The sequence below is a fragment of the Leucopleurus acutus genome, assembly GCF_964270905.1.
Source record: "Leucopleurus acutus genome assembly, chromosome: 3".
Taxonomy (NCBI): Eukaryota; Metazoa; Chordata; class Mammalia; order Artiodactyla; family Delphinidae; genus Leucopleurus; species Leucopleurus acutus.
Genome location: NC_139145.1, coordinates 93,383,854 through 93,513,759, shown reverse-complemented (window position 1 = coordinate 93,513,759; position 129,906 = coordinate 93,383,854). Strand labels below are relative to the sequence as shown.

At 35.9% G+C, this 129,906-nt stretch overlaps 2 protein-coding genes across 2 annotated transcripts; one reads left to right on the top strand and one right to left on the bottom strand.

Annotated features, from left to right (window-relative positions):
• Nucleotides 1-14,588: 14,588 nt before the first annotated feature.
• Nucleotides 14,589-17,522, top strand: LOC309959319 (AN1-type zinc finger protein 1-like; the record flags this gene model as incomplete). The annotated part of the gene is made up of 2 exons (XM_082835553.1): nt 14,589-15,318; nt 16,446-17,522. The coding sequence occupies 2 exons, from the start codon at nt 14,589-14,591 to the stop codon at nt 16,463-16,465; spliced, it is 750 nt and encodes a 249-aa protein (XP_082691679.1). The 3' UTR covers nt 16,466-17,522.
• Nucleotides 17,523-37,975: 20,453 nt separating this feature from the next.
• On the bottom strand, nt 37,976-119,327 carry LOC309958932 (solute carrier organic anion transporter family member 6A1-like; the record flags this gene model as incomplete). Its single annotated transcript, XM_082835053.1, has 11 exons — nt 37,976-38,121; nt 40,402-40,466; nt 55,401-55,588; nt 61,756-61,909; nt 79,426-79,621; nt 85,968-86,112; nt 92,074-92,223; nt 104,367-104,479; nt 113,961-114,161; nt 117,802-118,062; nt 119,300-119,327. 11 exons carry the CDS (start codon nt 119,325-119,327, stop codon nt 37,976-37,978), a joined length of 1,647 nt encoding a protein of 548 aa, XP_082691179.1.
• Nucleotides 119,328-129,906: the final 10,579 nt, after the last annotated feature.

The window sequence follows — 129,906 nt, the reverse complement described above, 5'->3', positions numbered from 1 at the left end:
GGCGTGCGGCCCCGCGGCCGCCACGGGAAGCGAAGAGGGCCCTCAGCCCACCTCGCTGCTTCCCAGAGCCCAGGGACTGAGAGCCAAATAAAGGCTGTGAGAGTCTCCTGGCCCTAAAGTTCCCCCTGGGTGCTGCCGGGAAGGCTGTAAACACAGTTGCATCAGGAGATCGTTCAAGAAAGTATCTGGCGGTTTTCTTCCCTTGCTGCTTACCAAACCAGGCTAGGTCTGGACTCCAAGAATCAAGCAGCCGCAGGTACAATACTTTGGATTCCATGAGCCACGTGGTAAGACCTTCACCTGTAACCCTCCCTAGAAACGAAATCCCCACCCGCCCTTCAACACCGCAGCCATTAGCATCACGACAGAACCCCTTGTTTTAGCTTTCACTTCCCCCAAACTGAAGGAATAGGAACTCAGAAACTTTAAAGCCGTATATATAATATTCTTTCTGCTGTACATTGCCTATCTTAAGATTAACAATAGTGATAGTCATGTAAATAATTTCTACCTGTGGAATAAATAAGAAAAACACTTTGAAGAACTGAAACCATTATGCTAATTGTAGTTACAATTCATTCATTCATCCTTTCATTCATTCATCAAAGCATATTTATTTCCTGGGTGCCGAACACTGTTCTAAGTTCTGGGGGTACAATAGTGCACAAAAACTGACAAACACTCCTACCCTTATGGTACTTGCATTCTAATGGGAGACAGAAAATAAGTAATAAATATGTAGTACATCTCTACAAATGCTATGGAGAAAAGTAAAGCAAGGACAGGCTGGAAAGTGTGCGTGTGTGTTAGGGGAAGGGGGAGAATTTGATGCAATATCTTAAAGAGGGTGGTCAGGGAAGGCCTCGCTGAGAAGGTGATATTTGAGCAAAGAACTGAAGAAAGTTAAGGGAGGGAGCCTGGTATATTGGGGAAGTAGTGTGACTGCGGTGGAATGAGATGGTTGGAGAGCAGTGGGAGTTGAAGGCAGGTAAAGGGGTGCAGGTGGGGTGAGGGAGAAGTGATTGGGGCCAGACCCTGTAGGCTATTATAAGGACTTTAGCTTTTATTGTGATTAAAATAGGAAGGTTTGGAGCTAAGGAGTGACATGATCATGGTATGATTAGATTTTCAAAGGACTCATTCTCTGTCCCCTTCTAAAGATATACTAATACATCCCAAAGTAATATATTTTAAACAGAGACATTTTTAAAACTATATATTACAGTCTTGGAATGTTTATCTTTCCCTAAATGAACTATTTATTCCAATAAGGAACATAATAAAAACCACAAATATTTTCTTTTTGCTATGTAATCAGGACTACATACACAAAGCTGTTATGCTTCATAAGACTGCAGATTGTTAAGGAACCTACTTCCTCAAATCTAATTGTTGGCTGTAAAACTTCTCAAAGAATATGTCTGAACTACCTTTAGCAAAGTTAATAGAGGTCTCAGATATTACTGGATACTATACTGGTATATGATATTTTCAGCACGTTAGTACTATTATTCATTTATAAGGGTCCTTTCATCGAAAGTTAGAGTACTTCACTAAATATTAATTAATCATGCTATCAAGTTCTAGAGATAGTTTTCTAGTCTTCCTATCTGCATTTAACACCTGGCTGGTTGCCTGGCCAAGAAGCTACTTCTAGATTCAGTGCTAATACCTCTCAAATAGCAATGATTTGGTAGCATATGATAGTCATAACCAAGTGTAGCCTTAAACCCAGAGAAGAGAGTATGGTGATGGAAAGTTTACCTCTCATCCTGAAACAAGATGTTTTTATTTATAACTGTAGACAGTAGGCTCACTTAAAGTGGCCTAGAGGAATGTTTTCCAAACACTATTACCTTTTAATGAAATAAAGTAGAATTCAGAAGGAAAAAAATACACAGTGCATGACAGTACATTTTCACAAGTACTATTTCGTGAAAATTTTGTTTCACTTATATACACCTATTTTACTGAGTTGAGGATTAAGATATAAAACATTTATCTTATTTTGAACAGACATACATTCTGTTTTTTATTCCCTCACAGTCAAAAAAGGTCTAGACTGGCCTAGAACCTAAGGAAAGAGCAGAAGTAGGAGCTAACATTTTTTAAATGTCTGCTATATATCCCATTATTAATCCTTACAAGAGCAGTATCTATTAACATCTTCATTTTACATATTAAAGAAACTACATTCCAGAGAGGATTAGCAACTCTTCCAATGTCATATAGCTAATAAATAGCCAACCTTATTAAGGATTTGAACTTAGTTCTCTCAGTTAGGTATCTTCCCTGGACTTTGCATTTTCTCTCTTATAATTGTTACAGCCTGTCTTTGTGGTTAGGATTATTGCATAGCAATTCTGAGAGATCAAAACTCCCATTTATCTCGTATTGATGAGATTTAGAAGACTAATGCTGCTCTGAATTCCCCAGATTTGGCAGATATTCAAATTAGGCTTGGTATGTAATCCTCCTAGGCCTTCTACCAAAAAAAGTTTCGACAAAAATAAACTTACAGTGGTGTTTAAATGTGTAAATAGATATGATCACCATTTTATCTATGAAACATGAATTAATTTAACCAATCAGCAAAGTTTGCTTTGTTGAGATGTAAATACATTCATGGTTTAAGACTATTTTGCAGCTTTGAATGAACAAATTCAAACTATCAAAATCAAAGTAGCATAATCTTTATGCACTTAAATCCATAGTGTCTAAGGAGAAATCTCCACTGTTGCAGTGAGGAAGAGTAGAATTTTGTTGAAAGATTAGCAAAAGCGCTATTGCTTCGTGCTGAGTACTTCTTGGTCTTCATGAAATAGTTATCAACACTACTTTCCTGTTCCCTTAAGTTCAGGTTTACAACAAAGAAAACAAAACAACTTCATGGATTTTGTCTGTGATGATTCTGTGGAAAATTGTCATTTAAAAATTCTTTGTTCAACCTAGCGTAAATCTAATGAGCATAGTCAAAATACCATCTTAAGTTTCAGGAAGTAATTAATAAATTGCTATTCTTTTAGCAAATTTCATTTGCTATATTTTTAAACTGTGGAGAATGGGAGAAAGAATAGTATCCAGATTTTAAAGTAGAATTCCACCAATGTACACAGAAGCAGATGTCCCTGCCTATGGGTTTCATTTTCTGGGATGTGCAGCACGTCTTCCCTATCAGGAACTGGATGAACCTAGGTAAAGTGGCTTAATGACAGAAGCTTCCAAGACTATCCCACCAACTCCCCTTGCTCTGATTCCATGCTGAAAAGCATTCTAAGGATTATATTTTTGCCTTCCAAGTAGGTATGCCTATAGGGTGAAAATGTACTTATATGCCTATTTGAGTATTTTATCATATTCTTTTCTGTTTGCTTTTAATTCCTTATTAGTTCCCTTCCAGTTTCAGACTGCTGTGAAATCTTTAGCAGTATAACACTATGAGGCTCATAGAATATTAAAATTGGAGGGATCTTGAGGAAGGCTGAATGGAAAGATGGTCAAACGCAGATATTTTCGAGATAATTTAAAATTTCAGCATTCATATACACAATATTACTGTATAGTCCAGGAACCCTTCTCAATACTCTGTAATGACCTATATGGGAAAAGAGTGGAGATATATATATATATATATATATATATATATATATATATATATATATATATATATGTATAACTGTACAGCTGAACCTAACACAACATTATAAATCAACTATACTCCAATAAAATTTTTTTAAAAGAAAAAAACAAAGCAAGACAAACAAAACAGAAGGAAGCAACACCAGAAAAAAAATTTTTTAAATCCCAACATTAGGAGAGGACTGGGGTTGGCGGCGTGAACACAGCCTGCAGGGGGTTAGTGCACTACGGCTGGCGGGGAGGGAGTTCAGGGAAAAGTCTGGACCTGCCGAAGAGGCAAGAGACTTTTTCTTCCCTCTTTGTTTCCTGGTGCACGAGGAGAGGGGACTAAGAGCGCTGCTTAAAGGAGCTCCAGAGACGGGTGCGAGCTGCGGCTAACAGCACGGACCCCAGAGATGGGCATGAGACGCCAAGGCTGCTACTGCCGCCACCAAGAAGCCTGTGTGCGAGCACAGGTCACTATCCACACCTCCCTTCCCAGTAGCCTGTGCAGCCCGCCACTGCCAGGGTGCCAGGATCCAGGGACAACTTCCCAGGGAGAACGCACAGCGTGCCTCAGGCTGGTGCAACGTCCCTCCGGGCCTCTGCCTCCGCAGGCTCGACCCGCACTCGGTGCCCCTCGCTCCCCCCCCCCCCAGCCTCAGTGAGCCAGAGCCCCCGACTCAGCTGCTTCTTTAACCCCGTCCTGTATAAGCGAAAAACAGATGCCCTCCGGCGACCTACACGCAGAGGCGGGGCCAAATCCAAACCTGAGCCCCGGGAGCTGTGCTAACAAAGAAGAGAAAGGGAAAATCTCTCTCAGCATCCTCAGAAACAGCAGATTAAAGCTCCACAATCAACTTGATGTATGCTGCATCTGTGGAATACATGAATAGACAAGGAATCATCCCAAATTGAGGAGGTGGACTTTGAGAGCAAGGTTTATTATTTTTTCCCCTTTTCCTCTTTTTGTGAGTGTGTATGTGTATGCTTCTGTTTGAGATTTTGTCTGTATAGCTTTGCTTTCACCATTTGTCCTAGGTTTCTATCTGTCCATTTTTGTATTTTTTTAATTAAAAAATTTTTTTCTTAATAATTATTTATTATTTTGATCATTTTATTTTATTTTATCTTAATTTATTTTAATTTCTTTTATCCTCTTTCTTTCTACTTTTTCTCCCTTTTATTCTGAGCTGTGTGGATGAAAGGCTCTTGGTGCTGCAGCCAGGAGTCAGTGCTGTGCCTCTGAGGTGGGAGAGCCAACTTCAGGACACTGGTCCACAAGAGACCTCCCAGCTCCAGGTAATAGCAAATGGTGAAAATCTCCCAGAGACCTCCATCTCAACACCAGCACCCAGCTTCACTCAACGACCAGCAAGCTACAGTGCTGGACACCCTATGCCAAACAACTAGCAAGACAGGAACACAACCCCACCCATTAGCAGAGAGGCTGCCTAAAATCATAACAAGTCAACAGACAGCCCAAAACACACCACCAGACGTGGACCTGCCCACCAGAAAGACAAGATCCAGCCTTATCCACCAGAACACAGGCACTAGTCCCCTCCACCAGGAAGCCTACACACCCCACTGAACCAACTTTAGCCACTGGGGACAGACACCAAAAACAACGGGAACTACGAACCTGCAGCCTGCAAAAAGCAGACCCCAAACACAGTAAGATAAGCAAAATGAGAAGACAGAAAAACACACAGCAGATGAAGGAGCAAGATAAAAACCCACCAGACCGAAAAAATGAAGAGGAAATACGCAGTCTACCTGAAGAAGAATTCAGAATAATGGTAGTAAAGATGATCCAAAATGTTGGAAATAGAATAGAGAAAATGCAAGAAACATTTAACAAGGACCTAGAAGAACTAAAGATGAAACAAGCAATGATGAAAAACACAATAAATGAAATTAAAAATACTCTAGATGTGATCAGTAGCAGAATAACAGGCAGAAGAATGGATAAGTGACCTGGAGATAAAATAGTGGAAATAACTACTGCAGAGCAGAATAAAGAAAAAAGAAAGAACAGAACTGAGGACAGTCTCAGAGACCTCTGGGACAACATTAAACGCACCAACATTCGAATTATAGGGGTTCCAGAAGAAGAAGAGAAAAAGAAAGGGACTGAGAAAATATTTGAAGAGATTATAGTTGAAAATTTCCCTAATATGGGAAAGGAAATAGTTAATCAAGTCCAGGAAGAACAGAGAGTCCCATAAAGGATAAAACCAAGGAGAAACAGGCCAAGACACATATTAATCAAACTGTCAAAAATTAAATACAAAGAAAACATATTAAAAGCAGCAAGGGAAAAACAACAACTAACACACACGGGAATCCCCATAAGGTTAACAGCTGGTCTTTCAAAAGAAACTTTGCAAGCCAGAAGGGACTGGCAGGACATATTTAAAGTGATGAAGGAGAAAAACCTACAACCAAGATTATTCTACCCAGCAAAGATCTCATTCAGATTTGATGGAGAAAGTAAAACCTTTACAGACAAGCAAAAGCTGAGAGAGTTTAGCACCACCAAACCAGCTTTACAACAAATGCTAAAGGAACTTCTCAAGGTAAGAAACACAAGATAAGGAAGAAACCTACAATAACAAACACAAAACAATTAAGAAAATGGGAATAGAAACATACATACCAATAATTACCTTAAATGTAAATAGATTAATTGCTCCCACCAAAAGACACAGACTGGCTGAATGGCCACAAAAACAAGACCCATATATATGCTGTCTACAAGAGACCCACTTTAGACCTACAGACACATACAGACTGAAAGTAAGGGGATGGAAAAAGATATTCCATGCAAATGGAAACCAAAAGAAAGCTGGAGTAGCAATTCTCATATCAGACAAAATAGACTTTAAAATAAAGACTATTCAAAGAGACAAGGACACTACATAATGATCAAGGGATCGATCCAAGAAGAAGATATAACAATTGTAAATATTTATGCACCCAACATAGGAGCACCTCAATACATAAGGCAAAGACTAACAGCCATAAAAGGGGAAATCGACAGTAACACATTCATAGTAGGGGACTTTAACACCCCACTTTCACCAATGGACAGATCATCCAAAATGAAAATAAATAAGGTAACGCAAGCTTTAAATGATACATTAAAAAAGATGGATTTAATTGATATTTATAGGACATGCCATCCAAAAACAACAGAATACACATTTTTCTAAAGTGCTCATGGAACATTCTCCAGGATAGATCACATGTTGGGTCACAAATCAAGCTTTGGTAAATTTAAGAAAATTGAAATTGTATCAAGTATCTTTTCCAACCACAATGCGATGAGACTAGATATCAATTACAGGAAAAGATCTGTAAAAAATACAAACACATGGAGGCTAAACAATACACTACTTAATAGCAAAGTTATCACTGAAGAAATCAAAGAGGAAATCAAAAAAGACCTAGAAACAAATGACAATGGAGACATGACCACTCAAAATCTATGGGATGCAGCAAAAGCAGTTCTAAGGGGGAAGTTTATAGCAATACAATCCTACCTTAAGAAACAGGAAACATCTCAAATAAACAACCTAACCTTGCACCTAAATCAATTAGAGAAAGAAGAACAAAAAAACCCCAAAGTTAGCAGAAGGAAATAAATCATAAAGATCAGATGAGAAATAAATGAAAAAGAAATGAAGGAAACGATAGCAAAGATCAATAAAACTAAAAGCTGGTTCTTTGAGAACATAAACAAAATTGATAAACCATTAGCCAGACTCATCAAGAAAAAAAGGGAGAAGACTCACATCAATAGAATTAGGAATAAAAAAGGAGAAGTAACAACTGACACTGCAGAAATTCAAAAGATCATGAGAGATTACTACAAGCAACTCTATGCCAATAAAATGGACAACCTGGAAAAACTGGACAAATTCTTAGAAATGCACAAGCTGCCAAGACTGAATCAGGAAGAAACAGAAAATATGAACAGACCAATCACAAGCACTGAAATTGGAACTCTGATTAAAAATCTTCCAACAAACAAAAGCCCAGGACCAGATGGCTTCACAGGCGAATTCTATCAAACATTTAGAGAAGAGCTAACACCTATCCTTCTCAAACTCTTCTAAAATATAGCACAGGGAGGAACACTCCCAAACTCATTCTATGAGGCCACCATCACCCTGATACCAAAACCAGACAAGGATGTCACAAAGAAAGAAAACTACAGGCCAATATCACTGATGAACATAGATGCAAAAATCCTCAACAAAATACTAGCAAACAGAATCCAACAGCACATTAAAAGGATCATACACCATGATCAAGTGGGGTTTATTCCAGGAATGCAAGGATTCTTCAATATATGCAAATCAATCAACGTGATACACCATATTAAGAAACTGAAGGAGAAAAACTATATGATCACCTCAACAGATGCAGATAAAGCTTTCAACAAAATTCAACACCCATTTATGATAAAAACCCTGCAGAAAGTAGGCATAGAGGGAACTTTCCTCAACATAATAAAGGCCATATATGACAAACCCACAGCCAACATCATCCTCAATGGTGAAAAACTGAAAGCATTTCCTCTAAGATCAGGAATAAGACAAGGTTGCCCACTCTCACCACTGTTACTCAACACTGTTCTGGAAGTTTTAGCCACAGCAATCAGAGAAGAAAAGGAAATAAAAGGAATCCAAATCAGAAAAGAAGAAGTAAACCTGTCACTGTTTGCAGATGACATGATACTATACATAGAGAATCCTAAAGATGCTACCAGAAAACTACAAGAGCTAATCAATGAATTTGTTAAGTAGCAGGATACAAAATTAATGCACAGAAATCTCTGGCATTCCTATACACTAATGATGAAAAATCTGAAAGTGAAATCAAGAAAACTTTCCTATTTACCATTGCAACAAAAGAACAAAATATCTAGGAATAAACCTACCTAAGGAGACAAAAGACCTGTATGCAGAAAATTATAAGACACTGATGAAAGAAATTAAAGATGATACAAATAGATGGAGAGATATACCATGTTCTTGGATTGGAAGAATCAACATTGTGAAAATGACTATACTACCCAAAGCAATCTACAGATTCAATGCAATCCCTGTCAAACTACCACTGGCATTTTTCACAGAACTAGAACAAAAAATTTCACAATTTGTATGGAAACACAAAAGACCCTGAATAGCCAAAGCAATCTTGAGAACGAAAAACAGAGCTGGAGGAATCAGGCTGCCTGACTTCAGACTATACTACAAAGATACAGTAATCAAGACAGTATGGTACTGGCACAAAAACAGAAATATAGATCAATGGAACAGGTCAGAAAGCCCAGAGATAAACCCACGCACATATGGTCACCTTATCTTTGATAAAGGGGGCAGGTATGTACAGTGGAGAAAGGACAGCCTCTTCAATAAGTGGTGCTGGGAAAACTGGACAGGTACATGTAAAAGTATGAGATTAGAACACTCCCTAACACCATACACACAAATAATCTCAAGATAGATTAAGGACCTAAATGTAAGGCCAGAAACTATAAAACTCTTAGGGGAAAACATAGGCAGGACACTCTATGACATAAATCACAGCAAGATCGTTTTTGACCCACCTCCTAGTGAAATGGAAATAAAAACAAAAATAAACAAATGGGACCTAATGAAACTTCAAAGCTTTTGCACAGCAAAGGATACCATAAAGAAGACCAAAAGAGAACCCTCAGAATGGGAGAAAATATTTGCAAATGAAGCAACTGACAAGGGATTAATCTCCAATATTTACAAGCAGCTCATGCAGCTCAATAGCAAAAAAACAAACAACCCAATCCAAAAATGGGCAGAAGACCTGAATAGACATTTCTCCAAAGAAGATATACAGATTGCCAACAAACACATGAAAGAATGCTCAACATCATTAATCATTAGAGAAATGCAAATCAAAACTACAATGAGATATCATCTCACACCAGTCAGAATGGCTATCATCAAAAAAGTCTAGAAACAATAAATGCTGGAGAGGGTGTCCAGAAAAGGGAACACTCTTGCACTGCTGGTGGGAATGTGAATTGGTACAGCCACTATGGAGAACAGTATGGAGGTTCCTTAAAAAACTACAAATAGAACTACCATATGACCAACCAATCCCACTACTGGACATATACCCTGAGAAAACCATAATGCTAGAAGTGTTATGTACCAAAATGTTCATTTCAGCTCTATTTACAATAGCCCAGAGATGGAAGCAACCTAAGTGTCCATGAACACATGAATGGATAAAGAAGATGTGGCACATATATACAATGGAATATTACTCAGCCATAAAAAGAAACGAAATTGAGTTATTTGTAGTAAGGTGGATGGACCTAGAGTCTGTCATACAGAGTGCAGTAAGTGAGAAAGAGAAAGACAAATACCATATGCTAACACAAATATATGGAATCTATAAAAAAGAAAATGTCATGAAGAACCTAGGGGTAAGACAGGAGTAAAGACACAGACCTACTAGAGAATGGACTTGAGGATATGGGGAGGGGGAAGGGTAAGCTGTGACAAAGCAAGAGAGAGGAATGGACATATATACACTAACAAACGTAAAATAGATAGCTAGTGGGAAGCAGCCACATAGCACAGGGCGATCAGCTCAGTGCTTTGTGATCACCTAGATGGGTGGGATAGAGAGGGTGGGAGGGAGGGAGATGCAAGAGGGAAGAGATATGGGAACATATGTATATGTATAACTGATTCACTTTGTTATCAAGCAGAAACTAACACATCATTGTAAAGCAATTATACTCCAATAAAGATGTAAAAAAAAAAAGGCACGGATGGTAGGTGCTACTAATGAGAACAAAGCAAGAACCGAGGCATTGAAAAACAAAAAATCCCAACATTAAACATTTATTAACACCACTAGATCTTATATTAACTAAATAAATGCAGAAAAGCAATGAAGCAATCTAAGTGATCCTCCTAGTATTCTTCACTTTAAATACTCTAGAAAATGTATAATTAAAAATCACAAATTATAGGGACTTCCCCGGTGGCACAGTGGATAAGATTCTGCTCCCAGTGCAGGGGGCCCGGGTTTGATCCCTGGTCAGGGAACTAGATCCCACATGCATGCGTCAACTAAGAGTTCTCATGCCACAGCTACGGAATCCGCCTGCTGCAACTAAGCAGCCCACGTGATGCAACTAAGGAGCTGGCAAGCCACAACTAAGGAGCTTCCCTGCAGCAACCAAGACCTGGCACAACCAAACAAAAATAAATAAATAAATACTTTAAAAAAAACACAAATTATATCTTAAGAAAAAAATTTAATGCTGACTAGATTTTTTTTTTTTTTCACGGTACGCAGGCGTCTCACTGTTGTGGCCTCTCCCGTTGCAGACCACAGGCTCCGGATGCACAGGCTCAGCGGCCATGGCTCACGGGCCCAGCTGCTCCATGGTATGTGGGATCTTCCCGGATCGGGGCACGAACCCGTGTCCCCTGCATCGGCAGGCGGACTCTCAACCACTGCGCCACCAGGGAAGCCCCTAGATTTTTTTAATACTGCTTTGAATTGCAGTTTCACAGAAAAATATATTTATATTTAGGAGAAATGCACCTACATTTTTCTTTTAGTAATACTAAGCATAAATCATTAAGAGATACATCCATAAACATGACTGATCATAATTTTTAAAAAGAAAATATGTAAACATTTAATACAATAATCCCATAAGAAAGCAAACTCAGTAGGAAGTGAAAAATGAATTAGTATAATATTTACTATATAGTACCAAGTTAAGATTTTCACTAAGTGATTGTTATTATAATTCACTCAAAACACTATGAACTTTATAAAAGCATACTTATGATCAAATATCACAACAGTAGATATAGTGAAGAAAGCATAATTGGATTTATATATCAAGAAATGCTTTAAACTAGAAGAAATTAACCTACTGTAAATTAGTAATTAGGATATTATTTCTAAAACATATTTCTTTTCTACCTGAGGTCTGATTTTGATGCCTGGAAACAGTCTTCAACATGCTATGATTCTATAGGATATACACAATCACAATGTCATAATCATAACAAAATGCCACCTTACTGAATAGAGAAATAGCCATCCTGCCACTCTTGATAGTCCCATCACATCCACAATTTAACCACTATCCATTTCTTAACAAAGGAAAGGAGATAATGAAGGTTACTAAAATTTAGATTTATAAAACTATACAAGACCGATTTCATTTGTTCCAGCAGTCTGCTTCTAGCAAGATTAATGTCAAATACACCCAAAAACTCAATGCAGTCAGAAGCAGAAAATAGGCCAATAACAGATAAAGCGATAGCAGTGAGTGAGGAATTTTCATAAATTCTTTCACAATAATCTTTTCACAATTTCCTGGGAGTTGGGAGAAGTCTGGTGTGAGGCTGAGGGAGCTAGCAGGCTGCTATTAATTAGCAAAATAATTTACTTGTAAATAAGAGCTTTAATGAACAAACCTCAAGTCTACTGACATAGGTAAAACAAAACAAAACGTTTACATTTCTACTTTACAACTTGTGAAAGCTCTCAGCGTATGCTCCTATAGGACAAAGACAAATGTTTTATACTCTACAAGAGAGATATGAAAATAGAGAATTGCTTAAGTGAGTATCAGAGAAAATTCACAGAATCAACTGTCTATTCTTTGATGAAAAGGTACAAGGATCTCCATACTCCAGCTTATCAGGGGAGATGAAAATTTGCTAGACTAGAAAAAGAAAATAATACTGAAGAACTATAAGAAGTAAAAACTTCTGAGGCAATGGTGAAATAAAGACAATTTTTTTTTAATATGAAAAATGGAATACAAAAAACTGGCATTAAAAGAACAGTCAGTGAAGGGACTTTCACTTCCAGGCAGGATGGAGTAACAGAGACTGGATTTAACCTCAACTTGAAACACCCAAGAGAAAAAGAAAAAAAGATAAAAATATATGAAGGAAAAAAAAAAGGTTTTTAAGACACTGGATACCAGGTAATGAAGGACAATCATCTCAGAGAGATGGGAAACAAACTAGGTGAGCAGTTTATTGCCTTGAGAGAGTTTTCAACTAATGGTGTGGGTAGGTTGGGGCAGGATGTGAGATCCATAGAAAACCCATCAGACTCTCTTGGGTTGAGGAGACAAAGCTGAAGGTACAAGACAACTAGAATGTGCAGGACAGAGTACTGGAGAGGAGAAAGCTGGACAGAGTTGATATGCAGAGGGTTCCCTCTAGTATTCAGCAGAATACTGAGAGCACATGTATGGGAAGAAACTATCCTAGTCCAGGGAAAGAACCATCTGAAGGGATTAGAGGGACAGTGGCCAGTAAGACAACATGAAGGTGAAATAAAGAAGTTTTCAGACATTAAAAAAAAAAAAGAAAGAATTCATCACCCAGAGCACCTGCACACATGTTATAGAAGTCCTTCAGGCTAAAGGAAAATGATAACAAGGGAAAATAATGATTTATGCAAAACAATAAAGAACACCAGAAATGAGGAGATGGAGTTCAAGACCCACGGAGAAATATGTGTGATTTTAAAAAAATTATTTCAATCTCTTTAAAAGATAATTCACTGTTTAAACAAAAATAAAGAAGTATTGTGGAATTCATAAGTTGTGTAGAGGCAAAATTTATGCCAGCAATAATGCAAAGACCAGGTAAAGAGAAATGGAAGTATGCTATTGTAAATGTCTTATATGTGAAGTGATATCATGTCAAAGGTAGAATATGATAATGACTTACACCAAGAGCCCTAGAGCAGCCTCCAAAATAGAAACAACAATAAAAAAGCCAAGAAAAAAAATAAAGTGGAATCATAGAAAATATTCAATTAATCTAAAAGAAGGCAGGAAAAGAGATCAAAGGGAACAAAAATAGATAAGAGAAAAAGAAAACAAGTAACAAGGTGATGATTTACAGCTAACTATATTAATAATCTCACTAAATATAAATAGGATAAACATTGCAATTAAAAGGAAAAGATGATCAGATCTGATACAAAAAGCAAAAACCAATTAAATACTGCCTACAAGAAACACACTTTAAATATAAACGCTAATAGGCTAAAAGAAGAAGATTGAAAATGATATATTATGCCCATACTAATCAAAGGATAGCTGGAATGGATACATGAATAATAGTGCAAATAGATTTCACAGTGAAGAATATTATCTGAGATAAAGAAGGTTATTTCTTAGTGATAATGGGGTAAATTCATCAACAGCACTTAAGAATCTCAAATAATTAATCACAAAAATAGACTATCAAAATGCCTGAAATAAAAACTGATAGAACTGCAAGGAAAAATACACAAATCCACAATTATGCTCAGAATAATTAATATGCTCTCAATTACACTCTCAATAATTAATAGAACAAATAGAAAATCAAGAGTATTGCAGACTCAAACAACACTATCAACAAACTTGACCTAATTGAAATTTATAGAACCTCTTGCCAATAACAGTAGGCTACACATTCTTTCAAAGTTCACATGGAACATTTATCACGATAGACCAGATCCTGAGCCATGAAAAAGTTTCAATAATTTTTAAAAGATTCAAGTCATACAAAATATGTTCTCTGATCACAATGGAATTAAATCAGAAATCGATAACAAAGATATCTGGAAAATTTCCAAATGTGTGAAAACCAAATAACACAGCTCAAATAACCCATAGGTCAAAAACAAAATCAAAAGGAAAATAAGAAAGTATTTTGAACTGAATGAAAAACAAAACATCAGAATTTGTAGGATGCTACTAAAGCAGTGCTTATAACATGCCTGTATTAAAAAGAAGAAAGGTCTCGAATCAGTGACTTGAAGTTTTTTTTATTTTTATATAAAAAAACTTTATTTTTCAGTTTCTTTCTTTCTACCATAAGAAACTGAAAAATAAAGAACACGTTAGCTTGCGGTGCTGGGAGATGGCGGAGTTGGACATTGGGTGGCACTGCCGGGTGGAACAGTGCCAGCAGCGAGATTTTCTTCCATTTGTATGTGATGGTTGTTCAGGAATATTTTGCCTTGAACACAGGAGCAGGGAGTCACATAGCTGTCCTGAGGTTACTGTAATTGAGAGACTGAAGTCAGATACACATACATCTTACCCATGCGCATTCAAGGACTGTGCTGAAAGAGAGCTTGTGCCAGTTATGTGTCCTTATCGTGAGAAGAATTTTTGCCTGAGACATCGTCATCAGTCAGATCATGAATGTGAAGAACTGGAAATCCCTAAGTCTCGTATGGCTGCCACTCAGAAACTTGTTAAAGACATTATTGATTCCAAGAGAGGAGAGACAGCAAGTAAACGACGGAAAGGTGCAAAAAATAGTGAAACAGCTGCAAAGGTAGCATTGATGAAATTAAAGATGCATGCTAATGGAGATAAATCATTGCCACAGACGGAAAGAATTTACTTTCAGGTTTTCTTACCTAAGGGGAGCAAAGAGAAGAGTAAGCCAATGTTCTTTCGCCAGCAGTGGAGCATTGGAAGGGTCATAGACTTTGCAGCTTCTTTAGCCAGTCTTAAAAATGACAATAACAAATTAACACCTAAGAAATTGAGATTATGTCATAGTACCTCAGGAGAAGCCTTACCCTTGGATCATACTTTGGAAACCTGGATTGCTAAGGAGGATTGTCCTTTATACAATGGTGGAAGTATTATCTTGGAATATCTGAATGATGAAGAACAGTTTTTAAACAATGTTGATTCTTACTTGGAATAGTCATTCAGGGAGTCAAGCTAGAAATCACGACGAAAATTCATTGTTAATCAAATTCTTTTACTACAAATATTATGTATTTTTTATTTTTAAAACTTGCTTTTTATTTCATATTATGTCATAATTTACATTATCAGTCTTCTATTAAATTGGATTTGAATTTTTGTGTTTTCAGGTTTAACTATGAACCGACATTTAGCAAATTCTCTTATCTAATTAACTTTTATTAGGTTATGCTATAATAACAACAACAAAGATATATTTCTCATTTGGTTAATGTCGGCTTTGATTGGCTGTGACTCTGCTCCATGTTGTCTTTACTCCAGAATCTAATATGAAGGAATGACCCTTTTTGGGGACATTGCCATTCTTATGGCAGAAGAAAGAGATGGCTCTTAGAAGATAACATGTATCACTTGCTTTACGCAAGACACATGACCAAGCCTACCATCATGGAGCCTTAGTATCCACCTACATCATGATGTATAAATTGATGTGTATACATGAACCATAGAAACTTAGAGGTCATCTCACTCACTCTTCAAAGTTTGTGGATGAGGAGTCTCAGGCCTAGGAAGGGAAAATTATTTTCTTGTTGTCACCTAAGTGCTTTGGGGCATATCTCTGATTAAAAAACTCCCTCCAGTAGGATTCACCATTTTATCTGTATCATATAGTACAGATAAGAAGAAAGATGGGATAGCTAAACTACATTACAAGTCCTTTATATATATACCAAAGCAAAACACATGCCAAAAGTAACTACATTTTACCAACACATTAAAATTAATGCTCCTGACTGATGTATTCTATCTATACTCAGCAAAGTACTACTATAGAGAAGAAATAGAAGTTATTTCTGTTTGTTATTTGTTGTATTCTATCTATACTCAGCAAAGTACTACTATAGAGAAGAAATAGAAGTTATTTCTGTTTGTTATTTGTCCCTTTCCTACTTTGCGATAGACAGGGATAGTGGCTTTAGGTTTAATTAAAGGAATAAACTCACAGTGTTTATTTCATCTCTAATTCTTTCTTCATATTATTTTCATGCAGTGAATGGAGATAACTTCTGACTTCTATCAGCTGCTTATACATTCATTTATTAACCTAGTTATTCAAGTACCTACTAAATGTAAGGATTTGATTCTAACTGCCGTGGTGGATACAATGAAGAGATGTATACGTACTTAAAACTATAATACAAAGCAGCGTGGCAAGTGCCAAAGAATATATAGTAAGTATAGCTATGTTCTAATAGCTCTTTTATCAGAAACCATAAGACCAGAAGTAGAAATAATATTTAAATATATTCCCAGATACCAGAAAGTTTTAATACAAATACCTTAGCATCTGCATAATTACTTGCACAGGGTAGATGACCAACACATGTCTCATGAATTGAACTGAAGCTAAATATACTGGAAAAAATACCAATGCGGGTTGAAAAGAAGGGAAGTAAGGCGAACAGAGATTGAGCTACACTTGAGACTAAAGAAGAGGTCCTGTCAATGATTAGAAAAGAGACAAAGCAGCATGGAGGGAAGGACTTATGTCATCTGGTCCCAGATAGTGGAGCAAACTAGTCTGTAAGAGACACAGGTGCCAGCATTCTTGGAGGCTCTATGGACGGGAGATCCGGCCTGAGAAGTCTCCTAAAGAGAACAAGATTGTGGGCACGACAGGAAGTCCCCCCAGTGTCTTGTTTCCAAATTACTCTGAAATCAGACATCTTTCTCAGGCTTTCTTTTAGGGCTTTCAGTTGAGTTCGCTTAATATAATTCTAGGGTTGGCTGTCCCCACCCCTCCTTAGAATCTTTCTACCTGCTCACAGGCGACTAGAATTACAAGCAGAAAACCCACAAGTAGAAAAATGTTTTAAATTCAGATAAATATCTAACTACAGTATGATACAAATGAGCTTAAGCTTCATATAATCAGCCAGTAAATACACATGAATAATAAATTACTAGATTTTTCCCAGATTTGTCAGATTTTATTCCAGGCAGTTTTCAGATAAGAAGCCTTGGAGAACCTGAAGAAGGGTAAAGGCTACAGATGGAAGGATCTGAGGAAAGTAAAATTTACATTCCTCACCTCTTTGACCTGGGCGACAAAAATTGTGAATTAAGATATTTGGTCACATAACGGTAAAGATAGCTTTGGTTTCATAAAGTTCTTGTCTTATGTTTATTTTTTGTCTTTTTAAACCAGGGAAGTTCTCTGGAAACTTAACTGAAATATCACAGAAGCATTAGTTCCAGTCCCTATTTTCAACATTGGTATAGTGTATTTTGTTTTTCTCAGTGTGGTACATGGAAATAAAATTGATGGACTATAAAGTCTATTGTATTTGAAAGATTAACCTACGTAAGTCAAAATTTCAAAAACTTGTAAAAATATCCAATAAAAATTGCTTTGACAATTTTTGAGGAGCAAACATTTTATAATCTAAAATACTTAATGTGTAACTGTCATTGTTGCATCTGACACAGATTGTGTCATGATTACAGGAAGGATCTGCTGAAATAATTATATGATCAGAGACTACTAGATCTGTAGGCTCAGTAGTAGATAACTGTAGTGGGGTTTTTTTGTTGTTCTTTTTTTTTTTTATTTTTCTGCTTAGCATCAGAAGCCCCTCCTCTTGTTTGGGAAACAGAAAGCATTTGTGAATCTGTGGGTTGAAGTTCAAAACCCCGACTCTTTTCCTTATTCCTTCCTTATTCCAAGACAGGCATATGACCTAAGTTGGGTCAATTGAATATCCTTGCCATAGCTGTGAGTAAGGAGTCGTGTTACTAGGAAGGAATAAAAGATTAGAATTAGTCAGTGGGCTTCGATTGCCCCATTGTGTCAGGGTCCAAGTGTCCAGCAGCAGTGGTCCCTTAACCAGGCTGTACCTTTGGCCATGGATCTGGCTATGTGCTCTCCCTAGGTTGCCAAGCTATCTGGTAACCATCCAGGAATTTTTTTTTCTACCTAAGGACACCACAAACCGTTTCAGTTTTTGCCTAACTGATACCATCACTGTTTAGAGTCATGGGAAAACCCTAACTAGCCTAAGGATGCTGCAAGGCCAATGTATGGGCTCTGCAGTTTCCTGAGTAATGATGAAGAGCCAACAAGGCTAAGCTCCAGGAGGGACGAGTCACCTAGCTTGATTACTGTGGTATACTCAGCTCCTAGCTCAGGGCCCTAGAACACAGATTCAGTAAATTTTTATTTGATTCTGACCTGAATGAATAAAATAGTAACACCCTCCTCTAGGCCTCCTCAACATCTATTTAAAATTTTTGGATCCTGTCTGCTTTTAGTGTAGATTTTCCTTAGGAAGGAACAGAACTCAAAAAAAGATGACACTAAGGTTTTAAAATCAAATAAGTAGGAGGCTGTTTTTCCAGTGGCAGAAATGAAGTCAGGAGTAAAGATTAGGTTTCTGCTGTGATAAACTGAACCTGTTAAATGCTATGACTTTGACATTTCGTAACTGTAGGTTAAACCGTTATGTCACTCATTAGATAGCTCTGTATTTGTTTGAAAAGTACAAGAGTCCCTCCTACTGGACTTTGATCTAGCAGAAACAACTGTTACCTAACAACCTCAGACCATCACTGGAACACCTGTATGAAGAACGTTCTTTAGTTTATTTAAATGGATTTGCATATGTAATTTATTTAAGCCTTCAAAATGATTAGAAAACTTTTTATGGTCCTGCTTTTGTCGTCTGTGACTCTTGGGGAGGCAAGGAAATCGTTTCTCAGTTTTCTGAACATAGAAAAGAACTGAAATACTATTTTTCACAAAGACTGAAGAAACTGTCGTTGTAAGGTCAAGTTACAGAGGTCAACAGCCAAACTCCAGCTACCTCTTTGTGCAACTAGAAGATCCTAAAATGCTCCAAGGGGTGAATGTGACTAAGACTTTATCAGATGTTACCAACTTTACCATAAACCTGGTGACAGATGAAGACGGGGAGACAAATCTGACCATTCAATTGTGGGATTCTGAAGGTAGGCAAGAAAGACTCATTGAAGAAATAAAGAATGTCAAAGTCAGAGTGCTCAAACAAAGACAAGACAGTCTTTTCCAGACATCAAACCTTATTGATAGAAATATCCTTATGCTTTTTCCGCCAATGATACTGTTAAATAAATGTGCGTTTGCTTGTAAAAAAAAAAAGAACAAGTTAAATGCAAAGTAAATACAGGAACTAATAAAGACCAGAAAGGAAGTCAATGAAATAGATAACAGGAAAACAATAGAGAAATTAATAAGACCAAAACTTATTTTTTTTTAGAAGATAAAGAAAATTGATAAATCTCTAGCCAGACTGACCAGAAGGTACAAAGCACCAATATCTGGAACAAGAGAGGTGATATTACAGATTCTACAGATATTAAAAGGATACAGTTATAAAAAACCTTATGCCTAAAACTTTGACATTTGGATGAAATGAACAAAATACCTATAAGACAAATTACAAAAGAACTCTTAAGAGATAATAAATAGATACTCTAAACAAGCCTAGGTCTATTAAAGAAATTGAATTTGTAGTTAAAAATCTTCCCACAAAGCAAACCTCAGGCCCATTGACTTCCATAGTGAATTCTCCTGAGCATTTAAGGGAGAACTAATACCAATTCTACATAAACCCTTTCAGAAAATCAAAGATAAGGGAATACATCCCAACTTATTCTATGATGTCAGCATCACTCATCATTTATCTAAATTTCACCATACCATCTACCAAAAATTATCTTATATTCATGTGGATATGATAAATATGGGGTAAATGACAGTACAGTTAGTACTCTTAGTATTGTTGAGGTAGTACAGTCCTTTTTGATTGACTGACTATGGCAAAACAGTGATTGAATAACAGACTAATGTCAACCATAGAGAATTTTAATAGAAGCTGAGAACATGTAGGCTATCAAACAATTCAATGAGCATAGAGCAATAAATAACAGTTTCTTTCTGGCTCATGGAAGGTTCAGTGTGAATTTTCCTCTTCAGAAGGCTCTCCTGGAATGTCTCCTTCAAATGATGGACTCAGGGATCCACTTTTTGTTCTCTCTGAGGTCTTTTTTTGCAACAAGTCATTTGGAGAGAGAGTACACCTTTGCACTGCATGTTTCTAGCCAGCACTGAAACAGATCATAGGGCACTTCTGCCTATATCCCACTGATCAAAACTCAGTCCTATGCCTAGATGCAACAGGAGCTCGGTATGTAGTTGTGCTGTATGCCCAGGAGGAAAATAAAGCAATTTGGTGCATGTTGCATTATATCTGCCATAAATATTATGAATACTTTGTATAACAGCATCAGGATCCACAAACTAAAACCATGATCCATATCTAACAAGATGACATAGGTTTAAAAAATTCTATAAATCCACTTAAATCAAAATTGCAAAATAGGGCTTCCCTGGTGGCGCAGTGGTTGAGAGTCCGCCTGCCGATACGGGGGACGCGGGTTCGTGCCCCGGTCCGGGAGGATCCCGCATGCCGCGGAGCGGCTGGGCCCGTGAGCCACAGCCGCTGAGCCTGCAGGTCCGCAGCCTGTGCTCCGCAACGGGAGGGGCCACAGCAGTGAGAGGCCCTCATAAAGCAAAAAAAAAAAAAAATTGCTAAATAAAGATTTGACTAAACATCAGCTAGCTAAAATATGGATCAAATATGTATTAATTTGAGACATTAATTGAAGTATGAAATCCAGGTTAAGATTTTCTCTCTGCACCATTCAGAATATCCTGAAATATTGTATTCAACCCTAATTGATGCACGAAGAGAACAACTGACTAATGGGAGTAGACCCAAGGATAATATTGGGTTGGCCAAAAAGTTCATTTGGGGTTTTCCGGAAGATGTTTCAGAAAACTCAAATGAACTTTTTGGCACCCAATATAACTAAGGTGGAAAATTGAAAATTTTCACATGATAATTAGTTGAAAGAACTATGAAAGTTTATCCTGAAGGAAAGATACAGGGATAACAAATAGCTGTCATAAAATATTTGAGTGAGGGGATCATTTGAAACAGAGATCACACTTATTCTTTATGGTTCTTGAGATTAGTACAAGGACCTTTCAAGTAGAAGGATAATATGAACTCAAAATAAAGAAAATCCTGTATAAATTATTGGAGCAATGGTTCTCAAAATGTGATCCGGAGTCCCAGCACAATCTGAGACCTTTTCAGAGGGTCTGCTAGTTCACAACTATATTTAAATAATACTAGGATGTTATTTGCCGTTTAGATCCCCATTTTCATGCAAGTGAACACTGAAGTTTTCCAGAGGCTACTTGACGTGTCATATCACAAAAAAGAAGACATAAGAACCCCTTATTAAGCTAGACATTAAAGAGATTTGAAAAGAGATAAAACCATTTCATTCTTCTCACTATAATTTTTTTAATATAATTATTTTTTTCAATTTTATTGAGTTATGATTGACAAATAAAAATGGTATAGGGGCTTCCCTGGTGGCACAGTGGTTGAGAGTCCGCCTGCCGATGCAGGGGACACGGGTTCGTGCCCCGGTCCGGGAAGATCCCACATGCCGCAGAGCGGCTGGGCCCATGAGCCATGGCCACTGAGCCTGCGCGTCCGGAGCTTGTGCTCCGCAACAGGAGAGGCCACAACAGTGAGAGGCCCGCGTACCGCAAAAAAAAAAAAAAGAAAAAAAAGTATATATTTAAGGTGTACAACATACTTTATATATATATATATATATATATATATATATATATATATACACATTGTGAAATGATTACCACAATCAAGCTAACAAACCCATCATCTTATACAGTTAGTGTGTGTGTGTGTGTGTGTGTGTGTGTGTGTGTGTGTGTGTTGTGAGAACACTGTAGATCTATTCTCTTAGCAAATTTCAAGTATACAATGCATTATTATTAGCTGTAGTCACTATGGCTGTACATTAGGTCTCCAGAATTTATTCATCTTATAACTGAAAGTTTGTACTCTTTGGCCAGCATCTCCTCTTTTCCCCCACCTCTTCCAGTCCCTGGTCCCATACTACTCTCTGTCTCCATGAATTAAACTTTTTAAAAAATTCCAGGGGCTTCCCTGGTGGCACAGTGGTTGGGAGTCCGCCTGCCGATGCAAGGGACACGGGTTTGTGCCCCGGTCTGGGAAGATCCCACATGCCGCGGAGCGGCTGGGCCCGTGAGCCATGGCCGCTGAGCCTGTGCATCCGGAGCCTGTGCTCCGCAATGGGAGAGGCCACAGCAGACTGGCATCTACTGACTGGTAGGAAACTATTGGTTTGCAGACAGAATAGATGGTGAGCAGACTCACCGACATTATAACACTTTACCCCTTGCTCAGTATACTTTAGTCATAAGGTTCTCCTATTTCCTTCCCATGACAAACTCTTCTCTGCCTCACTGTCCTTGAACTTGCTAATCTCTCTGCCTACAATATTACTTTTCAGGATCTTGTAAAGCTGATATTTTCTGAACATTCAATCTCAGCATAAGTATCATATCAAGTAGGCTTTCTCTGTCTTGATTGAAACAATAATCTCACACACACACACACACACACAATCACCTTGTCCTGATAGCTTTCCTTATATCATTCATCAAAATTCACAAGTATTGGGCTTCCCTGGTGGCGCAGTGGTTAAGAATCTGCCTGCCAATGCAGGGGACACAGGGTTGAGCCCTGGTCCGGGAAGATCCCACATGCCGTGGAGCAACTAAGTCCGTGCTCCACAAGTACTGAGGCTGCGCTGTAGAGCCTGCAAGCCACAACTACTGAGCCCTCGTGCCACAACTACTGAAGCCTGTGTGCCTAGAGCCCGTGCTCCGCATCAAGAGAAGCCACCGCAATGAGAAGCCTGCGCACCGCAATGAAGAGTAGCCCCCGCTCGCAGCACGCGTGCAGAAAGCCTGCATGCAGCAACAAAGACCCAACTCAGCCATAAATAAATAAATAAATAAATTTATTTATTTTTCAAAAATTCACAAATATTTTCTTTACCTGTTTATTATTATTTCTCCCCTAAACCAAATAGTTTTGTATTTCCATTTCTAACATTATAAGCATTCAATAAACATTTGTCAAATGAATCAGTTTGAAAGAAAGTCACAAAATAATTATCATAATTATCATTATGATAGCTACCATTTATACAGTACATGCTAAGTCCTTTATGTGCATTATTGTATCCTTACCTTACCTACTATATCCTTACCTTACTTACAACTGTATCCTTACCTTTTTTATTATTATTACTTTTTAAAGTTTTATTTTATATTGGAGTATACTTGATAAACAATGATGTGTTAGTTACAGGTATACAGCAAAGTGATTCAGTTATACCCCTACAAGTATACATTGTTTTTCAAATTCTTTTCCCATTTAAGTTATTACAGAATATTGAGCCAAGTTCCTTGTGCTATACAGTAGGTCCTTGTTGGTTATCTATTTTGAATATAGTAGTGTGTACTTGTCAATTCCAAACTTCCAATTTATCCCTCCCCTCCCCATGCCCTTTCCCCCTGGTAACCATAAGTTTGTTCTTTAAGTCTGTGAGTGTTTCTGTTTTGTAAATAAGTTCATTTGTATCATTTTTTTTTAGATTTCACATATAAGCAATATCATATATTTGTCTTTCTCTGTCTGATTTACTTCACTTAATATGATAATCTCCAGGTCCATCCATGTTGCTGCAAATGGCATTATTTCATTCTTAATGGCTGAGTAATATTCCATTGTGTATATATATACACCACATCTTCTTTATACATTCATCTGTTGATGGACATTTACTTACCTTACCTTTCATAGTATGATGAGCAACTTCTGAAATGACTCCCAATGAACTTTGCCTCCTGATACTTATTCCATTATATCATCTCCTTCCTTGTGTGTACTGGCTGGACTTAGCGACTTGTCTCTAACAAATAGAATATGTCAAAAGTGGTGGTGGTTCCGGGTTGAAAAAAAAAAATAGTAACTTCATTGAAGTGAAGCCTGATGCATACAACCTTGACCAATTTATCAAAGTTAATAACACTGCCAATATATACTGACATCATGTACCCATGATATGATACAATGGAAAGGGAAAATCACTTTTGTGTTATCCTTCTAATAATGTAAAACCTCAACAAAATCATGAGAAAATACCAACAAATCCAAATTGAGGGGCAGTCCTACAAAATAACAAAATAATTAGAAGTTCTTCCAAAAAAATGTCAAGATCATGAAACACAAGGAAATACTGAGGAATGATTACAGATCAAAGAGACTAAGGAGACATGACAACCCTGAATAGGATCCTGAGTGGAAAAATTGTTGAAATCTGAATAAAGTTGTAGATTAGGTTTTTTTTTTTTTAAGTGATGAGCTGTCAATTCCGAGACTATGCTATAGACCACTGCAACTTCCATCTGGCTTGCACTTACTCTTGGGCTCTTCCTGCTTGCGGCTCTGATGAAGTGAGTTTCATGATATGAGCCACATGGAGAGGCCCACATGCCAAAAAACTTCTGTTCAAAAAGCTGGTGGAGTCACTGAGGCCCTTGGTCCAACATACCTTGAGAAGCTGAATCCTACCAACAACAATATGATTATCATATGACTGAACTTGGAAGAAGGTTCTTCTCTATGTAAGACTTGAGATGACTGCAGCCACAGCTGACACATTGACCCAGCCCTGTGAAACCCTGAGCCACAGATCCCAGGTGAACTGCCCCCAGATTCCTGACCCACAGAAACTGGATGATAAATGTTTTAAGCCATTAAATTTTAGATTAACTTATTACACAGTAATAGATAACTAAAACCCATGGTTCTATACAATTATTATTCCTGTTTTTGCAAAGAGAAAAGTTGCTTAAAGAAGTTAGGTAACGCCCAAATTTACACAATTAAGCAACAAAACTGGAATTCAAACCCTGCTCTATCAGAGACAAAGACTATGATCTTAATCACTACATTATAATGTGCTCACAAGGTCCCTTACAGTAGCAGTTATATTTCTGTTAATGAAATTGGTCCAAAACAAAATAAAGTTTTAAAAATCATCTGAGCCTATTGCCAAATAAATTTAAGAAAAAAATAGGCTTTAACATCTAACATCGTCAAAGTAAAACAATGAGTTTTTGAGAGTGATTACTCACCATAATACAAATGGATAATATTAAGTAATCCGGGGCTTCCCTGGTGGCACAGTGGTTGAGAGTCCGCCTGCCGATGCAGGGGACACGGGTTCGTGCCCCGGTCCGGGAGGATCCCACATGCCGCAGAGCGGCTGGGTCCGTGGGCCACGGCCGCTGAGCCTGCGCGTCCGGAGCCTGTGCTCCGCAACGGGAGAGGCCACAACAGTGAGAGGCCCACGTACTGCAAAAAAAATAAAAAATAAAAAATTAAGTAATCCCATTTAATTAGTGAATTCTCACAGCTACTTGGAGGTACTTTTGGCAATTAACATTTAGTGAGCCCAGCAATGATAGACAAAATCAGACATTCTGTAAGATTCTGCAGTGAGTTTGAGGGATTTCAGGGCTGAACAAGGGAAAAGATATGACCATGAAGTGGCTGTTGTACATATGAGCATTATTTCAGCAACACTTTGACAGGTTTGCATGTGGGGGAAGTCCCTCATGGCATGATAGTATTTGGAGCCTAAAGCACTATCTAGAAGGGGATGGAGGGACAAGTGAACTCCCAGGGGAGAGGGGGCTTACATGTTTAGGGGATGTCATTCAGGAGACCAGTAGGCAATCTGGTTCAGAGAGTTCCAAAGGGCAGCAGCAGCTCTGCTTTTGTAGCTATAGGGTTTATTTTATCCATGGCCAGCAGATGTTGGGCATAGCTTCACAAGATACACAAAGCAATCGGACTCAAAATGACTAAATTCTGTTTATTTGGGCTATGTTGAAAACAAAGTGTAAAAATTTTACTTTGGCACCAGTGACCTTTTGAGCTAACAGGACACAGTCTGCTGTGACGAAATAAACAGCCTAGGGGACATCTTTGGTTCATTTATAAAACAGATTTACACTAAAGTTCTTCTGTAATTAACTAGGTCAAATAGGAACAACTTGCCTTTAAAAATCTCTCAGCTAAAGTAAAACCATAACTTTTAGTTCTCAGGTAACTCTGCACTGCCACAGAAGTATTATTCAGGCGTATGAGAGGCTCAAAATTCTTTGAGAAAAATACTGGCTCCTCTCCAGGCATTACTGTAGACTCTTGTCCCAGGCACCTCCATGAGGAGGTGCGGTTACGGATTACCTCTGAGCAAAAATAAAACAACTTCTTTAATTTGTATAACTGCATCTTATTCTGCTATTGACCATAATCCGTAAGGAACATATGACTCTTTTCAATAAGGTACACAGTCTTCATTCCAGTCACTGGCCAGAGAGCACAACTTAGAATTGGAAATCTTGCGTGCTAAAAGTATCGATGAGATGTTACAGTCTAAGGGCAATGTTAGCCATGAAGTCTTCTAAATTCTGCAAGTTCTGTCTTTAAGACAGAACTCTAGAAATTAGAGAAACTTAGTTCCTGACAGAAATATTTTTACTAAGTTATATTTAGTATCTGTATTTTTTTTTTAGGATAAACCATGTCAAACAGCAGTAACAAATTACCATTCCAACTGTGGTGGCTTAAAGTAATAAAAAAAAATTTATTTCTAGCTCCACTACATGTTCAAAGAGGATTTGAGAGTGTTTCCTGTGCTTTACATAGGCTTTCAGGGGCCCAGCTTGACTGAGGAGGTGCCATCTTGTAGTTGTACCATCTAAACCATATGGACATGGCAGTAGAAAAGAATCTAATCTGAAAGTGACCCATTTCACTTCTGCTTACATTTCACTGGCCAGAACAACTAACATCTAACTTTAAGGGGACTGGAAAATGTAAGTGAGGGTAGGGAATAGAATATTTGATGAATATTATCTCTGTGACAGTATCATTCCTATACATTTGTGAGGACAAGTATGATAGATACACTTGTTTGCTATAGGTGTTTTAACAAATTACCACAAACTAGTGACTTAAAACAATGAAAATGTATTACCTTAGTCTTTGAAGGTCAGAAATCCAAATGGGTCTCACTGGACTACAATTAAAGTGCTGGCATTCCTTGGCTCATGGTCCCCTTCCTTCTTCTATCTTCGAAGCAAGAAATGGACAGTTGTATTTTTCTCACATCACACCATTCTGACACTGACTCTTTTGCTTCCCTCTTCCACATTTCAGGGTTCTCATGATCACATTTAACCTGGATAATCCAGGATAATCTCTCTATTTTAAGGTCAGCTGATTAGAACTTTAATTCCATCTGCAACCTTCTCCTTTGCCACATACTCTAACATACTGACAGGCCCCAGAGACAAGACATGGACATTTTTGAGGGGCTGTCATTCTGCCTATCAAAGTAGGATATGAAAAACATATGTGCAGCTTTGGCATGCTGCTTATTATGTTAAGCAATGACTTTTATATAAAATTTACATTTAAGGCACTACCCTGGCAGTCCAGTGGTTAAGACTCCGAGCTTTCACTGCATGGGGCATGAGTTCCATCCCTGGTCGGGGAACTAGAATACTGCATGCCAGGTGGCGCGGCCAAAAAAAAAACAATTTACATTTAAAAAACTGTAAAAACTCCCTTTCATCAATTCATAGGAACAAAGTAAAACAACATGTTTTCCTTTTAGTCTTAGAGACAAGAAGAAAAATGAATTCAGTAATATATTGCTATATGCATTTCAGTATCACTTTCTGAAGCAAGTGAATCCTGTTTTCCTAGGTAGTCTTATAATTTATTTCTCCTTAAAATAAGTGCTCCCTGTTGCTTCCAATGATTTTAGAACAAAAAGTTTTAAGTACATTAATCAAAAATAGAATAATAATGTCAGTATTGCTGAATGAAAGAAAAATTATAGAATATTAGATGCAAAGTGAAAGGAAAAATACATTTTGAACATTTTCTACAGAATGAACTTGTTCTTATATTTTATTTTCAGCCATATAGAGAGCAAGGTATGCATGTACTCAGAAGAGAGAATATTCCAAAGAATGAAGAAAAATCCCTTCCCTCAAGGGGCATAACATTTATTTGGAGTGATAAAATCATACACCTAAAGGGATAACTAGTTACACCTAGCATGAAATAAGCAGAAAAGTGTCTTTAGTTAAATGCTATGAGAGTTATATTAGAAGGAAAAGAAGGAAAAATGGGTAATTATCTGGAAAAAAAGTCTGATGGGACAAGAGTAAGTTTTCTTTATCTTATAATAGACTTTATTTTTTAGAGCTGTGTTTTAGGTTTATAGCAAAATAAATAAATAAATAAATAAGAGGATGTACAGAGATTTCCTATATAAACTCTGTCCTCTGTCCTCCACATGCAGAGGCTCCTCTGTTATCAACATTCCCCATCAGAGTTGTAGATTTGGGGTTTTGGGTTTGTTTTTGTAGGTCCTTTTCTTCTCTTGTGTTTCCCACTTAGAGAAGTTCCTTTAGCATTTGTTGTAGAGCTGGTTTGGTGGTGCTGAATTCTCTTAGCTTAGTCTATCCTAAGATAGATTACTTGCTAGGCTACAAAACAAGTCTCAACAAATTTAAGAGAACGGAAATATATCAAGCATTTTTTCCAACCACAATGGTATGAAACTAGAAATAAGTTACAGGAAGAAAAATGGAAACACAAACATGTGGAGGCTAAAGAGCATGCTACTATAAAGGAATAGGTCAATGAAGAAATCAAAGAGGAAATTAGAAAATACTTTGAGAAAAATAAAAATGGAAACACAGCTTTCCAAAATCTATGGTATACAGCAAAAGCAGTTCTAAGAGGGAAGTTTATAGCGATACAGTCCTACCTCAAGAAACAAGAAAAATTTCAAATAAATAACCTAACCTATCATCTAAAGGAATTATAAAAAGAAGAGCAAACAAAGCCCAAAGTCAGCAGAAAGAAGGACTTAATAAAGATCAGAAAGAAAATAAGTAAAATTGAGAATAAACAATAGAAAAGATCGGTGAAACCAAGAGCCAGTTTTTGAAAAGATAAACAAAATGGATAGCCTTTCAGCTAGGTTCATTAAGAAAAAAAAAAAGTGGGTCCAAATAAACAAAATAAGAAATGAAGGAAGAGAATTAACAACCAATATCACAGAGATTCAAAAAATCACAAGAGAATACTAGTAGAAGTTACATGCAAATACATTGGACAACCTAGAAGACATGGAAACATTTCTAGAAATATACAAACTTCCAAGACCAAATCATGAAGAAATAGACAACCTGAACTGACCAAACATAAGTAGTGAAATTGAATTTTTAATTAAAAAAACTCCCAGTAAGCAATAGTCCAGGACTGGATGGCTTTACAGGGACATTCTACCAGACATATAAAGAAGAGCTAATATCCATCCTTCTCAAACTATTCCAAAAAATTGAAGAGGAGGGAATACTCCCAAATTCATTCTACAAGGCCATCATTACCCTGATACCAAAACCAGACAAAGACACTGGAAAAAAAAAAGAAGAAGAGGAAAATTAAAGGCCAATATCTCTGATGAATACAGATGCAAAAATCCTCAACAAAATATTAGCAAATTGGATTCAACAATATATAAACAGGATAATACACCATGATCAAGTGTGATTCATTCCAGGGATGCTAGTATAGTTCAATATCTGCAAATCAAAATTAAATAAAGGATGAAATCACATGATCATATCAATAGACACAAGATAAGCATTTGACAAAATTCAACATCCATTCATGATATAAACTCTCATAAAAGTTGGTATAGAGGGAACATATCTCAACATTATAAAGGCCATTTATGACAAACCCACTACTAACATCAGACTTACTGGAGAAAAGCAGAAAAGCAGGAAGTTTTCCTCTAAAATCAGGAATAAGACAAGGAAGCTCATTCTCACCACCTCTATTTAACATCATACTGGAAATCCTAGTCACAGCAATCAGACAAGAAAAAGAAATAAAAGGCATCCAAATTGGAAGGGAAAAAGTAAAACTGTCACTATTTGCATATGACATGATGTTATATATAGAAAACCCTAAAGTCTGCACGAAGAAACTATTAGAACTAATAAATGCATTCAGTAAAGTTGCAGGATACAAGATTAATATACAGAAATCTGTTGCTTTACTATACACTAATTATGAACTATCAGAAAGAGAAAGCAAGAAAACAATCCCACTTAAAATGGCATCAAAAAGACTAAAATGCCTAGGAATAAACTTAACCAAAGAGGTGGAAGACCCATACTCTGAAAACTATAAAACACTGATAAGGTAAATTGAAGATAATACAAAGAAATAGAAAAATATCCTGTGTTTCTGGATTGGGAGAATTAATACTGTTAAAATGCCCATACTACCCAAAGCAATCTACAAATTTAATGCAATCCCTAACAAAATGTTCATCACATCTTTCACAGAACTAGAACAAATTATCCTAAAATTTATGTGGAACCACGATAGATACAGAATAGCCAAAACAATTTTGAAAAAAAATAACAAAGCTGGAGGTATCATGCTCCCTGACTTCAGGTTAAACCACAGAGATACAGTAGCCAAAACCCCATGGTACTGGTACAAAACAGACACACAGAACAATGGAACAGAATACAGAGCCCAGAAATAAACCCAAACACTTATGATCAATTAATCTATTACAAAGGAGGCATGTATATACAATGGATAAAAGATAGTCTCTTCAATAGATGGTGCTGGGAAAACTTGACAGCTACACATAAAACAATGAAATTAGAACATCTTCTCACACCATATACAAAAGTAAATTCAAATGGGTTAAAGACCTAAAAGTAAGCCTTAAAATCTTAAAACCCCTAGAAGAAAACAGGCAGAACACTCTTTGACATAAATCGTAGCAATATTTTTTTGGATCTGTCTCCTGCGACAAAATAAACAAAAGTAAACAATAAGCTATTTGGACTTCCCTGGTGGCGCTGTGGTTAAGAATCCACCTGCCAGTGCAGGGGACACGGGTTCTACCCCTGGTCCAGGAAGATCCCACATGCCGTGGAGCAACTAAGCCCGTGCGCCACAACTACTGAAGCCCACACGCTCTAGGGCCTTTGTGCAGCAACTACAGAAGCCTGCGTGCCTAGAGCCTATGTTCCGCAACAAGAGAAGCCACCACAATGAAAAGCCTGTGCACCACAACGAAGAGCAGCCCCCGCTCGCCACAACTAGAGAAAGCCCACGCAGCAAAGAAGACCCAATGTAGCCAAAATAAAAAATAAAAGAGATAAGCTATTCAGACCTAATTAAACATAAAAGGTTTTACACAGCAAAGAAAACCACTGACAACTTACTGAATGGGAGGAAATATTTGCAAATGATATGGCTAATAAGGGGTTAATATCCAAAATATATAATCAGTTCATACAACGCAATATCAAAAAACCAAACAACCTGATTAAAAATTGGGCAGAAGACCTGAATATACATTTTTTCTACAGAAGACATACAGATGGCCAACAGGCACATGAAAAGATGCTCAATATCACTAATCACCAGAGAAATGCAAATCAAAACCACAATGAACTATCACCTCACACCTGTCAGAATGGCTATCATCAAAAAGTCTACAAATAACAAGTATTGGTGAGGATGTGAATAAATGGGAACTCTAATACACTGTTGATGGGAATGTAAATTGGAGCAGCCCCTGGGAAAACAGTATGGAGGTTTCTCAAAAAAAACTAAAAATAGAACTACCATATAATCCAGTAATTCCACTTCTTGGTATATATCCAAAGAAAACAAAAACATCTTAATAAATCTTAGCACAACTAAATCTCCATAGCATTTTCACCCAGCATCACAGTCACTCAGTCCTTTGTAGGTTTAAATGCTGGGGGGCTCACCTCCCTCCTTTGAGATGTAGTTCCTTGAGGGCATGAATTCTCAATAGAGAACAGTTTCATCAAAAATTTAAAATCTGATACTTAAAAGTGTCTTTGCAGATTCTTCATCTGCACTTGCAGCTTCACTAGATACATTAACGTAGAAAGTGTAATGATCCTTGTTAGCATTAAAACATTCAAAACTGACTCCAAAGGAAGGTATTTCAATAGGATTTTTAGCTGTTGTTTTTTTTTTTTTAAGACTTCTTCTTAAGGTCTTCTCATTAGTAGTGAGAAAGCTTCCTCTGATTGTTTCAAAAGCTGCTAAATTGGTGTTAACCAGTGACTTTGGGTTGTATTTTCTCTATTTATCAATCCTCTATGAACTATAATAGTTCGTGACATAGAAACACATGGTCTATTGTAGCAGAAAGTTATACGCAAATTTAAGTCTTAACACTACTCTCCAAATTATTATAATCTTTATTATACCTTTGCTGGTTTGTTTTCCAAAAAAAACCCAAAAAGAAGTATGTAGATATTTACACATACACAGAAATATATTATAAGCACCTTCAAATTGGATCTGAATATTATTGTTTTATCTTATTTCCTAGTTGCATAAATTTTCAAATATTTTTAGACAATAGAATATTAAGGAAGAATATAAATAACCTAAAATTATTAATCTTTAATTCTAGATAAACCTATATTGTACATTGATGTTTAAAATCCTACATACATTAAAAACATATGAGAAATGCTTTATAAGAATGCATTTTATTATGAAAATACAAATCACCACAGATACATTTCTACTACTTTGGTAAACGTCACATGTGATTCCCCTTTTCTGAAAGTAGGACACAGCGACAGATCTTGTAGAATCTTTAAAGATTCTGTGTTCACACTCTGATCCTCAGATATTCTGCCATCCTGCTGGTTCAAACAGAGAAGAGTCAAACTGTCAAGTAGAGTTTCACATAAAGACTGGTTTATAGATTTTCATAAATGCATGTTAAAGTTAGGTAAGAAAAACATATAGTAAGATATGAATATTCCCTGCTTCTCACTTCCCTCTGCCAGCCAAGATGAATAGGGCAATGTCTGCCCTTACACATAGGGTCATTGACTAATGTGAATAACAAAGAAGAAATTTTGTCAGTTATGCATTCTCCCAAGAGAACAAAAGAAACACTGCAGAGAAGTTTTTGTTTCAGAACAATTTGATTTTTATTTCAATATTTGGAAGATTGCTATATAATTTGGATAGATGTAGAATCATGTATGAAATAATTATATCAAAATTGTTCTATAGAAACACATTTAAGCTTAAGAAAAATTCCACAAATGGTTGACACATTTTCTGCATTCGAATTTGAACATTTCTTTAAGTGAAATAATTACGATTAATCATGAAATTAAATACAAAAACACAAAAATGGATATCAACTTAGGTACCAGTAGTCTTTATCAATAAAATTCAAGTCAAGGTAAAAATAGAGACGTATATGATCAAATTGAATTTTATGTCTACAAAAATTAAAGAAGCATGAAAATATGTATTGCAAACTGGCCAATTGACCAGAGAAATTTTCTGAGGAAACCTCTCCATTAACAGAGATAAATGTTAATTTTAAAATGTCTCCTTTTGGAGAATAAATATGACCTTCATATAAATTTTTATTATATGAACTAGACTGGCACATCTAATATTACTTTGAAAAATTATTGAGAAATAAATACCCACAGCCCAAATGAAAAGTAATAAGAATAAACTATATGAAACCTAAGTAAGCCTACATAACCAAAGACCAATAACTAATATATACGATATCATTGCAGTCAGAATTAACTTATGTGTATTTTCCCATTTCCACTTCATGCTTTTCTTTCAAAGTATTACCTTTCTATTGAAAGTATTAAATATGTATCTTATAATATCCTTTAAAAGTGCAAAACACAGAGACTATATTATTATATTTATACTCAAAATATAATAAAGCTTATAAGATCACATGAATCACATTCACTTATTAAACATATAGTTATATTAAATCATTTTAAATTTTATTAATAATATCCCATTGATAGATTGACAATGTGTAATTCTTACATAATGATGATCCAGTTCTTTCCTTTTTTTTAACTTTTAGATTCTTCACAACTGTAGGCAGGATGTCACTGTTTTCCTGTGGTAAATATTTATATAGGCCAAATGCAATAGCAGTGAAGAAGATAGTAACTACTTTGCAAATAAAACCTGAATTCGAAAAAAATACAGCCATCAGATGTGTCAATTTATTTAGAGCAAAAATGTTTGTGGAAAGAGCCATCTACCAAAGAAAAGGTAAGTATATTTCATCTATAAATGTACCAATTTTCAAATTGTAGAATGCAATTAATGTCATAAACTTATGTCAAGTTACTTAAAGGAAATTTTAAAAATAAGTTTACAAAATCTTTTAGACGTCTTAAACAAATAGCCCAAGACAAGTTACTATTTCACAGAATGTATTAATTCTAAAACATAAAAATATATTTCTACTTTCAGCACTTAATTATCAGCAGAAACTGGAACCTTTTTAAACAACTTCATGCAGCTTTACTCCTTGAAATATTCATCATTTTCCAAAGGCCAACAGAAATATTTCAGAAAAATTAATTGACTATGTAAGTTTTTAAATTCATTTTCATTTTTCAAGTTTTGGAAAGTTAATATATTACAGGAATTATATAAAAGTACTTGAACTTTGGGTGCAAATAACCCTGGTCATTAAAGTAAAAAATATTTTACAGCAACAATATCAGTTATCTGACACTATCAATTACAGTGGTTTCAAAGATAAAATAGGAAACATTAATGAGCTATTTGTAATGATACAATACTTCAAACATTTATTTATAACAGCTGAACACTGCAAACAACCCAAATGTCCATTAATAAGAGCATGAATAAGCTATAGCATATTCATAAAGTGAAACAATACTCAGAAATTTTTTAAAAGCACAAACTACTGCTATAGAATAGCACGGATGAATCTCCCAAAAGCATAACATTAAGCAAGACAGGTGAAAAACCCCACCAGCATGTATTATATTCCATTTGCATAATTTGTAGAACAGGCAAAACCAACATATTTTAATAGAAATATGAAAGGGGTTTATCTGTGGGGGAGGGAAATTGACTAGCCAGGGGCATAGGAGAAATTTCTATAGCTTCTTTTTTTTTTTTTTTTGCGGTACGCGGGCCTCTCACTGCTGTGGCCTCTCCGGTTGCGGAGCACAGGCTCCGGACGCGCAGGCTCAGCGGCCATGGCCCACGGGCCCAGCCGCTCCGCGGCACGTGGGATCCTCCCAGACCGGGGCACGAACCCGGATCCCCTGCATCGGCAGGCAGACTATCAACCGCTGCGCCACCAGGGAAGCCCCTATAGCTTCTTTTGAGTGCTGGTTCCACAGGTGATTGATAGACTGATAAATTTTTTATTAACTTTTTTGAGTTGATAAAACTTTTGAGAATCTGATGAATGTCACAGCCTTCCTTTATAGAAGACATACAATTGTACAAACAGAATTTTAGGATTCCAAAAATATACTAAAATTTAATGTGGGCTCCTAGGGCTCATGCATCCCTCTTGAATAAGCCTTGCTCTAGAGTAGTGGTATGCATAGAACTTTCTGTGACAATGGCAGTGTTCTACATCTGCACTGTCCCATAGAATAGTCAAATGTGACCATTAAGCAAGTGAAATTTGGCTGTTGATACTGAAGAACTGAATGTTTAATTGCATTAAATTAAATTTAAATAGATATGTGCAGGTAATGTCTACCATATTGGACACTGCAGCTCCAGGATCTCTCACATAGCTGTCTTCAAAGTTTACTGTGATAAAAATCACCTGAGGTGCTTTATTAAAAATATACATTCCTACCACTAATTCTTGGTATTCTAAATAAAGACCTCAGAACTTACATTTTAGCAAACACTCCAAGTGATTCTGATTCAAGTGACTCATGGAATAAAATTTAAATACTGGTTTACACTAAATTGCTGCAAATGTATATTCCTATTTCAGTTTCCTGTATTTGCCCTTTCTGACTGTAATTCCCTATGTTCTGTATTATCATTATCCCTTTTAGTAGCTCCCTAGTAGGATTTCTAATAGTTCACCTATTTTCTCAATTATATGCCACGTTTGAAAATAGCTAAGCACATTACAGTTATATCTAAAATGAAAACTAAAAGGTTCAGCAGACTTTCTTAATGCCTAGTTTTGTTGAATTATCTCTGAGAAATTAATTTTGACTTCTTAAATGCCATTTTTGACTTTTTAAAATTTTTAAAAATTTATTTAGTGTTCAGTATTAACTAATAAGCTCACTGGACAATTGACTTCTGATTTAGAAGGCATTGCTGAATAGTGTTTATCAAACAGATATTTGTTACTGTTAAATATTAGAGTCTATCATTATGTGGTTCTTTGAATTACTGAACCCACTCAGTAAAATCACAAAACATATAAACACTTTTAAATGTTTAGCACACCAGAAGTATCTATACAATAAAACCACTGAAAGTTAATGCTGATTAAGGCTTCAGAAATTATGTAGTTCAACATCTTCATTTCACAAGAAGATCTAGTGAATTTCCCGAAGTAATACAAGCATATCGAGGCTTTCCCCAACAATTTGACCATATCACTATAGCATCCCAATTTTCTATATCTCTTATTTATTCAACAATACTGAATGTTTGCTATATGTCGGCCCTGTTTTATCACTGAGCAAAAGAGACAATGTGAAATTTACATTTAAGTGGGATAAGAGTATTTTGATACTTTTCAGTGGTGTAAAATTTCTTTTTTAAATTATCCAATCTCTTTTACTGCAGAAATGGAAAGGGCCATAAGGTCAAGCAACTTAGTTGTATATGTATACAGGCAAAATTTTTTCCCAAATTGAAATTCTTCTAATCATCACCCTTTATTCAGGAATAACATAAAACAATTGTGTAGTTAATGCAATGTCTCAAATATTTACATCAGTTCTATAGTAATTAGTTTCTAAAATATTTTGTATATAATAATATATGCTTCTTTAATAATCAAAGTATCCATTTGTTCTTAGTTTATTATGACTATAACTTACTCTAAACCATACGTTTTTAAAAACAATTTGTACCTAGAGTCTGTCATACAGAGTGAAGTAAGTCAGAAAGAGAAAAACAAACACCATATGCTAACACATATATATGGAATCTAAAAAAAAAGGGTCATGAAGAACCTAGGGGCAGGACTGGAATAAAGATGCAGACCTACCAGAGAATGGACTTGAGGACGGGGGAGGGGGAAGGGTAAGCTGGGACAAAGTGAGAGGGTGGCATGGACATAGATAGATACACTACCAAATGTAAAACTGATAGCTAGTGGGAAGCAGCCACACAGCACAGGGAGATCAGCTCCGTGCTTTGTGACCATCTAGAGGTGTGGGATAGGGAGGGTGGGAGGGAGGGAGACGCAAGAGGGAAGAGATATCGGGATATATGTATATGTATAGCTGATTCACTTTGTTATAAAGCAGAAACTAACACACCATTGTAAAGCAATTATACTCCAATAAAGATGTTAAAAAAATTTTAAATAAAAACAATTTTACTTCTCAATATTCTTCAATAGATATCACTTACATACTCCTGTCAACAGGTAGGCCATTTTTGTCTTGTTATAGATCCAACAACTTCCAATGCTTCCACAGCGCTCAGTATCCCGAAGGATGCAAGAAGTTTCTCCTACTATTTTAAAAATTACTGGTCCAGGTATAGTCCCTATGAAAAAAGCAATGATTGTAAATTCACCATGAAAACACTGTAGGTTGGGATCAGAATGATTTTAATCCTAAATGTAAACTTATATATTTAGTCATCATCACTGTAAACATATCATTTAAAGTTATCTAAGAAGTTGCTTATCAATAGGATTGTTAAAAACTGAAAACATAATTGAGTGTTTTCAAAAATCCCTATCCCTGTAGATATAAAAAAAGCTAGCAGATTTTCATCTTCTTAGAATGATATGCATGTTGTTATTTAGTTGACATCTCAACATTTTGTTAATTTCTAAATGAAAAACTTAGGAGAAAGTATTTAAAACAGAGATACTAAATATTGATTTTGTGAACTCAATATATCTCCTAAGATTTCAAATTGTGAAATTTTCAATGACTGAAAATTTAGTTTTGAAATGCAGTGTATGCCTGTTATGTATCAAGATATTGCGAAAATAACTGAAAATGTAAATGCTTTGGCATGTTTGTAGCAGCCCTAGCTTCAGAAGACCTCATATGCAGAGGAATAGTTGTGTGCTGCCTGAGGGAAATCTCTATATACTCACAGAGACACTTCCTCAGCAACAGTATTGCTTTCAGGTAAAAGTGAATGCAGTCTTAAAAATAAAAATAAATAAATAAATAAATAAATGCCACTCCAAAGGCATTAGAACTAGGTTTTCAGAACTAACATATCTAACAATTGACCATCTTCCTTAAGAAATTATCGGAGTGCTCATGCCTCATGACTTTTTGATTCCTGTCAAAGACCACTGCCCATCACCAGATTTCCCAGTCTCAGTGAGTGCTGGTACTCTGTTTATAATTGTTCAAAGTGAAAAACCTAGGCCTACTACTCATCTTTTTCTATTTCCCACCATATTTTTTCTAATCCATGATAAACCACTGTAACACTAACTCCAAATACACCTTGGATAAGTTGATTTCTCTTTTTCATTACAACCCCTAGAATCCAATTTAATATAACTCAGACTTCAGCAAAAGCCTCCTTTTTCTTTTCCTCCACATTTATCTTTGATAAATATTTCTCACTCCAGCAGCAGAGTTATCTTTTAAATGTAAATCAGATAATATCTACCCTCTGCTTAAATTCTCTGATGGCAAAACCCTGAAAGATCTAGAGACAGTTGTATCTAAAATATCATCACCTTATTCCACCCTCTCCCATTCAAAAATGCCTCAGCCTCACTGGCTTCCTTTCTGAGGTAAGAAACTGTGCACTTGCTGTTTCTTATGCTCCCTCCTCCACTAAGAATCCATCCTTATCCACTGGATCACTTTTGACCGTAAAAATATGCTCTAATTTTTCTCAATTAGAAAAGCTAATTTAAACCCTGCATATTGATCTAGCTATAGAACAATTTCTCTGATCCCCATTAGAGCCACACTTAAATTTTTCTACTTTCTTGACTCCATTTATCATATGGCTTTCAGTCTTCAATCCAGTCTAATCTTGTTTCCTTACCCCACCAATAATTTTAATCAACTTCTTGAATCAGAGCTCCTAATATAGTCATAATGTGGATTTGAAAGCTATTTTTTGCATAAGAAAGCCTGAAGTACACAGTGCATCACCCTCAGCAAAACCAATTTGTTCTTTGGATATAAATCTTTTAAAACATCAGATTCAGTGTCTTTGGTAATGAGAAATTTTTAAAGCACTAGTCTAGGTTAATGACTTCTCAAACATGCAAGCAATGTAAAATATAGTTTCTATGCTTATATGTGCTTTGTTTCAGCTTACCAAACCACTTGTGTAAGCTTGAAGAATATACTTCTGATCAAAAAGATTCTCTTCTAACTGAATATAATATTAATGCATATTTTATATGACAGGATAGGCTTTACAGTATTATCTTTTTTTTTTTTTTTTTTTTTTTGCGGTACGCGGGCCTCTCACTGTTGTGGCCTCACCCGTTGCGGAGCACAGGCTCCGGACGCGCAGGCTCAGCGGCCATGGCTTACGGGCTTAGCCGCTCTGCGGCATGTGGGATCTTCCCAGACCGGGGCACAAACCCGTGTCCCCTGCATCGGCAGGTGGACTCTCAACCACTGTGCCACCAGGGAAGCCCCAAGTATTATCTTTTTTACACTAAGTATTGTCTCCTAAATTCTGTAAAGCAGCTCCCCCATTCACTTGTTTTGTGTCAGTTTATCATAATTATTCATTTGAAATTCTAAATATACATGTTGACACATGTATAAATCAAAAAAGAAACCATTCAATTCAATGTAATAATAGATTGCCAAAAGTCCATACCAAATATTCTCAAAATCACAAAGGTCACACCCATGGCCAGAGAACGTTGTTTGTCAGATACAATCCTGCAAGCAAATAGCAATGATATCATGAAAAATCATTATTATTAGCTGTAAAGAATGTTTGCTAGGTTCAGGGGTAATTTTTTTCCCTGTGCATCCATTAGACTAAGGATCTTTGGCCAGTTGACAGAGTTCAATCTGGGTGAATTAACTGCAACTCTTCCCATGTTTCCATATTCTGCCCACTGCCAACCAATTCTAAAGCTACTTGTGCTTCACTAGGAGGAAGCATTTATGGCCCAAACTCTCTGCCCCAGCCTTGGCTGAAAAAAATTTAGCACTACCTTTCATACTTCTCATTCTTCATTCTGTGGTGCACATCCATTGTTTCAGATTTCTTCCTTTTGTCCCTGTGAAACTTACTCTCTACCTTTCTCTACCTTGCTCTCCATTTAGGTAAAGGACTACATCAATGGGTTCTCTTGCCTCTGGCTACTGATTGGGTTATGCCAATAGGGTGCTCCAGAGTGAGAAAGGAAGGTGAAGTTCAGGTATTCATTCCCAGGCTCCCTCTCTGCAGTTACCCAAGTTGACTGGGTCACTAGGCAAAGCAGTACCCTCTACAGGTCTCTCTTCTTCCTACCCTTGTTTCCCTTTGGGTGTTGGGTGGTAACAGACCTGAAGTACTGCACTATACTTTGGGATTCCTTATACCCTGCCCGCATTTTAAATAGCCACATCATTCAACCTTACTTGAATTGTCCTAATTTGAGGGTGCCATCTCTTTTCGGTTGGACCTCTGACTTTTACCCTCACTATTCAAAAGTTAAAATAAATAAGAAATAACTTTCTCAAATATGAAGAATGAAGATCTCTGTATTTTGTATTCATCAAGTATTTGTTTTAAAAAGAAAAATAATGTATAAAAATCACATATTAGTATTTTGGAAAATAAACTAAAATACAACAAAAAATAATCAACCCTTGAACATTTTAAAAAGTAAAGAAATAAAAGCTACATTTTAAATGGATATTTTAAATAAATCCTGTGCTTACCCTTTATTTCCTTGTTCTGGAACTTGAATACTAAACAAGTATGACCAATATTGTCATCCAAAATGACTCAATTTATTAAAATGTAGCATATTCAGTACTTTATGACTATTTTGTAAAAAGTGAGATAATTCCACCTGTATCAACCTGGTAAAAATATATGTTCTTTCCTCAAATATTTACTACATATTTACCAATTCTTAAAAGATAGTGATGTTTCTAAATGAAACATAATTTAACTTTTATTATGAGCAGATTCATTAAAGACATATAAAGGAAGTAAAGTGTCACATTTTAGAACCACACTTTAGGATAAAGTTTTTGGTATAAAATAGAAATGTGGGTCATATGCCTAAGTAAAATTTAGTATTCTGCTTCATTTAGCATAAGCAGTTTTTTATATGTAGTATAATAATGGTGTTCTCTGAAGTATATAAAGAGCTAACAATAACTCATAATTATTAACAAATATTTATGTATCTTCAGTTTGATTATAACTTTATTTCTGATATACAAAAAAAGATGAAAAGATGAATGATTCCCCTAATTTTCCAAAATCAGTTAAATGAACAGCAAAACAAGAAATAATATTCATAAAACACAATTTTTTAGTGAAAAACATTACTATGTTTTAAGAATAAAGTGATTTTTTTTGGTATTTTGTCTAAGGAGTAAGGCTATGATGGTATGGTTTAAGAATTTCATGGAATAAACAAACTATTGGTTAGTACTCTTCCAAGATGTAAAAGACAGCTTCCAATATCTCTTATGACTTCTAAATATATATTTTCAGTCCATATCTTTCTTGAGTTCTAGACTTAAGTTCCTATCACACACAAAAGTTGCTCTTCCCCTGGTGCTCCCTGTCACAAGAAATGGAATCATCACCCATGCAGTTTTCAAGCCCAAAACCTGGAAAGAGGCATGCTTGAAAGAGTATTCTTTTCCTCATTCACCACAGACAATCAATAATAAAATACTGTGATTTTTATAAATAACTTTTTTTATATCTCTCTCTGATTTTCTTCATCTCTAATTCTACTGGCCTATTCCAAGCGTGTATTTTTTGCCTGAAGAAAATAAAAGAATTTCCTAACTTATCTTCCAACAACCATTTTTATCCCTGCAGTCCACTCTCCACATAGAGCCACAAGTGATTTTTTTAAGGTAAAATTCTGATTACTTCACTAACCCACTAGGAACCTTCAATGGCTCATCAGTCTCATTGCATGCCACCTCACAACTTTTGCCTTTACCACCTTCTTTGTTTACGACATTCTATCATACAACACTCTTATATAGCTATTTCTTGCACTCAGAGTCAGAGTCTTTGCATACATTGTTCCCACTGTGTGAAATTCTCATCCCCCATCTTTTAGGGCTTAGCTTAAATGTGATTTCCTTAAGGACACCCTCTCTGAATCCCCAGAGAGGAGATTTAGTTTAGATTGTCCCATAATTCTCTCTTGGCATTCTTCTACATTTTTTTTGCAGTACGTTTTAATATTACAATTGAAAACTTATTAGTGAAACTACTTTTTTTTTTTTTTTCTATTGTGCCACCCTCCAAAGTCCATCAGAGAAGCAGGAATCTGGTCACTTCTGTTCCTCTTTTATTTCACCTTTTTCCCTTAAAGTGCTCATCCACCTTCTTGTTTAAATCCATGGTAACTGTCACAGGTGAGAATACATACACATATTAAAATAATGATGGATGGGGACTTCCCTGGTGGCGCAGTGGTTAAGAATCTGCCTGCCAATGCAGGGGGCACTGTTTGATCCCTGGTCCGGGAGGATCCCACATGCTGCAGAGCGGCTGGGCCTGTGCGCCACAACTACTGAGCCTGCACTCTAGAGCCCATGTGCCACAAGAAATAAAATAATAATAATAATAAAAATTAATTAATTAAATAATGAGGGATGGAAGGGAAAGAAATGAAGAACTAATTTTTCTTAATGATCACCTTGATGGAGTGAGAACTGACAAATCATGATATTGATACTTTTCTGTTTAGACTTAAGCCTCACACAGCTTCGGATTTCATCAGAATTCTCCAGAGGAAAAAGAATGGTGTCATTCCTGGCCCCATTTGGTCACCAGAAACTATGTCAGTTTGCTTGCCCCCTAGTGCGACACTCTACCTAGACCTAGTCCATGTTGTCAGCATCTACCCCTCATCAAGAATTGACAAGAATGTCAGGGACAGCTTTAGATCCCTATTTCATCTCTAAAAGCTTCTGCTCTCTCTGGAATTTTAATCCCTCTAGTCCTCTGCCACTTTGTGCCTTTAAATATATGATTGTTAATTTAACCCAGCTTTTCTAGTTATCCTTTGTAGGAGCATTGGCCTGCAATGCTATTCCATCCCACACCACTTCCATGACATTAGCACTTGATAATGATTTCACAATTGATGTATTTGGTTTTGACTTTTATTGTACTTTTTAAAAACTTAAACTCTGTTGAATTTGAAGTTTGATTATATTTTGGAAAGCTATACAAAGAGCACATGCTGGAGAGACATGCTTACTTATACCCCTGCTCTCATCTACTCTCATTTCTATCCCATCCCTTTAGGTTATCATTTTCATCACTTTCTTGTTTATACCTTCACAGTGTTTCTTTATGAAAATACAAATGATTATAAATGCATACCTCTATACTCTCATTTCTTCAGAGGCAGTAGCAAACTATTGGGTTGGCCAGAAAGTTTGTTCAGGTTTTCTGTAACATCTCATGGAAAAACCTGAATGAACTTTTTGGTGAACCCCATATATTGACTGTTCTGTACCTGATTTTTTCATGTTACAATATATTCTTAAGATCCCCTCCTATATGAACATAGAGCCCCTCCCTATTTGTTTTCACTTTCATTATATTACATTGTGCAAAAATGAAATCATCTACTCAACCTGTCTGTTGCTCTTTCACACTTAGTTTTTTTCCAGTGTTTGTTGTTTCATGTATATAGTACATACACAATATGTGGTTCTATGTAATATAGATAGCCTTATGGATGTAAATATATTTTTTTGCAGGATATCTGCAAAAAGGATTTCAAGTACAAGTGCTAGCATAAAGGGTAAACATATCTGCAATTTTTTGAAGTATTAAAGATACTCTTTTCATCAGAGTTGCACCATTTTGTGCTCTTTCAAGCAATATATGAAAGTACTTTTTTCTATACAGCCACATAAACAGATCTATTATCAATGTTTTATTCCTGTCAACTAGGTACATAAGAAATACTATCACATAAAATTTTTAAATTCTATGACCTTTACTGTAGATATGGCTGAACATCCTTTCATATTTGTATTTGTATTTTGTTTTCTTTGATGCTTTTCCACTTTTCTATTGGGATGTTAATCTTAGGAGAGCTTTACTTATTAGAGGAATTAATCTTTTATAGAATATGAGTTGCATAAATTCATTGTTCCTTGGCTTTTGACTTTGCTTATTATTTTTAATTTTATGGACTAAAATTTATCAGTCTTTCCCTTATGACTTCCAGATTTTTAGTCATAGTAACAAATACCTTCACCTTTTAAAAATAATAATGAGGGCTTCCCTGGTGGTGCAGTGGTTGAGAATCTGCCTGCTAATGCAGGGGACACGGGTTCGAGCCCTGGTCTGGGAGGATCCCACATGCCACGGAGCAACTAGGCCCATGAGCCACAACTACTGAGCCTGCACATCTGGAGCCTGTGTTCCGCAACAAGAGAGGCCGCAATAGTCAGAGGCCCGTGCACCGCGATGAAGAGTGGCCCCTGCTTGCCACAACTAGAGAAAACCCTCGCACAGAAACGAAGACCCAACACAGCAAAAATAAATAAATAAATTACTAAACTCCTACCCCCAACATCTAAAATAATAATAATAATGAAATTAGCTGATTTTTTTACCACTTGTATTATTTAATTTTTTTTACATTTAAATCTTTGTCCCATTTGAGTTTTTCTTGTTGTATCATATGGGCTCTGGATATAATTTTTTCCCCAAAGTCTATCCCCATTATACCCAAACCACTTTCTTAAAAGTCCATTTTTGATGCACTTATTTAGAATTTTACTTTCATTATATTAAATTCCTATATGAGTTGAGATCTATTTCTAGACTTAATGTCAGTCTATTCATAAGTCAATATTATATTGCTTCAGTGTTGAGACTTTATGGTGCATTTTAGCTTATGAGGCTAAGCCTCTGTTACTGTGCTTCTTTGTTTCAGATTCCCAAGCTACTCTTGCTTATTTTTCCATAAAAACTTTAGAATCAGGTTTTATAGTTCAATAATTCCACTAGTATTTTCATTATCACATTAAAATTATGAATTAACTTAAGGAGAACTGATCCATTGGTGGTGTTAGGTCTTCCTATTCAATAATATGAGATATATCTTTTCAAATTGTTCAAGTCAGTTTTTGTGACATTCAAGTGTGTTTCATTTTATTTTGAAACTATTTTTATTTTGAAATTATTATTTATTTTGAAACTCACAGGTAGTTGTAAAAATAGTACAAAGCATCATGGGTACCCTCACCCAGCATCCCTAAATGGTGAAATCTTATAGAACTGTAATATAATATTAAAACCAGGAAACTGACATTGGCTTGCTGCTGTTAACCAGACTACAGACCTTATTTTGTTTTCATTTTTCAGTTAATATACGTTAAATTTTTTTAACTGAATTTGTTTGTGTGTGAGTGTGTGTGTGTATAGCTCAATATATCTGCTATTTTTTATATGCTGTTACCTTACCAAATAGTTAGCTAAATGTACTGGCTATTATTTCTTTTTTTATAAATTTATTTATTTTTGGCTGCATTTGGTCTTCATTGCTGTGTGTGGGCTTTCTCTAGCTGCAGAGAGTGGGGGCTACTCTTTGTTGCAGTGCACGGGCTTCTCATTGTGGTGGCTTCTCTTGTTGCGAAACACGGGTTCTAGGCATATGGGCTTCAGTAGTTGTGGCACGGGGCCTCAGTAGTTGTGGCTCATGGGCTTAGTTGCTCTGCGGCATGCGGGATCTTACCAGATCAGGGCTCAAACCCGTGACCCCTGCATTGGCAGGCGGATTCTTAACCACTCCACCACCAGGGAAGTCCTATTATTTCTAATGCAATGTAAAAAGAACTGATAATATTGCTCTAGGAAGTTTTACTGTGACTGGGTAGACAAATACTGGAGTTCAAATGTCACCAAAAGTGAAGGATCCTATGTTCAACATACCTTTCAATCAGGACCTCTTGAAAGATGATACTCTAGGATAAAGGACAATCTGAAAATTGATAAGGTCTTTAAAAAACTTAAACCTATCCTTAAATCAGCTAAATTCCTGCTTGGTTTACAGAGAACTGTTCCTATTCTACTTTCCTTAATAAAGCTATTGTAAAATATTTTTGGAGTTATTAATGTTCAGAGTCTCTATTATTTTTGGTACACAAAATCTCACATGATTAAAAATAATTATAGGAGTTATAAGAGACAGAGTCAAGAGAAAAAAATGAAATTTAAATAGTACTACAGAATATTCAGATACTAGATATCTGACAGACATTTTAAATTTAGAGGATTAATATGTCCAAGAAAACAGATGACAAGAAAGAGAATATTATCAGAGAACTAGAATCTATTAAAAAGAAATAAAATTCTGTAACAGAAAAGTACACTAATTATAATGAACTCATAGGTGAATTTAACAACTAATTAGACACAGGGGATGGTAGAATTAGTAAACTAGAGTACAGGTAACTGGAAAAGCAGGTGGAAATATTATTAATACATTAGAGATCAGTGAAAAAACTTTAGTCTGAAGCACAGAGCATAAAAACAAATGAAAACAGAAAGTAAAAAAGAATAAAAGATACATGGATATAGTGAAAGGTTTACAATATGTGTAACTGATATCCAAAAGGTGAGTAGATAAGGAATAGAGCAGAAGCAATATTTGAAGAAAGAATAGTTAAATATTTTCCAAAACCAATGAAAGATACTGTGGTAGATAATCACTCAACATGGCTATCATTGATTCCTCTTTTCCCCCAATACATGCTTGTTGCTCCTGACATCAAGAGATGGAATCTAATCACCCTCTTTTGAAACATGACTTTTTGACAAATAGAATGCAGAAGAGTGACATTCTTGGACTTTCAGCCTAGGTCTAATGAAGCCTTGCAGTTTATGCCTTGTACCTTATGCCTGGGTCTCTTAGAACACTAAAACCTGGGATGCTCCCTTTTGGAATTCTTGCACTTTGTTAGCAGATGTTTAAGTTACACAAAGAAGCCTCTATGACCAATCAACAGCTCCACCTAAGCTCCTAGGAAAATTTAGCCTAAATTGTCAGCCATCTAGGAAATCTAACCCAGTCATGCTATCAGGTAACTCAAATGTTATGTGCCATCTGACCACAAGCTCAAGAGAAACCTTAAGCAAGAACTACCCTGTTGAGCCCAGTCAACTCGCAGAACCATGAAAGATAAGGATAAATTGTTGTTGTTAAGTGATTAAACCTGGGATGGTTTTTTACTGTTATGGACTGATTTCTGTTCCCTCCAAAATTTATATGCCAAAAATCCTAACTCCCAGTACTTTGGAATGCCATCATATTGGATACAGGGTTTTACAGAGGTAATTAAGTTAAAATGAGGTCATTTGGGTAGGCCCTAATCCAATATAACTGGTGTCATTATAAGAAGAGAAAATATGGACATAGGCATTCACAGAGTGAAGATAATGTGAAGACTCAGGAAAAGATAGCCATCTACAAGCCATGGATATCTGGAACAGACCCTGCCTTCATAGCCATCAGAAGGAACCAACCTTGCACCAACTGTACACTTCTAAATAACACATGGTTTAAATGAAAAATACATTGAAAGGCATATTTGAATTGAAAGTATGAGTAAAAATATATATCAAGACTTCTGGGATGCAGCTAAATTTATACTTGGATAGAAAAGGCATATATACCAATAGACAGAAGATATAGGTGAATAAAATAAAAATACTAAAAACATAGAAGTAAAATGATAGAAATTATAAAGATAAAAGCAGAAAGATTTGTTAGTCACACACACACACACACACACACACACACACACACAGACATTCAATTTTTAATTTAAAATATTCTCACAAAGAAATTCTAGGCCAGGTACATGACAACTGAGTTCTTCCAAAGATTTAATTAAAAAATAATACCAGGGCTTCCCTGGTGGCACAGTGGTTGAGGGTCCGCCTGCCGATGCAGGGGACGTGGGTTCGTGCCCTGGTCCGGGAAGATCCCACATGCCGCGGAGCAGCTGGGCCCGTGAGCCATGGCCACTGAGCCTGTGCGTCCGGAGCCTGTGCTCCGCAACGGGAGAGGCCACAACAGTGAGAGGCCCGCGTACTGCAAAAAAAAAAAAAAAAAAAAAAAGAGAACATATTGCTAAGAGAGCTCTTTAAAATGGAGCTGGAAGGCCATTAAGGAAGCAGGGCTTACGCACATCCTCACCAGCTGGAACCATGAACTTTTGAATTGGGCCAAACCACAAATATTCCAAGGACTCTACAAGAAAACCTGCAACCTGTCACAGTGATGAACTTTTCCCTCCCTCTAGTGGTAGCCTTTTGCTACCAATCACATAAAGATAAGAATAGCTTTGGCTTGCCAGTACCAATTATAATTCTTTTGAAACAACTTTTGCAACCTTGTTGGGTTTTTTGCCTTTATAAACCCCTGTCTTTTATCTCCTCCTTGGAACACATTTTCAACTCTTGCTCAGATCAGTGTCTCCTGAATTGGAATTCTCAGACGCCAAATAAAGCCTTTATTTCTTTGCAGCTTTGATGTGGTGAATTTTGTTCATTATTACATAGAAAATCTGAAGTAATCTACCAACTAACTATTAGAAATTAATATGAACACAGTCACAAAATACAAGGTCAAAGCAATAAGAATGAATTGCATTTCCTTCATACCAGTAATAAACAACTATTTTATACTATGCTATACTAAATATCAAAAACATCAGTTACCTAGGAATGAATCTAATGAAGGAGGTTTAAGACCTCAACTCTGAAAAAGAAAATTATGAAACGTTATTGGAGAAATAAATGAAGATTTAAATAACTGAAGGAATCATACTTCATTGATTGATCAAGAGACTCAGTGTGGTAAGTATAGCAATGCTCCCAAATTGATTCAAAGACATTCCAATCCAAATCTCAGCATGTTTTTTATGGACATTAACTAGGTGATTTTAATCACCTAGAAATACAAAGCGCCGAGAATTGCCAAGATAATCTCAAAGATGGACTTACAACAAAGACTGATGTAAATATTCACAAAAAATACACAGCAATTAAGACAGTGTAATGTTGGTACCGGGATGCTCAAATACACCAATGGAACAGAACAGAGTGCAGAAATAGAACCACATATATAGAGTCTGCTGGTGCATGTCTGTGGGGAAAAGACAGCCTTTGAATAAACGGTGGTGAGTCAATTAGTATCCATCCAAAAATGATGAACCTGGGTCCCAACTTTATACAAAAAATATCATTCCCAGTTGAATTATTGATTTTATAATCTCTTATTAAAATAACATAAGAAATGTCCACATGACTTTGATCAGGCAAAGATTTCTTAAACAGGACATTAAAATTAAAAATTTATTTCACTCAAAAGATGCCATTATCAGAGTGAAAAGGCAAGTCATAGAGTTGAAGATATTTGTCATGAATATATATGTCAAATGACTCCCACATTTGGAGTATATAAAGAAATTCTGCAAATCAATAATAAAAAAGACAGACAACCCAATGTAAAAATAGACAAAAGAACAGAAAAGACATTTGACAAAATTGCACATTCCTATGGCTAATGAATAAAGGAAAACATGCTCAATAATATTAATCCTCTGAATAGGGAAATTAAAATTACAATGAAATATCAACACTTATACACCTATCAAAATTGCTTGAGTTTAAGAACAATTAACAATAGACTGCTAGAAGAATGAACTAGTGCAAATACTTTAAAAATTTATTAAAAAGCTTAACATACATATGACTCAGCAATTCTGCTGTTTATATGTGTACTCAATAGAAATATATTCATATGTTTTCCAAAAAACAAGTAAAAGAATGTTCATAGAAACAGCATATTAGCCCTAAAGTGGAAACAATATTAACTACAGAATGAATATATTTTAGTATATTCACACAATGGACTACTATAAAACTATGTTGTACAATATGGTTAACTATTACCCATGTGTGCTTACTTAAATTTATGTCAATTAAAACTAAATAAAATTAAGAGTTCAGTGCCTCATTCACACTGACCACATTTCAAATGCACAATAGGCACATGTGGCTAGAGGCTATATTGGATATCAGAGATACAGAACATTTCCATCATTTTACAAAATCTGATTGGATAGTACTGCTATAGAGCAATGAAAATGAATTTCTGTTATATACAAGCATATGAATGACTCTTAAAAGCACGTTGTTGAGTAACGAAATGCAGACACAAATGCCTATGTGCTGTATTCTCCTGTGTATGCATAAAGTTCAAACACAGAACAAATTAGCCTATTCACTGCAGAAGTCAGGAGAGTGGTAATCTTCAGGCATTAAGGGTTTAGACAAGAAGGGAGGTGGAGGAGGGGCTTTTGGAATACTTGTATTATCCGTTTCTTGGGCTGGACTCTGGTTACATAGGTGTCTTTGCTGTGTTAAAATCCATCAATTTACATTTGCAATTTGTGCACTCTTCTGAAAACATATTATGCTTCAATAAAATGTCTATAAAAATAATATCCCTTGACTCTCCATTTATTATCTATTAGGCAGCCATCAAGCTTATCCTTCTTTTGATCTCTACCCTGTTTACTTCTCCCATTTTTCTTAGTTGTACAATTTCTACTTTATCAAAGCATATTACATTTCATTCTATTTTGCCACCCTTATGCTTAGCTTAGTATTTGTCTCAGTTCTAGCATAAATTAATTGCACTTAGTTAAATATATTAGCTAAATATAGGTAGTTAAATCTAAGTAGTTTAACATACTTGATGCTTGCCACCAGACCTTCTTTTTTGAAAATATTCAGTTATTTATTTATTTGGCTGCGTTGGGTCTTCGTTGCAGCACGCGGGGTCTTAGTTGCAGCACACGGGATCTTCGTTGAGGCACACAGGATCTTTTGTTGTGGCGTGTGGGCTCTTCGTTGAGGTGTGCAGGCTTCTCTCTATGTGGCGCACAGGCTCGGTAGTTGCGGCACGTGGGATTAGTTGCTCCATGGCATGTGGGATCTTAGTTCCCCAACCAGGGATCAAACCCACGTCCCCTGCATTGCAAGGCAGATTCTTAACCACTGTACCACCAGGGAAGTCCCTCGCCAGACCTTTTATCAAAATTTCCCCAATCATATCTTGGTTGGTTACAACTTGCCTTGTTGTCAGTTCTTAAGGAGTATCTGATATCAACATATCCCGGGTACTTCCATATCCAAACTGTTTATAACTGTAGGGCAGTTTGTTGATGATGAAATAATGAGCTCATGTTTTCCTTCCTTGAGGATCTTTTAAGTGTTTCTCCAGTCTTCTGGAGGTGAATGCTGCTGTTTAGAAACCTGATGCCAAACTTTTGTTTTTCCTTTTTTCTTTTAGCTGACAAAAGAATTATTTCTGCATCTTTACATCCAATAATTTTACCACAGTACATCTCAGTGTTGATTGCTCTGGATCAATTTCCCTAGACACTTGATGTGCCATTACAATATGTAGATTCAAATATTATTTTATTTAATTATTCATTATATATCATTATTTATTATTTCAGTAAACTTTAGCTACAGATTTAAATATTTATTTTTTTGGTTTTCTTCTTTGGGGACTGCAATTATGTGCATTTTGGATCTCCTTTTCCTATCTTCTATATTTGCCTATTTTCTCTAATACTTTTTCTTACTTTTATTTTATATTCTCCATTCTCCCTCTTCTATGCCACATACATGCTTTCTATGTTGTCTTTTCTTCCTTGTGTGCTTTATAATTTAGTCTTCATCTATAAATTTTTTCCCATTTCTTTCTTTCCTGAGTTCTGTCAGTTTTCATTCCATAGCCTCCTTCATCTAGCTATTTTTCTCTTGTTTTGTGGCCAAGATTGTTTAATTTTTTTAACTTAAACTTACATATAGTTACATTTATATTTTTATCTGATTCATGGTAACATTGTTCTAGTGAGTTTTCACTGTCCTTTGTAAAGTAATGCTTAATAATTTTCATTTCTCTCACTATAATTATTTGGTATGTAGGCAGAAGCTTTTCCTTTTCTACTTAATCATTTTGAATGAGATGGGTTTTCTTAAACTAGAGGCAGAAAGTTATGGGAATGGAACATGCACCAGCTTTCCAAGCTTCAAAACTGAAGAGTTATCTTCTCTGTTTATATAGAGGAGTTAAATATAGTCCCTATGTGTGGTTATACCTTCTCTGCTTCTGCAAACCTGGCCTGCTTCAAAAGAACTTGTACTGCCAGATCTGGGCTTTCGAGATCTCTTCATATTTATTGTTTTCCAAAGTTATGTATTCACTTGTAGATGGTATTTTGCTGGCACTTTTTTACATCTGCTATGTCTGGACCCCCTTGGCATTTTGCAAAACTTTTTTCCCATTCTTTCCAAAAATACTCTGCTTTGACTTATCTACCTCGGTCCTACTCCCAGAACTTCCATCTTAAGGTACCATCTTCTCTTCCTGAGCAGAAATATATGCTGGAGATATTTGAGATCTGTCAATCCTGAGACCCCCTCCACATTCCCTGTTATTCTTTGTAACATCTTTATGAATCTACAAGCTGGTTCCTTGTTCTACTTCAATTTTGGCAATATTTATATGCAATTACAACTCTGTCATTTTTTGCTGATCTCATAATTGTACTGAAACAGTATATGTGTGCATGTGTGTTTATGTGTGTGTGCATGCATGTTATATTTTATTCTACTTATTGCTCTCTACAGTTACCAGGAGACATGAGAAGATTCAGAACTAGACTTCTGGAGTATTACTATCATCTTTCTCATCTCACTGCTGAGAATATTTGCTCAGAAGTTTCACACAATGTTAAGGCATGCTCAACATTGTACTGATTATGTTCAATCTGAGCTTTCTCTTCTCTTTGAATTTATCTCAGTTAATACATTATAATTCATTTAGTTCCCCAGACTGGACAACTGGACATAATTCTAGATTTTTCCACATTTTATACCAGGAACATCAAATTAATAACCTTGCCCTTTTATCCAAACTAAATATTTCTCTATTATGTTCTATTCTCTCTATCTCTAAATAGAGATAAATTCTAAACTGGTCTCCTAAGTACCTTCCTTTGTTTCTTGTTTTCTTCTATCAGCTTCATCATCCACACTAACTTCAAACTAATCTATCTAAAACACATATTTGAAAACTTTTACTTCTGAGGTTTACTCTTTTCAATGGCTTCTAGATGCATATAGGATAACATCATTCACGTTAACATGGCAAAGAAAGCCTCCCATGACCAGGCCCTTACCAAGCTCAAATCTCCCTGTCCAATTTACAATCATGCTACTCTTGTCATAACAAACTCCTTGCCAAGATATTTCACACATTTTTGCCTCTACTTTTCCTACTAATTTTTCCTGTTAAGAACTTGCCCCCAGTTTGCTTGCATTGTGAGAAATCACTTATCTTCACAACTCAAGTTCAAGTGCCACACTGTCTATAAGCATTTCCAAATCATCCTAGATAAAAATGACCATTTTCTCCACTTTGTTCCCAGGTCAATCTGTACAAGTCTTAATCATGGCATTTCTAAGAACTCCCTGCACTCTTTTTTTTTTTTTTTACGCTGGCCTCTCACTGTTGTGGCCTCTCCCGTTGCGGAGCACAGGCTCCGGACGCGCAGGCTCAGTGGCCGTGGCTCATGGGCCTAGCCGCTCCACGGCATGTGGGATTTTCCCGGACCGGGGCACGAACCCGTGTCCCCTGCATCGGCAGGCGGACTCCCCAACCACTGCGCCACAAGGGAAGCCCTCCCTGCACTCCTTTTTATGTGTTTTTCTCCCCCTAGTAAACTCTAAGCAGCTTAGGCAAGGTCCATATTTTATTAGTTTTTGTAGTTTCAGTGCCAGATCTAGGTGAATAAGTAAAAACCTGCTTCACTGTATTGATATGTTAAAGTTTTGTCTCCCATCTAAACTGCAAGTTCACTGAAGTCAGAGACCATGTGTGCCCAACTCAGATTTCTTTTGCATATATTTATTCATGTTTTTTAGTCTGTTTTCCTAGGGTACAACAAATTGCTCCTCATGACCTAAAGGTTTATGTTAGTCTTTTGAAAAAAATAATCTGAAAATAATGACCAATTATTCTGCTACTATGGTAAAAACAAATATTAAATATATTTCATATATTCAGGAAGAACAAATGAATAACAAATGTTGGTTTAATTTAGAATAATAATAAACTTATGTATTGAAATTCCAAAATTCTAGAAGTTATTATGTTCCTTTGTTGATGACACAGATGTCTTCTCATAGTCAAACTGGCTAATATAGAAGTAAATAGTCAATAAATATCTATAACCAATGAATCAACATTGTAATCACATGTGTTATAATTAAGATTTTTCCTATATTTATGAATTTTCCAGGTATGTTAAATTAAGTAAATAAATTTAGTTTTAAGTTAAACTAAATGTGTTATCTATATACATACTTTATGCAAATAAATTAGTTAAAATAGAGAATTAAGCATATACATGAATTTTGAAAATATAACAATTTTCCCCTCTAGCAGTTGCTACCTTGAAACAAAAGCATAAATCATTTACTACAATATTCTAAAACCTTCCTAAACTTGTCTTTCATATGTATTAAATGAATAATGATTATGAATAACATATACACACCGAAGGATGGTCAGGATGTTTGGTACACCAGCAAAAGCAGAAAATACAATTGTAGAAAAGATAAAAGCAATGAACAAAGGTAATTTATAGCACTTTGGATCACACGTCCCATGTCTAGCGTCAATAAAGTCACCTTGATTATCTGAGGTTGTTAATCCTTCTTTAATGCAAGAACAATTGTAATATGTCTATGAAAATGAAGACAGGAAACAATCTTTTAGAAATATAGTCACAAGACAAAAACTCTTATAATTGTAAAATAAAAATTAAATCAATAACTACAGGGAGACTAGGCAGTTTTATTAGTAAATATCCTTATATTAAATCTGCCATTCATAACTTACAAATGAACCACTAATGATAAATAAGATCAAGGTATTTTACCTAACAAAGAATTGTGTACATGTATATATAATTATAGTTACTTAGGAAAAATTCTATTAATTTAAGAAATTTCACTAAAAATATTTACATTTAATTGTACAAATAACTGTTGGAGAGAGATATAGATTAAGGACAAATAAGGAAAATGTAATGAATAAAGTGGAATTTTAGCTGGAATTTGAAATATGGAGAGTTACCCAATCGTAGACAGTTTTAGAACTATGCTGCAAAGGCAAGACTTTATTTTGTATGTGATGATGACAGGGCTGTTATCTATTAGGCAGAGTAGGCACAGTGTACCTAGGACCCACAATACTTTCAGAACCAAAAAAAAAAAAGGTTTTAATTTTAGTGTCTTTTAAAATCAGAGAAAAAATAAATATCATAATAATGAATATATTATAATGCATCCAGCCTGGATCATATTTGTCTTTATGCCAAAGTAGTTGTACATTAAATCTCTCTCTCTCTCTCTTTCTTTCTTTTTTTAAGTGAAGGAAGGGGTTTAAAAAGGTAAAAGTGCCTAAAGCCAACATAAGTCATAATGTAGTCCCTAATGGGAACGAAGGAAAACTTGGGGCTGTTATATTATTATTGATAACTCAAGGAAGATGAATAGGTGGTATTTTCTAAGAAGAGCTAAACAGAGTTGGAGATACAGAGACCAGTTAGCAATTTGTTAATCTGTTGAAAAGATTCTAAATTAAATAATAATAATAATTTTTAAAATTCAGTAGAAATATTAAACTAAGTTACCAGTGAAGGAATAAGAGGAAATAAAGATGGCTTGAACCTGTGTGATTCAGAAAATGATGGTACAAAAACCATGTCCGTTGTTTAGGGAAGCTGCTAAGTGGTTACTGGATATATTAAAGAAAAACAGAAATATCTAAATAGCAAACCATTCATTCTACCATATTTTTTTTATAATGCCTATGTGCCAAACATCATTCTAGGTATTGTGAAAACATAGTAAACAATACAATAGAAATCCCTGCCCTCATGTAGGAAATTTTTTACTAGCATGAGATAGGCAATTTTTTAAAAAAAAGAACCTTTAATGGAGCACATGGTGACGAATACTATGGAGGAAAAAATAAAGTAAGGAAAAAAAACAGGGATTATAGGGGTGAGTTTAACATGAACAGGTAATGCTACAATGATACAGTGATATTTGAGCAGAGATTTGAAGAAGGTAAGGGAGTGAGCCATGTGGTTACCTGAAAGAAGTATATTCCAGGTGGGAAAAACAAAACAGAAATTGAAAAGCCTTGGGACTGGAGCTTGCTTGAAAAATTCAAAGAAAAGCAAGGAGAAAAATTTGTTTGAATCAGAGTGAACATGAGGGAAACTAAGAGAAAATGAAATTGGAGTAATGAGGGAAGGATTTATATAGAAACTGGTAGGTAATTGCAAGAGCAATTTAAGAACTTCAGTCTTTATTCTTAGTAATGTGAAACCATTAGAGGGATAGATGTATAAATGACATTTTTTAAAAGATCACTCTAGCTGATATATTGAGGCTACTGAACTGTGAAAGCAAGGGTAAAAGCAGAGAAAACAGTTAAAAAGCTCTTAAAGTAAGATGCAAGTCATTGGTGACTGGGGCCCGGGTATCAGAGAAAATGATGAAGATAGTCAGATCTAGCATGTATTTTGAAAGTAGATTTGAAGGGTCCTAGGGTAAGAATGGTTACCAGAAAGAGAAGGTCATATGGAGAAGGCCTCCCTGAAAGAAGTTAAGACTTGCAGGCAAGGGAGGCAGTCAGTCCATGGCTCAGAGAGGGAACCAAGAAAATAAACACAACGACTTCACTTTTTCCCCCCATCTTTCCGACTTTCTATCAAGACTCCTTATTATCATAGTCTATATGATAATGGATTATATATAATAGAACTCTCATCCTATAGTTTGGTCTCTTGGAACAGTGAGAGGGTAGAGAAGGTGAAAAGTGGATCTGGAGGTCAGAAAAAAGATATCTAGTACAACAAATAATTGCAGACCATAGAACCTAAGATGACTAAGGGGAAAAGTGAAAATGTGAAGAAACTTTAGTGAACAGATGGTAGAATCACAAGATATTAGGCTCTGGAAGGGCTGAAGAGCTGTAGAGTTATATCCAAAGAGATACAACCAAAATAGGAAAAATTATATTAAAATGAAATAGTAAAATATATTCAATTCAAATAATAAAAGAAGAAGATAGATCTAAGTCTACCAGATCAATAATTATAATAAATGTCAGTTGTCTAAAAACTCCAATTGAAAGACAGACATTAACAGAATTGAGGAAAAAGCAAAAGCATATTATACCTTGGCTACAGGAGACATTTTAAACATAAAGACATGAACAGTTGGAAAATAAAATGATAGAAGTAAGATAAACCATGAAAACAGCAAGAAAGCTTACAGTGACTGTTTAATATATAAAACAAACTTCAAGACAAAGAGTATTACCCGAGATAGAAAGGGACATTTTGTAAAGATAAAAGGATCAAGAAGCTGTGACAATTATTAATGTGTATGCACACAATTAGAGGGTCTAAAATACATGAAGTCAAAATAAAGAGAGAAATAGACAACTGTATAATTATATTAAGATACATTTTTCATATATAATGTTCAGAATTTCAGATATTATTACAAGGTATGCAAAATGACAAGAATAATTGGCTTAAAATTAGGACAAAAACAAATATAAGTAGACTACTACAGATAGTAGACTAAATAGCAAGAACTTTAAATAGTTATGATTAATATTTTCCAGAAAATAGAGGGTAAATGGATAAAATATCTTAAATGATGTGAAATTTCACCAGGGACTTGGATTCTACAGAAACATAAATGTTAGAATGGAACAGATAAAAGGAGATGGAAAATAGAGAAAAGAGCAAAAGAGTATGGGATACAGTAGAAAGGTCTATTTGTAGTCTGCTGTTAGGCAGAATACTAAGATGGCACCTAAGATTCCCATCCTGCTATTTTATAAACCTGCATAATCCCTAGATTGATGTGAATTGGTGGATTTTAATCCCTTTACTAAGTTATGTTACATGGCATAGCTGACTTTAAGAGACAGAGGTAAACTTCACCTAATTAGATAATATATAAAAGGAACTGAGCTTTTCCTGAAGTCAGAGATTCAAAACATGTGTCACAAGGGAGATTCTGTTGCTGGCTTTGAAAATGGAAGGAGTTATGTGGCAAAGAATGGGGGTGGCCTCTAAGAGCTAAAATTGGCCCTCAGCAGACAGCTACCAAGGAAATAGGGACTTCATTTTTTACAGCCCAATGGAACTGAATTTGGCCCAAAATCTGAATGACCTTGGAAGTAGATTTTTTCCCAGAGCCTCCAGAAAGGAATGTATTTCAGCCAACACCCTGATTTCAGTTTGTGAGACTCTGAGCAGAGGAACCAGCAATGCCATATCTGGACTTATGACCTGTGAGATAATAAATGGGTATTATTTAAAGACACTAAGGCTGTAGTAATTTGTTATGCAGCAATATTAAATTAATATATGGTGCTTCCTCCACAACCAATAAAAGAGGAGAAAGTGAGGGAGAAATAATAGCTGAGAATTTTCCAACTGATAGACATAAATCCACGAACTAAAGATATTCTGTGAAACCCTAGCAAAATAAATATAATGAAAACCACATCCAGGCATATCAAAGTAAAATTGCTAAAAGTCAAAAACAAAGAGAAAATCTTAAAAGCAGCTAAGCAGCCAGAGACATAAAGACAATATAATGACATCTTTCAAATGCCGGGCCACAGTCAGGGGGTGGGGTGGCAGGTGGGCATCACTGCCAATACAGAATTCCATACCAAGTGAAGACAGTTTTTCTTTTCAGAAATGGGAATGAAATATGGTTCTTAAGGAAAAAAAAAAAACTCATATGAAAACATGGAAATGCAAGGAAGTGGGTAAATATAAGTGCATACTGACTGTACAAAAAAATAACAGTATGTGTCCTTTAAAATATATGACAAAAATAGCACAAAGGTGGGAAATCAGTAAATGAAGTTAAAATATTCTAGGGATGTTTCAACTGGAAGAGATCCTGAAGACTGGCTTCTTGTAATCCTTAATGCTTTGGACGAGACTGACTTCCCTTCTCTATAGATATGTAGAATGAGGCTCCTGTTGGACTACAGCAGTCTCTGGAAGAAGATCCCTGATACTGCTATTTTATACTGAAAGCCATAACAGCTGCTGAAAAGAGCTAGTCCCAGTGAGAAGATCAGGAAGGAAATCCCAAGATTTCTTTCGTATCTATATAAGGAAATTTGAAGATCTTGATAGCATGGATAAGAATATGTGGGTCTCAATGAGGCAAAACACTTGGAATATTATCAACATGAAGAGCAGATATCTATTTTCAGTTTTGGTAAAGCTGTGATTTTCTATAGAAACTTAGAAATCTTCAAAGGTGTAGTATTTCCTACCACTCCTCTTATAAACTTTTGCATAAGTGTAATTGAAGAGCACTCAATTCTAATACATTTGACCCTTATATTTTGAATACGAACATTTAATCAGAATTATTTCAAAGTTGACATAGTTTCACTGAAAAAAATTTGCCAGAGGGAATTCCATTAACACAATTTAGACACAATAATTTTTTGTATATGGTATTTCTCTAATTTTCATTTTGTTAAAATTATTTTTACTGGCATCAGTTCTTTCCCATTTGAAATTAATGTATATTTTATCCGTTAATTGGTTTCATCTGTATCAAATTGTACTAATCATAACTTCTGCTATTGTGAGTTTTCCTTCAGAGCCATTATTTCTTTCAAGGCTAATTGTCCTGGGTAATTCGTAACAAATCTAATTTTTCTCAAATATATTTTATTCTTTCAATTTTTATTCAGCATCAAATGTTATCACACAGTTTCAGTCACTATTTTGTGAATTATTTCATTATTCATTATTAATTATTCCTTAGAGAAATGAAAGGAAATTATAAAGATTTTTATGAAATAGCAACAAATCACTAAAAGGGATTCCCCAGTAAAAGAAAGATGGGTGGAAGCTATATAGTGGCTGGCATTTTTAGCTCCTGAATATCCCACGGATCAAAACACCAAGGTCAAGCAGTTCTGCTTTATTCTGTGGTGACAACATGAGATTTAAAAAATCATTTACTTGTCAAAATAAAATGGAGGAGAGGAAGTAAACAGGAGTGTAAATTAAGATTTTCCATAAGTTAATAAATTGTTGAGGATGGGTAACTAACATATGGGAGTTCATTTTGGTTTTCTATTACATTTAAAGCTTCCCACAGTAATATATTTTAAAGATTTTAAATATCATTTTAAATATATTTTAAAATATATAAATCATTTAAAACATGTAATAGTTTTTAAAATACATAATACATATAAATAACCATTTTAAATTTAAAAATTTTAAAGACTCATTTTAAACATTTAAGAAGAAAGAATTTTTAAAGGGTATATAATCTTTTTAATATTCAATTAAAAACTGAAGATATATTGTTAAATAGTAGGCCAGTGAAAATATGACAACGAGGAACTAAAGTTGGTCAGGCATGCTAATATACTGTGATAAAATGATCTGTGTAACAGGAAAAAGAATATTGTTATGTACATACTAATAAATAAAGTACTAATAAAGTACTTTATTGCCTGCTAAGGAAGATGATATAATGCCCATGGGTCAGGAAATATCCTCTTTGTTGCTCTCTTCCCGTCACACAGACTAGACAAAGAGAGGGGAGAGAGAAACGCAGAATTTTTAAAACCTGGGTCCCTACTTCACTCCCAATTCTCACAAGTCCTATGTATTGTTATCACATGAAGCCATAATTTAAGAAAAATTTAAGAAACGGAAAATAAGAGGGGGAAAGGATTTTATAGACAGCAGGAGTAAAATATAAACATCATCTATAAGTTGCACTTCTTAATGGAGAGGACGAAGCAGAGAAAAAGATAATTACCTTGTGATTCTTTAATGTTTTAGAATATGTACAACCTGCAAAGCAAGGAGAAAAATATCGAATATCATTTCTTCCACATGTAGCAGAATAAAATGAAGATGAGCATTTACAATGAGAATTGCAAGGAGCTGTCAGGTTTCCCAACTGCCCTGTTCTGTAAAAGAAGAGATTGAATGTAATTATAATACAACTGTATTATCCTTATTAATGTATACACAAAGATATCAATGAGATCAATGAAATATGATTATTTAAATAATTTTAACAGATTTAGGTACAACAGATATACAATAAACTGTACATTTTTAAAGCATACAATCTGCATACACTTGTGAAACCATCACTGCAATCATGTTAACAAACATAATCATCACCCCCAATAGTTCCCTCATGCTCCTTTGTAATTCCTCCACCCCCTGGCATCTGCTGATCTACTTTCTGAAACTGTTCATTAGTTGGAATTTCATAGTGCACTAGGTGCACTTTCTTTGTCTGGCTTCTTTCATGCAGCTGGTCTTTACATGGTCTTTGTATGGTCATATGCTTCCATGTCTCTTGGATAAATATTAAGGAGTAGAATGTTTGGATCATATGGTAGGTGTTCATTTAACTTTTTAAGAAACTGTCAAACAGTTTTCCAAAGTGATTGTGCTATTTTGCATTCTCACAAGCAGTGTGTAAGATTTCAATTGCTTCCTATATTCCTTGTCAACACTGGGAATAGTCAGTCTTTTTAATTTTAGACATTCTAACAAGGATACAGTAACTTCATATTGTGGTTTTTAATACGTATTTCCCTAATGACTGATGCTGGACATCTTTCCATGTGCTTATTTTCCATCTGTTTCTATTATTTGGTTAAATATCTGTTTAAATCTTTTGCCCATTTTTGTGGATATTACTAAGCATTCAAAGTTCTTTATATGTTCTAGAAACCAAGTTCTTTGTTAGATATATGATTTTCAAATATCTTCTCAGTCTATGGCTTGTTTCTGCATTACCTTAATTGGATCTTTCAAAGAGCAGATGCTTTTTATTTTAATGAAGACCAATTTATCAATATATTTCTTTATGTATCACATATTTGGTGTCATAACCAAGAAATCTTTGCTGAACCCAAGTTCACATAAATTTTCCTCATATTCCTGGAATTTTATATTTCACAATTACATCTACAATCCATTTTGAATTAATTATTTACATGGTATAAGATATGGATCAAAGTTTGTTTAAATACAGATATCTAATTGTTCCAGCATCATTTGTTAAAATGACTGTATGTTCTCTGCTAAATTGCATATGCACCCTATCAAAAATTAATTATCTATATATGTGTGTGCTTACTTTTGGACTCTCCATTCTGTTCCACTGACTTATTGGTCTATATTTACACCAGTACTACTTTCTTGATTATTGTAGCTTTATAATAAGTCTTGAAATCAAATAGCATTAGTCCTCCACCTTTGTTCTTTAGAATTGTTTGTGGTTTTTCTACATCCTTTGCATAACTATATGAATTTAAAAGTCATTTTTCCAATATCTAAAAAAGAAAGCTTGCTGGGATTTTGATTGTGATTACATCAAATACATACATCAATTTGGGGAGGATTAACATTCTAAAGATCCTGAGTTTTGTAACCCACAAATATGGGATATCTCTTCATTTAAAAATGTAGGTTTTAATTACTGTCAGCAATGTTTTACAGTAATCAGTGCAAAGGGATTTTACATCTTTATCATATTTATCCTTAAGAATTTTTTTTCTTGATACTATTGTTAATGGTATTGTTGTTTAATATCAATTTCAACTTGTTTGTAGGTAGTATATAAAATGCCATAGAATCTTATAGATTAATCTTTTCTTCTACAGTATTTCTTTTTGTTTGATAGTATTGTTAACATTATTTTTTAAAGTTTTTTCCAGAATTTATTGAGATATAATTGACACAGCACTGTATAAGTTTAAGATGTACAGTATAATTATTAGACTTACATACATCATGAAATGATTATCACAATAAGTTTAGTGAACATCCATCATCTCACATCAATACAAAACTAAAGAGAAAAAAATTTCCCCTTGTAATGAAACTCTTAGAGTTTACCCTCTTAACAGCTTTCATATATGACATACAGCAGTATTAATTATATTTGTCATGTTGTACATCACTTCCCTAGTACTTATTTACTTTATAACTGGTAGTTTGTGCATTTCAACTGCCTTCATTTAATTCCCGATCCCTTAACCCTTTGCCTTTGTTAACCATAAATCTGATCTCTTTCTCTATGAGTTAGTTAGTTGGTTGGTTGGTTGGTTTTAACATCTTTACTGGTGTATAATTGCTTTACAATGGTGTGTTAGTTTCTGCTTTCTAACAAAGTCAACCAGCTATACATATACATATAACCCCGTATCTCCTCACTTTTGTGTCTCCCTCCCAACCTCCCTATCCCACCCCTCTTGGTGGTCACAAAGCACTGAGATAATCTCCCTGTGCTATGTGCCTGCTTCCCATTAGCTATCTATTTTACAGTTGGTAGTGTATATATGTCCATGCCACTCTCTCACTTCATCCCAGTTTACCCTTCTCCCTCCCCATGTCCTCAAGTCCACTCTCTACGTCTGTGTCTTTATTCCTGTCCTTCCCCTAGGTTTGTCAGAACCATTTTTATTTTTTAGACTCCATATATATGTGTTAGCATACAGTATTTGTTTTTCTCTTTCTGACTTACTTCACTGTGTATGACAGATTCTAGGTCCATCCACGTCACGACAAATAACTCAGTTTCATTTCTTTTTATGGCTGAGTAATAATCCATTGCTTATATGTGCCACATCTTCTTTATCCATTCATCTGTCAATGGACACTTAGGTTGCTTCCATGTCCTGGCTATTGTAAATAGTGCTGCAGTGAACATTGCGGTGCATAATTTTTTGAATTATGGATTTCTCAGGGTATATGTCCGAAGTGGGATTGCTGGGTCGTATGGTAGTTCTGTATTTAGTTTTTTAAGGAACCTCCATACTGTTCTCCATAGTGGCTTTATCAATTTACATTCCCACCAACAGTGCAAGAGGGTCCCTTTTCTCCACACCCTCTCCACCATTTATTGTTTGTAGATTTTTCGATGATGCCCATTCTAACTGGTGTGAGGTGATACCTCATTGTAGTTTTGATTTGCATTTCTCTAATGATTAGTGATGTTGAGCATCCTTTCATGTGTTTGTTGGCGATCTGTATGTCTTCTTTGGAAAAATGTCTATTTAGGTCTTTTGCCCATTTTTGGATTGGGTTGTTTGCTTTTCTGATATTGAGCTTCATGAGCTGCTTGTAAATTTTGGAGATTAATCCTTTGTCAGTTGCTTCATTTGCATATATTTACTCCCATTCTGAGGGTTGTCTTTTTGTCTTGTTTATGATTTCCTTTGCTGTGCAAAAGCTTTTAAGTTTCATTATGTCCCATTTGTTTTTGTTTTTATTTCCATTTCTCTAGGAGCTGGGTCAAAAAGGATCTTCCTGTGATTTATGTCATAGAGTGTTCTGCCTATGTTTTCCTCTAAGAGTTTTATAGTGTCTGGCCTTACATTTAGGTCTTTAATCCATTTTGAGTTTATCTTTGTGTATGGTGTTCTAATTTCATACTTTTACATGTACCTGTCCAGTTTTCCCAGCACCACTTATTGAAGAGACTGTCTTTTCTCCAATGTATATTCTTGCCCCCTTTATCAAAAACAAGGTGACCATATGTGTGTGGGTTTACCTCTGGGCTTTCTATCCTGTTCCATTGATCTATATTTCTGTTTTCATGCCAGTACCATACTATCTTGATTACTGTAGCTTTGTAGTGTATTATGAGGTCTGGGAGCCTGATTCTTCCATCTCCGTTTTTCTTTCTCAAGGTTGCTTTGGCTAGTCAGGGTCTTTTGTGTTTCCTTACAAATTGTGAAATTTTTTGTTCTAGTTCTGTGAAAAATGCCACTGGTAGTTTGATAGGGATTGCATTGAATCTGTAGATTGGGTAGTACAGATATTTTCACAGTGTTGATTCTTCCAGTCAAGAATTTGGTATATCTCTCCATCTGTTTGTATCATCTTTAATTGGTTTGTTTGTTTTTGAAGTATAATTGACCTACAAGACTGTTAGTTCCTGTTACATAGCATAGTGATTTGGTGTTTCTGTACATTTCAAACTTATCACCACAGTAAGTCTAGTTACAATATATCACCACACAAAGATATTACATAGTTATTTTTATACTCCCCACACTGCACATTTCATATCCATGACTCACTTATTTTGCAACTGAAAGTTTGTATCTCTTAAACTCCCTCACCTATTTAATTCCTCCCCGCAACTCCCTCCTTTCCAGCAAGCCCTTGTTTGTTCTCTGTATCTACAGCTCTGTTTCTGTTTTTTATACTTATTCACTTGTTTTTTAGATTCCACATATAAGTGAAATCATACAGTATTTGTCTTTCTCTGTCTGACATATTTAACTTAGCATGATACTCTCTAGTTCCAACCTTGTTGCAAATTGCAAGATTTCATTATTATTTGTGACTGAGTAATATTCCATTGTATGTATATTACATCTTTTTTATCCATTCATCTATTGATGGGCACTTGGGTTATATCTTGGCTATTGTAAATAATGCTGCAATAATTACAGGGGTGCATATATCTTTTCTAATTAGTGCTTTTCTTCTCTTCGGGTAAATACCCAGGAGTGGAATTTGTATGTATTCTTTGTATGTTTTGGATATTAACCCCTTATCAGACATATCCTTTGCAAATATCTTCTCCATTCAGTAGGCCTTTTTGTTTTGTTGATGCTTTCCTTTACTGAACAAAACCTGTTTAGTCTGATGTAGTCCCATTTATTTTTGTTTTTGTTTCCTTTGCCTGAGGAGACATCTAAAAATATTACTAAAACTGATGTCAAAGAGTGTACTGCCTATGTTTTCTTCCAGTAGTTTTATGGTTTCAGGTCTTACATTTGTCTTTAATACATTTTGAATTTATTTTTCTGCACGGTGTGAGAAAGTAGTCCAGCTTGATTCTTTTGCATGTAGCAGCCCAGTTTTCCCAACACCATTTGTTGAAGAAGCTGTTTTTTGCCCCATTGTATATGTCTCTTTTATTGTAGCTTAATTGCCCATATAAGAGTGGTTTCATTTCCATTGATCTATGTGTCTGTTTTTGTGCCTGTACTATACTGTTTTGATGACTGTAGCTTGGTAGTTTAGTTTGAAATCAGGGGAGCATGATTTCTTCTTTCATAAGATTGTTTGGCTGTTAGGGGTCTTTTCTGTTTCCATACAAATTTTAGCATTAGTTATTCTAGTTCTGTGAAAAATGCCATTGGTATTTTTAGGGATTGCATTGACTCTGAAGCTTGCCTTGGGTAGTATGATCATTTTAACAATATTAATTCTTCCATCCATGAACATGGTTTATCTTTCCATCTGCATGTGTTGTCTTCTATTTCTTTCATCAGTGTCTTATAGTCTTCTGAGTACAAGTTCTTTACCTTCTTACATTTATTTCTAGGTATTTTGTTTTTTGTAATGCATTTGTAAATAGGACTGTTTTCTTAATTACTCTTTCTGATACTATGGTGTTATTGTACTGAAATGCAACAGAGTTCTGTGTATTAATTTTGCATCCTGGAACATTACTGAATTCATTGATAAACTCTAGTAGTTTTTGTATTCTTTCAGTCACTCTATATCTTTTGATTGGAGTATTTAGTGTATTTACATTTAAAGTAATTATTGATAGGCACGTACTTTTTGCCGTTTTGTTACATGTTTGGTTTTTTTTTTTTTAAACATTTTTATTGGAGTATAATTGCTTTACAATGGTGTTTCAGTTTCTGGCTTATAACAAAGTGAATCAGTTATACATACACATATATCCCCATACCTCCTCCCACTTTCACCTCCCTCCCAACCTACCTATCCCAAATTTCTACCTGGTCACAAAGCCTCGAGTTAATCACCCTGTGCTATGCTACTGCTTCCCACTAGCTACCTATTTTACACTTCGTAGTGTATATATATCCATATATACACTACCACTCACTCACTTTGTCCCAGCTCACCCCTACCTCTACCCATGACCTCAAGTCAATTCTCTAGTTCTGTGTCTTTATTCCTGGCTTGCCTCTAGGTTCATAATGACTTTTTTTTTTTTTTTAGAATCCATATATATGTGTTAGCATATGGCATTTGTTTTTCTCTTTCTGACTTACTTCACTCTGTTATGATAGACTCTAGGTCCATCCACCTCACTACAAATAACTCAATTTCGTTTCTTTTTATGGCTGAGTAATATGCCATTGTATATATGTGCAACATCTCCTTTATCCATTCACCTGTTGATGGACACTTAGGTTGTTTGCATGTCCTGGCTACTGTAAATAGAGCTGCACTGAACATTGTGGTACATGACTTTTTGAATTATGGTTTTCTCAGGGTATATGCCCAGTAATGGGATTGCTGGGTTGTATGGTAGTTCTATTTTTAGTTTTTTAAGGAACCTCCATACTGTTCTCCATAGTGGCAGCATCAATTTACATTCTCACCAACAGTGCAAGAGGGTTCCCTTTTCTCCACACCATCTCCACAATTTATTGTTTGTAGATTTTTTGATGATGCCCATTCTGATTGGTGTGAGATGATACTACATTTTAGTTTTGTTCTGCATTTCTCTAATGAATAATGATGTTGAGCATTCTTTCATGTGTTTGTTGGCAGTCTGTATATCTTCTTTGGAGAAATGTCTATTTAGGTCTTCTGCCCATTTTTGTATTGGGTTGTTTGTTTTTTTGTTATTGAGCTGCTTATAAATTTTGGAGATTTATCCTTTGTCAGTTGCTTCATTTGCAAATATTTTCTCCCATTCTGAGGGTTGTCTTTTGGTCTTGTTTATGGTTTCCTTTGCTGTGCAAAAGTTTGAAATTTCATTAGGTCCCATTTGTTTTCTTTTCATTTCCATTTCTCTAGGAGGTGGATCAAAAAGGATCTTGCTGTGATTTATGTCATAGAGTGTTCTGCCTATGTTTTCCTCTAAGAGTTTGATAGTTTCTGGACTTACCTTTAGGTCTTTAATCTATTTTGATTTTATTTTTGTGTATGGTGTTAGGGAGTGTTCTAATTTCATTCTTTTACATGTAGTATCCAGTTTTCCCAGAATCACTTACTGAAGAGGCTGTCTTTCCTCCATTTTATATTCTCGCCTCCTTCAAAAAAGATAAGGTGACCATACGTGTGTGGGTTTAACTCTGGGCTTTCTATCCTATTCCATTGATCTATATTTCTGTTTTTGTGCCAGTACCATACTGTCTTGATTACTGTAGCTTTGTAGTATAGTCTGAAGTCAGGGAGCCTGATTCCTCCACCTCTGTTTTTCTTTCTCAAGATTGCTTTGGCTATTCGGGGTCTTTTGTGTTTCTATACAAATTGTGAAATGTTTTGTTCTCGTTCTGTGAAAAATGCCAGTGGTAGTTTGATAGGGATTGCATTGAATCTGTAGATTGCTTTGGGTAGTAGAGTCATTTTCACAATGTTGATTCTTCCAATCCAAGAACATGGTATATCTCTCCATCTATTTGTATCACCTTTAATTTCTTTCATCAGAGTCTTATAATTTTCTGCATACAGGTCTATTGTCTCCTTAGGTAGGTTAACCCCTAGATATTTTATTCTTTTAATTGCAATGGTAAATGCGAGAGTTTTTTTGATTTCACTTTCAAATTTTTCATCATTAGTGTATAGGAATGCCAGAGATTTCTGTGCATTAATTTTGTACCCTGCAACTTTACCAAATTCATTTGATTAGCTCTAGTAGTTTTCTGGTAGCATCTTTAGGATTCTCTATGTATAGTATCATGTCATCTGCAAACAGTGACAGCTTTACTTCTTCTTTTCCGATTTGGATTCCTTTTATTTCCTTTTTTTCTCCAATGGCTGTGGCTAAAACTTCCAAAACTATGTTGAATAAGAGTGGTGAGAGTGGGCAACCTTGTCTTGTTCCAGATCTTAGTGGAAATGCTTTCAGTTTTTCACCATTGAGGACGATGTTGGCTGTGGGTTTGTCATATATGGCCTTTATTATGTTGAAGAAAGTTCCCTCTATGCCTACTTTCTGCAGGGTTTTTTATCATAAACGGCTGTTGAATTTTGTCGAAAGATTTCTCTGCACCTATTGAGATGATCATATGGGTTTTCTCCTTTAATTTGTTAATATGGTGTATCACGTTGATTGATTTCCGTATATTGAAGAATCCTTGCATTCCTGGAATAAACCCCACTTGATCATGGTGTATGATCCTTTTAATGTGCTGTTGGATTCTGTTTGCTAGTATTTTGTTGAGGATTTTTGCATCTATGTTCATCAGTGATATTGGCCTGTAGTTTTCTTTCTTTGTGACATCCTTGTCTGGTTTTGGTATCAGGGTGATGGTGGCCTCATAGAATGAGTTTGGGAGTGTTCCTCCCTGTGCTGTATTTTGGAAGAGTTTGAGAAGGATAGGTGTTAGCTCTTCTCGAAATGTTTGATAGAATTCACCTGTGAAGCCATTTGGTGCTGAGCTTTTGTTTGTTGGAAGATTTTAAATCACAGTTTCAATATCAGTGCTTGTGATTGGTCTGTTCATATTTTCTATTTCTTCCTGATCAGTCTTGCCAGGTTTTGCATTTCTAAGAATTTGTCCATTTCTTCTAGGTTGTCCAATTATTGGCATAGAGTTCCTTGTAGTAATCTCTCATGATCTTTTTTATGTCTGCAGTGTCAGTTGTTACTTCTCCTTTTTCTTTTCTAATTCTATTGAGTCTTCTCCCTTTTTTTCTTGATGAGTCTGGCTAATGGTTTATCAATTTTGTTTATCTTTTCAAAGAACCAGCTTTTAGTTTTATTGATCTTTGCCATCGTTTCCTTCATTTCTTTTTCATTTATTTCTGATCTGATTTTTATGATTTCTTTCCTTCTGCTAACTTTGGGGTTTCTTTGTTCTTCTTTCTCTAATTGCTTTAGGTGCAAGGTTAGGTTGTTTATTCGAGATGTTTCCTGTTTCTTAAGGTAGGATTGTATTGCTATAAACTTCCCTCTTAGAACTGCTTTTGCTGCATCACATGGGTTTTCAGTCATCGTCTTTTCATTGTCATTTGTTTCAAGGTATTTTTTGATTTCTTCAGTGGTCTCTTGGTTATTAATAGTGTATTGTTTAGCCTCCAGGTGTTCGTATTTTTTTACAGATTTTTTTCCTGTAATTTATATCTAGTCTCACAGCACTGTGGTCAGAAAAGACACCTGATACAATTTCAATTTTCTTAAATTTACCAAGGCTTGATTTGTGACCCAAGTATTGATCTCTCCTGGAGAATGTTCCATGAGCACTTGAGAAGAAAGTGTAGTCTGTTGTTTTTGGATAGAATGTCCTATAAATATCACTTCAGTCCATTTTGTTTAATGTATCATTTAAAGCTTGTGTTTCCTTATTCATTTTCATTTTGGATGATCTGTCCATTGGTGAAAGTGGGGTGTTAAAGTCCCCTATGATTGTGTTACTGTCGATTTCTCCTTTCATGGCTGTTAGAATCTGCCTTATGTATTGAGGTGCTCCTATGTTGGGTGCATAAATGTTTACAGTTGGTCTATCTTCTTCTTGGATTGATCCCTTGATCATTATGTAGTGTCCTTCTTTGTCTCTTGTAATAGTCTTTGTTTTAAACTCCATTTTGTGTGACATGTGAATTGCTACTCCAGCTTTCTTTTGATTTCCATTTGTATGGAATATCTTTTTTCATCCCCTCACTTTCAGTCTGTATGTGTCTGAAGTGAGTCTCTTGTAGACAGCATATATACGGGTCTTGTTTTTGTATCCATTCAGCCAGTCTATGTTTTGTATCCATTCAGCCAGTCTATGTCTTTTGCTTGGAGCATTTCATCCATTTACATTTAAGGTAATTATCGATATGTATGTTCCTATTACCATTTTCTTAATTGTTTTGGGTTTGTTATTGTAGGTCTTTTCCTTTTCTTGTGTTTCCTACCTAGAGTAGTTCCTTTACATGTGTTGTAAAGCTGGTGTGGTTGTGCTGAATTCCCTTAGTCTTGTTTGTCTGTAAAAGTTTTAACTTCTCCATTGAATCTTAATGAGATCCCTGCTGGGTAATGTTGGTTGTAGATTTTTCTCCTTCACCACTTTAAATATGTCCTGCCACTCCCTTCTGGCTTGCAGAGTTTCTGCTGAAAGATCAGCTGTTAACCTTATGGGGATTCCCTTGTATGTTATTCGTTGTTTTTCCCTTGCTGCTTTTAATATTTTCTCTTTGTATTTAACTTCTGATAGCTTGATTAGTATGTGTCTTGGTGTGTTTCTCCTTGGATTTATCCTGTATGGGACTCTCTGTGATTCCTGAACTTAACTATTTCCTTTCCCATATTAGGGAAGTTTTCAACTATAATCTCTTCAAATATTTTCACAGTCCCTTTCTTTTTCTCTTCCTCTGGGACCCCTATAATTCGAATGTTGGTGCATTTAATATTGTCCCCGAGGTCTCTGAGACTGTCCTCAATTCTTTTCATTCTTTTTTCTTTATTCTGCTCTGCAGTATTTATTTCCACTATTTTATCTTCCATGTCACTTATGCGTTCTTTTGCCTCAGTTATTCTGCTGTTGATTCCTTCTAGAGAATTTTTAATATAATTTATTGTGTTGTTCATGATTGTTTGCTCTTTAGTTCTTCTAAGTCCTTGTTAAACGTTTCTTGTGTTTTCTCTATTCTATTTCCAGAATTGTGAATCATCTTTACTATCATTATTCTGAATCCATTGTTTTTTGTGGCTTTCCCCAGTGGCTAAGGTTGGTTCAGTGGGTTGTGTAGGCTTCCTCGTTGACAGGACTAGTGTCTGTGTTCTGGTGGATGAGGCTAGATCTTGTCTTTCTTGTGGGTAGGTCCACATTTGGTGGTGTGTTTTGGGGTATCTGTGACCTTATTATGATTTCAGGCAGCCTCTGTGCTAATGGATGGGGTTGTGTTCCTCTCTTGCTAGTTGTTTGACATAGGATGTCCAGCAGTGAAGCTTGCTGGTCATTGATTAGAGCTGGGCCTTGGCGTTGAGATGGAGATATCTTGGAGATTTTCACCGTTTGATATTATGTGGAGCTGGGAGGTCTCAGGTCAACCAATGTTTGAACTTGGGTCTCCCACCTCAGAGGCAAAGCCCTGACACCTGGCTGGAGCACCAAGAGTGTGTCATCCACACAGCTCAGAATAAAAAGGAGAAGAAAAAGAAAGGAAGAAGATTAAAAAAAATTTAAAAGTTATTAAAATAGAAAACAAAAAATAATTATTAAAAAAATTTTTAAGTAAAGTTAAAAAAAGGAAAGAAAGAACATCCAAACCAAAACACAAATCCACCAATGATAACAAGCACTGAAAGCTATACTAAAAAAAATAAAATAAAAGGACAGACAGAACCCTAGGACAAATGGTAAAAGCAAAGCTATACAGGCAAAATCTCACACAGAAGCATATGCATACACCCTCACGAAAAGAGAACAAGGGAAAAAAACATATCTATCTATCTGTCTATCTATATATCGTTGCTCCCAAAGTCCGCCTCCTCAATTTGGGATGATTCGTTGTCTATTCAGGTATTCCACAGATGCAGGGTAAATCAAGTTGACTGTGGAGATTTAATCCGCTGCTCCCGAGGCTGCTGGGAGAGATTTCCCTTTCTCTTCTTTGTTCGCATAGCTCCTGGGATTCAGCTTTGGGTTTGGCCCTGCCTCTGCGTGTAGGTCACCTGAAGGCATCTGTTCTTTGCTCAGACAGGACAGGGTTAAAGGAGAAGCTGATTAGGGGACTCTGGCTCACTCAGGCTGGGGTGAGGGATGTGTAGGGAATGCAGGGCGAGCCTGTGGTGGCAGAGGCCAGCATGACCTTGCACCAGCCTGAGGCGCGCCGTCTGTTCACCTGGGGAAGTTGTCCCTGGAGCACAGGACCCAGGCAGTGGCAGGCTGCACAGACTCCCAGGATGGGAGGTGTGGATAGTGACCTGTGCTTGCACACAGGCTTCTTGGTGGCTGCAGCAGCAGCCTTAGTGTCTCATGCCCGTCTCTGGGGTCCGTGCTGATACCCACAGCTCACGCCCGTCTCTGGAGCTCCTTTTATCAGCACTCTTAATGTCCTCTCCTCACACACCAGGAAACAGGCAAGAAAAAGTCTCTTGCCTCTTCGCCAGTTCCAGACCTTTTCCTGGACTCCCTCCCGGGTAGCTGGGGTGCACTAGCCCCCTTCAGGCCGTGTTCACGCAGCCAACCCCAATCCTCTCCCTGCGATCTGACTGAAGCCCAAGCCTCAGCTCCCAGTCCCAGCCCGCACCAGCGGGTGAGCAGACAAACCTCTCAGGCTGGTGAATGCTGGTTGGCACTGATCCTCTGTGCTGGAATCTCTCTGCTTTGCCCTCCGCACCCCTGCTGCTGCTCTCTCCTCTGCGGCTCTGAAGCTTCCCCCCTCCACCAACCGCAGTCTCCGCCCGTGAAGGGGCTTTCTAGTGTGTGGAAACCTTTCCTCCTTCACAGCTCCCTTCCACTGGTACAGGTCCCGTCCGTATTCTTTTGTCTCTGTTTTTTCTTTTGTCCTACCCAGGTACATGGGGAGTTTCTTGCCTTTTGGGAGGTCTGAGATCTTCTCCCAGCATTCAGTAGGTGTTCTGTAGGAGTTGTTCCACATGTAGATGTATTTCTGATGTTTTTGTGGGGAGGAAGGTGATCTCCACGTCTTCTTCTTCTGCCATCTTGAAGCTCCTCCCTGGGGGTTGTTTTTATAGGTGTTTTCTTTTTCCTTTCTCTTCCTTTGTTCTCTTCCCTTATGATTTGATGACTATCTTTAATGTTATGTCTCGATTCCTTTTTTTACTCAGTGTGTAATAGATTTTTTATTTGTAGTTACCGTGATGTAGGTACACACACACACACACACACACACACACACATCATTTTAAGTTAGTTATCTAAGTTCAAACACATTTTAACAATCCTGCATTTTTGCTCCACCCACGTCTCCTGTTTTTGACCTAGTTTACATCTTTTTGTATGTCCTTTAACTACTTATTGTAGATAGATATAATTTTACTACTTCTATCTTTTAGTCTTCATACTAACTTTATATGTGGTTGATTTACTGTCTTTCCTTCATATTGCTGTTACCAATGAGCTTTTTCCTTCTATAATTTTCATGTTTGTAGTAATGGCCTTTTCTTTTTCAGTCAGAGAAGTCCTTTTAATATTTCTTGTAAAGCTGGTTTGGTTGTGCTGAAGAATTTTAGCTTTTGCTTATCTTTTTTTGCGGTATGCGGGCCTCTCACTGTTGTGGCCTCTCCCGTTGCAGAGCACAGGCTCCGGACGTGCAGGTTCAGTAGCCATGGCTCACGGGCCCAGCCACTCCGTGGCATGTGGGATCTTTCCCGGACTGGGGCATGAACCCGTGTCCCCTGCATTGGCAGGCGGACTCTCAACCACTGCGCCACCAGGGAAGCCCTTATCTAACTTTTTATCTCTCCATCAAATCTGAATAAAAGGCTTGCTTGGTAGAGTATTCTTGTTTATAAGTTTTTTCCCTTTCATCACTTTAAATACATTATGACACTCCCTTCTGGACTACAGAGTTTCTGCTGAAAAGTCAGTTGATAGCCTTATGGGAATTAACAATATTATTTTTAATATTGATTTCTGCATTTGTAGTTAGCATATAGAAATACCATAGATTATTGTAGGTTGATTTGATCTTACAAACTTGCTAAACTCATTTTATTAGTTAGAGTGTTTTTTGGATTTTCTATATAGACAATGGTGTTTACTTCAAATAAACACAGTTTTGCTTCTACTTTTGCTATTGTAATGTCTTTTGTTTATTTTTCTTACATTATTGTATGGCTAGAACCTTTAGAACAATGTTAATATAGAAATATTAAAAACAGATATCCTTGTATTCCTGGTTAGTCAATGTTTCATCGTCTTAGTCTGCTCAAGCCACTATAATAAAATATCATAGATTGTGTGGCTTAAACAACAGACATTTATCTCTCACTGTTCTGGAAGCTATGTCCAGGTCAAGGTGCAGGCAGCTTTGGTGTCTGGTGTGGGCTGTCTTCCTGGATTGCAGAACATCACCTTCCTCATTGTTATCCTCACACAGTCAATAGAGGGAAAGCTTTGGCCTCTTCCTCTTCTTAGAAGGACATTAATCCCATCATGGGGTGTCCACTCTCATGATCTTACCTAACCCTAATTATCTCTTAAAGGTTCCATCTCATAATACTATCATATTGGGGATTAGGGCTTCAACATATGAATCTGGAAGGAGGGGGAAACACAAACATTCAGTCTATAATCATCACTAAGTATGATGTTAGCTGTACATTTTCATAGAATCCCTTCCATTATTAGTTTTGTACTTGATCAGGAATAGATGTTGCACTTTATCAAGCATTTTTGACATCTATTGAGATTATAAATTTTTTTCATTTTTAGTTTATTTATATGGTAGATTATGTATCAATCGATTTTTAAACTATTAAATTATCCTTGCATCTCTATATGAATCTTGTTTGATCATAATTTAGTTTCCTTTTAATATACTATTTGATTCCATTTATTAAAGTTCTGTTAAGAATTTTTGCATCTATACTCATGAGTGATATAGGTCTATAGTTTTCCTTTCTTACAATGTCTTGGTCTGGTTTTGAGATCAGGATAATGCAGGTCTCATAGAATGAGTTAGGGAGTATCCATTCCTTTTCAATTTTCTAGAAGAATTTGTATAAGAACAGATTTTTTAAAATGTTTGGTAGAATTCCCCAATGAAAACATTTGGGCCTGGAGTTTTCTTTGTGGGAAAGTGTTTAACTACAAATTTGATTTATTTGCTAGATACAAAAATTAGCTATTTCTTCTTAAGTGAGTTTTTGTCTTTCAAAGGTTTTACCCATTTCATGGTAGTTGTTAAATTTATGGGCATAAAGTTGTTCATAATATTAACCTATTACCTTTTTATATGAGTAGAACCTATACTAAAAACAGATCTCTAACTTCTGATTTTGGTAATTTTCTCTCTGTAGTGGTTTAGCAATTTCATCAATTTTCTCAAAATAACACCTGCGATTTTACTGATTTTCTCCATTGTTTTTCTCATTTCTACTCCACTGATTTCTGTTCTGATCTCAACTGCATGCTTTGTTCTACTTAATTTACAATCAGTCTGCTTTGATGTTTATAGTTTTTTAAGGTAGGAACAAATGTCACTGGTTTGAGACGTTTTTCTTTTCTAATACAGACTTTTAATGCTATACATTTTGCCCTACATACTGCTTTAACAGCCTCCCACAAATTTTTTAATGTGTGTTTACATTTTCATTCACTTCAAAATATTTTACAATTTCCCTTTAGGAGAAATTATTTGACCCAAAGTTTATATAGAAGGTTTTTTCAGTTTCCAGATATCTGGGGCTTTTTCAGAAATCTTTTTTTATTATTTCTAATTTAATCCCATCATGGTCAGAAATTTTACTTCCATTTTATTATTTGATCCTTTAAATTTACTGAGTTTTGTTTCATAGAATATGGTCTATTTTGGTAAGTATTTTATGCATTCTTTTTTTTGTTTGTCTCTTTGCCGTACACGGGCCTCTCACTGTTGTGGCCTCTCCTGTTGTGGAGCACAGGCTCTGGACACACAGGCTCAGCGGCCATGACTCACGGGCCCAGCCGCTCCGCGGCATGTGGGATCTTCCCGGACTGGGGCATGAACCCGTGTCCCCTGCATTGGCAGGCGGACTCTCAACCACTGTGCCACCAGGGAAGCCCCTATTTTAGGCACTCTTGAAAAGAAAGCATATTTTGCTTTGTTACATGACATGTTCTACAAATGTCAATTAGGTCAAGTTGGTTGACAGTGTTATTCAAATCTTTTTTATCATCACTGTTTTTTTTTTTTCCCTACTTCTACTAAGAGAGGAATACTGAAATAGCTGACTACACATGTGAATTTCTACATTTCTCCTTGCAGTGTATAAGTTTTTGCTCCACATATTTTAAAGCTCTTTCATTAGGTTCAGAATCATTTAGGATTGTTATTAATTTTTGATGAATTGGCCAATTTATAGTACATAATGACATTATTTTTTCCTGCTAATATTGTTTGCTCTCAAATCTGCTTGGTCACTGATATGAGCTTTCTTTTGACTACTGTTAACATGTTATATCTTTTCCCATCCTTTTACACATAATCTACTTGTGTCTGTATTTGAAGTGTATTTCTTTCATGCAGCATATAGTCTTGCTTTTTTGAAATTAAACTGAAGATTATCTGCCTTTTAACTGAGATACTACAACCATTTGCATTTAATGTGATTACTAATGTGGTCAGGTTTGAATATATCCTCTTTCTATTTGTTTTCTATTTATTCTATCTCTTCTTTGTTCTCTTTTTCTACTTTTCTGCCTACTTTGAGATCAAACAGTTTTGGAAAATTCTATTTTAACTCCTGTGTTGGCTTATTAGCTATATTCATTGTTTTTTAGTGGTTGCTTCAGGGTTTACACTATACATTTTGACTTAATACAGGCTACCAACATATGACAGCACTTCATGTAAACCCATATTGCATGTTAATCTGTTTTAAACAATTGTTTTTAAAGAGATTTAAATAAGAAAAAATGATTTACCTAGTTACAATTTCCTTTGCTCTTCTTTGTGTAGTTTATATTTTCATCTGGTATTCTTTTTAATGTCCTAATTTTTGTCTCTTTAGGCTCAAAGGTCAGTCAAAAATCTGTGCCAGTTTTTTGTCATCTTATTAGATGCGTTTTGCCCACTTTGCTGGAATTGCCAGCTTCTTGCCAATGTCCAGAAATAGTAAATATACTCAGGGTAAAATGCAACTGCAGAAGATTGCTTCTCCTCACAAGGTTTGCCTTTCTCCAGGATTTTGGTCTTTAAATTCCTACTTGCCTAAACAACTGTCTGATGCCTTTAAACACATTTTTAAAATGTTATTCAGCTTTTCTAGGTGTTCTCAGTGGGAGCATTTGTCTGCCATAAGCCACTTCATTGTAGCTCAAGTGTAAGTCTTGTTTTCTATACTTATTTTACTTGCTTAGTCCTTTGGTTTCCAATTCCAGGTCTGTTTCTCTTCTTTAACATCAATCTCTGCCCAGTTCTTTGAATTTTTGCATGTTTAACCTAAAGGAGACATTACTCATGCATACTTTCAGATGTCTTCAGTTCCATTCTTTGATAAGAAGGCAGACACACCAATTCAAAAACAAAGGTAAGACTGGCTTTGTACAGACAGTATGGTCTCCTAGTTGCTACTCACTTTAATACAGATTTCTACTTCTGGGTGCTGATTAATTTCAATATGTTTTTTTTTTTCTTTAGAATGAATGCATAAGCAGTCATACTACAAGCTATCATTATGATATTTCTGCCTTTAAAGTGAAAGGTGAAACTATGCCTTATGTTTCTTTTACATGTTCAATAATGCCAAGAATGATATGAGCATATTAGGCTTACTGGATAAATAATTATTAATCGACAAACAAATATATTGTTGGGATTAGATGTAAAAATCTCATATATATAAAATTATATTTACCCGCCATAATCTTCAGTGATCCCAGCAAATGGTATTGAATCACAGTGTACAAAAATTACAAATGCAAGGAGTACAAGTGTTACAGCAGATGTAACCATTACAAATCTCATAAGGCCTTTACAAGACATTTGTAACTTGGAAATAATGATACCTCCCAGAATCTGGCCAAGAGCACCTCCTGGAATTAAAACAAGTCCTAAAAGAAAGGAGGAAGAGAAAACACAGTTAAAAATAGCTAAAGATAGTACAGAAATTCATACTTTGAGGTAATCCCCTCTGCTCTAAACATAGAGCAAACATAGATTTAACTAAGAGACTGAGACAAAACTTAAAGGCATGATATTAATAAATACCTGAACAAACCCTGATCCCTAAGAGAAATACAAATTTGTGAGTGGGGCTGAAGCTATAGGCCTAAAGGACCTAGAATAAGAGGCTCCACAAAATGTTTTACAGCAGTTGTGAGAAGAAATACAATAAAAGGCATACCAGAGGAACAACATTTGAAAATTTGTAGCTAAGAATGAGAAATTTCAATAATTAAAGAAATATGGGCTTCCCTGGTGGCGCAGTGGTTGAGAGTCTGCCTGCCGATGCAGGGGACACGGGTTCATGCCCCGGTCTGGGAAGATGCCACGGAGCGGCTGGGCCCGTGAGCCATGGCTGCTGGGCCTGTGCATCCGGAGCCTGTGCTCCACAATGGGAGAGGCCACAACAGTGAGAGGCAAGCGTACCACAAAAAAAAAAAAAAAAAAAAGAAAAATATTAGTCCTGGGAATAAAAGTACACTCCAATTACTGAGAAAGAGTAAAAATAAATAAATATTAAATCACATAAGGTAAGGAAACTTCATAACATCAAGATTAAAGTGTAAATTGTAAAAGCTGCCAGAGAGCCTGTAACTTGCAAAAGAATTATAATTATAGCTAATTTTTTAAAAAGATAAAATTAATAACCTAGACCAAACACACATACACAATCCTGAGGAGTGGGGTTAGTAAACTGAAAGTGAGTAGTGAAAATTTCCTAAACCAACCGAGGGGGAAAAAATGAGTCCATTGAGAGAGGACAGAATAGTGGGGGGGAAAAAGAAGCAAAAGAGAAGTGTAATAAACAAAATGTACAATTAAAAAGTTAAAAATTACTTAAATATGTCAGAATTTACAATAATGATAAATGGACAAAACAACTATTAAAAAGATAGAGTATCAAATTTGATATTTTTAAAAAAGGAAAGCTTGAAAATAAAGCAGTGAAAATATATGTACCATGAAAATGTAGATCATGAACATGTATATACCTAATGACAATGCATAAAACAAATTATGTAAACACTGCCTAGATTTCAAGAAAATTAAAAATCTATAAACAAAGTGTTCTAACTCAGCTTTCTCAGAGACAGAGACTTAGCTTACAACACTATTAAAGATATGGAAAGTATTAATTGATTTGAACAAGCAGTTATTTCAAAAGAGAAGAGCCTATTTCTACAAACTAAAAATCTCTTTTCAATAATTCATGGCTTAAGTAAAAATACGCTGATGAGAATTAAAAATGCTTAGAACTGAACAATAATACAAATTAAATACATCTAAATGTATGAGATGCTACTAAAAATCTATAACTAACGATACCTCCATTATAACTTGTTAGGAGAACTAAATGAGTTAATATTTAAGTGCTTAGAACAGTGTATAATCACATAGTAAACATTATATGAGTATTTGTTAAAAGGTAGAATTTACAGACAAATTCATTTATTAGAAAGCAAAAAAGTACAAATAGTGTAGTGGTAATGTTTATTAAGAAAAATTATGGGAATTGGAAGAGAATCAGAGGGTGAGCAACAAGGCTGCAGTTAAGAAGTCAAGAAGAAGTAAACCACATTTTACCTCATAATCTCAGAAATTAAGGGCAGTAGGTATCACTGAAAGCAAGAGTGAGGTAGACTTAAAAAACAAGAGGATTGGATGGCCGTCTATATAAAATGTTTGATCCCCAATTCCTATCCCTACCCACAATGCCAGAGAACCCTAGGTTTATTCAGTTTGAACCCAACAACTATAGAGTTAAGAAAACCAATTACATCTGTGAGCAGAAAACTGAGAACACAACTCAGCTGAGAAAGTATTGGCTGTCAGGCTTATTGCCTTAGGCAATAAGAAAATACTGGACACTGGGAGTTCAAAAATTAAATAGCTGGGTCCATGAAAGACTACCCTAAAAGGACATAAAACAGTTGAAAATTCAACTGCAAAGCACAGTACTTCCAATAAACTTCTTATGTAAATACTTTATTGGTGTACAGAAAAATATACAAATCAATATTACACATTTGATGAATTTTCAAAGTGAACATAACTACGTAATCACACCCAGGTAAAAAAATCAAACATTACCAGAAGGCCAGAGGCTCTTTCGTGCACCTATAGGATTTTATAAAATATGAATCATAAAGTATGCATACATTATGGCTTCTTTTATTGGACATGATGTTTGAAAAATCCACCCATGTTTTTGTATATAACAATAGTTCATGCCTTCTCATTGCTGAATAGCATTCTAGTATATGCATATAATACAACTTATTTATTCACTGTGATGTTGCAAATTGTGCTGCTACTTTAAAAATTCATGTATATGTCATTTTGTAAATGTTTGCATTCTGTTGGGTATATTCTTAAGAGAAGAACTTATGTTGGGTATATAACTAGGAGTTGAATTCCTGGGTGAGGGAATATGTATAGGTTCAGATTTTTATGATACTGCCAAACAGATTTATAAAATGATAAACCAATTTACATTCTCACCAGTAGTGGATAAAATGTCAATTGCTCCACATCCATGCCAACATATATCTTTCTTTTTCATTTTAGCAATTCTGGTGAATGGGTAATAGTATTGCATTGTGATTTTAATATGCATTTCCCTGAAAAACCACTGAAGGTGAGCACATTTTCACATGAATATTGGCCAATTGATATCATCTTTTATATAATGTCTGTTCAAGTCTTTTGTCCATCTTTATTGGATTATCTGCCTTTTTATTATTGTCAGATTTTTTACATATTCTGGACACAAACACTTTGTAGAATATTTCTATTGAAAAGGTTGTTTTGCATGCATTTTCACTCTTCATGCTGACATTTGATGAACAGAAGTTCTTAATTTTAATGTAACAGCACATTTTTTTTCTTTATGACTATGTAATTTGTGTCCTGTTTAATAAATCTTTGTCCTCTCCAAGCCATGAAGATATTTTCCTATGCCTTATTCTAAAAAGTTTTATTGTTTTACCATACACATTGAGATCTGCAATCCATCTAGAATTGGCATCTATGTATGTAGTGAGGTAGGGGTCAAGATTTGTCTTTATTTAAATGTACTATAACTACTACTCTATTTATTGGGCAACAATTCTCCACTACCCTCTGATGCTGTATATCCTACAAGTAGAAGTACTGACTGCTTTTTGTTTCATATTTTCTAGGGTATTTCTATAGTGAACATGCTTGGATAAACCAGATAGATCCCCTTTTAGAGCACTTTTGTTGTGGCTTCACTATACTAATGCTGTGGCTCCAATTTCAAAATATAAAATAGGTAATTATTTTTTACCTATTTTAGGCTTGTACTGTATATGCTCTAAACTCCAAAAGTGATACTGGAACACATAAATTGTTACCCTTGCTCCTCAAGTATGGTCCAACAGGAACAACATAGAATCTCAGGAGGAAAAAGTAAAGACCCAACTCTCATTATGGACTCACATGAAGCAGAAGTAGTAAGAATTGCAGTATCTCAATTCAACAGACCTTATGTTCAGTGAAAAAAATTACCAGGGGCTTGAGGTTTACAGTGGATTAACCACCAATTGAATTCCATTGTTCCTATAGCCCTGGACGTTCCATACACTGTGATGTAACTAAATTTTTGGCACAGACCGATGGCACTGGATACACTGTCCGGGACATTGCCAAAGTCTTCTTTTGCATCCCTCTAGCACCCAAAGAAAAAGACTAATTCTCATTCATGCTACCAGGCCACAAATATACATTTGCAGTATTCCCTCAGGAGTACCTAAATTCCTCTTCCATTTACTACAAGGGGGCAGGTCAGAATTTATTGTGACTACCACTATGATGCCCAAAGCTTTCAGTGACAGACGTTATTCAGTTGGCTGTAGGGTCAGAAGCCTGACTCAATGGCTCTGACTCTGGTATTAGCACAACATCACCAGCAAGGGTGACTGATCAAGCCTAACAAAATCCAGAAGTCTGCTCGTCGAGTTTTGGGGGGATTCTGCAGACAAAATCACAATGCTCTATCACTCTGGAGATTAAGGAAAAATTGTCTCCCTTCCCCCAACCAAAAGCCAGCCTAGCATCACTTTGGATTCTTGAGTATTAGAGACAGTAGCCGATTCACTTGGGCATTCTCTTTGGTCTTGTATAACAGCTAACCCACAGGCCTACACTGGATGCTAATCCGCAAGCTGTGGTATGCTCCCTACTTTGAGGTACCACAAACCTAATAACCTATTTGAGCTACAAGGCTCCATGACTGATGATTTTGTTTGCTGGAGCCTATAGAGAAGGGAGAAAGTCCCCACTCAGAAGCATCGTTGGTTGTATAGGACTCACCGACTCCCTGAAACAGGTACATTTAAAAGCAACTCAGCTTACTACTGACCCCTTGTCACAACCAAAGCTCTGACCCACAGAGACTTTGTGATTCTGTGGACTGATATTCTCATTTTGAGATGAACCAAAACAGACTCACCACTAACCATTTGACAAGCCTTACTTGTCAACTGGAATTGGTGTGTTCAAGCCATGGGTGTGGGTCACAAGAGATCTTCACATGATTAAAGAAACACCACCAGTATCACAGAGCCCTCAGAAGACAGTGGAAATCTTAAATGTACTTACTTTTGGTTACTCAGGGAAGATTTCCAGAGGGACTACTGATACATTATTTATATGTACGCTGAGGGCAGTTATCTTTATTACTCTAAGAGTAATCCAACTAGAAAAGGTGGTACAAAATTTGTCCCTAATTTTAGTTGAAATAATCAATGACACCTCATCCCCGGAAAGCACTCTGGTCAGCCTCAGTCACTGATCATCATTGTTATGGATGACAGAATTGACCAAAACTTCATCCTTGCAGGCCAGGGTAGAATATATGCAATTGCTAATGCATTCTTCTATGCCTGGATTAATACCTCAGGCTAAGTGGAAAGGTCAATATGGAAACTTTAGGAGAAAGCCATCTTGCTTTCTAAGGTAGACCCTGAGGGTCAAGAAATTTGTTCAGCTGGCTTGGTCCAGGAATTTGCCAGCATGATTGAGGCCAATACTGCAAGTGGCCTTATCCTGTTCTTTGGAGTCCTGTTGATATGAGCCTTAATTAAATACTCTATGAAACAAATTGAATGGGTTTAGTCCCTATCTCTATTAATTAATCAGAGTGTCAAACAATGTGGTATACCTGTGGAAAAATCTGTCATGGCCCCTGAAACTGTGTCATGTTTGGCTTTTGGACTATGTGCAGTCTGACAGTGGCATGCCCTTTATCACAAAATCTACTCAATAATAGGCAGATAGTCAATGTTTTTGCACACCTTAACATTTGTTTTTTATTTGGCCCACATGTTTTATGTTCCTTCTTTTTTTCCTTTCTTATTTTTTTAAATTATTAGTAAAAATTTTCAAATAAAAATACTCATTTACTATTCTTCTTACTATCCTTTTACTGGTTACCTGCAAGTTACAGTATGCATCTCTGACTTTTTATAGCATAAAATAAATGATCACATTTACCATCTTTCCATTAATGCTGGAACTGTAAAACATTTAATTCCATTTGCAACCTCTTTTGGACAGCCAATTCTCAATATCTAGTAAAACTGATGTACACAATAGCAATGCCTCTTGAACGTCTAAATATAGATCAACTTTTACAAATGTGCACAAGGAGACATGTACAAGTCTATTTATTACTGCACTGTTTGGAAAAGTGAAAAAGTTGGGGGCAACTTCATATCCTTTTATATGATATGGATAAACAGTATTCATAAAATAGAATCCCACAGCACTGTTAAAATGCACTAAATAGAGATCAACATGAATCGAGGAACATAATTTCAGATGAAAGTAACAGAAGAGTACATACAAAATGATATATGAATTTTAGAAACAGATTGTATGCACATAGGTACATCAGAGGTAAAAATATTTAAATGTGAGAGAAGGATGAATTCTAACTTTAGAAGAGTTGTTACCTATGGGGGGAAGGGAGAGAAATGGGATAAAGAAGAGGTACAGAAGTCTTACTAAGTTTTATGTGTTAAAAACTATTGATGCAATGATGGCAAAGTGCTCATATTTTTAAAATTTCAGCAAGCAGACCTTAGATATTTAAAGTTTAAGCAAATGCTACTACTCCTTCTACTTTCTGCTTATTTGAAATAGTTCATAAATGCATATAAGAAAACTTTACATAAAAATTTCATAATGAGTACAAATGGAAATGTCTACCTGCAAGTGCAGTTGCTTCACTGGGTGTTAATATAAACTGATTTTCTATGTATAGAGGCAAAAATTCAGATGCTCCAATGATAATTAAATATTCTGAAGCTCTGGACAGGGATAGGTACACAAACACTGGATTCTTGATCAGAATCTGAAATAGAAATAAGTTACATGTGAATTATTTTATTTTGTTAGGTAAAAAGGAATAGATATACCCACTCGTATGTTAATGACCAATCCACAAAAAGTTTAGCTTTCTCAACCTTAACTGAAAATACATATGTATGTATATAAAACTTGAAATATAAATTTAAAATTCACCAATATACACATACCATAAAAGACATGTAGTGTTTTAACCATTTTTATTTGTTATTTGATCTCCATACCACCTATAATTTTTATTTGGGGATCTGGCAGTTTGCTAGAACTGCTAGAACTAAAACATTAACCTTCAAACTAATTTCTGTATTTCCTAGATATGTATATATCTTTGAAACTATTTAGTGGTGTTTTGTATTTGTATATATTTTTTTAACAAACTTAAAATTTCTTTTTCTAGCCCTAAACACAATTTCTAAAATCTAATCATTTTCTGCATATTCATTGAATTCATCTTCTGAGTGCTATTTAACATTACGTAGTGTAATTCCACAATATTTATCCACTCCCATAGGGTTAAATGCTTAGGCTAACTTCAACTTCCTACTGGCACAAACAAGGCTACATTAAACATCCCTGTGCAACCCTTAAGGAAATAGGATAGAGTGTCTTTGGAAGTATATATCCTAGAAGGGGATTGCTAAGGCATTGGAATTTGGTATACTTCATTCCATTATTTCTCCAAATCTTTTCTCCAGAATTATCAGTTTATAGTCCCACCATAATACAAGATAGTTCCATTTTCTTCATGTAGCAACTCATACTTTCTAAAATTCATCAGATCAATATTTCTGACTTCACATCCCCTTCCAGAACTTTGCTATTCTCCAAGAAAGAGGCACTGAACTTCGAAAGGGCTTTACGACCGCCTCAGCAAAGCAAGTAATGCTGCAAGACTTCTGAGGTTGGGTCATAAAAGGATAATATGACTTCTGCTGGGAACTCTCACTCTCTCAGGACTCTGGCCTTGGAACTTGGTTACCATGTTATGAGAAAGCCCAGGCCAGATGGAGAGGCGATGTGTGGGCATTTCAGCAAACAGCCAGGATCAAAAGCTAATATCTGAGTGAACAAGTCTTCAGATGACTCCATCCCCCAGACTTAGTTCACTACAACTGACCACAAGTAGAGCTGAGAAGAGTAAGCTCTGCACAAATCACAGAATCATGGGCAATACCGATGCTCTAGTATTTTAAGCCACTAAGTTTTGGGGAGGTTTGTCATGTAGCAATAGATAACTGGCACACCCCCACATAATCACAAACACTTTAATATTGGCTGGCTTTCAAAATTTTTCCATGCTGATGAATGTACATTATTACAATGCTATATTTTGTATTTCTCTAATTTCAAATGTAACTGAGCATTTCTTGATATAATTCTTAGCTATTTAGGACTGTTTTGTGTGTATGAACTGGCTATTTGTATGTTTACTAGGCTTCCTGAAATTCTTGTGTAGATTTTCCAAGAATTCCTTGTTTATTCTAAATATTAATCTCTTGTTGGATTTAGATATCTGTCGCCCACCTTTTAGCACTGTCTATAGCTTCCTCCATTGAACAGAAATCTTTGACTTAATGCAACCTAATTCATAAATTATAAGCCAATATTTGACGCTATTGGGAATCTTGTCTAACCTTTTCCTACCTCTGTGTCACAAGGTATTTCTTTCATTTTAAACATTAACTTTTTTCTAGTCACATTCCATTAACCTAGAAATCACCTTTTTGCATAATGTGAAGTAGAGAGCCAACTTCATTTTACCAAATAGAGAACGAAGTTAGTCATCACACCTATTGAACAATTATCCTTGAAGTGCCTCTTCCATCATATGACAAGTTCTTAGATACATTAATCTGTAGCTGTGTTCTTTATTCTGTTCCACTGGCCTATTTATCTGTACTGAGAAAATGCTACCTTTTTTTTTTTTCCACTACTAAGGCTTTATAGCCTGTCTTAATGTGTACTAGGATCAACACTCTTTGTTTTACCTATTCATGCCCTTATTCTGCCATAATAATTTTAGAATCAATTTGTCATTTACTAAAAAAATAAAATTCTTGCCATACTACTGATTACATCACATTGAATTCATAGATTATTTGAGAAATAAATCACATATATGAAAGTTGTCATTTTATTCATTAAATTGTATATCTCTCAACTTATCCTAGTCTCCTCTAATACTGTTACATAGAGTTTTAAATTTTTTCATGAAGTTCTTGAGTAGTTCTGAATTATTTATAGTTTTGTGATTGCTTTTTACTTTATTATCTAATTTTAAAAATAGATACTTATGAAGTCTAATTTGAATATTTTATTTTTTTAATTTTACATTTCTTATGTTGCACATTCAGATACTGCTCAGTTAGTGGATTACACCTCTTTTAGAGGTCCTTCTAGTTCACAAATGTTGATTTATTCATAATAATTATTGAGAATTGAATATTAAGCACAGTCCTTATTCTAATGAAAGTTATAGCAATATTCCATGATGTTGTATGAAATGGAAGTCTGTATTAGATATAACAAGCAAAACAAGAAGCAGAAAATCTGGTTTTTTGTCTTGGCTCTGCAACTGATTTTTGGAGCAACAATAAGCAAATCACAATCTCTACATATCTCATTTTCAGCAAGTATTATGTAATAGTAGAAAGAGCAATGGCCTGAGAGTAAAATACATGAGGTATTCTTATATTCTTAACCTCAATTCGGCCAGCTGTATGTGTGTGTGTGTGTGTGTGTGTGTGTGTGTGTGTGTGTATGTAAGTGTGTGTCCAAAGATATACATGTCTTTGGAAAAGTTACTCATCCTCTTTAAATTACTGGTTCATCATCTGTAAAGTAGAATGATAGTATCTATATTTATGGTGATTATGAGAATTGCATATATGCAATAATTTATATAATTTCTGGCACACAGTAGGTGCCCAGTAAAGAATATGCATCAGTTTGATAATTTATAAGAGTAATCACATGAAATTACTAAATTTGTTGTTTGTAAACTTTAGTTAGCCTTAAATCATTTGGAGGGCGGTTATAAAACATGTATTGCGAGGTCCTACTTCCAGAGTTTCTGATTCAGTAGGTCTGGAATGGGGCCTAAGAATTTACATTTTTAACAAATTCCCAAATGATGATGATGATGTTAATCTGAGAACCAATGCATGAGATAATTTTTGTGTTTATGCTGTTTAGGATTAAAATGAACAGACTCAGTGGCTAATTCAGTTGATGCAACTTATCATAATGTTACACAGAAAGTAAGAAAGCCCAAACACTCTCTCAGTAGCTAAACAATTCAGATCTCGTAAAGAAATGGAACCATCATTCAGAATAAGATGGCAGCCTATCTTGTCTGCTCAGTAGTGGGAGTTCCATTGCTTTATCTTGATTGCTTCAAAGGCCCAAATATTGTTTCTATCAGCTTATTGTATCTATGTCTGCTTCTATTTTGGCTACTATTCTCTCTCCATTTTCTTCTTTATCTCAATGGTCTTTGCTCATTCATTTTCTCTATGTAAATTTACCAAAGCTATGTTGCTTGAGTTCCTTCTCCTATGTATATCCTCCCCAAGAGAGAGGAACTGACTAGATTAGTTAGTTTACAGCAAGGTGTCTCTGTTGGTCATTGTTCTCAAGATATGATATTTAATAGGTTTTGGGGAAATCTAAAGATTACTGTTTTGGACTCAAGTGCTGATCCCAGATCTACTTTTGGCTAGGACATTTGGAATATATCATACAGAGCAAGGCAACTAATGCACAAGGAAACACTTCTGGGCACTTTATTCAGAAAGGGACTGTGAGCATAGCAAATACTCAGAATACCATGGATTCTCTTCCAGGTGTTCCTGCTTAAAAAAAATCAACCCATTTCTTTTCTTAGATATAAAATACAGGAGGCAAAGAAGAAGGCCAGATATACAAATCGGTATCCAAGTGGTTTCATGTAGCAAAATTAGGCTTAATTCTGGTAGTTGTTGATACACAAAGGGAGAAACTGAATTAGTTCCGCACAGTAGGAGACAGTTGTGTGATCTTGCAGTACTGTAGATCTTAGCCCTAGTCCATCACGGAGTTTGTCAACAACTAGGGTCTTTACTACACCAGAGGAGGTTCATGCTGGTCTGGAACTTCAAACTAGGTTAGGTACTCCGATATGTGCTTACTTAGTTGGAGTCTGAAACAAGAGCAGGACCAACAAAATATAAAGTATTAGGTATAGAGGCCTCAGAAAAGTAGGCTGAGGTTCAGGAGAGGGATCAAGTAGCAGTGGGATACAAATGTTAATGAAGAAATCACTGTAGAGGAATGTTGCAAAGAGGAAACAGTTCCTGAAGATGGGTCATATGATGTTGCAATTAATTCTGGAAGTTTTTTCTTTCATGTGGTAGAAGCATTAATCTACTTCCTACCCTAATCCAGGTTGCATGATGGGAGACACTGATCCTGCCAGTAAAAAGGCCTTGGTGTCTATGGACAAATAGAAGGAAAACGTAAGTTGAGGAGGACACTAATAAATTTTTAACTTCTCAAGTGTCTTACCTGATTATTTAACTTCTCACCTGCTCTGGTCTTGATTCTTTATGGTACACAGCTATAATTTGCCATAGAAAATAAGTAATGGTTATCTTTTTGCTTATAGCATGTTTAAAAATGTTTCAGCTTCCCATGCTGGAATCTTACCTACTCTGCTTCTATGAACACCAATTTATTTTAAGTAAAACCTAGCAGACAACTCAGAGATTAAAACCAGTATATAATGTCCTGACATAAATACAAGTGATATATTTGATTACGTCTTCTACAATAGTAATTAATTTGCCTTCAAAGGAAAGTCAATATTTTGACTACCAATATTTGACTACCAAAATATCTAAATAATTTGGACATTATCTTCTTTGATATATTCTGTCATCTATCAGCAGTCACACAAGCAATGAAGAATAGCTCATATTCATTTGGTCCTTTATAGTCACAAAGTTCTTCCATGTTATAATACTCATTGACACTTCTCTGTTCATTGGAGTCCTAGTATGTAAATGTCTTCCTGGGTAATAAGGGATGAGACAAGCATGAGATGAAGAAAAGGACGGTGAAAGTGTTGATCTCTCTGCTCCACACATTTAAAAGGAGCTTTTCCCTTATGAAATCTTATTCCTTACATGCTTGCAGCCAGTGTTAATTTCATTATTTTTTTCTTTTCCATGATTTATTTCCCTCACTTCCAAGTATTATGTTTTTGTTGTTTTAAAATATGTTTCTAGTCCATTATATTTTTATAGTTATAGCTAAATAGATATTAAATTTATTCACTGTTCTACTTTCTTTTCTTCAAGCTTAATCCCATTTACTTTTACAGTTACAACTTTTCACCTCATGTACATTATAACTTTATAAAAATGTTAAATATTTTGTCTCTTTTCTAGCTTTTTATCTTTTATTTTACTTATGTCTATTTTATGTATTTTAAAAGTATAAAAATTGGGGAAGAGATCAAGATAGCAGAGCAGGAGGACACTGGGTTCACATCCCCCCCACAAACACATCAAAAAATACATCTACATGTGGAACACTTCTCACTGAAAACAACTGGAGACTGGCAGAAAGACTCTTCTACAACCAAGGCTGTAAAGAACTATCCACACACAATCAAGTAGGAAGGGAGGAGAATGATCAGGTCGGGACTTACACTCCTAGGAGGGGACAGAGAAGAGGAGAGAGATTATTACGGGCTCAGACAGCCTCCCTGGAGAGTGAGGAATTTGAACCAAATATTGAGTATCCCAGCCCTGGTATTTGATAGTGGGAAGACAAGTCCCCATAGCTGGTTAGAAAACCAGTGGAACTTACATGAGAGCTGTAAGAAACTGAGACTCTACTCGTAAAGAGTGTGCACATGCTTGTTCACTCCCCAGAAAAGATGGTGGAAGCAGATTGAAACTACCTGGGGCTCTGGCTGGTTTCCTGTCACCACCCCAGTGAGTACCCCAGCCCATTTAGCTCCAGCGCAGTTCCCCACTAGGGTGAAGGTTGCCACTGTCTTGGACAGTGCACACTTGGTGAGGACATAGCCGACTTGGACCTGGCACTGCATCTGAACGGGGTGAGGGTAGCCATGACTGATACTCATGAAAGTTGGTAGATCGGGAGCTGTCTGGAACACTGACTGATGTGCAGAGACCACCTTAGCACATGCCCTGTCCCACAATGGGCACCTTCTCTGGCCCCTCTTGCTTCAGTAGGGTGAAGGTGAAGGTGCCATTGCAGGGTGAAGGTGCCATTGCAGGGAAGGGGGAGAGCACACACCTGCAGGGAACAGAACCAGCTCAGACCCAATTCTCAGGGCTTCTCCTCCAGCACCTCAGGACCCAACCTCACCCCAGATAGGGTGAGGATGGCCACTGAGCATAGGAGAAGCCCTGGCTCACCCCTGACTGGCTCTAGCCATGCTATCTCCAGCCCCACCTCCCACCAAGGTGATGCACCCTGGCGGAATACATGACCCATGCACACTTTAGATCCAGCTCTCCCACCAAAGGCACTGGGAACACACAGACTGAACAGGGATGCTCCCACACAAGGACACCCTTTCAAGACTGGGAGAGTTAAGTGTTTTACCTAATTTCATAGACATTTAAGAGAAAGTTAAACAAAATGAGAAGACAAAAGAATTTGTTTCAAATGAAATAATAAGAAAAAACTCTGAAAAAATAATTAATGAAACAGAAATAAATAATTTACCAGATAAAGATTTCAAAGCATTAGTAATAAGAATGCTAACTGAATTTGAGAAAAGAACAGATGAACACAGTGAGAATTTTGACAAGGAAATTGAAAGTATAAAAAGAATCAGTCAGAGCTGAATATGAGAACTGAAATGAAAAACACACTACAAGGAGTTAACAGCAGACTAGGGGATACAAAAGAATGCATAAATGATCTACAAGATAGAATGATGGAAATCACCCATTCAGAACAGTAAAAAGAAAAACAAATTTTAAACATGAGGACAGTTTAAGGGACCTCTGAGATTTCATCAAGCATACTATCATTTGCATTATAGGAGTCCTAGAAGGAGAAGAGAGAGAGAAAGGGGTTGAAAATGTATTTGATGAAATTATGGCTGGAAACATCCTGAACCTGAAGAAGGAAACAGATATCCAGGTACAGGAAACACAGAGAGCCTCAAAAGAGATGAACCCAAAGATATCTACACCAAGACACACAATAATTAAAATGGCAAAAGTTAAAGATAAAGAGAGAATTCTAAAGACCAGCAAGAGAAAAATAAAGAGTCACGTACAAGGAAACCCCCATAGATCTATCAGTGATTTTTCTGCAGAAACTTTGCAGGCCATAAGGGAGTGGCATGATATATTTAAACTTCTAAAAGGGAAAATCCTACAACCTAGGATACTCTACCCAGCAGGGCTATCATTCAGATTTGGGGAGAGTTAAAGAACTTTTTAGACAGAAAAAAACAAAAAGAAATCATGAATACTAAACTGACCCTAAACAAAGTGTTAAAGGGTATTCTCTAAGTGGAAAAGAAAAGATTATAACAATAAGTGAGAATTTATGAAAAAGGAAAAATCCCACTAGGAAAGGCAAATATATAGTAAAGGCTATGGATCAACCATTTAAATAAGCTAGTATAAAGATTAAAAGGCAAAAATTGTAAAATCAACTATAATACAATGAAGAGTTACGGGATAAATATGGAAATGTAAATATGACATCAACAACACAAAACATGGATGGGGGAGTAAAAATGTAGATCTTTTAGAATGTGTTTGAATGTAAACGGAGAACAGCTTAATACAAGTAGATAGTGTTATAGGTCAACACATATGAAGCCTGTGGTAACCACAAATCAAAAACCTACAACAGATGCACAAAAACTAGAGAGGAAGAAATACAAGTATACTGCTAAAGAAAATCATAAAACCACAAGGGAGAAAACTAAGATAAGAAGAACAGAGAAGAATTATAAAAACAACCAGAACAAGTAATGAAATGGCAATGAGTATATACCTATCAATAATCACTTTAAATGTCATTGGGAAAATGCTCCAATCAAAAGATAAAGGTTACCTGATTGGATAGAAAAAAACAAGATCCATCTATATACTGCTTAGAAGAAACTCACTTCAGACCTAAATATACACATGGACTGAAAGTGAGGGGATGGAAAAAGATAGTTCATGCAAATGGAAATGAAAAGAAAGCTGGGGTTACAATACTCATATCAGACAAAATAGATGTTAAAACAAAGTCCAGGGCTTCCCTGGTGGCGCAGTGGTTGAGAGTCCGCCTGCCGATGCAGGGGACACGGGTTCGTGCCCCGGTCCGGGAAGATCCCACATGCCGTGGAGTGGCTGGGCCCGTGAGCCATGGCCGCTGAGCCTGCGCATCCGGAGCCTGTGCTCCACAATGGGAGAGGCCACAACAGTGAGAGGCCCGCGTATCGCAAAAAAAAAAAAAAAGTCCATAATAAAAGACAAAGAAGGTCATTGTATAATGACAAAGGGATCAATATAAGAAGAGGATGTAACATTCATTAACATATATGCACGTAATAGATGAGCACCTAAAAATACAAAGCAAACACTAACAGATGTAAAGGGAGAAATTAAAAATAATACAATAATAGTAGGGGATGTTAATACTCCACTTACATCAATGGACACATCATCCACACACAAAATCAATATGGAAATGGTGGTCTTACATGACACATTAGTCCAGTTGGCTTAATAGACATCCATAGGACATTCCATCCCAAAACAGCAGATACACATTCTTTTCAAGTGCAAATGGAGTGTTCTCCAGGTCAGATCAGATGTACACTACAAAGCAAGTCTCAACAAGTTTAAGAGGACAGAAATTATATTGAGTATTTTTTCTAACCACAGTGGTATGAAACTAGAAAACAATTACAGGAAAAAACATAAACTTGTGCAGACAACAAAATACTACTAAAAAACCAATGGGCCAATGAAGAAATCCAAGAGGAAATCAGAAAATACCTTGAGAAAAATGAAAATAAAAAGACAAATTTCCAAAATCTGTGGGATGTGACAACAGCAGTTCTAAGAGGGAAGTTTATAGCAATACAGTCCTACCTGAAGAAACAAGAAAAATCTCGATAACAAACAACCTAAACTACCACCTAAAGGAATTAGAAGAGCAAACAAAGCCTAAAGTCAGCAGAAGGAAGGAAATAATAATGACCAGAGAGGAAATAAATAAAATAGAAACCAAAAAATAATAGAAAAGATCAACAAAACCAAGAGCTGTTTTGTTTTTTTGAAAAGATAAACAAAATTGATAAGCCTTAAGCCAGGCTCATTAAGGAAAAAAGAGAGAGGATCTAAATAAACAAAATAAGATATGAAAGAAGAAAAAGTATAACCAATATCACAGAGATACAAAAAATCATAAGGGAATACAACAAATTTGACAGCCTAGAAGAAATGGATAAATTTATAGAAACATACAATTTTCAAAACTGAATCAAAAAGAAACAGACAATCTGAACAGACTGATTACTAGTAGTGAAATTGAATTTGTAAGAAAAAAAACTCCCAGCAAACAAGTCTAGGACCAGACGGCTTCACAGGGGAATTCTACCGAACATATAAAGAAGATATAATACTTATCCTTCTCAGACTATTTCAAAAAATTTAAGAGGAGGGAACACTCCCAAATTCATTCTACAAGGCCACCACTACCCTCATACAAAAACCAGATAAAGACACACAAAAAAAGAGAATTACAGGCCAAAATATCTGATGAATACAGATGCAAAAATCCTCAACAAAATATTAGCAAATTGAATTCAACACTATATAAAAAGGATCATACACCATGATCAAGTGAGATTTATTCTAGGGATTCAAGAATGGTTCAATGTCCACTAATCAATCAATGTGATATATCACATTAGAAAACAGCATAAAAATTGTGTGATCATTTCAATAGATGCAGAAAAATCATTTAACAAAATTCAACATCCATTCATGAGAAAGTTTCATCAAGGTGGGTATAGGGGGAACATATCTCAACATAATAAAGGCCACTTAGGACAAACCCACAGCTAACATCATACTCAATAATGAAAAGCTGAAAGCTTTTCTTCCAAAGTCAGGAAAAAGACAAGAATACTCACTCTCTCCACTTCCATTTATCACAGAATTGGAAATCCTAGCCACAGCAGTCAGACAAGAAAAAGAAATAAAAGGCATCCAAATCAGAAGGGAAGAAATAAAACTGTCCCTATTTTCAGATGACATGATGCTACATATATAAAACCCTAAAGTCTTCATCACAAAACTGTTAGTTCTAATAAATGTATTCAGTAAAGTTACAGGATATAAGATTAATTGATGAAGAAAATTGAAAATGATGCAAAAAAATGGAAAGATATCCTATGTTCATGGATTGGAAGAATTGATATTGTTAAAATGTCCATACTACCCAAAGCAATCTACAGAATTTAATGCAATCCCTACAAAAATACCCAGGACATTTTTCATAGAACTAGAACAAATAATCCTAAAATTTATATAAAACCACAAAAGACCCTGAATAGCTAAAGCAATCATGAGAAAAAACACTCTGACATAAATTACAGTAATATTTTTTTGATCTGCCTCCTAAGGCAAAGGAAACAAAAGCAAAAATAAACAAATGGTATCTAATTAAATTTAAAAGTTTTTGCACAGAAAAGAAAACCATGGACAAAATGAAGAGACAACCTACTGAATGGGAGAAAATATCTGCAAATGATCTGGATGATAAGGGGTTAATATCCAAGCTATATAAATACCTCAGAAAACTCAATATTAAAAAAACCCCAAATAACCCAATTAAAAATTGGGCAGAAGACCTGAATAAACATTTCTCCAAAGAAGACACACAGATGGCCAATTGGCAAATGAAAAGATGCTCAACATTGCTAATCATCAGTGAAATGCAAATCAAAACCACACCACAGAAAGGCTATTAACAAAAAGACCACAAATAATAAATGTTGGCGAGGATGGGTAGAAAAGGGAACCTTAGTACACTGTTATTAGGAATGTAAATTGGTGCAGGCACTATGGAAAACAGTATGGAGGTTCCTCAAAAAACTAAAAATAGAACTACCATATGATCCAGCAATTCCACTCCTGGGTATATATCCAAAAAAATCCAAAAACACTAATTCAGAATGATAATGCACCTCAATGTTCATCACAGCATTATTTACAGTAGCCAAGACATGGAGGCAACCTAAGTGTCCATCAACAGGTGAATGGATAAAGAAGATGTGGTGTATATATATATATATATATATATATATATATATATATATATATACTTAGAATGGAATATTACTCAGCCATAAAAATGAACAAAGTTTTGCCTTCTGCAACAACATGGATGGGCCTGGGGGATATTATGCTTAGTAAAATAAGTCAGACAGAAAAGGACAAACACTGTATGGTATCACTTACATATGCAATATAAAAACTAAAACAAACAAATGAATATAACATAACAGAAACAGGCTTACAGATAGAACAAATTAGTGATTACCAGTGGGGAGGAGAAAGGGGGATGTGCAAGAGGGGGTAGCAAATAAAGAGGTACAAATTACTATGTATATAATAAGTTACAAGAATATATTATATAGCACAGGAAATATAGCCAATATTTTATGATAACTTCAAATAGCATATAATCTATAAAAGTATTAGATCACTATGTTGTACACTTGCAACCATACAATATTGTGAATCAACTACATTTCAATAAAAATAATAAGCTATAAAAATTATCTTTACTGACATTTTAATAAAACTCTTTTCTTTCCTTACTTGAATTTTCTAAAATATATCACGCCAAGCAAGAAATACAGTAATAGTAGGGAGCCATTTAAAAATACCCACTTCTCTGGCTCCCTTTATTAAAAACTCATGACAAGAAGACTTTAAAAAAAACTATGTGTAGAAAATCAGGAAGTGTGTATTTCAACCAACTTTAGTAAGTCTTATAATGACGGTGATAAATTTTACTGGCTGGAATGATCTGTTTGCTGGAATGATTTTCCATTAGTCCTTATATCAGGAGCCTCTAAACAGTCACTGAACTTCAGGCAAACAATACCAACTAAGTGTCATGAACCAGGAGGTACTGAACTACAGGATTAATAGAGGAGAAAGACAATAGGCCTTTAGTAAATGAAGTTCCTCACACCAGTCTTTTTAATCTTCTTATTTTATGGTTGATAACCCACACTTCTTATCAAGATAAAGGAAAATCTTGTCATGACATTTTCCCCTATTTTTTTGGTGCATTTTCCTTCCTTAATCTAAAATCAGAAATATCTCAATATCTCAATTCATATTATTTATGCATTTATTGAGTTTTTACTATGGGCTATGCACTGATCTGTACACTTTGCATTCCTATGAGGGAGGTACCATTATTGTACCAATTTCTTGGCTGAAGAAAGTGAGGCTCAGAAAGGTTGAAATACCATATTTCATTGAATCTAAAATGCCAACACCATCTACTGTAAGAGACACCATTATTTTATGTACTTCTAAGTGAAAAAAATCACTACCACTCACATTATGGTACAATTCCTTACGGAAAGTCCTACGTTACTCAGATTTCAGTCTCACCAGCTTTTGAAATACATTATATCTATTAAGAAGATAAAATGTCAACTTTTCTGAGTTTTCTGAGGTATTTATATATTTTAGATATTAACCCATTATCATCCAGGTCATTTGCAAATAATGCCAAGTTTTCCTGGCTCAGCTACACAACTTGGCATGTGGGAGGCAATCCTTTTTCAGATTATCTCAATAAAAGAACAATAAAGCTATCTCTACTTGTGGGAATTCTTTACTTTAGTCCCATAAAACACTTGACTATTTCTTTGCAAGAAAATGTGAACTAGTGATCATTCCTACAACAGCAATTATTTGCTTTACTAGTATCAAAAATTATATCCTGTTGCTGTTTCTGTCTTTCTACATATATATTAACTTTACAATTCAATGCTTAAACATTGCATTAGCTTTTTGAAGAGTTAAAGAGCAGTTTCTTTCTATATGGACAGCACCACTATTGTATATAACTCAAAGTAGTAATAATATGAATAGTCATGACCAAGTTTGCTATATCAGGCAATATCTACTATGTCACAATTACATTCTGACTTACAGCTATTTCAAGATTTCATCAGTTTAAGATCTTACCCAATTTCAAAGATGTTAAAATGTCAAGGGGAAAAAGTGTATCTCAGAATCAAAGAAGTACTTGTATCAATATAAGGTCTCAACAGCAGTAAATGTTATATACTGTCTCTACTGAGTGGTCCCACTAGTAGGTAGGCCTGCTAACAGATCAGAACCTATGGATAAGGGGAGACCTGATTCACCATTAGCCTTGTTAACTCTTGAATATATATGTGGGACACAAAGAGAAGGCTATAGCTGGCTCTCTCTTAAGGCTTTTCACCAAAGAAATTAGGATGCTACTCTCTGGTGGTCAGTCTCTAGTGTGCAACCTGACTTTTGGGCTTAGGTGAAAATAACAGACCCTAACAAGGAAAATCTCTCTGCCTATTAGATCTACCACAGAGAAGCATAAACTCAGTTAGGTGTACCTTCTACTCATTACCAGAAAGTCATAGAATCTCTAGCCCTTACCTGAGGAGAGATTATAACCATTACCCACTGCACAAATCCGCTCTTGCTTACTTGAATTCCTTTATAATCTTCATTGCTTGACTGACTCACAAGTAAACACCAACCCACCAGAGAACACTGGCTAACCCTTTATCATCAGGGAAGACATGCTTTACTTTAATTTTACCGACATGGCTTAAAAGATATGCTCTACTAAGAAACTCATCTTTGGCAGGTGCTAAACTATGAAAGAAAGCAAACACTGCAAATTTTTTAAATCTTGTAGGCCCGTTATCTCTCTGTTTTCTTTCTGAAACTCAAGCCTGCTATAACGTTAAAGGCAAGAGCCTAGATGTATGGGCTTTTCTATTGAATCTTAACATTACATGTCTATAAGGTACCTGGATTTTAGAACATTTGCTTCCCCATATTTTAGGCTTTTTATTTTTCTTTCTTTGTAATGGCTCCAGAAGCTCAGATCATGTTGCTTCCTAGAACATCTACTTTTTTCTTCCTACATAAATTATTATCAGTAGCCCTGAACTTTATGAAGGCCAAGTGATTCTTTAATTGGCTCCTGAAATTGAGTCCTCATATGCTACAACTGAATAAAAAATTCAACTTTTTATGGCACATACGGAAAACTTCCTGAAACAACACTCAAATTGTACTGACTTTTCAATTCTTAATCCACTCTAATCCATTTTTTACACAAAGTTTAAAAGTTCCTAAAACAAAATTTATATTATGTTCATATTATTCCCCTACTTAAAATAAACTAGTGACTTCCTACTGCATTAAAAATAAAATCTAAATTTTTTACCCTGTCCCACAAAGACATGAGTCTGAATGTCTCTCCAACCTATCATTCTATCACTCTCCCCACCAAGTAACTATGCTCCAACACAGAGGTCTTCTCTAAACTGAACATACCCAAATCTTTGCTTCCTCAAGGTCTTTCCACATGTGTACCTTGTGCTTGGAATTTTCTTAACGACCATTCTTCACATGGTTAACTCCTTCTCATACTTTAGGTTCCTCCATTTAAATGCTCCCTGTTCAGTGAAGCCTTCTTTACCCCTCATCTAAAACAGGTTTCACACAATTTTCTCTACTCAGTTGTTAATCAGTTGTTTTTAATCTGTGGGGTTTTTTTTGTTTGTTTGTTTGTTTTAAATCTGAGACCCGGGCTTCCCTGGTGGCGCAGTGGTTGAGAGTCCGCCTGCCGATGCAGGGGACACGGGTTCGTGCCCCGGTCCGGGAGGATCCCACATGCCACGGAGCGGCTGGGCCCGTGAGCCTGCGCATCCGGGAGAGCCCACAGCAGTGAGAGGCCCACGTACCACAAAAAACAAAATCTGAGACCCGTAAGTTCCATAAAGACATGGGTATTAGTTACTAGTTTATCTTTAATACTGTTGGGCTGCACCCCACAAGCCTATAAGGCCAGTGCCTGCCCAGCTTTAAGACTGAAGAAAGAGCCTGGAGTCAGTGACAGAGACATCAATGGTTTAATGGATGGGGGAGCTTACATGTCTGAGGCAAGGTCCTGGAGCGACATCTCATCGTGTGCAGCAGACCAGCAGACAAGACATGGCAGCAGGCTTTACTGGGGGTGCGGGGGTGGGGAGGAGGGGCGGGGACTGCCAGTTATAGGGGGAGTCAGGTTGGCTCACCAGGTTACCATGGAAACTAGCAGAGCAGCACACCCCTCACCGCCCCTTTGATAAGAATAATCACTAACTGGGCCTGGGGCAAGTGTGTAGAAAGGTCAGTCAGGTGAGTAGGGTTTAGGTGAAGCAGGCACTGGTGGAGCAGAGGAATGTACAGAGAGCCAGAGAACAGCCACCTTGAGTGGCCTGACCATACAAATACTAAACACAGTGACACTACACAATTAAAAAGAGATGAATAAGAAAAACTAAAATAACAATCCGTTATATTGTACTACTATGCTCCAGGCACTGTTCTAAGCACCTTACATCTATTAATACGTTTAATTCTAAGTATGTATATAAGATATGCACTACTATTACCATTATTTTATAGAAGAGAAACTAAGGCACATAAACGTCCCCAAAACTATTTAAGAATCATTTTAAATGGTGGGCTTCAAGAACGGTTAACTTGTAATCATTTAAAAATTAAATGGGTATGGTTCTATCAGGTTGTAACAAAAAAAATAGTTTAACTTTTTAAAAGAGTAACAAGTTATTCCATTTAAATTACACACCAATTTGTACTTGATAAATGAAAATGAGAATTTCTCAAATTATTGTTTATATAAAGTCCAGGTGGGCTCAAAGCAAGGAAACTTCATTTTGACTACTGTTTTGCTCTTGGCCACTTTGTGGCAGTGTGTTAGGAATATCACAAGGTGCTTTTCGGTTTTTGTAACCTTCCTTCTTCCTAGAACAGGCACCTATCAGAAACTAAGTTTACAAGCCAACGACATGTGCAGAACCTGCTCTGTAACTGTGCTTTCAGAATTAGGGTAAGTAGAAAAATCTTCGATAAATCAGTGATTTTCAAAGTGTAATCCTAATTTCCAGAGTTTTGAAATGGTTGTTGACAATTTTGCCAGTTTCAATTACTGCTTTTTGGAGCTTAAGAATTTCTAAGCTCCTCACTCTGACATTCTGGAAGTCCTTTCTAATAAACTTTTAAAAAGATTAAGATATCTTCTAGTTACCCACCCAGACAGGTGTTAGAAGTCTAAGACTGTTAACTGGACATTATATTATTTTGTATCCTAACACTAGCAATCAAAGCACTCTATTTCCAAGAAAGAAATATTGGAATTGGCTTGTTTTTGTTTCTTGCCTGGCAATAATTTAAAAAAAAAAATCATGTTTAAATTTTCTGAAAAGTATATTTTAACAACTGTATTTTAATTTTTAACAATGTGAAAAAGTTATACCCAACTTATTTCAGTACTGTTAAAATATACACATGAAATATTTTGTAAAAATTAAAATTAAATAAAAATCTGAATGAAATATAATCCATTATTGGGAAGAGTTCATGATTTGATAAAAAATAAACACTTTTGTGTTTGAATGAAAACAAGTAAACAAAATTTCTGATTTTATACAACAAATCTATTCATTTTAAGAAGAATTAAACTATTATAATAAAAAGTACTATCTGTACACATCCAATATATACATTTATATATGATATTTTGAACAAACATCTATAAAAGCATTAAGGAGAGAGAAACTCATTTTGCCTAGGAATGTAAGGTAAGATTTGACAAAGAGCTTTTCTCAAATGGAGAAGAGAGAGAAGAACATTTGAAGTAGAGAGATTTACATCTACAAAGGTAGAGAATTATAAAAGTACCCAATATATCCAGGAAAGAGCAAGTGGGGGAGATAGGGATAAATTTCTGAGATGAGGTAGGAAAATTCAGTTGATGGTATTGTGAAGGGTCTTCAAAGTCCCAGTGAAAGAGTGTGAAATTCACCTGCCAAGTACTGTGGAAAATGACTTGATAAAACCTACATGTGAGAAACACAGTTCTTCAGACAACATAAAGGATGAAGTTATGAATAGGAAAAGAAAAACCAAATTGAATAAAGAATCACTAGAAGTTGCTTTTTTTTAACCCCACTATGTCTGTACTGTAGGCTGTGTTTCTCACCCAGAAAACGAAGAGTTCTTCTCCATTTGATACTGAGATGAGATTATTTTCTATAAAATAAGATGTTCATTAGTTTTGCTGCTTTGACTGGTGGGTCCATAGAAGCAAAACTCAGTCATAACCTGTGAGAAGGGCTGACAGGACCTTTATCTGGGTAAGGTCCTTCCTATAGGTCATTCTGAAATAAAGATAAACATTTCTAAATGAAAAAAAAAGATGTTTGTGAGAAGATTTGTTAACTTCTAAAGATCTTTTCTAAGTTATTTAAATATAGTAAAAAGATAACGTTAATACCTCTGTCGTTTTTTTAAAATTTATTTATTTAATTTATTTATTTTTGGCTGTGTTGGGTCTTCATTGCAGTGCGCAGGCTTCTCATTGCAGTGGCTTCTCTTGTTGCAGAGCACAGGCTCTAAGCCCAAGGGCTTCAGTAGTTGTGGCTCGCGGGCTCTAAAGTGCAGGCTCAGTAGTTGTGGTGCATGGGCTTAGTTGCCCCACGGCATGTAGGATCTTCCCAGACCAGGGATCGAACCCATGTCCTCTGCATTGGCAGGGGGATTCTTAACCACTGCACCACCAGGGAAGCCCCCTTTGTCATCTTATTAAATGGCTTATTTATTTATGCAGGGAGAAAATAAACTCAATATAATATAAAAGTCAAATTAAAAGCAATAGAAGAAAGAAAAATACTTGGTACCAGTCTTTGACACTAATCAAGTTCTTGGTGATGCCACTTAGGTGAAATGGGTTCTATTTTCCATTACCTATAAAATGAGTAGGTTAAGACTTCAAAAGTTCCACTCAGATTTAAGCTGAATACTTTATAGTTATTTTCTTAAATCCACTACAAAAGAATTGTAAATGTCAATTTAATTTGCTTGTTTATGTAAAATTTTACTTTACCCCAAAAGTAGCAAATAAATCCTTGATACTAGCTCCAAACTCCTGATCTTTTGTTTGATCTCTGTCCAACAAATGAGGCTGTTTACGTTCTCCGGCTTTTATCCTCACTGTGCCTATATGTTAACAAGTAAAAGAATCTTATGACATGTTCAAATAACTAAAACACATATTATAAACATACATACACATCCCAATATACCCAGTTTGTCTTGAAATGGCAAGTGAGCTGTTTTTGAACATGCTAAAGTCAATCTAACTAAAAGGCACATTCTTCTAAAACAGTGCTGTACTAAAGAAAATTCTATGATAAGGAAAATTTCCCATATCTGTACTCTTCTGTACTCTCCAGTACTGTAGCCATTAGCTGTACTGTGGTTGTTAAATACTTGAAATGTAGCTCCTACTACTGAGTAAATGGATTTTTAATTTAATTTAAAACTTAAATAGCCACATATGGTGACTACAGTATTTGACAGCATAGACCTAAAATATAAAAGCACAAACTTTGATATTACTAAAAATATTTTGTGCCAATGAAATGTACTACCATTAGGAGAGTATTCGATTTCTCTAACGTTACATGTATATTTTAGTGTTTCCAGAAGAATTTTAATAGTTATTACTCTGTCTTACAACAATTCTATGGGGTAATACATGCCTTAAATCATGATAGGTAAATAGGTTTAAATATGCTTCTTTCTTTAAGAAAACTTCTGAATTTTAGATATAAAGCATTTTTAAAGAGGAATGACAAGAAGCAAGAACATGTACTAATGAAAGCCTGGTACATAAATAATACTTGGCTACATGCGGCTTTATTTGTTCAAATAATACTAGCACATGTCACTGTATGTCCATGACAGAACGAAATGTACACAGAAAGAAATGCAGTTCAGCCATATTCTGAGAATTGGTAGGGATGAAGAATATACTGTCCTTTAATTTAATGAATTATATTTTTATAGTCACCTCGAATACCATGTGGAAAGCATGAAAATGGTATTAATGTAGACCATGCAATAACTGCAATAATAACAAAATGAATCCACCAACTCTGCTGCCAGCGTTCATTATCATCACTGTCTTCAACACTTTAATAGAGAAAATGAAAATTTTCAACTTTGTATATTTTAATACAAACAAAGCCATGATTAAACAGAGCAAGAAAGAGCATTTTCTGTTAATTTGTTATTGTTTTGCTGAAATTGAGTGGTTGTGAGTTCTCCAATTATGTGGTTCTCTTTTGTCCTGCAGGATACTAAATTTTTTCCTTTCCCCACTTTTCCCCTGTCCATACACGTGGCGAAGAGTAATTCTCTGTTCCTTTTAAACTTGTTTCTCCAACAGAAGCTATGCATTTAGAAGACATCACTCTAAATCTCATCTCTTTTTTGAAATCATTCCTGCCCCTTTAAATCATGTGCCCAATTCTTTAGGATAAGCCTGGCCCTTTAAGTTGCACAACTAACACTGTATCTGGGTATGTGACCCTTTAAATCACATATACTTGGTAATCTTTTTCTTATAGTCCCTTCTCTGAACTCTCATATTGAGTGTGTATTACCCTTCTAGTGATCATACCTAATCATGCTTTGATAGAACTTTGTCTTCTTTCTTCCTTGTGGTTTTTCTTGGTTGGCCTTTGCAAACTACAAAGCCTTGCAGTGGGCAGGGTGAGATGGAAATGTAAAGGATCCTCTGCTGGGATTTGTTGAGTTTTCCCTTTTTACTCACAGTTCTTTTGCAGTTTCAACATCCTTTGTCTCCAGTAATGCTCAGGCCATAATTTTGTGGGGGATTTTCTCAGCTGTGACATTATTCTGTATCAATGTAATGGTATTAGGAAGTGGGGCCTTTAGGAGGTGATTAGGTCATGAGGGTAGAGTCTGCATGAATGTGATTAATGACCCCAGATAGACTTCTTGCCCCTTCATCCATGTAAGGACACAGGGAGAAGCAAGGACACCAGGAAGCAAGATCTCACCAGACACTGAATTTGCCAGCACCTTGATCTTGGACTTCCCCGCATACAGAACTGCAAGAAGTAAATTTCTGTTTTTGTAAGCCCAGTGTATAATATTTCTGTTACAGCTGCCCAAATGGACTAAGACAGTACAGAAGAAAAATTCCTGCCTAGAATAAGTATCTTTCCCTATAAAGACAAATCTCTATGTTAAAAGAGGGCCAACCTAAGAACAAAGTAATCAACCTGATGACAGCTTGTCTCCCAATGAATGTGTCGTATCGGGAACTCAGGGTTGACCTCTACTACTGATGAATTGGATACTCAGCAGTAGGAATACTCATATCCTAGTAAATATTCTTGTTGAGAGATTGTCCTTAGTGTGAAGAAGTCCATGTTACTGCACTCATGCAAACTCACCATTACTGTCACCATGGCCACTTTTCACATGAGCTTATTGAGGAAGAATTAGGGTGGTTAGAAAAAAAGAGAGAGGCTGGCTAACATTAACAGGATGGGATATCTTGTCCAGCTGATTAAAGAGCCTCTTCCAAAGTACATACCCTTTTCATGTGCCAGTTCTAAAAGTTTCATCCACATATCCTCCTGGTTACCTTTTTTTTTTTAATCTTTTTCTAAGTCCTTGGCTACCCAACCATAAATTAGTATAAACTTATACCTCAGGCCATCCCTCCTTCTATGCTAAGTGGACAACCAGCCTGAAGTTCTACTCACTAGAATGATCTCCTGATTTCAAGGCCACTGTTGAGTGGAGTTGTAATATAGTGGCCATCCCCTTTCTCATCTCAATGAGAGAACTTAATATTCACACAATTAAATGTTTCCTTTTCCCTGGGAATATTTTCTAGTATTGTTAAAAGAAGCCGTATGACCCAGAACTCTTAAAATAACTTCTGTCCCTCCAGTGATTAAATGATACAACTATTTAATTTCCTAGTCTTGCCCTCCCTGAACTTAATCCCATCCTACAACCTATGATCATTTTAGTAACTATCTTCAATGTACTCCCAGCAAGGAGGTTATCTGTGCATACAAATATGCAACCTAGTTCTGGAATCCTAAAGCTACTTCTGATACTATTTTTAGTATCAGTCAGGATACTGATAGGAAACAGATGGTGTACTCATCTGAGATAATTTGAAGAGAGAGGGACAAGAAGACTATTTCCAGTGATGTGGGCAGAGTTTAGGGAAATGAACAGGGTACAGCACAAAATTATGGAGTCAGCAGTACAGTAGCAAACTGTTATGACAAGCCTTAATGTCAAGTGGAACACTGCTTAATAAATGGAAAAGGAAGCCTCAAAGGAGGCGTCATCTTTAGAATAGGAATACAGCCAACCTGGATACAACTCCTGCAGAAACTGGAAGGATAATACCCTAGCCTTAATTTGCTCCTGCCCTCTCATTTGCCAGTGCCTCTCATTGGCCAAATCCAACTGAAATCCAGAGTTCAAGGGATTATGTTGAGGCTCTCAATATAGCCTCCTGGGGAAGAAAAGAGACTAGAGAAGGTTTTAGAAAGGTGGAAGTGAATTTAGAGAGTCAAAAAAAATACATCCAACACATATTCTCTGATACTTTATCTGCCCACCTACCCTGCCCCTTCCAGCTACCAAAACTTCACTATGGCTAGGTAAGAACCCAGATGAGCTGGCAGGGGAGCTAGGAGGAGAGCTTCCACATACTATCTGTAGCAATAAATAACTATGGAAATAGTTGGCAAGTTGGCAATAAATAAGAGGAGCTAGTTGGCTTCTGTACCTCAGTTTTAATTAGTTCTACATTTATATAAAACCAGAGTTTCAGAAATGGAGGGCGGACCTTTCTGTTTTCTTGTAGTGGTAGATTTTTATCTCCTTCATTAACTCCGTCATCTTAATGAGAGAAATAAAAAAGGCAATAAGTCACTTAGAGTACCACTTCCCAATACATAATTAAATATAACTTTAAAAATACATATTTAGGGACTTCCCTGGTAGCACAGTGATTAAGAATCCACCCGCCAATGCAGGGGATACAGGTTCAAGCCCTGGTCCGGGAACATCCCACATGCCTTGGTGCAACTAAGCCCGTGCGCCACAACTACTGACCCTGCGCTCTAGAGCTCGTGAGCCACAACAACCTAGAGCCTGTGCTCCGCAACAAGAGAAGCCAGCGCAATGAGAAGCTTGCGCACCACAACAAAGAGTAGCCCCCACTCGCTGCAACTAGAGAAAGCCTGCGTGCAGCAACGAAGACCCAATGCAGCCAAAAATAAATTATTAATTAATTTTTTAAAATACATATTTATATAGCAAAAAGAAGGAAATAGTAAAGACTAGAGAAGAAATAAATGAAACATAGAATGGAAAAACAATAGGGAAAATCAATTAAATTAAGAGTTGATTTTTTTTTTTAAAAATCAACAAAATTGACAAACCTTTAGACCAAGAAAAAGACTCAAATAACAAAAATCAGAAATGAAAGAGAAGATATTACAACTGATGTTACAGAAATAAGAAAGGATCATAAGAAAATACTATGAACAATTTTATGCCAACAAGTTGGATAACCTAGAATAAATGGAAAAATTTCTAGAGACATATAACCTATGAAGACTGAATCATGAAAAAATAAAATATCTAAACAGACACAGAACCAATAAGGAGAGCAAATCAGTAATCAAAAACCTCCCAACAGGGCTTCCCTGGTGGCGCAGTGCTTGAGAGTCCGCCTGCCGATGCAGGGAACACGAGTTCGTGCCCTGGTCTGGGAAGATCCCATATGCCACAGAGCGGCTGGGCCCGTGAGCCATGGCCGCTGAGCCTGCGCGTCCGGAGCCTGTGCTCCGCAATGGGAGAGGCCACAACAGTGAGAGGCCCGCGTACCGCAAAAAAACAAACAAACAAAAAAAAAAACAACCTCCCAACAAAGAAAATCCCAGGACCAAATGGCTTCACTGGAGAGTACCACCAAACACTTAAAGAAGAATTAATACCAATCCTTCTCAAACTTTCCCAAAAAAATTAAGAGGTAAGAATACTTCCAAACTCATTCCATGAGGTCAGCATTACCCTGAAAACAAAATCAGAAAAAGATACTACAAGGAAACTACACACTAATATCCCTGATGAATAATGATGCAAAATTCATCAACAAAATACTAGCAAACCAAATTCAACAACATATTAAGAGAATCACACATCATAACCAAGTGAGATTTATTCTGGAATACAAGAATGGTTCAACATATGAAAATCAGTTAATGTGATTTACCCCATTAACAGAATGAAGGACAAAAGCACATGATCATCTCGATGCAGAAAAAGCATTCAACAAAATTTAGCACCCTTTCATTGTAAAAACTCTCAACAAACTGATAATAGAAGGAAATTACCCAACATAATAACAGCCATATATGAAAAGCCCACTGCTAACACTGCACTCAATGGTGAAAAACTGAAAGCTCTCCCTCTAATATCTGGAACAAGGCAAAGACACCTACCTATTTTTAACACTTCTATTCAACATAGTACTGGATATTCTAGCCAGAACAATCAGGCAAGAGAAAGAAATAAAAGGCATCCATATTGGAAAGGAAGAGGTAAAATTACCTCTGTTTGCAGATGACATGATCTTCTATTTAGAAAATGCTAAAGACTCCAAACAAAAAAACTGTTAGAACTAATAAATGAATTCAGCAAAGTTGCAGGATACAAAGTCAACACAAAAATCAAGTGTGTTTCTATACACTAACAATGAGCAGCATGCAAGGCAAAGACTTGTACACTGAAAACTTCAAAACATTGCTGAAGGAATTAAAGAAGATACAAATAAATGGAAAGACATACATGCTCATGGATTTGAAGACTCAATATTGTTAAAATGCCCTTAATACCCAAAGTGGTCTACAGATTCAATGCAATCCCTATCAAAACCTCAACAGAATTTTTTGCAGAAATAGAAAAAAAAATCCTAAAATTTCATATGGAATTTCAAAAGATCCCAAATAGTCAAAACAATCCCAAGAAAGAAAAATAAAGACAAAGGCTTCACACTTCCTGGTTTCAAAATATATTACAAAGCTATAGTGATCAGAACAGTATGGTACTGATATAAAGACAGATATATAGAACAGTGGAAGAGAATAAAGATCCCAGAAATATATTCTCATAAATATGGACAAATAATCTTTTACAAGGATGAAAAGAATACACAACAGGGTAAGGATAATCTTTTCAATAAATGGTGCTGGAAAAACTGGATATTCATGTGCAAAAGAATGAAGTTGGGCCCTTTCCTTATAATATATACAAAAATAACTCAAAATGGATTAAAGATCTAAACATAAAACCTGCAACAATAAAGCTCCCAGAAAACAACATACAAAGAAAGCTCCATGACATTGGATTTGGCAATTATTTTTTGATATGACACCAAAAGCACAGGCAACAAAAAAAATTAGAGAAATGGGACTACGTCAAACTTAAAAACTGCACAGCAAAGGAAACAATCAACAGAGTGAACAGAAAAACTATAGAATGGGAGAAAATATTGGCAAACCATGTATCTGGAGTAGGGCTAATATCCAGAATATAGAAAGAACTGCCTCAACTCAACAAAAACAAAAATCTGATTTTAAAAATATGCAATGGACTTGAATAGATATTTCTTCAAAGAAGATATATGAATGGCCCACAAGTATGTGATAGGATGCTCAACATCACTAATCATCAGGGAAATGAAAATCAAAACCACAATGAGATATCACCTCATACATACCTATTAGGATGGCTGTTAAAAAAAAACCAATATGGAAGTTCCTCAAAAAAATTAAAAACAGAAATACCATACCATCTAACAATTCTGGGTATATATCCCAAAAATATTGAAAATAGAGTCTCAAAGAGATATTTGCACACCTATGTTAATTGTAGCATTATTCACAATAGCCAAGAGGAGGTTGAAGTAACCTAAAGGTCAACTGACAGATGAATAGATAAAGAAAATGTGGTTTATACATACAATGAAATATTACTTAGCCTTAAAACAGAAGGAAATACTGTTATATGTTACAACATGGATGAGCGTTGAAGACATTATGCTAAGTGAAATAAGCCAGTCATAAAAAGACAATTACTTCATGATTCCACTTATATGAGGTGTCTAAAATAGTCAAACTCTTAGAAACAAAAAGTAGAAGAATCACTGCCAGGGCTTGGGGGTAAGGGGGAAATAGCAAGTTGTTGTATAATGGATATAGAGTTTCAGTTTTGCAAGATGAAAAAATTCTAGAGATACATTACACAACAATATGCATATAGTTAACATTACTATATTATACACTTAAAAATGGTTAGGATGGTAAATTTTACACTATGTGTTTTATACCTCAATTAAAAAAAAAACTATATGTGGAAATAGTAGTATGGTTGTCATTATAAGTTGTTTTTTGAATTATATTTCAAACAGCAAAGATAAAATGTGTATTTTAGATATATTTATATGTATACATATGTGCATATCAGTCACATTTACATATTTTTAAAATAGTAATTACAAATTATATATTTATAAGCTACAGTATCTATCCAATAAATATTTTATACAATGTAAAACAGAAAAAAAAGAGAAAAAAAAACCCAGCCTACCTTGTCTCAAAAGTACTGTTCACAGAGGCCTTAATTAAGGGTGCTCCTATTGCATATCCCAAAGCATATCCGAGTATTCCTGCAGCTTCCACAAGGCCTAGAAAATGGATACTGAACATCAAACTACATAACCCAACTTTGTTGTAAAATGATAAAAATGATCTCACTGCAATGAATTATTTCTGAAAGCTTCATGGAATATTCTATTAGTCTCCAAAGAAACAGAACCAATAGGATATTGAGAGAGAAACAGAGAGACAGAAACAGAGAGAGACAGAGAGTCAGAGAGCGAGGCAGAGACTTTAAGGAAGTGGTTCATGAAATTGTAGGGCTGGCAAATCCAAATTTGTAGGGCAGGCTGGCAGGCTGGAAATCCAGGTAAGAGCTAATGTTATAGTCTTGAGTCCATAATTAAGTCTTAAATCTACAGGGCACGCCAGCAGCATGGGAAAACTCAGGCAGAGTTTCTACACTGTAGTCTGGAGACAGAATTGCTTCTTCTTTGGGAAACCTCAGTCTGTTCTGAAAGGCTTTAACTGATTAGAAGAGGCTCACGCATACTATGAAGGGTAATCTGCTTGACTCAAAGTCTACTGATTGTAAATATTAGTCACATCTAAAAATTATCACAGAAACATCTAGACTGCTGTTTGACCAAACAACTGGTTGCCATAACCTAGCCAAGGTGACACATAAAATTTATCATCATACATATTATTCAATGCACACATTAGAAAAACTCAGATAATTTTGTAATTCACTGTACCTTATTTAATCTATATATTAATGTAATATAAATAAATACACATATATTTAATACAAATTCAACGGGTCTTATTTCAATTTAATTTGTGGTACTAAAGCAAGATAATACTTTAACATAAACATCACCTTTGCATCCTTCACTTTAGCTGCCAGGGTGGCAGGAGGTAGCAATAAAGTAAGCTACTCTCTGTAGTGTATACATGTGTTTTAACTGCTATTCAATAGAATCAAAAGTAAAACAAACAGATTTGTTGCCACCATCAGCCAACGGTAATGAATGGCTACAATTTTTTTTCTAAAAACAAACATAAATATGAATATTATCTATTTTAGTTCATTGATATGACTTTCCTTACCTCTGGTGGAAAAATTATTATTTTGGTGAAAAATGTTATTTTCTGTTAAGTCACCTTCACAATAAGTATGTAAAAACAACTTTAAATTTTTTTCCAAAAATGATAGTTAGATAACCCTGTATAAGTAGATGATCTACCAGGACCAGAAGCTATTACAATATAAAGAGGTACAGATTACTGTACCCCAGGGCTACTTATTGTGCAATACACTAGCATGAAATATTATAAATAGAGGATACTACACTGTAGCTAATTAAATAGCACATCACTCCTCTCCTTGACAGGATGAATGAGACTATGTTTTCATTAACTTCAAAATATCAAAGCTGGGCTTCCCTGGTGGCACAGTGGTTGAGAGTCCGCCTGCCGATGCAGTGGACACGGGTTCGTGTGCCGGTCCAGGAGGATCCCACATGCCGCTGAGCGGCTGGGCCCGTGAGCCATGGCCGCTGAGCCTGCGCGTCCAGAGCCTGTGCTCCACAAGGGGAGAGGCCACAGCAGTGAGAGGCCCGCATACCGCAAAAAAAAAAAAAAAAAAAAATCAAAGCTCCCCAAAACGATTGTGTTAATGTACATAAAGAGCTTAGTAATGATTATTTCAGCACCACACTGAATCTTGCTCTAAGCAAGCATAAACAATATTTCTACTCCCTTATGGATATTATGGCAGCAACATCCCACTATATCCTTGATATTAGCCAAAAGGCCGAGAAGTGATACCCCACTGTATCCTTAAAGTTAAAACATACAACTACTCAAGCAATTTAATCTGGTAATTTGAGATTTTTTTTCCCAGCGAAATGAACTGCAGCCTAAATAGGTTGATAGGATGAAAATATATAAAAATCATATTAGAAGGGGAAATAACTTGCCTAGATAAATACCAGCTGAGTGTGTGGCAACGCTGTTATAAATAAAGGTTACTCCAAGGACATAAAGAGGTATAGCTGCTATTCCCTGCACACTCTGCCCAAGGATGAAGAACGTCATATATTTTGATTGGAATGATAATGAAGCTTTCTTGCAAGCCTTGACCATCTTCATTTCTTGGCAAGTATCTTTTGAAAAGATAATTATATTTTTGTTAAATGAGTCAAAAGTTAAACATACAACAAATACGCAGTATCTTCTATGAAATGTTTTACCTTTTATAAGCTATTTCCACAATAATGCTTTTATTTTAGTTAATACTCATGTATATTGAATGTAGTAGTTCTATAATCAATCATCATGTTCTCAGAAAAAAAGCAACGATAAAAGAAAATTTGTGGGAATACTGGAAAATATGCACATATTATAAACCAAATATAAATGTGTATGCATAATTATATGTATATATATACTTATGTGTGCGTAAGTATATACATACATATATGTATATACACACACATACACACATATTCCTCTTAAATTTGGCATCTGGTACCCCTGAGTTTTGACCCCAGGGTAAAAGTATTTCTAACGTCCTAAATTATCTGAATTACTAAAGATTACCTTCTGAGTTTAGTTCTAGATCCACTTCTTCAGCAATCTTCAAATTAACTTCGTGTTACTAAATAGTTTCCCATTTTAGACCCACTAACTTCTAGAATACAGGTGCATAAAGACAAGGCATTATACAATAAAATTTTCTCTCTGTTGGTCATTATATGGTAATGTACTAGATTTTAAACTCCTTTAGGTGACAGTGTATTTCTTATGCTTTTTCAAATTCACATGGTTGTAAATCAATAGTAAATAAATGTTTGTTGGAATTACATTTGTCATTAGATTGGTAGATCCAGGTAATGCTAATTAGATCATTCTGACTGTGTCTATTTTGATTGGAATTTAACAAATGCTCTTAAAATATTAGTGGAAAACTGGTAATAGTATAGACTGCAAAATAGTACACAAATGGAAATTTTCAGGTGGTTCAGTATCCACAGAGAATGAAACTTGATCCCAAGTCAAATGCGAGGAGGTCTCTAGAATTGTGATCCAAAATACTGATTCAATTTTATATAGACATGTTAACTTGTGGTGATATCGGTATCAATCTGATATTTCCAACATCCTAGCTTCTTAGTTCCTTGAACTCCTCTCCGTTCATGTACTTGTATTCCACTTACCCTAGCTACTCATTTTAAACTTTCAGAAACAATAACTACAAGCCTTCCTTAATTGTAAGCATCCTACACTCAAACTCTCTCTATTTTTCCAGATCACTCCTTCTAGCAACCCAGCTGCTACAATCCTTAAAACTCACCAAGACCTATAATCAATCCATTGATCCTGCTCCTTTTCACAATCTCAATGTCCCCTTCATCTCCTTACTTCTCTCATTATCATCTTAACACTTTTAAATCCTTTGTTCTCTTTCATATCATGCAATCCCTTAGTAAAACTTCAGCCCTGGTCAAATTAAACTCTTCTCCCTACTCTACACCTACGCTTTCAAAGTTGAATGAGGCTCGAGGGAAACACACAACGATGCAAATCTCACTTTGAATGCATGATTATTAAACTCAGGTAGGTCCTTCACCCTCCTGATAATCAAGTATGTCCCTAATCTACTACTCTTGTCTCCTTCTAGAAAAAAAAACATTCAACTTGTTTCCCTTCTCCTAAGGATCATGGTCAATACACTAAAGGTTCTAATGAAAGGAAAGAACTGATGTTTCTGTTATATGAGTGAGTTAGAAGAATTAGTGGATATAATCAGACAGTGAGATAACAGATATTTAGTAAGTTCTTAGTAATGTGACAGTGCACTGCAACCATGGATATGTTGGGTGTTCAATTATATGCAGAGATCTAGAAACTAAAGATCAGAGTGTGATACAACTGTTTGCATGAACTAGAGGAGAAAATTAGTTTTAACTTCTCAAGGATTTGGTTTACTATGATTTCTACATGTTAGTTGACACATAGGGACTGAAGACCAATTTGTCATTAGTACAGAAAACTGAGATGAGGTAGAGGGGGCAGAGAAAGGGAGTGTAAGGTGGTGATAAATGGACTGCTCCAAGGTTCAGGCCAGTCATACAGGAAGATGGGTATGGCAGGTAACTGGGGAAAATAGAGAATAGAATAGGAGGGATATTCAGAAAAGAATAAGAGAAGGACCCCCCCCAAAATAAGGATGAAAGAAGAAAATACAGAAATTAAATATATATACATACATAAACTGAAGTATGTACATAGAGTAGAAAATTAGTTATGTAAGAACTAAACTTTTCAACAAAATGAGTGAAATATCTGCATAGATGTGTGTATGAAATAAACACTTCTACCTGCAAAGACCATTTATTTACTCTATTTCTGCTTCTCTAACAACAAGCAGAGGGTTACCCAGTAAATACACTGAATGGTTGTTGTTAGATAAATTACACGTTCTTAATCACAAGCAGAAAATAAAATATCTAGAATCTAGATACTATAAAGAAAACACAAAGGAAGAAAGACTGTACTATTTCTACTGTCATTACTCCTGAGTACTCATCAAGCAGCATTTTTAATGTCTCAAGCAGTGCTTCCTAACTTTTCACCTTTTCTCACCAGAAAAGGGTTAAGGGAAGGATAGGAGTAAAGTGTTATCCATTCCCTTCTTCCCATAAGTCATCTTCTAATTCAATTACCTGTCCATTATACAAATATAATAAATATATTACAAATATATTCTATAAATTAATAAATGTATTTATTCTACATATAGTCTACAAATATAATAAACATAAATATATGTGAATATTAGATTTCATAAATTATATGATATATATCATATACATATCAGTATATTATTTATAATATGAATTATATAGTATATATAGCTAAATATCTTATATAAATTATATTTAATATGAACTATTTTTATTTCCATTGTAAACACACAGCATAAACACACATCACAAACATACTTTTAAACATCATAAAAATGTATATACACACATACACACATATAGAGACATCCTCATGCCTTTTCCATCATTTCTTGCTAAAGCCCAGTTTAAAGTTTCCAAAACTGGTAAATGCATTCCAACACTTTTATAAGCCTATGCATAACAAGAAAGTCCCTGACACAAAAGTGTCAGAAATAGTGCTACGGACTTCAAATAGCCTTTTTATCTACTGGGAGTAGCAAAAAATTGTGGAATAAATCAAAAAAACAATGAAGAAAGCAAAGAAGCCTCCAATCTTTCCAGATTCGAAGTCCTGTGTCAAAGGGCAGCACCCATTTTGAAATGGCAGAAGTAGCTAGAAAAGTTCTGACTTTTTGTGTGTGTCTGTGTAAGTTTGGTTATCTTTGCCTTTGTACTTGTGTATATGTGTGCTGAGGTCAAAATAAAGGGATCAATTTAAGTATACTGTGGAAGATATAAATCAAAAGATTTATAATATATATGAAAATTGATAAAAGAAAACCAATTTCACAAAATAATTATCCCAAATATTATCCCAAATATCATCCAAAATATTCTTTCATGTTACTAGGCCCATCTCTTAGATGAAAGGGTATATGATCATGAGAAGATGGGAGAATGACATACATGTTACCAGGGAGCTACCATTAATTAGCTTAATAAACTTGATCATATAAGTAGATACAGATGAATGAATGTACAGACACATAAATATCACAGTCTATTTTAAGTTCCTAGAGCCAATGGCTTAAATGAATAATGATTTGATGTATGATAGTATCTTTTAAAATCTTACCTTCAGTTTCTACCGTCATTTTATAATTTCTACCACTAAAGTATGGAAAAGCAAATAAAAGTGATCCAGATCCTACTAAAAAGGAGGAAACTGTAATCCATCCTAGTATGTTTCCTTTCCCTCCATAATATGCTATGAACACTACTACCAGGCAAGATGAAATATCATAGGTCAATGACAGCACTAAATTCTCAGTGGTTTTCAGATGATTCTCCTTCTGAAAATTGCCAGTGCTCAGATCTACAAGACCAAACACAATACCTAAAATGTAAAAAGAAAAAAAGAAAGCAATAATATGCATTAAATTATCTTTATAAAGACAAAATAGATCATCATTATAATCACTGAAAAACAAAACAATTTGCAATGACTTAAGTTTATTTTACATTACTCTGAATGTTTAAGATCTATAAATACATAATAGTTCCTTTTCTAAAACACTAATATGTCTTAACCTCTATGAAATATTTGCTAATTGAATTTTTGTAACTATTTTTAAACTATATTTATGAGTAATATACTGAAGAATATGCTCTTTTTAATCATCTCAGTACTGATCTTTATTTTAATGTATTATGTTTCAATTATTAAAAAATGAATAAATAACAATCTAATGAATATTTGCTTATCTCCCATCTAGAATAGGAAATAAAACATTAACAAAATAGTTGAAACCCAACATGCACTCCCTAAACACATTCTTCTCTCTCACTCTATAACCCATATCCAATATTTGGAGTTTACCATTTCTGAGCCTTTTTAACACTTTTTTGACAATGTATATATACATCCTTTAACAATATAGAGTATCATTTGTCATGTTCTTGAACAGTAAGTAAATGGTATCATATATGTGTATTTCTATAACTCAGCATCCAACTGGGAAAAATAAACATACTAAATATTTGAAACAGAAAGAAATTTATATCGGTGTTGGTTACAAAAGTAATACATTTGTTGGAGTGAAAAGAAAAAATAGTTACTAATCAAAACTCATGATAGGGCTTCCCTGGTGGCACAGTGGGTGAGGGCCCGCCTGCCGATGCAGGGGACGCGGGTTCGTGCCCCAGTCCGGGAGGATCCCACATGCCGCGGAGTGGCTGGGCCCGTGAGCCATGGCCGCTGAGCCTGCGCGTCCGGAGCCTGTGCTCCGCAGCGGGAGAGGCCACAGTGGTGAGAGGCCCGCGTACCGAAAAAAAACAAAAACAAAAAAACCCAAAACTCATGATATAAATGCCACTAAAGTTGCTGGAGTAGTGACAGCTACTGCTGCTGCTACTGCTGTTGGAACTGCAATCACTACCTCTTTGTAGGAAGCCAGGACCCACACACCTATTAATGCTATGAAATTTAGCTACCTCATAGTCACCTGCTGTTTCTGCTGCTCTTGCAGTTGCTTGAGCCAGTGCCCATGAACACTGTACTGCTGCATCATCCACTGTTGTTGCTGATGGAGTTTTATTTATTCCTGACTATAAATCCAGGAGCCTTCGCTTACCCAGTATTGCTGCTGCTGCCAAAATCATCACCAGTGTAGAGATAGAAAAGAGAGGCTTCCCATTGCCCCTTTTTCAAATGTACTGCCACAGCCTCTTACTGGCAACACCTAAGTGGAAGCCAGCTGGCAAGGAGGTCTGGTAACTGTAGTTTACAGGCTGCCACTCCCCTTGGAAATAGGGGTGAGTCCAGAATGGCAACAATGGAGTGCATGGCCAACAAATAACTTGAAGAGTTCACCCTCTGGACTACTTAGGACACATTTTCACCCTTCTTCCCATATTTAAACTTCCATACCAAATTAATAGCAACATAATCATGCTTCTGCCAAACATGTTGCAATTATCATTCTTACAAACAAAGATGTTCTCACTTTTTCCCCCAAAATGGAGACACATAGTCCAATCGGTCACCATATCCATTTCAAGGTAATTTTAACCCTTCTTCTAGTTGAATCACAAACCTGAATGGGTTTTCTTTAACATAAAAATTAAATTGTAAGGTATAAATGGTATAAGTAAATAAATAATTAAGCAAAGATGTAGGCCTAACTAAATCTGTGAGGGAACTGTATTGCAGAAGAAACCATAATCAGACCCAGAACCACAGCAGTTTAACAGACCAAAACCAGCAAGAAACAAGATACAGAAACTTTGCTGCACCTAAAAGCATTTTCTTCAACTCTCATTTTTTTTTTAACATCTTTGTTGGAGTATAATTGCTTTACAATGGTGTGTTAGTTTCCGCTTTATAACAAAGTGAATCACTTACACATATACATATGTTCCCATATCTCTTCCCTCTTGCGTCTCCCTCCCTCCCACCCTCCCTATCCCACCCCTCTAGGTGGTCACAAAGCAGCAAGCTGATCTCCCTGTGCTATGCGGCTGCTTCCCACTAGCTATCTATTTTACATTTGGTAGTATATATATATGTCCATGCCACTCTCTCACTTTGTCAACTCTCATTTTAAATGTGGCAAAGGAGGATACTGGCCAAGGCAAAGAATGTCCTGTCAGTAACTGTGTCCGTCTCTGGGTTGGGGTATTAATTCCTCTTCCAATTTAGAATATTCTGTAGAGACAAATTTGTAAAGTTATCTTCCACAATACTCTTCTATAAAATAGTAAGGGAAAGAGGAAGAGAAAAAAATTAAAAATTGAAATACATACACACACAAATGTATATATGTTTGTGTGTGCGTACACTTAAAACAAGAGAAAAATGCATAGTTGCTACAGTGTTTATGTCTCTAAATGGTTATTAGACTACAGTTGATATTTATAACTTCCTCCTTCCAAATTTCACCCTTTCTTCTTCCTCTTGATTTCAGATAACATATATAGATTACTAACATAAAGCATATGCCTCACTCTACAGGACAGTACCCAAACTTTTGATTCCTGTCTCCTAGCTGATGCCTTATCTGAGTCTTCAATAGGACATTAAAATTATCTATAATGCCAAGAGTTTCTGGTTATTGAACTCTGTAGTAAGACCAGTGAATTCCATGAACATGAACTTCCTGATGTACTTCTTTTGCTGTAAAACGAGTTCCTTCCTTAAAAGTAATGTGATACTACATAAGATGATTATGATGGTGTATGAGGCATTCATTAAGTCCAATTATAGTTGTTCTGGCAGAACTGTGGTGATGAAAGAAGAACCCAGATCTAAAATAAATATCTATTTCAGTGATGAGAAATTATTGCCCACTCTATAATAGAAGCAGATAACATAATCAACCTGTTTCCAGATAGCTGGTTGGTTTCACTAGGGAATGGAGTTATTTCCTGGATTGTGTTGAATTTTCCTGGTGGCAATTCAGGCACTCCGAAATGCAATAGCCAGATCAGCTCTGGTGAAGATAAAGCCTTGCATTCAGCTCTCATATAAACTCTTATCTTTGATGTGATTGTCACTATAAATATGAGCCCACTGAACAAGACATACAATGGCAGAGGAAAGAGGCTCATTAATATTCACAGGATAGCTGTCTATCTACTTCATTACTGAGAGCTTCCTCTGCAATGGATTTCTTTTGGTGAACATTCACATAGGATAACTTCGCCCATTCAGAGACATATCACTTACACAACCCTTTCCTAATCACCAAATGGTCAAACCATTAGTCAAAGGCAGCCTGGTATCTAGGCAATACAGACAATCAGATGTACTCTCCAATGTTTTGCCCACTGGAAGGACTTCCTTTTTTCTCTGTTTTTCAGGGCTATGATGCTTCCTATAGCATTATACTACAGCAGACTTTCATCTTCAGAAAACCATAGGTTCACCAAAGGTTATGTTTTTTCTTAGTAGTGGGTGGTAGAAATGAAAAACTTGTCCTTCGTTTGAGAAAACACTCCATACCAATTGGTCCCTAGAGACATCACTGAAGTGGCAGGCAAATTTTGGGTATATAAGATATTATCTCCCAGGACAGATTTTATGTTAGTCATTCTGGGAAGGCTGGAATCTGATTCTAGCTGAGTCTAGTAGCAATAAGGGATGGTAGGGTGGGTCATGAGGGCAATCAGCATTCCCTTAACTCAGGTGAAGTAAATTCAGGGTCTCCAAGCAAGGAATTGTTTCTTTTTCAGACATAGCAGGAATAGTTGGTCCTACTGGGAAAGGAGGTTCAGGATTTCAGAGTTTACAGTTGTCGGATTCACAGAATTCCACCCAAATGCCTTTGTCCCAATTCTCAGGGTTCCACTCTTCTCCAATCAATGCCCCAATTCTCACATAAGTGATCTCATAAATTTATGAATTCAACTTATGTTGTAATTCTGAAAGTGTGAATACGGGTTGGTACTGTTCCAAATATGCAGTATGTGCCTAAAAGTGATAAGATTCTCACAGAAAATTCACCATCAGAAAAGCTCACGCATTTCTAATCATGCCCTAAACTTCTCATTTTCTTTCTGTCAATTTTTCAGTGCAGTGAGAAGCAATCAACCCCAAAATCTCTGTAGTCAAAACTTCCACCATAGGACTCAATTGCAGAAGCTCTTAGTCTCCCAAAGTCTTGCCTCTAGTAAGAACTTTATCCCAGGCAACATTTTAAATAACTCTTTTAAGTCACTACATGCCACTGACTTCCAGTGTACCATTTTCCACAGGCACAAATATTGCTTTTTTCATTGCTTTCAAGCCCAATCAGGTGAGATAACCAATTCCAGATTCCCATCTTTAAGGGTTGTTTTGTTTGTATTTTTCCTGGTTCAATGCCTGGTATGGAGTACTACATAAAAAATCACATAATTTTTGTAATTTATAAACCAACTAGTTTTATTACATTAGTGAAGATAAAAATTTGGTCAAAAACTTTTTAAATATCTTTATACTATGTATCATGATATTTACAAAATAAAGGAATATTATTCTCGTTACACACTCAGATACTTTAACCAATTTCTTAGCCATACTTACCTCTAATAAAATGTTAATTCATATTTTTTCTGAAGAATATATTTTAATATGATCTTATCTCTAATTGTTCTTATAAAATTAATTGTAGGGGCTTCCTTGGTGGCGCAGTGGTTGGGAGTCCGCCTGCCGATGGAGGGGACACGGGTTCATGCCCCAGTCTGGGAGGATCCCACATGCCACGGAGTGGCTGGGCCCGTGAGCCATGGCCGCTGAGCCTGCACGTCCAGAGCCTGTGCTCCGCAACGGGAGAGGCCACAACAGTGAGAGGCCCGTGTACCGCAAAAAAAAAAAAAATTAATTGTAATTCAGAATTGCTTTTTATAGTTTTGCAGTAAAGAGTTAACTCAAGCCTGGGTTGCTCAAAAAGAGGCCTGTCTTCAAGACTGGTCTTTGGTTGGCTCCTGGGAGATGACTCTGAGCCCTTGGAATATTCTACCATATAAGCGTGCTTTTATATGCTGGAGGCCTTGAGCCACACAGTTCCATTTTGGTCAGACAGTTTATGTTAACAACATGCTTTATGGTGAATACCTTTTTTGTTGGGTGTGAGCGATGGAGTAATAGAATCTGAGTAGCTGAGGTCAGTCACACAGATGCTGCATGCCTAGAGGACTGACACCCCCTCAAAAACAAAGACAAAAGCAAAAACCCTGGACACCAAGGCTCACATGCTCTTCCTTGGCTGGCAACTCTTTGCATATGTGTTATCACACGTTGTTGCTGAGAGTATAAAGCATATCCCTACTATTAATTCCACTGGAAAAGGACACATGGAAGCCTAGCCTGGTTTTTTCTGGACTTTGTCTCATGTGCCTTTTCCCTTTGTTAATTTCAATCTGTATCCTTTCACTATAATAAATCATAACCATGAGTATAACATCTTTCTCTGAGTCCTTCTAGTGAATCATTTAGCCTGACTGAGGTCTTAGACATCTCCAGTATAATAGTTAATAAATTTGAAGTTGATAAAGCCTCCAAATGACTCTTTACTACAGATCATAATATTTTCATTGAAAAAGCACTCTTTATAAGTGTGCAAGTATCCCATAAGCTCAAAGAAAACACTACTAAATAATGTCTTCAGTTATATTTTTGTACTGAAATATTTCAGACAAAATACTCAATTCAGAGAATCTTTCTTTGACAAATACTTTACAAGACAAACCTCTTTAAATAGGTTGTCTCTATGATTATTTTGAATGTTTCACCAAATTTAAGTGCCCAAAGCCACAGGCCTCCTTAATTTCAATTCAATATATGAAAATGAATCATTGTAATTCACTAAATTAATATAATAAAAAATAAAAGCTACATGAACATTAAAATGCAGAAAAAGCATTTGACAAAATCTAACCCCCTTTCATAATAAAAACACTCAATGAACTAGGCATAAAAGGCAACTTCTTCAAATCGTTGAAGTACATACATGGAAAACATAGAGCACACTTAAAAATTAAACTGTAGAGGCATCGTATGACTAGCAATTTCACTCCTAGGTATAAATCCAGAGAAATGAAAATATATGTCCACACAAATACTTACACACAGTTCAGTTCCACATGTAAAGAGCTTAGAAGTTACCACTATGTCCTAGTAAGTAACAAACTGAACAGACTGAAAAATTAACACTCTTCTTGAATACATAAGAGAGGGGAAGACACAGGGCAAATTTGACAAGATTTTGAATTCAACTGTCATTATAATTCATCAATCCATACATTTACATTTTGCGTTTGATTTCCAGAAACATCGGTTCTGTGGTTAAAAGAAATGAGAGCTTACTTCAGGGCTTTGATGGGAGCCCTTGAATTCTCAGACTATAACATGAGCTGAGAGTTAACAAACCTAAGTTTGTCATTTTCTCTTCATAAGTGCTTAAGGGCATTCAAAAGATTCCATCCATCACCAGAGTCCTTATAGTCATCATTACTACCATAAGGTAAATTAAGCATCCACTCAGCTTTCAAGGTACATGCTTCATTTGGCATTTCATCCCAATCAAGCCTAGGTGATAGCTTGATTAGTTATGATACCACTACATGCCAAGAACTACTACCCGTCTTCCACTGGCAAAGAGCTCAGCACTTCACTCAAGATTAAAGGCATAACAAAACCAATCCTAAAATTACAACTTTATGAGTATATCTTCTGGGACTACTCCTGATACCAATTCCATAACAGTCTGAATCCAATCAGAAGAGAGAAACCACACAGTAATTTGAACAAGAAAAGTTTAGTATAAAGAATTATTAACTATAACAGGAGATTCGTGTAACAAGGCATTAGCTAGTTAGATGTAAAGAGAATGCTAAAGAATATAGAAATAGCCCATATAAGGAACAACCACTCCCCCAGGGCTGAAAGGGAGCACTGAAGGGCTAAAATTCAGACCTTGCTGAAGAGAGCATAGCCATGGCTTATTGAACGACCAAGAAGTCACTGTGGTGCCATGCTAACAAAACTGGCAGGAAATCTATACTCTAAAACTTTGTGGTAGTTCTCCTTCTATGTGCTGGGGAAAGCTCGGGAATGCCAAAGGAAGCTGCCAGCCACTGAGTGCTTCTGGACACCATGCACTACAGCAGAGTGATACTGGAGAAGATGCAAGCACTGCAACAGCCTGATGATAGAGAAATCTGTATACACTGCAGGAGCTTGTCAAGCAAACACACTGGAACCAAGAAGTAAAATTTCCTGTGTAATGGCTCTCCAGTACCTTCTACTGATAAAATTTAACATTGTGACAGCTCACAAAGAAAAATATTTAAAGGGCCCAGGTCTATTTTCACAGAGCAGGCAAAAAGGATGAGTTTGGAGCTGAGAGGCAAAAAGCTGATACTAATATTGATATAGAGAGGCAATAAATCGACAAACTAATTCTGAAAGAGTTTGTGTAGGCACCCAATCATACATAAACTCTTTCAGAAAAAAGAAGAGAAAGGAATGCATCCAAATTAATTTAATAAGGCCAGTATAACCTGATACTAAAGACAGACAAAAACATTCCAAGAAAACTACAAACCAATACTCTCATTAAAAAAAATTCTTAGCAAAATTTTGGCAAATTGAATCCAGCAATCTATAAAAAAAGATAATAGGCCAGCAATAAGGGTTTATCCCAGGAATGCAAGGTTGGTTAAAAATCCAAAAATCAAAAAACACAATATATAATGTTAATAGAATAAATAAGAAAAACCATATCATGGTCTCAGTAGATACAGGAAAAGAAACACTTGATAAAATTCAACACCATTGATGACAAAAATTCCCAACCAACTAAGAATAAAAGGGAACATCTACAAACTGGTGAAGAGTATCCACAAAAACCCTGCAGTTAACATACTTAATTGTGAAAGGCTAAATGATTTCTACCTAAAATCAGGAAAAATAAATGAATATCTCTTTGCAGAACTTCTATTCAACATTGTACTGGAGGTCCTAGTCAGTACAAGAAAGCAAAAAAAAGAAATAAAAAGCATACAGACTGGGAAGAAAGAAGTAAAACCGTCCTGATTCACAGCTGACATGATCACGTAGTTAAAAATCCTAAGGAATCTGCCAAAAGCCTCCTAAAACTAATAAGTTAATACAGCAAACTTGCAGGAGAGAAGACCTAAATAGATATACCATGGTCAGGCATCAGAACACTCAGTATTGTTAAGATGTCAATTTTCTGTAGAGGATCGACTTGAGGACACAGGGAGGGGGAAGGGTAAGCTGGGACGAAGTGAGAGAGTGGCATGGACATATACACACTCCCAAATGTAAAACAGATAGTTAGGGGGAAGCAGCCGCACAGCACAGGGAGATCAGCTCGGTGCTTTGTGACCACCTAGAGGGGTGGGATAGGGAGTGTGGGAGGGAGATGCAAGAGGGAGGAGATATGGGGTTATATGTATACATACAGCTGATTCACTTTGTTATACAGCAGAAACTAACACAACATTGTAAAGCAATTATACTCCAATAAAGATGTTAAAAAATATATATATAGGCTTAAGCTGATTGCAAAATGAATCTTTCACTGGGGTCTGGAAAATCTACTCTCCTAGCAACTATCTTTCAAAAAAAGAAAATTTTATATATATATATATATATAAAATTCTAATTTGCTATTTGAGGTTTCCCGTAGAATGACTGTTTTGAGCAATAGTAATTTCTGTATTCTCTCTTATAATAAATCAAAAGAAAAAAAGATGTGAATTTTCTCCAAACCTATACAAAGCATACCCAACTAAAATCCCAGTAAGTTTTTTTACAGAATTAAACAAATTGATTCTATAATTAATGTGGAGAGGCAAAGTAACTAGGATAGCCAAAACAACTTTTAAAAAGAACAAAGTCATAAAAATACCTGATTTCAAAACATATAAGAAAACCAGAGTAAACAATGCAATACAGCATTTGCATAAGTTAGACATATTAGTTCAATAAAACAGAATAGAGAGGCTAGAAAAAGACTCTAGAGATTAGAATTTCAACAACAGTGTCAAGGTAATGCAATGGGTCAAAAGACAGTCTGTTTAATAAATCATGCTGGAATAAAGTATCCATATGGAGAAAAATTATTTTTGACTCTTTCCATACACACACAAAAAAATCATTCAAAATGGATCAGAGATCTAAACATAAGAGCTAAACCATAAAAATTCTAGAAAACAACAAAGCAGAAAATCTTCATGACATTGAGTTAGGCAATACATTCTTAGATAGAAACCAAAAAGAATGAACCATAAAAAATTAAGAAACTGGACTTCAACAAAAGTGAACACCTTTTTCATCAAAAAGGCACAAGAAAATGAAAAGGCAAATCACAGATTTGCGGGGAGAGAGGGAGAGGGTGGCAGGCAGGCAGGTATGGCCTGAGTCTGGTCATAAGGAATGATCAAATAAAACCATGTCAAAGTTCAACATAGAGAATGAAAGACCCATATACTTTAAGACTGGCATGGACATAAGAAACAGGGAAAGAATGAGGAACTGTTGAAGACTAAAGAGGAAGTCTAAAGTATGACAACTAAATGCAACATGTGTTCCTGGATAGAATTTTGGACCAAAAAGGGAAAGGAGAAAATATTGAGACAGTTGGCAATATGTAAGTGGGGGTACGAATTCATAACATGATGGTGGTGTCACACTGATATTCCTGACTGGGAGGGGTGTAAGGTGGTTATGCAGCAGCATGTCCTCACTTTGGGAAGATGCACACTGGAGTATTTAGCAGTGATGGGGCACCATGTCTGAAAAAGTCTATAAGTATAGGAAAGAAAAGGTGAAGGAACAATTGTGGTAAAATGTAAACAACTGGAGAATCTAGGTGAAGGGGAGGTAGGAATGCTTTGTATTGCCTTTGCACCCTTTCTGTATGTTTGAAATTGTTTAAAATGTAACAGTAAATAAATGAATTGATAAATGGAAAATGAAGAATTCATTTAAATAAATTCATAAATTCATTTATGAATGAAAGACTCAGTATTTATACCCAAACTGTGCTAATGATCCGTATGAAGTCAGTTAATAAGCAGTAGAGCTAAAAACCATTCACTGCAACCACTTGTTAAAAACATTCACTGGCTCCACATTACCCACCGAATAGGGAGATTATATTGAGATGATGCTTGTAAAGCACCTGACTTATTAACCCAGTACATTAATGGAAAGTAATCAACTTTTAGTATCCTTTCAGAATTCTCAGTCTGATATTTAAAGACCTTCATAATGTGGCCACAATTTGTCTTTTTCTTCTTTTTTAATTTACTTATGTATTCAATACATATTTATTGTCTTTTCTGCCTCAGTCACTATATTAGGTCCTGGGGAGACACGATGAATAAAATAAATATAATTACCGGTTTGGGTGGTTAGGTGAAACCATCATCCAGCCAAACTTGTCACTCACCATTCTAAAACAAGGCTTTCCTGTAACTGAGTGTTTACTTACCAAAACACTCTTCCATTCATTTCCTTATTCAATAAATATTCTACATCCCCAGCTATCACTATACCTATTTGTCAAGGCATAATTCAAATGCTTCTTTCTCAAAGAAACTTCTTTAATGATTTCTCAAGACAAACTGATGACTATTTATTTGTTCCTCTCATATGGTACTTATCACATATAGCCTTTTTATTGAAGTTATTTAGTCACAGCATTTTAGAGCAAAAACAGATCATGTTTGGCAAACTCCAATATCATCAGTGTAAACAGGATAGTAAAGAATCTAGGTGTAATGGGAGCGGTGAGGGCTGTGGCCAAGTAGAAAATATATGCCTTCTCTAAAGGCATTCAAATTCACACTCTTCTTCAAACTGTGTGGGCAAAGATAAACACCTTTGAGTTTGGTTTCTCTGATATAGTTTGAGGTCCCACTCCACCTCTTCAATCCACACATAAGGAAACAAGATCCAGGAGACAAGTGGCTTGGCCAATGTGTCTCAAAATTGTGGGTAGAAGCAGAAACAACCTGGTGATCACAGATACTGTTTTCGACTTTATTTTAATCTCCCAAGTGATTCAGCCCTGAATGACAGAGCTTCTCAGGGCTGGTGACCAAACAACGGTTCAACGACTCAACGTCACCCCCTCCCTCCATCAGGCTCTCTGGAGGCCAGGCCCCCTTCACACACGGAGGGGGGATTATGTCCATCAGGTGCCTGATGAGGTGAAGTAAACCAGGCAGTGGCCCGTTTAACCAGCTTTGATTCCAGACGTACCTTGAGGACGCTGGAGGGTCCCGCCACACGAAGCGGGGCCACCACACCACACGTGGCTCTCCCCACGCACCTCGTCCCTCTTCCGCCTCCCCAACGTAGGCAACCCTCTGACGCCCCGCATTGGCCCGCACCGGAACCACCTCTCCTCTACCCAGCCCCCCGTCAGGCTTACATTGAGAGATGACCAGGATGCAGAAGAAAATCAGGAAGCAACGGATGTTGTTAAAACGCTGACAGCGGGTAAAAGTCATACAGCCCAAGCCGCAGGGCCCCTCCAAACTCTCTTTCTGTTTTTCCCGTACCTTCTTGATACTGGAAGGCGTGGACCCAGCCTGGTCTCTTTCTCTTTTTTTGAACCTTCCGAACTTGATCAGGTTAGCTGGAAAGATCCTGAAGAGCGGGTTTTTTCCCCTGGCTTTCCCGGCCTCGGCCTCCGAGGGCACAGTGTTCTCGGCAGGTTGG